The 144,179-nt window shown below is 37.8% G+C and overlaps 1 protein-coding gene across 1 annotated transcript; it reads right to left on the bottom strand.

Moving 5' to 3' along the window:
- Positions 1-55,155: 55,155 nt before the first annotated feature.
- On the bottom strand, positions 55,156-105,570 carry SMC2 (structural maintenance of chromosomes 2). The gene is made up of 25 exons (XM_027550427.1): positions 105,334-105,570; positions 104,048-104,266; positions 103,275-103,424; positions 101,214-101,336; positions 100,577-100,615; positions 97,247-97,357; positions 97,005-97,049; positions 95,516-95,749; positions 92,796-92,945; positions 89,477-89,710; positions 87,627-87,786; positions 87,120-87,237; positions 86,217-86,355; positions 85,533-85,652; positions 82,685-82,889; positions 80,442-80,577; positions 77,856-77,980; positions 73,541-73,734; positions 72,376-72,519; positions 69,088-69,282; positions 67,010-67,210; positions 64,389-64,505; positions 61,276-61,436; positions 57,978-58,125; positions 55,156-57,096 (listed from the first exon to the last, which is right to left on the bottom strand). The coding sequence occupies exons 2-25, from the start codon at positions 104,213-104,215 to the stop codon at positions 56,938-56,940; spliced, it is 3,576 nt and encodes a 1,191-aa protein (XP_027406228.1). The 5' UTR covers positions 104,216-104,266; positions 105,334-105,570; the 3' UTR covers positions 55,156-56,937.
- Between the last annotated feature and the right edge of the window lie 38,609 nt (positions 105,571-144,179).

The raw sequence follows: 144,179 nt of genomic DNA, 5'->3' as shown, positions 1-144,179 counted from the left end.
GAAAGAATTATCATAAAATATAGGTCAGAGGGAACCTCAAGAATTCCAACTCACTTCTAGCATTTGGAAATATGTGCTTTCTCACCTAGGGGAGGCATGAGTATAACCTAGCTTCAGGCTCTCAAGAAGGAGCATCAGATGGCCTTGTAGACTTTGCAGTTTTGAGCTTGAGGCCACTTCTTTTTCCAAGTTATGCCTTCATCTTCTTTGCCTCAGAGATAAGAGTCTCTTCCTGCAACACTTTAACACTGTGATCACCAACAGTTGTGCTTCTTTTCCCAGCCTGGCCACAGAGTGGAACACAGTCTCCAAGAATCTGCTTTCCTTGATAGTCTGAAAGGAATGTATGAAGCACTTGGGCATGAAGTAGCTGAGCAACAATGCCTCAGAGTCACAGGCGAGCAGGAGTGGTGGGGGAGCCCATCCTGTGTGTCTAGGAAGGATTGTGGCATAACACTAGGGTGTAAAATTTTAAATCTCCATCAGTGGCAGTAGGCAATTTCCAGCTCAGTCTGGATGGCTGCCAACTCACTGGTGTATAGTTCCGTAGATTTCGAGAAGGCATTTTCTCTTATTGAGACATTTTGAATATTTAATATTAAAAGTATTTTCCTTCAATTCCTGATTATAGGAAAACCAGCCTTCTTCCTCACTCCATGATCCCTGCATCTGACTATGAAATAGAAATGATTATCCTCTTGAAACCATTAGGAGAAAATATTCTGTCCTCTACCCCTCACTCATGCACCCCATAGAAGGAAGGACTTAAGTGAATGGGAGAAGGTCCTCAGAGTCACTGGCTTCTGCAAGGAACCACTTGCCCTACAGGTTACATATATTCATTCCTTTCCCCTCTCCTGGCTTCTCCCTGTGGCAAGCCTGGTAGTTATTATTTACCAAAAGAAAATTTTGATATTTTTCCCTTTTCAAATTCTATTTCTCAACATGTTCAGAAAGATGAAGGAGAAAGGTCTCCATGGAAATGTTCATTACCTTCATGGCTTAAGTCTCAGACTGATGGATGTCTGTCTCTGATCCACAAAGTACCAAGTAATGTAGATGCTTAAGACAGAATGAGGTAACAATATATTTAAGTAACATTTATGGAATTTAGCAAGCAAAGGCCAACAAACAAAGCTAATGGATAAATGAAGATAAAAAGAGCTAATGTTTAGTGAACACAAACTAGGTGCCAGAGGCACACACAATTGGTAACATACCTCATCAATCAGGGTCCTTTCCAGAAATAAAGTTCAGAGGATTTCAACTCCAGGATCTTTAATGAAGGGACTATTTACAGAAGACTAGACAAAGTTAAGAGAACCAACAATGGGTGCTGAAGCATCCAGGAGTAGAAATGGGCAAAAGCCATTAATTATGATGCGTCAGCCTGAAGGACCAGAGGAAAAATAGTGTTGCCAGGGCTCAGTAGGAGCACAGCCCCCGGAGAAGGGGCTGTGGGACAGAAGGCGGAGGGTCAAATCTACTGCCATAATGTGTCAGAACCAGGATATTTAAGCAGAGAGAAAGCACTGAAGAAAAACCAGATACTTCTCCTTTTTTCCTGTCTCATATCAGTGCCAGAAGCAATCAGAAATAAGCCAGTCAGAGAGTCTGGGTGATGCAGTGTGTAGGGATCAGCCTTAGAGCACAGAAGAGGGTAGAGAAGGACAGAGAATGAATTGATCAGAGCAAGGAAAGATGAGAGAAAATGAAAAGCAGTGAACACAAATGAGTGATATAAATTACTTAATTTTAAAAACTATCTTGTGAGATAAATACTGTTACTCTCATTCTAAGTTTTTTAAAAAGTGAGATTTAGAGATGGTAAATAAACTGTTCCATTAGAGTCTACAGGCTGAACAACTAAACTATTCTAGATGCAAAGTATATGCCCCCAAAAATGTTTGCTTCAATAATTAATTGATTAAATAGGATCTATATTTGATGTAATTAGGCATGCATTTTCTTTATAAATATAAGCTAATTAATCATAGTAATTTTCAGTCCATAAAAAAGAGATGGCTTTTATCCCCTGAGATACCAAATGCCACTTAATTAGGATTAGGAAACAAATGAAGGAACATACAGATTAGAGCTGAAAGGCAGAGGAAGCAGAGATTCACAGGAAATAAACACAAAAGGCAAGTTCTTAGGAAGCCAACAGAGCCAAGTCCTCGCTTAGTTCCAAACATCTTTCCTCCTCATGTCTCTGTTGTGATTCAGACCGATGGTGTCAATCTAGTGTCTGAGCACGTGATTCATGCCTGACTCTGAGCACTTCCATGTGCTGTTGCCTGGGCCTGAGATACCTTTCTTCCCTTTCTTTTCCAGATCTAATTATCCAATCTGTTTTTCAAAGCCACATTCAAAGCCATTTCCTGTCTGAGATCCTCCTTAAGGCTAGGGATGTGTCTTATACTTCTGTGTACTCCTCATGCCATACAAATAGCCTGAAACATATAAGACACTCTGTGAATGTGCTTAAATTAATTACACTAAGGAGAAATGATAATTGAGTTCTGAAGCTTTCAGACTTTGGGGAAAGCAACATAGACAAAGGACTGAAATGGGGTAGGTATTATACAGGTAGACCAAATTGATACTTCACTTTTCTCATTTTACATGTTATCTTCTCTCTTATAGTTGATAGCTAAAGTTGACCTGAATCATTTTGATCACAAATATACACTATTCCTTCCCTAATAGAATGGCTTCATTTTAATATAGCCTTTTTTATGAGTTATTATTCATCTCAATTTTGACTAGTCTTAGAATCCATTATTAAAAGCTTCTTTTACTCCCCATTCCACCCACCCTCCCTGCACCCAGATTTATATGGAGTTGATTGATGTGTTAGTTAAACATCACACAAGGCATGGAAGAGGCTATGATGATGGAAAAAAATGTGGTTTCTGACACTAGAAATTTTGGGCTATAGCAGGAAGAGTAAGAAAAGATATGCAGTAATTTATCTAAAGAATATAATTTTTGAGGTGCAAAAATAATTTCTAGAGTGTAAAGGGATGAGAGAACTCACTTCTTTTATTTCTCTTTGGGTATAGATGTTCAATTTTGTGTTGGTTTCTACTATACAACAAAGTGAATCAGCTGTGAAAGTGAAAGTTGCTCAGTCATGTCCAACTCTTTGGGACTCCGTGGACTGTAGGCCAGAATACTGGAGTGGGTAGCCGTTCCTTTCTCCAGGGGATCTTTCCAACTCAGGAATCGAACCCAGGTCTCCCACATTGCAGGTAGATTCTTTACCAGCTGAGCCACCAGGGAAGCCCAGAAATACTGGAGCGGGTAGCCTATCCCTTCTCCAGAAGATCTTCCTGACTCAGGAATCGAACTGGAGTCTCCTGGACTGCAGGCAGTTTCTTAACCAGCTAAGCTACCAGGGAATCAGCTATATGTGTACATATATCCCCTCCCTCTTAAACCTCCCTCCCACTCTCTTCCATCTCACCCCTCTAGGTCACCACAGAACCCCAAGCTGAGCTCCCTGCCCTATACTGCAGAACTCACTTCTAAAAAGGAGAATAGGAAGGGCTACATGAAGAATACAACATCTTTTTATTTTTATCCAGTTTTCAAAATGCCATAGACTTTATGTTTATGAACCAAGGAGCAGCTAGAAGAATTATAAAGGTTTTTCCTACCTCTTTTAAAGGGATTAGAAAGGGAATGTCATTCAAATTTAGAGTGACACTGGAAGAAACGGGGACAAAAATGCATGCCACAGAGGATGATTTATAAAGTTATTCAATTCAAGGAAGCAGATGCTCAGAAACTAACATGACTCAAGGTAGTCATAGATCTCTTCCCTTCCCACCCTGAGCCACCATATTGCACATCAAGAGACACCATACATGTCATAGTCTATGTACATGAAAAACCATCAGGAGCCTTTAGAAGTCATTTTAGATATTTTTCCCCTTATTGCTTTCTGATGAAATTTTAATACCACAGATGTACTGTGTGTCTTTTATGTATTGTACATATATCTGTGTTTCATAATTAAAAGAGTAAGATTTTTTGTTCTTCCCCTTTATCCACCCCTCATTAATAAGAACAAATCTTCACCTCCTTGGGAGTGATATGAGAATGCATGATGGGAAAACTGTATCCATTCCCATTACAGTAGACATCTTTACAGACCATAACGTGAGGGGTTCTTCTGAAGGACAGATACCCAGCTCCCCTATACCACTTTGAAGCTCCAGACATTGGACAATAATCAAGTGATCCTATGACAGGCAGTTTTAATTTTGAGACATTTTAATTTCAGTCTCAAGTGTTAGGTTATCTTAGTTGACAGGTAAGTCGTATCACAAATGACAACAAAACTATTGCAGACACTGAGAAGGATTCCCACATTTTTACAAGGTTGAAGGAACTTTCCTGAAAGGCTCTAAATCACCTATCACACTGGCTTTTGGTACAGCAGACTTCAGTGAAGGATGAAGACTTTCCCACTTTATTATGTGGGGCAGTTGGCCCTTCCTGACTCTGCCTCTCAAGCCCTCATAAAGGGTCAGTAGTGTCACTACTCTGAGCTGCTGAAGACTGAAATATCACTTTCATTCTCACTTATCCTGTTAAACTTTTTCATAGAAGAAGTGCATGTGGAGATTTATTTTCTTGCCAATGTAAACTGTCTCCTAAATACACAGAGATTAAAAGGTCAGAGTGGTTATTATTATTTTATAGTTTTAAATAACATTTTTTCCATTATGGTATGTCATGTATCATTACAGATATTTTAAGAAATTGAAAATGTTCCGTTTGGGATTGCTGGCCGGATTCTCTTTTTGTTTTTTCTTCCCATTTTTCAAGCATTGCTCTTTGAAATGGCAAACAACAGCAAAATGCTTTTCCTTTTATTTAATGAAATGATCTGTCTTGAGAATAAATTAGTTTCTCAAGGCTCTTACTCAAACATAAGACTCAATGGCCATGATCAAGTTTGTTAAATATAAAGAAAATTCTCATATGGAAAACAAATCTAGACTGAAACCTCTAAGGTCCTTTCTAGCTCTTAATATTCCAAAACAGCATTTCTTTTTTAATATAGCTAGAATCTTAGAAGATGCCAGTATACCAGGTTCAGGTTATAATCTAGGACCATGGAAGATATTTTCACCAGCCATTTTCCTCTTCAGTATTAGCCAGACACCTGCCTCGAGTTTTTATGATAATTGATTACCTTAGGGTTGGGAGATTTTATTGCATAAAGTTTAAAGGATGTGTACATTTGATAAGGAACACAAAAGTAACTAAAAAGTCTCTACTATAAAACATCCAGTATTTCGTACAATCTAATTCCTTCCTTATCCCCTAAAGACAGTTCTGATTCTATCATATCAGGCCTTCAGTAGCTTCAATTGCCATAAGCAAAAAGTAAATTTCCTTAGTGTGACATACAACATCAGACTCTCAGACTCATGCCATCTTCATTTATGATTTTATTCCAAGCAGGCCTGTCTTTTACTTTTCCTATGTTACTGGACTTTTCTAAACAAGGCTTTTTCCCCCTCTATTTCTGTGTCTCCCTGTTTGTGTCATTCCTTCTGTTTAGAAATTACCTGCTTCTCATGATGACCATCAACAATTAACGGCTGACACCTCCCTTAACAAGTGGTCACATAACTAGTCACCCTTCGCTAATGCTGTTGCACTTTGCATGTACCTCGACTGTAGCTCTTCTCTGATAGAATCATGGTTATTTGCAGGCTCTCTCCTACTAATAGACACTCTTTTTGAGGGTATACTGCTGCTGCTAAGTCGCTTCAGTCGTGTCCAACTCTGTGCGACCCCATAGATGCCAGCCCACCAGGCTTCCCCATCCCTGGGATTCTCCAGGCAAGAACACTGGAGTGGTTTGCCATTTCCTTCTCCAATGCATGAAAATGAAAGTGAAAGTGAAGTTGCTGTCATGTCCGACTCTTGGCGACCCCATAGACTGCAGCCCACCAGGCTCCTCCGTCCATGGGATTTTCCAGGCAAGAGTACTGGAGTAGGGTGCCATTGCCTTCTCCAACAGTGTTAACTCAGTAAAGTGCTTATGACTCTACACATTTACTTATTTTTTAGACTGAACTATATAAAACTGCTGATATTTAACCATTTTTTGACATACAAAAATGACAATACTTATATTATTTTTGCCCCACCTCATTCTAAAAATACCTCTCAAAATCCTGTTGAAAATACACTGAGACAGTATGCTCACCAGGTATTGCATTCAAAGCTCTATACTTCCTGACTCCCTTGCTACTGGTGAGGACCTTACAGTGAGGCCTGGTCAATTAAGAAACAAAAATGTGAACAGAAGTGTGTCCCCTGGTGGCTGGAACAGTGAAAATAGCACGCGCATTTTTCCAGGTGCTCGTCTCTTGCTATAATGACCAAGGAAACTGCATGTTCCAGATAGATGGTGCAGCTACAGATGGTAAAACTTTGTAGCTTGGGCTGCTGGTGCGATAAACACTTGACTTGAACTTCCTTGGGTTCCCACCAAAAGGAAAACACCATCTCTTGCAAAGTTTAGTCTCCAAAAAAAAAAAATGAAGACCAACTTATAACAGTGCTGTAAATTCTGGATATATATTGAATAGATCAACTTCTTACTATCATTATTTATGTGTGTACTATATATCAGGAAAATAGAGAATAGCAGCATTAGCTCTGGAATGATTAACGGAGTCTTTATGAGAGTCGGTCAGAGAAACCTCTCGACTGTGCCAAGCCTAGTCTAACATGAGATCAATTACCTTTCTATCTCCAGAGGTGTTAACCTTGAATTTCCAATTAGCAAATGATTCTAAACAAAAGAAGGCAGATGTTGCAGTAAACCACTCACTTTATGCATGCATCTTTAATAAGTTCCTTTTAAAAACCTTCTTTTTAGACAGTGCTCAACTGCATGTTAACAAATCCACAACAAAGAATTTTACATTAAAAAATTCTTAGTTCAGAATGAGAATAACACCTCCAATAATTCTGTGAGAATCACAGGGCACAGAGACTGTCAATAAGATATTAATAACTTTATTCTCTAGAGTTTTGGTGAAATCAAGACAGTAATTATCTGAGTTGTTATCTCTCCAGTTACATATTTCCAAATTAGAATATAAAGGCATAATTGTTATGTACTAACAATATATGTGTATATAAGCATTTTAATCAAAAGGCTTGTAATATTAGGGGTCATTTTTATTATCTTCTTTATACTTTGTTTTTTCAAAATATTAATAGTTATCTACATTATTTTTATAATCAGAGAAATATATTTTTAAATACATAAAATTCAAACATTTTAGCCTTTTGATTCAGTTGGTTCTTGGTGCTATCTATCCACCCTCTCCTCCTCATCTACAGTCATAAACTTTAAAGACAGACATGGTATCATACTTACCACTTATTATGCCCTTTACCACCTCTGTCTTTCTTTCTTTTTTAAAAACTTATTTATTTTAATTGGAGGCTAATTACTTTACAACATTGTAGTGATTTTTGCCATACATTGACATGAATCAGCCATGGGTGTACATGTGTCCCCATCCTGAACTCACCTCCCTCACTATCCCCTCTCTCAGGGTAGTCCCAATGCACCAGCTTTGCGTGCCCTGTTTCATGCATTGAACTTGGACTGGTGATCTATTTCACATATGGTAATATACATATTCCAATGCTGTTCTCACAAATCATCCCACCCTTGCCTTCTCCCAAAGAGTCCAAAAGTCTGTTCTTTATATCTGTGTCTCTTTTGCTGTCTCGCATACAGGGTATTGATACCATCTTTCTAAATTCCATATATATGTGTTAATATGCTCTATTGGTGTTTTTCTTTCTGACTTACTTCACTCTGTATAATAGGCTCCAGTTTCGTCCACCTCATTAGAACTGATTCAAATGCGTTTGTTTTAATAGCTGAGTAATATTCCATTGTGTATATGTACCACAGCTTTCTTATCTATTTGTCTGCTGATGGACATCTAGGTTGCTTCCATGTCTGGGCTATTATAAACAGTGCTGCAATGAACACTGGGGTACACATGTCTGTTTCAATTCTGGTTTCCTCGGTGTGTATGCCCGGCAGTGGGATTGCTGTGTCGTATGGCAGTTCTATTTCCAGTTTTTTAAGGAATCTCCACACTGTTCTCCATAGTGGCTGTACTAGATTGCATTCCCACCAACAGTGTAAGAGGGTTTCTTTTTCTCCACACCCTCTTCAGCATTTATTGTACCTCTGTCTTTCAAAGCTTCTTTGAGGACATAAACTCTTCTTATAAATAAGCTATATAACACAAAACTCTCTGCATCCCCACTGGCAAAGTTCATAGAGAAGACCACTCCTACTTTACTTCTAGATACTCCTGCTTCAGCTGATGTGCCCCAATTTCTTGTCCTAAGTAATGGAACATCCCTGCCCATCTAATACAATCTGTAGTCTCTTGGCTCAAAGCCAAAATCATTCGAACTCTTTCTATGCCTTTTTATCCAAGCTATACTGTTCATTTCCAGAAATTCACACCCAATCCTCTTACCCTATTCAAAGCAATGGCATCTATGTATGGCATTCAACTCCTCATACAACAGTTTAATAACAAAGTGGAGAGAAGAATATGAGTTTCTTTTTCATACCAGTGGATCTAACATCTGGAACAGCAATCTTTTCACATGGTGTTCAATAAGTAATTATAAAATCATTCTATCAGGAGATTATAACATATTGCAATAATCTCTTGCTCTAAACTTAGGAAAGGAAAAGGAGCATCTCTGTTCAAGTCAGTAGACCCTCCATGTTTTGAGTAGACAACATTTATGTGCATACATGCACACACACAGTCCTCCAGGTAAGGTTGAGTGGCTCACCAAACGATCCTCATTTTGTCCTCCCAAATCTCCAGTCTCAGTTTCTCCTGAAGTACAGTATCACAGATAATTGTCACTGATCCCAATAAAGTCCTTATACTCCCCAGTTCAGGCCCTTTTGTTTCCATTACTCCTAAGAGTCAATTTACTTCTTCCACAAAGGGGCTACCAGGCTTTTCCCAGAAGAAATGGAAAAGCTTACATCATTAATACATTGATGGAAAGAGCTGATAGTATATTTGGTTGACACAGCATTCTGGAGAGCAGTATTGTGATAAATATGAAGTGTTAAACTTCTGCATAAACTATGTCCTCCAAATTTTACTTCTGGTTATTTGTCCTAAGGAAATAATAGTGGATATGGATATGTACAAAGTTTGCTTTAAAATGTTTATATAAAATTATGACATTTTTAGAAGAAAATATTAACAGCTTTTATTTCAACATAATGTTACATCTTTTATTTTCTTCTTAATAGGTTTTTAAAAATATATTTGAATGTTTCTATAACTAATCAGACATAAGAATTCTCGTTTCTAACCTGAGGGTAGGCCTTGTAAACAGGCAATCAACAGGACTGAGTGACTGATTCAAATAACTTCACTTTTTATGTAAAAGTTTTCCCTCCAGAATCAGAAGAAGGGTGTTGTCAAGCCAACATTTATTTAAGAAGTATTCTTCTAAAGTAGAAGAAGGGCCATTAATCCAAACTGCTGTAACAAGCAGATCTTTGAAAAAGTCACTTTCCACTTGAACTACCCGCTAAAATCCTTCTTTAGCCATTCAGGTTAATAATCCATATTTGCTGTATTGTACAGTTATAAATCATCAGCCCCCTGATTTAGTTTGAATTCCCGAAAATCCCTCAGATCAGATCAGATCAGATCAGATCAGTCGCTCAGTTGTGTCCGACTCTTTGCAACCCCATGAATCGCAGCACGCCAGGCCTCCCTGTCCAACACCAACTCCCGGAGTTCACTCAGACTCACGTCCATTGAGTCAGTGATGCCATCCAGCCATCTCATCCTCTGTCGTCCCCTTCTCCTCCTGCCCCCAGTCTCTCCCAGCATCAGAGTCTTTTCCAATGAGTCAACTCTTCGCATGAGGTGGCCAAAGTACTGGAGTTTCAGCTTTAGCATCATTCCTTCCAAAGAAATCCCAGGGCTGATCTCCTTCAGAATGGACTGGTTGGATCTCCTTGCAGTCCAAGGGACTCTCAAGAGCCTTCTCAAAGAGTGCAAATGCAGAAATGTTGTTTCCATGTGTTAATGTTCCTGGGAATATTCCCTGGCCAAAGGGAATAGCTGACACCCAGTGACTGGTTGATGACAGGGTGCAAATGTCTGAAATCCTTACCTCAATTTATAAAAATCTCTGAATTGATATTTCAAATGATGTTCCCTACAATACTTCCTGGGGTAACAGTATAATGGAGCCAGGTCATAGCTTACCCACAAAACCTAAGTTTTGAATCTTCAGGGCAAGTACACTGGACTTGTTATCAAAAGACATCGGGGCTTAGCAATTACCTTAACTTATTGAGCAAAGCTGTCTGGCCTCTTGGGGCCACAGTGTCATTACTACATCATTTTAAATACATTAAGTACATTACAGTCTATTCAAAATGGAATAATCCCTACTTCTCAGGTATATTGTGAGGATTAAATAAGAAAGGTCTGGCTCACGGTAAATATTTATTAAAGTAAGAATATGCTAGCAAAAATAGTAACTAACAAAAGGATATTGTTTTCAGCTTGTCCAGTGAGCTGTTTGTCATTTTCCTTTACAATGTCTTTTTTCTATTTCTTCTGGCATTTTCTTGACCGGTAAGGTCATGTAGTGATAAAGAGTACAGCCTTGGGAATGAAAAGACAGGTTTCAATCCAAGCTGTGAACCTGTGATATGGAATAAAGCTTTCTGGGTTACAATGACCTTAACTACACAAAGCAGGATAGCTATTTATGTGAAGATATCCTGAAGTTACAGAATTGCATGATCTTATCTTTTCACCTTTTTTTCATTCAAATTATGAATCAAGCTTGAACCTCCATAGTTCCTCTTTGCCCATGAAACAGCATTCCTCCCCAAGTATCTGTAAGTATTCCAGTCACAGCTTAGCTGTAAGAATGTAATAGAGGTTTAGAGAGAGACTCTGAGAATGCCCTGATGCACTTCAGCTTGAACTGCTTCCAATGAAGCCATTGGCAAGCAGATCTTTCTGTTCCTCCATGTCATAGTCATGAATTGGGAACTAATTGGGTTTGACTCACTACATGCCTCAACTAACCTTCCAGTTCACTGGCTAATCTGTTAGGTAAAACTTGGGTCCCTCTATTCTTGCCCTGGGCATCATATATGCATCATTTACCTTGATCGCCTCAGTCAGTGCTTTTTCCCTTTAACTCACTCAAGCTTCTGGAATGTTTTCTTCTTATCATCCACAACAAAATATCTTTCAAAACTGAGATCTCAGAGCCTCAGATAAGAAACTGGTTAAGGTATTTTAGATCAATTATCTGCATCTTGAAGAGGTATTATTCCTATGATCTACTGTTTTCTTTCAACAAAATTTCCTCTCTGAGATCCCTGTGTATCTCTTAGTACCTCTGATTATTTCTGATTTTGAATAGCAGTATTTTAGATTTAATATAATAGATACATACTGAGAGTTCATGCCAATATTTCTTTGGGGGCCAAATTTAACTGGTACCTAAAATTTATAAAATGTTACCTTTCATTTTTAAGCCAATATTTTACTTTCAATATTTACTTCATACCAAAATTTCTATAATTCACTTAAAAGGCACCTTGGTAAGGAGGAAATGACCTATTAGACTTTTGAGTTATAGGTTGGATCTGATTCTGTGAGTTCTAGAGAGTTTCCATTAAAGAAACCCCTGTATGAAACATGTAACAGCTTGAAATGTCTTATTTCTGGAAAATCTTGCCTAGAATTTATTTTAAGAGAAAAATACCCAAGACAGTTGTAGAACTACCACTTGAGGAACAGGCACCAATATCATAAGACATTGCTTCTGAAAGTGCTGTCTAGTCAAAAGCCCTTGCTAGCTAACAAAACATTTTAAGAATGCCAGAATGTTCAACAAGAGTGGTGGTTCCCTGGAAGTAGCTGAGGTTGTAGCAATAATTAAGACAACTTGGAACCCTGGGCTATAGGAACAAAGGTATTAAGTGCAGGCTTTTGTGTAACACATTTATGTGGTTGGTAAGTGAGGTACCGCAGACAATGAATAAAGTTCAAGGAGGCTGTAAATGATGGAGGTGGTCTTGACAACTGTTGGAAGTTAGATAGGGGCTTGCCCAGTCCCTCCCTGTGGTTTCTTAAATGTTATATACATGGTTATATCTTTAGGAGCCAATGCAAAATGTTATGTGTTGATGCAAACCAAAGGAAAGCAAACTGAAACAGAATAATTGTGGCTTTAATCTTGGTCCTTGTTGGATAGTTCAGTTCAGTTGCTCAGTCATATCCAAACATTTGCAACCCCATGGACTGCAGCATGCCAAGCCTCCCTGTCCATCACTAACTCCTGGAGCTGGCTCAAACTCATGTCCATTGAACTGGTGATGCCATCCAACTGTCTCACTCTCTGTTGTCCCCTTCTCCTCCTGCCTTCAATCTTTCCCAGCATCAGGGTCTTTTCCAATGAGTCGGTTCTTCGCATCAGGTGGCCAAAGTGTTGGAGCTTCAGCTTCAGCATCAGTCCTTCCAATGAATATTCAGGACTGATTTCCTTTAGGATTGACTGATTTGATCTGCTTGCAGTCCAAGGGACTCTCAAGAGTCTTCTCCAACACCACAGTTCAAAAGCATAAATTCTTCTGTGCTCTGCTTTCTTTATGGTCCAACTCTCACATCCATGCATGACTACTGGAAAAACCATAGCTTTAAGTGGGTTCCAATTCTAGCACTGACATTCACCAGCAATATGATTTGGGGCAAGTTCCTTCAACTTTCTGCTGCTGCTGCTGCTAAGTTGCTTCAGTCGTGCCCCACTCTGTGTGACCCCATAGACGGCAGCCCACCAGGCTCCCCTGTCCCTGGGATTCTCCAGGCAAGACCACTGGAGTGGGTTGCTGTTTCGTTCTCCAATGCATGAAAGTGAAAAGTGAAAGTGAAGTCGCTCAGTTGTGTCTAGGCCTTGCTTTTCTTATCAATAAATTAGACAAAGTAATGCATACCTTATAAGGTCTTTGTGGGGATTTAATTAAAAAGTATATATAAAATACTTCCTATGTAATAGGTCCTTAATAAATGGCAGCTGTAATTACAATTAGGTTAATGATGAGAAGTATGATAGTGCTAACGGTGATTTTTAAACAAATATCACAGGGTTTGGCACACAGTAAGAAATTAGCACATCTTTTTCTTTCCTTCTCATTTGAGATTACTTCATGTCTATGATTTACAGTGTAATCTACCAACAGCTTTTCTCCCTGATGTCCCATAGAAAAATATACTGCATTTTTCACTAAAGAGTTTAAAAAATCTTCTTTAAGAAAGATACTCTGTTGTGTTTTAGGTTAGAAGTGGGAAAAATGGCCTTTGGAGTCAGAATACTTCATTTTTTCCCCTTTCACTATTCTCTAAGTTGTAATGAACATCTGTGTTAGAGTCATTTTTCTCTTATATGAAGAGAATATTAATTGCACCAAAGCTCCTGAACCTTGCTGCATCTGAAATATAAAGACAGTAGCTACCATTTGAGAACACTTGGAGTGCATAGTGTACCACCTTATTTAATGATCACAACATTATTACATGATTATTGCTGCCATTTTCATTTTTCAGATGAAGAAAATTTGGCTGATAAAGGTAAAAATACAACTGGACCTAGGTCACATAGCTAATAGGCAACAGAGCTGGGATTTAAACTTCTGTCTGACTCTAAAGACTATGCTGATATTCACTATGCCCTACATCTCCTCGGCAAAGACGGAAACACTAAGAAAGCTTATTCTCTTAGGGAACTATAAAATAATAAAAACTGAGTGAACCAAATGTCAACTTTCTCATTAAGATAGGAAGTACACACAATATAAAAATGATAAATCAGTTACCTTTTTTTTTTTACAACCTCAGTGTTTCATGAGAAAACTTAACTCATCAATCTTTCTCCTAACTAATCTTTTCAACATTAATAATTTCCTAAAGTAAATTATGAACCGGGAATTAATTTAATGAGCTTTTCTTCCTAATGACATAAGCCTCATATCATCATAGTTTCCAAAGCAAATTGCCATTTAAGTTATCGAATAACGTGGACTGCAGCCCTCTATGGAACTCAGAGTTAAAAACAGAATTCAATAATTATAATTTCTCATTGAAGTGGACCCTTTCATTCTAAAAAACAAAAAAACAAAAAAACAATGGGTGTGTTAAAATAGCCAGCAGCCTAAATTCCTTAGCAATTTAAGGATGTTTGTTTCTTGTTGTGTGTTACCTGCTCCACAAAACACATGATGCCAATGTAAAATATGGCTTGTATACAATTTTTAATGCACAGTTACAATTTTCAATGAGCCATGTACAAGGGATATACTGGATCATGTCATTTGCATAAAATGTCACTCAGATTGGCAGTTAGTTCACCCTTTTGCTGTCCTTGACACAACACACAGAATGCTGAATCCCACACTGTCATTAGTGATGACAATCAGAATAAAAATCAGTCACCCAATTTAACTAAAAGAATGAAAAATTGAATCACCTCTGATTTGTCAAATCATTTCACAGAGTAGTGATACCATAAATAAACTATATTAGGCCTACAAAGGGATTAAAATTCTCACCATAACATTTATGAGCAAGCCATTATATTTGAGGAAGAAGAGATTAAATCAAAAGGTTTGGATACTTTTAAAATATATTAGTACTTGAAAAGGATTAAATAACTTGATGTATCATCTCTCCAGTCAATCTTCATTGTTCATTTGCATTTTAATACCCACTGTGGACAAGATGCTTTTCATAAGGGGAATGACTGAACAGTTTTTAAAAATTGAGTTCTGTATGCTAAGGGATGGGTAATTTACCAAGTTTATAAGAGAGGTGGAATATGATGGTGAAGGATCTTGAAACATATGGGGAATGGTTGAGGAAAATGCTTTTATTTAGCCTCAAGAAAATTCAGCAGAGGACATCCTAGATGCTTTCATTTATTAAAACTGTCATATGGAAGTAGATTAATATACAAAACAAAGGCAAATAGAAGACACAAGGAAGCCAGTTTCTACTCATCATAGGAGACTTTGTAAATATTAGAGCTATGCATGACTGTCCACTCTGCATACCATTGGAAATACCCAAACATAAGTTGGGGTTGAGAACACTATAGGGAAAAATTATTGTATAAAAGAAAAAAATCTAGGTAGATGGATGGCCAGTAATGTTTCCTTCAGTGCTAAATTTCTCTGTTCTAGAGCTTAAAAAGGCACAGACATGAAATTACCCAAGAATAATTTTAAAAGAATATGACAGAAATTAACAAATGCAAAAGAGAAAAATCCACACTGAGTGTGAAGTCTTGTCACGGGTTGGGTTTCTCCAGAACGTGACTATAAGACTGAATTTAGTTTGCTGAATGCTTATCCAGGGTGAAGACAATCTCTGTAGACAGGAGAAATAGGAAATAGGATTGAGGGAAGAGAAAAGTTAAGCAAAGAGTTAGGACTGGTGACAGCCTCAGCCTACTCTGAAAGTTGCTCTGAAATTCGAATATCCTTTCAGAGTTGTCCTGAGTTGGGCCGAGATGGTTAGTTCTTCATACAGATTTATCAGTCATTCATTGGTTGTGGATCCAAGGCAGAGAGGTAACCTTGCACAAGGTCACTTGTGCAGCTGAGGTCAAGGCTGCTGAAAGAGCTAATGGCTGAAGGCTTTCAGCCAGCAGCACTCCCAACAATTGGGGCCATAAGTCCTGCACTGAAGAGAGGTCTAGGGGACACATTATAGCGTCCACCAGGTCCACTCTGTGCAAGTTCAATCTATTTATTGATAAACAATTTGTGAACAACTTCCATGGATTCTAGCAGACTTGTCTTCTTAAATGAATTTTACAGAGGAGGAAAGTTAGTGGAACAAACTTCAGATACTGCAGCCGGTCTCAGAGGCACAGCTGACCCTCATTGTCTCCCCACCAGAGGACCAGCGCTCTTCATTCTAGATGCCAGGTCAGTAACAATATCAATTCAATCAACAATGTTGAGTAAAAATCCGTATTCTTCGGCACAAGCACAGACCCCTTTGCACTATGCGTCTCTTCCATCAGATCCTGTGAACCAGACTCTTTAAGGAGTCAGGGAAAAGGGGCTGTTGGGCCCAAGAGCACGCAGGTGTTTCTCATTCAGGACTCCTATGCCTACCCCCAGCCCCCATTATATCTCCTGAGATCCTGCAAGACACGGCTTCCTCTGGGAAGAGTGAGCTGGCGGAGGCAGCAGTTAAGGCTTGATTCTGCAGTTGTCAGAGCTTCCCAGGCACCTAGCACAGCCCAGCCCGTCCTTTCCCTGCCCATCCAACGGGGCCCCTGCTCATTCCTTGCACCCACCCTGAGCCACAGAGCGCATGTGAAGGCTCCAGTTTGTCTTCCTGGGAAGCCCCACACCCCACGCCCCAACCGGGCCCTGGGTCTGGTCCTCAGGTGCCACTTTGGCTACTCAAAAGAGGGGAACATTTCCTGACAGAGGGGCATGGGCGAAGAAGCCAGCACCCCATCACAGGGTGTGGGCATCAGGGCTGAGTCAAAAGAAAGATCGGGGCTCTGAGGCTGTTCTGGAGAAGGCTCCGGCAGCAGGCAGCCTCCTGGGAGAATTCCTGACACGTTGCATCTGCTGGGAGGAAAAATTGCCCTGAGGATACTGTAACCCTGTGCTGAGCTGTTGGACTGCTCCTGCGTTTGACCTGCTAGAGCTAAGCCTGTAATGCAATTGACTGGTATGCTGGGGCTTGCCTAGAAGGTGATGGACTCCCCAGCCAGTGCTGGTGTTTGCCGTGACCAGGTCGCGGATGTGCCTGCCTTTGACCTACACTGGGAGGAAGCCTTGTGCTTCTCTCTCTGCGGGGGCTCCCAGGACAGCTGCTGTCTCAGCGAGACTCTGGCCTTTGGGTCAGGGGAGGGTGTTGTGGGGAAACCACTTTGCATGGTTTCCTGAGATGCAGCAGGCAAGCGCCAGAGGGAGAGGCCCCAGGTAATGGTGGTGGCCGACAACTCTCTGCTACCTGTGTAACAACCGACTTGAATCTTGAGAGAGCATTTTTATCTTAAAAAGGATGGTTGCAGGCCCCATCTGACTTTACAACTTAGGGAATCTGAGAGAACTGAGCAGATAATGCACCATTGAGGCTGTGTGGGCACTTGGTACCCCGTGGTTAGATGGTTCATTTCTGCAAAGGCACATGGGGGAATGGTTTTTCAGAAGCTATTAAAGCCTCTGCAGATGGTATGACCTTGCTCCGTGATTCTGTGTTGTGAATGTCCCATTGGTGGTTGTCATACACTCCAAATGCCATATTTTCCCACAGCTGGTAAGGCCACAGGGTATGCCTGGTTTGTTTCAAGTAGCAAGGCTATTTCCATCGTAGCCTGGTCTCCCTACAGAACTTTTCCTATTTGGGTCTCACTCAGAGCCTCCATGTCACTTGATGTACACATCAATACAGTGTTCCCAGTTGTTGATTCCTTTAGAATCTGAAGAAGCCTACATGTCATTCTATCTCTTTCTTTGTACTGGGATGTGCGAGAGGCAATAATTTATCTTTTACTTGGCATGGAATGCCCTAGAATGCCCATGACCACTACAGTTTTACCAATGTGACCTATGCCTGAGTCCTTAGGGTTTATCTCTCATCCTCTGGAGCACAGGGGTCTTAACAAGGCCTCTGACATCTTAGCCACTTCTCACTCTCACTAGCATGTACTCATTGATACAGATAGTGATTCAACGTGGTGTTTTCCAAGAAGTTAGACTAAACTCTAAATATATACTGTTGCCTTACAGTTGTCTGAATTCAAACTATTTCTGACCCCCTAATCTGATAGTTATGGGAAAGAATACATTTGTTGAATCAATGGCTGTATTCTGTGTACCTGGGGCTGTTTTAATACACTCAAGGTAAGATGTTACACATGGCATGGTGGCTGTAATTAGGGCTATTCCTTGGTTGAGTTTGCCATAGTCTAATGCCATTTTCTAGCATCCATCTGGTTATCACAAGGGGCCAGGCTACTGAAGAAGGTGTAGAACTGACTGGAATCATTGACCCTGCATTCTGTGATTGTTGAGTGGCATGAATTTCCAACAGTCCCAGGCATGTGGTAGTACTTTTGATTTGCTGTGTTGGAAGGGAGTTTTACAGTATTAGAAACTTCCTACTTAGAATTCACACCAAAACACCTTTTTACCCTACATGCCAAGCATCCTTTGTAGGTGTTGTAACATTACCAAGGATGTCTATTCTGACTACATTTGGGACAAAGAAAATGACCACTAGGTGGATCCATGTACCCAGTGAATCCTTTGAGTCAGTTCTCCTTTTTTTTCATTTATTACCTGGGTTCCATATGCCCCCATGTTAATAGATCATGTTGACACTTTAGACTTCTAGGTAGCAATTTAATTCACACTCTTTACCCATTATTCCATAAAATTTTTGACTATTTGCCTTCCCCTAGGATACAATGACCCTAACATATAGTTCGGTCTTCTTTGTTAATCTGAAAATCTTCGTCTTTTGATGTGCTTATACCAATTTTATTAAATGTAATTATTGATACATTTCAATTTTAGCTCATAATTTTATTGTTCTCTTCATCTTCCTGTTTTTCATTTTTTTGTTTCTTGCCTGATTTATTGTGGATTATTTGAATATGTTTGAGTATTTTAATTTATCTATGTGAATTTTTATTGTATGCCTTTATTTAAATTTTGTTAGTGACTACTGCAGGGATTACAATATATACACCAAATTTTTCAGCTCTACTTAAAGTTAATATTTTAACCTCTTCAAGTGAAATGTAGAATCATTATGGCTACGTAGGTCTCTTTACCCTACTCCTTTATTTTGTAGTTGTCATATGCATTATACATGACAGGAAGTGTAGGGGGAGGGAATAGGACATGAAGAAGAAAGTAATAAAGAAGAAAGACTAGGTAAGAAGGAACAATGAAAAAGTATCTAGCTTCTTAATATTGATTAGTTCTACTAACAGAAATACTGATAAGTTCTACAATTCTTGGGGGAAGAGATTCAAAACATACTGAGGTTTTAAATGCAATTAAAGCTCATTTTCATTCCACCTACCAAGTGTACAGTACCACACAAAACATGCTCCTATTTCATTTATCAATATGCAGATTTTGTACTTTGGCCAGGGTTAAGAAAGGCTTGTAGGTTGACAAGTTGGGGTGGAGTGGGGTGCTCTAGAGAAGATACGTACATTTAATCAGGAAAATCAATTGAAAACCCCATCAGACAATTTTATAGGCTTTGCTTTCCATAGTCATATATATTTTAAAGAACTAAAGAAGATATGTTTATTTTGTATATCTTATCTATTTACTGTTCTGTGTCTCTTTCTGAAGTTCCAAATTTCCTTCTGATACCATTCTTCTGCCTACACAACTTTTTTGTTTTAGAAAAGGTGTTCTGGAAGCAAATTCTCTTTATTTCATCTTGTGTTCTAAGTCAGTTCAGTTGTGTAGCTCACCAGGCTCCTCTGTCCATGGGCTCCTCCAGGCAAAGATACTGGAGTGGATTACCATGCCCTCCTCCAGGGGACCTTCCAGACCAGGGGATGAAACCTGTGTTTCCTGTGGCTCCTGCACTGCAGGTAGATTCTTTACCACTGAGCCACTGGGGAAGCCCAAAGTGAAAGTGAAAGTTGTTCAGTCCTGTCTGACTCATTGTGACAACTGTGGAGGTCCATGGAATTCTCCAGGCTGGCATACTGGAATGGTTGCCCTTCCCTTCTCCAGGGGATCTTCCCAACCCAGGGATTGAACCCAGGTCTCCCACATTGCAGGCAGATTCTTTACCAGCTGAGCCACCAGGGGACATGACCTCATTTCTCCTTTATTTCTAAAGGCTATTTTACTGGATAAAAATTCTGGGCAGATAACTTTCTCTTTGAAATTCCAAGATATTTCCCCACAGTTTTACACCCCTCATGGTTTCTGGTGAGAAATCTAAGGTCATTTGAGTTGGCTTTCCCCTTACGTAATATGTTGCTTTCCTCTGGCTGATTTTAAGATTTTTTTCCTCATTTTTTAGTAGTTTGATTATGATGTATTGAGATGTAATTTTCTTTGCATGTATTCTAGTTAGATGTCACTACATTTTTTTATCTGTTTAATTATATCTCTAACCAAATTTTGGAAAATGTAAGCCATTGTTTCTCTGTCTAAATTTTTTTAATTGAAGGAAAATTGCTTTACATAATTTTGTAGTTTTCTGTCATACATCAATGAGATTCAGCCATAGGTACACACATGTTCCCTCCCTCCTGGCCCTCCCTCCCATCTGCCTCCACTTCCCACCCTTCAGCCTGTCACAGCATCCATGTTTGGGTTTCCTGAGTCATACAGCAAATTCCCATTGGCTGTCTGTTTTACATATGGTATTGTAAATTTCTATGTTTCTCTCTCCAAACATCTCCCCTTCTCCCTCCTATCCTCTCTCTATGTCCATAGGTCTATTCTCTATGTCTGTTTCTCCATTGTTGCCCTAAAAATAAATTTAAGCCATTGTTTTTTAAAATATATTTTCTACATTGATTTTTCCCTTCTATTTTTCTGGCACTTCAATGACATATATGTTAATTATCCAATCTGGAAAAAAGTTTCAGATTGGAAATTTTCAATTGTTCTGTCTTCAGGTTAATTGACTTTTTTCCTCTGTCATATCCATTTTGCAAGTGAGCTACATGTGCTTTTTGTTTATTCCATTATTGTATTTTTCAGTTCTAAAATTGTCATTTATTTCCTTCTTTATAATTCCTACTTCTTTCTTGAGAACATCTATCTTCCCATTCAAGAACATTTTCCATTACTTCATGAGGCATGGTTACAATCTCTGCTTTATATTATTTGATAATTCCAGTGTCTGAGTCATCTCAGGGTTAGCATCTGTGAATTTTCTAGCATCTGTGATTTTTATTAAGATTTTACAGGTACTTGTATATCAAGTACTTTTCAATTGTATACAGAACTTTTTGAATATTATGAGATTGTTAAATTCTTCAGAGAATGTTGCTGGCATTTTCTTTTAGCAGCAGCTGACCTCATTCGTTTCCAATGCAAGTCTTAACCTGTTTTTTGAGGGCTATAGTTTACAGGCCAATTTAGTTTTCAGAGTTTATACAGTGCTCTTTGTGCCAGTTTGGGAACTCATCAGTGCTTTAAGCCAGCAGTCCCCAACGTTTCTGGCACAGGGACTGGTTTCATTAAAGATGATTTTTCCATGGACAGGGAGTGTGGACAATGGTTTGGGGATGATTCAAGTGCATTATATTTATCGTGCATTTTATTTCTATTATTATTACATCAGCTTCACCTCAGATCATCAGGCATTAGATCCTGGAGGTTGGGGACCCTGATTTAAACTATAGTGTATCCTCTTTGATTTCTTTCACCAGTGTTTTATAGTTTTCTATATATAGGTCTTTAGTTTCTTTAGGTAGATATATTCCTAAGTATTTTATTCTTTCCATTGCAATGGTGAATGGAATTGTTTCCTTAATTTCTCTTTCTGTTTTTGCATTATTAGTGTATAGGAATGCAAGGGATTTCTGTGTGTTGATTTTATATCCTGCAACTTTACTATAATCATTGATTAGTTCTAGTAATTTTCTGGTGGAGTCTTTAGGGTTTTCTATGTAGAGGATCATGTCATCTGCAAACAGTGAGAGTTTTACTTCTTCTTTTCCAATTTGGATTCCTTTTATTTCTTTTTCTGCTCTGATTGCTGTGGCCAAAACTTCCAAAACTATGTTGAATAGTAATGGTGAAAGTGGGCACCCTTGTCTTGTTCCTGCAAAAGAGACACTGATGTATAGAACAGTCTTATGGACTCTGTGGGAGAGGGAGAGGGTGGAGAGATTTGGGAGAATGGCATTGAAACATGTATACTATCATGTATGAAACGAGTCACCAGTCTAGGTTCAATGCACGATACTGGATGCTTGGGGCTGGTGCACTGGGACGACCCAGAGGGATGGTATGGGGAGGGAGGAGGGAGGAGGGTTCAGGATGGGTAACACATGTATACTTGTGGCGGATTCATTTTGATATTTGGAAAAACCAATACAATATTGTAAAGTTTAAAAATAAAATAAAATTTAAAAAATTAAAAAAAAATAAACTATAGTGTGACAGCAAAAAAAGGAGGAAGTCAAGAGCTACCTGGAGTAACAGGCAAATTTGGCCTTGCAATACAAACAAAGCAGGGCAATGGCTAATAGAGTTTTGCAAGAGAACACACTGGTCATAGAAAACACCCTCTTCCAACAACACAAGAGAAGGCTCTACACATGAACATCCTAGATTGTCAATAACAAAATCAGATTGGTTATATTCTTTGCAGCCAAAGATGGAGAAGCTCTACACAATCAGCAAAAATAAGACTAGGAGCTGACTGTGGCTCAGATCATGAACTCTTTATTGCCAGATTAAAATGAGTCGCAAGTCCAGGTTTGATGCACGATACTGGATGCTTGGGGCTGGTGCACTGGGACAACCCAGAGGGATGGTATGGGGAGGGAGAAGGGAGGAGGGTTCAGGATGGGGAACACATGTATACCTGTGGCAGATTCATTTTGATATATGGCAAAATCAATACAATATTGTAAAGTTAAATAAAATAAAATTTAAAAAATAAATAAATAAAAATTCTTAGTTCCCAAGGGGGGGGGGGGGGAAGTGAAGAAAGTAGGGAAAACCACTAGACCATTCAGATATGATCTAAAACAAATCCCTTATGATTATACAGTGGAAGTGACAAGTAGATTCAAGGGATTAGATCTGATAGAGTGTCTGAAGAACTATGGATGGAGGTTTGTGACATTGTACTGCTGCTGCTGCTAAGTCACTTCACTCGTGTCCGACTGTGTGACCCCATAGACGTCAGCCCACGAGGCTCTCCCGTCCCTGGGATTCTCCAGGCAAGAACACTGGAGTGGGTTGCCATTTCCTTCTCCAATGCAGGAAAGTGAAACGTGAGAGTGAAGTCGCTCAGTGGTGTCCGACTCTTAGCGACCCCATGGACTGCAGCCCACCAGGCTCCTCTGTCCATGGGGTTTTCCAGGCAAGAGTACTGGAGTGGGTTGCCATTGCCTTCTCCAATGACATTGTACAGGAAGCAGTATTCAAGACCATCTCCCCAAAATGAGAAATGCAAAAAGGCAAAATGGTTGTCTGAGGAGGCCTTACAAATAGCTGAGAAAAGAAGAGAAGCTAAAGGCAAAGGAGAAAAGGAAAGATATATCCATTTGAATGCAGAGTTCCAAAAAACAGCAAGGAGAGATAAGAAAGCCTTCCTCAGTGATCAATGCAAAGATAGAGGAAAACAATAGAATGGGAAAGACTAGAGATTTCTTCAAGAAAACCAGAGATACCAAGGGAACATTTCATGCAAAGATGAGCACAATAAAGGACAGAAATGATATGGACCTAACAGAAGCAGAAGATATTAAGAGGTGGCAAGAAAACACAGAGGAACTATACAAGAAAGACCTTCATGACCCAGGTAACTATGATGGTGTGATCACTCACCTAGAGCCAGACATCCTGGAATGTGAAGTCAAGTGGGCCTGAGGAAGCCTTCTATGAAGCTAGTGGAGGTGATGGAATTCCAGTTGAACTATTTCAAATCCTAAAAGATGATGCTGTTAAAGTGCTCCACTCATTATGCCAGCTTATTTGGAAAACTCAGCAGTGGCCACAAGACTGGAAAAGGTCAGTTTTCATTCCAATCCCAAAGAAAAGAAATGCCAAAGAATGTTCAAATTACCACACTATTGCACTCACCTCACATGCTAGCAAAGTAATGCTCAAAGTTCTCCAAGCTAGGCTTCAACAGTATGTGAACCATGAACTTCCAGATGTTGAAGCTGCATTTAGAAAAGGCAGAAGAAGCAGAGATCAAATTGCCAACATCTGTTGGCTCATCAAAAAAGCAAAAGAATTCCCAAAAAACATCTACTTTTGCTTTATTGACTACACCAAAGCCTTTGACTGTGTGGATCACAGCAAACTGTGGAAGATTCTTCAAGAGTTGGGAATACCAGACCACCTGACCTGCCTCCTGAGAAATCTGTATGCAGGTCAAGAAGCAACAGTTAGAACTGTACATGGAACAGACTGGTTTCAAATTGGGAAAGGAGTACATCAAGGCTGTATATTGTCACCCTGCTTATTTAACTTATCTGCAGAGTACATCATGTAAAATGCCAGACTGGATAAAGCACAAGCTGGAATCAAGATTGCTGAGTTATCAATAACCTCAGATATGCAGATGACATCACCCTTATGGCAGAAAGGGAAAAAGAACTAAAGAGCCTCTTGATGAAAGTGAAAGAGAAGAGTGAAAAAGTTGGCTCAACATTCAGAAGACTAACATCATGGCATCTGGTCCCATCAGATCAGATCAGTCACTCATTCGTGTCCCATCACTTCCTGACAAATAGATGGGGAAACAAACAAAATCACTGCAGATGGTGACTGCAGCCATGAAATTAAAATATGCTTGCTCCTTGGAAGAAAAGCTATGAGCAACCTAGACAGCATATTAAAAAGCAGGGACATTACTCTACCCTCAAAGGTCCGTCTAGTCAAAGCTATGGTTTTTCCAGTAGTTGTGTATGGATGTAAGAATTCGACTCTAAAGAAAGATGAGCACCGAAGATTTGACACTTTTAAACTATGGTGTTGGAGAAGACTCTTGAGAGTCCTTTGGCCTGCAAGGAGATTCAAAAAGTCAATCTTAAAGGATAAGATGGCTGGATGGCATCACCGACTCAACGGACGTGGGTTTGGGCAGACTCCGGGAGTTGATGGACAGGGAGGCCTGGCGTGCTGCAGTTCAGAGGGTCGCAAAGAGTCGGACATGACTGAGCGACTGAACTGATCTTTATTATTTCCTTCTTTCTGCTGAATTTGGTTCTTGATTGTTTTTCTAATTTCTTTACTTGATGGTTAGGTTGTTTATCTGAGTTTTTTTCTTGTTGCTTGAGGTAGGCCTGTTTTGTATAAACTTCCCTTTTACATCTGCTTTTGCTGTGTCCCATAAATTTTGGAAAGTTATGTTTTTATTTTCATTTGTCTCAAGTATTTTTTGATTTCCACTTTGATGTCCTGGTTTTTAAGCAGCATGTGACTTAGCCCCCATGTATTTGTTTTTCCCATTTTTCTTCCTGTATTTGATTTCTAACTTTATACTGGTCATGGGAAACAAGTCAGAGTTTTGTGCAATTTCAATCTCCTTCTGTTACTGAGTTCAAGCTTGTAATACTTAGCACACAACAAGCCAATAAATCAACATATAAGCTGTTAAAAAAAAAAAAAAGGTAATCAATCCTGAATATTCATTGGAAGGACTGATGCTGAAGTTGAAACTCCAGCACTTAGGCTACCTGATACAAAGAAGTGACTCATTTGAAAAGACCCTGATGCTGGGAAACATTGAAGACAGGAGGAGAAGGGGATGACAGAGGATGAGATGGTTGGATGGCATCACCAACGCAATGGACATGAATTTGAGTAGGCTCCGGGAGTTGGTGATAGACAGGGAAGCCTGGGGTGCTGCAGTCCATGGGGTTGCAAAGAGTCAGGCACAACTGAGCAACTGAACTGAACTGAAATGTGACAGCAAATCTCAGGTTAATACCAAGCTTATGCAGTCCAGAGGATAAGCCTGTGGCTTTATACACAGGTTTAGGGATCTCTTGCAACAGATCCTTCCTCTCTGTGACTTTCTGACTTCAAGAGGTCCTATTTGCTGACCCTCTGGCTATTGGGCTGAAGTTTTAGTGTTTTCTCATAAACTCCCAGAGAAGGAAATGGCACCCCACTCCAATATCCTTGCCTGGAAAATCTCATGGACACAGGAGCCTGGTGGGCTGCAGTCCATTGGGGTCACAAACAGGCACGACTGAGCGACTAACACTTACACTTTGTTATAAGCTTCTTATTATTGAATATACCTCAGCATTAAAGCGAGAGAAAAAAAGAGAGCAATAGCCTGAATTTCCCCCGAAATTTTTGGACTACAGGGACTTCTTTTCTGAGTTCTTTTTGTCAGAAAGCAGGATTTTATCTCATGGTTTTAGTGCCCGAGTGCCCACTACTCCTATCCTTGCTATGCAGATGCAGCTTCCTGACTGGGGCTTGCATAAGGCTTGGGCTGGTTTTTTTGTTTTTTTTTTTTTTTTTTTTAAAGAAAAAAAAAAAAAACAACCTGGGCTTTCCTATACAAATCAAAACCACAATGAGGTGTCACCTCACACTCCTGGGAATGCTGTTACTAAAAAGTCAAGAAGTAACAACCGTTGGTAAGAACGTGGAAAAATAGGAACCCTCATATATAGTTGTTAGAATGTACATTGATGTAACCACTGTGGAAAACAGTATGGAGTTTCCTCAAAAAAAAAAAAAAAAAAAGTAATAGAACTACCAAACAATCTAGCAATTCCATTCATGGGTATTTATTTGAATAAAATGAAAACACTATTTCAAAAAGAGGTATGCACCCCTATGTTCATCACAGTGTTGTTTACAATAGCCAAGATAAAGAAATAACCTAAGTGTCCATCAATGGATGAATGGATAAGGAAGTTATGTACACACACACACACACACACACACACACAATGGAATACTACTCAGGCATAAAAAGATGAAGTCTTGCCATTTGTAATAATATGTATGGGTCTTGAGGGTATTATACTAAGTGATATAAGTCATATAGAGAAAGACAGATACTGTATGATTTCACTGATATGTGGAATATAAAAAATAAACAAAACCCCAAATTGGTAAACAAAACACAACCAACCCATGGCTGACTCATGTCGATGTATGGGAAAAACTACCACAATATTGTAAAGTAATTAGCCTCCAATTAAAATAATTAAAAAAAAACCAAATACATAGATACAGAGAACAGAGTACTAGTTAAGTAGGGGAAGGGGCTGAGGACAAAATGGGGAAAGGGAAAAACTATACGTTGACAAATAGCAACTTAATTTTGGATGGTGAACATGCTAGTTTATATAGAAGTCAAAACATAATGTACACATGAAACTTACATAATGTTATAAAGCAATATTATCTCAGTAAACACAAACCCAACCCCCACAAAAGAAACAAAACTGGAGCTTCCTCTACAACTATTCAATAGGGTTCTCTTTCCTCATTCTCTGGACAGAAAAGAAGAGAGAATTTCTTGGTAATTTTTCTGTTCATACCCACAAATCTGTGATGTCTTAAAACCTGAGATCATGGGAGTCATGGGAGAAAAAAACAGAACAGGTGACTCATGGCTGTATTAGTTATTCTTCATGTTTTTATTTCCTTCCTAAATCTACTTGCTATTATTATATACATTTGAAAGTTCTCAGTTAGTGCCTTGTTTACTTATAGTAAGTTTGGGGGAAATAGGGCAGAGTGAGTTTGTGTGTGTGTGTGTGTGTGTATGCACATGTGTGCTCAGTCGTGTCTGACTGTGAATGCATGGACTGTAGCCCGCCAGCCTCCTCTGTCCATGGAATTTTCCAGGCAAGAATACTGGAGTGGGTTGCCATTTCCTTTTCCAGGGGATCTTTTCAACCGAGGGATCGAACCTGCATCTCTTAGATCTCCTGTGTTGTAGGCAGATTCTTTACCACTGGGCTACCTGGGGGTTTAGGCTATACTTACTCCATCTTAATTAAAATTCAAACCTCAAAAAATTGAAGCTTGAGATTTAGAAATAAATTAATGGGAACCTCACAAAAGAATGACTAAGGCATTACTATTCTGATAAATTAGGGTCATGACATTTAAGAAAACTAAAACCTCACTGTAAGGAAGATTCAATAGTTTTTTCTTATTAAATGCTTTTTACTTAGTTGGTTGGATTTTGAATTATCCTGTAGTTTCAGTTCTTCTCATGCATTAAATTATTTCACTACTCCTTGACATAATAAGGACTGGGTGTTTTGTTTGACAAATGATTCATTTGACCTATTTATGAATAAATGGAATTGTTTGACATTTCTACTACAAAGAGTGAAGATATTTTAATTTTTTCTATATTATTTTTCTTCCTCAGTGAAATGACTTCTTAAATGTTAAGAATTTTAGTCACTTTTGAGAATAAATTGCTTTATAGCAAAAATGGTTTTAACATCTATATATTGTAATAAATTACATAATAGCATCTACTTGCTCTATGCACAACTTTAAAAATTTTAGATGCATTATAACAAGAAAGAGCACTGACTGTAATACTATCCCTTTATGATGCACTTAATTCTAAATGGAATACTTTTCATAATAAAAAGGAACAGTTTAAATTTTAACAATTGCCACACCTCCTATAATTCCTACATTTTCAAGTTCTCATAAATATTTTAATCTTTATAATGAAATTTATTTAAAAAAAAGTTTTCTGTATTCTACCTCTTACTAACAATCATTCAAAGCAAGTTACTTCATCTGTTGGTGCTGCAGCTTCTCTGCTATACAATTGTAATAGCACCCATCATTTTACATGATGGCTAGTAGGATTCCATGAGGGTACAACATCTGTGAAAAGGACAGGCGTAGTAATTTCTAGTTACTAATGGTTATAATGTATTATTGCTTCTCCATACTACCACCATGGCTTCTCATTATCAAACTCACCCACTGTCAATAAATGACATTTGTGCTATTCTTGATGTCCCCAGCTACGCCAAACATAAAGCCTCAGACCACATCATGTAGGTGCTCTTAAAAGAATCCTCATGCATTGTCCATTTAGAAGAATGTATTGGGTACACAACATTACTGTCAGTTTCTAGTTACCTGTTGTTTTCAGGAAATCTATGAGGACAAGATTTATATTGATGACATTACAAAGCTAAAATGAGTCAAAGGGACAAGTGAGCTACTTTCAGGAGTACAAAGGAAATCATGGATTCAACATATATTTCCTGAGCTCCAGCTCTGTACCAAGGACTGGGCTAAGATCTGGAAATTAAAATGCAGACAAAATGTGTCTACACACAGATCTGTGGAGAAATCAGAACTCTCTAAACTATAAATTCCTTCAGATAAGGATCGTCTTTCATTCATCTTAGTGCTCTCAGCATTTAGCAGAATTTCTGACATATGATAAAGTAGTAAATTAAATTTTTGAGTTATATTTCATGGCTAATTTTTATTGCTAAGTAGCATCCTTTTTAAGACCTGGACTGGACATGACTGAGCAACTAAGCACAGGGGTAAAGAGCCCACGTGCCAATGCAGGAGACAATAAGAGATGTGAGTTTGATCCCTGGGTCAGGAAGATCCCCTGGAGGAGGGAATTGCAACCTGTTCCAGTATTCTTGCCTGGAGAATCCCATAGACAGAGGAGCCTGGCAGGCTACAGTCCATGGGGTTGCAGAGTTGGACATGACTGAAGCAACTTAGCATGCATGCAGGATCATACCCTTTCTATAAAGTATAATGCCAGGAGTAAAATCTGAAACAGTTTTGATAGACTCAGAACAGGATATCAAAGGTTGGCTTCTCTCAACCTTGTGGCAGTATACTTAAGGGACCTAACTTGAAGACCATCCTTCTAAAGAAGCACTGCCATTTATTACATCAGATGTGAAGAATGTCCTGTTGAATGGTATCTGCGTAATCCACTTTTTCTTCAGTACCTCCCATTTTCTCTTACATACAAATCTTGTCAGAACAATATACAATCATTACACTGAGCAAAAATCACAAATTCTATTCTTTGTTACATTTTCATTAAAATAGTGAGAGTCAGAGGCCTGCCATACAACAGAGGAATTCATGATCCTGTGTGTCCTGAAAGCAAACCTATTCCGAGCAGCTCCACCAAGTCTCATGGACTCCAGGGCGGGGCACAGATCTGTGGAGGATTTGCTTAAGCCTCCCTCTTGATTATGGTTTCCCTCCGTATGTTTCAGTGAGATAGGGAAATCCCAGTCACATCTATTCTCTCTCCACATCTTCGTTTTAATCCATATAGCTCGGATTTCTCATCTCAAAGGGTTCTACAGACACAAATACAGAGAGAGGGAGCAGATTAAGCCCATTCTCTGAGAGAGTAGTGAGAAATAATTGACTTTGAAATGAGAATGTGGATTAAAATATATTACATATTCAAAGAATTTTAAATTGCTGAGTAGTGCTTCTACTCTGCCTAAGAAGGAAGCCTGGTCAGAGAGTCCAGGCAGTGAAGAGTCCATCTTGCAGTCCTGCTCCCACCCCCACCATGGAACATGAACCCTGGCTCTACCTGACCCAGGAGCCTGAACAGGCAGCCTTAGAGCCCAGTCTGTGGCGCTACTTCAAGTCATTATTTTTTTCCAAGCACAAACCAATTAACTCAGTTCTCTGTAGACACTTACCCAATGTCCCACAAATTTAACTTAATTCTGACACTGTCTCCCTGCAGATAGCATGAGATTCCACAGGTTAAGGAATCTTAGTCGCAAGACTGACCACACTTCAGAGGCCAATTACAGGGTCAAGTCATTCATTACCAGTGCTTCTGATTGATTTGTTAGAAATCAGAGGTTCCCAAGAGTCCCCTCCATAGATTTGATTAATTTGCCAGAGCAGCTCACAGAACTCAGGAAACCAGTTTACTTACTAGATTACTGATTTATTACAAAAGATATTAAAAGATACAAATGAATAGCCAGATGAAGAGCTACATAAGGCCAAGTGTGGGTGAAAGGGGCACAGAGCTTACATTCATACTCATTCTGTTCAACAGCCTGGACGCTCTTCCACATCCATCCTTCTGGGTTTCTATGGAGGCTTAGTTACATAGACATGACTGTTTGGTGATTGAACTCGGTCTTCAGCCTTTCTCCCTTCCCCAGAGAGGCTGTTCCAACACTCTCATCACAAGTTTGGTTCCCTTGGAACCAGTTCCCCATCCTTTGGTTGGTGTTCTTTCAGTCAGTTAAGTCTTGTCCAACTCTTTGCAGCCCCATGGGGTACAGCTCCTCTGTCCATGGGACTTTTCAGGCAAGGATACTGGAGTCATTGTGATTTCATTCTCCAGGGGATCTTCCTGATACAGGGATGCAGATTCTTTACCCCTGAGCCACCTGGAAGCCCTTATCCTTAGGTTACCTGCTGCTGCTGCTGCTAAGTTGCTTCAGTTGTGTCCAACTCTGTGCGACCCCATAGACAGCAGCCCACCAGGCTCCCATCCCTGGGATCCTCCAGGCAAGAACACTGGAGTGGGTTGCCATTTCCCTCTCCAATGTATGAAAGTGAAAAGTAAAAGTGAAGTTGTTCAGTCGTGTCCGACTCCTAGCGACCCCATGGACTGCAGCCTACCAGGCTCCTCTGTCCATGGGATTCGCCAGGCAAGAGTACTGGAGTGGGTTGCCATTGCCTTCTCCTAGGTTACCTAGGGGCTTTCTAAAAGTCACCTCATTAATATAACAAAAGATACCTTTAGTTTCTCATCACTTAGCTGAAAGGGGTTTAGGAGCTCTGTGCCAGGAATGGGGACAAAGACCAAATACATATTTCCTATTATCAGTTCAATTCAGTTGCTCAGTTGTGTCCAACTCTTTGTGACCCCATGGAATGCAGCACGCCAGACTTCCCTGTCCATCACCAACTCCCAGAGCTTACTCAAACCCATGTCCATTGAGTTGGTGATGCCATCCAACTATCTCATCCTCTGTCATCCCCTTCTCCTCCTGTCTTCAATCTTTCCCAGCATCAGGGTCTTTTCCAATGAGTCACTTCTTTGCATCAGGTGGCCACAGTAATGGTGCTTCACATCAGTTCTTCCATTGAGTATTCAGGACTGATTTCCTGTAGGAGTGACTGGTTTGATCTCCTTGCTGTCCAAGGGACTCTGAAGAGTCTTTTCCAATGCCACAGTTCCAATGCATCAATTCTTTGGTGCTCAGCTTTCTTTATGGTTTAACTCTCACATCCATACATGACAACTGGAAAAGCCATAGCTTTGACTAGACAGACTTTGTCAGCAAAGTGATGTCTCTGATTTTTAATATGCTGTCTAGGTTTGTCATAGCTTTTCTTCCAAGGAACAAGATCTTTTAATTTTATGGCTGCAGTCACCATCTGCAGTGATTTTGGAGCCCAAGAAAATAAAGTCTCCCACTGTTTCCACATCTATTTGCTGTGGAGTAATGGGACCAGATGCCCATGATCTTTATTTTTTGAATGTTTAGTTTTAAGCCAGCTTTTCTTCTCTACTCTTTCATTTTAATCAAGAGGCTCTTTAGTTGCAGGCAGATTCTTTACCAGCTGAGCTACCAGGGAAGCCCAACATGATGACTAGAGTTAACAATATCATGTATTTGAAAGCTGCTAAGAGAGCAGATATTAAGTGGTCTCACTATACACACACACACATACACACAACACAAATGATAATTATGTGAGATGATGGATGTGTTAACTAACCTTATTGTAATAACCATTTTGCAATATATATGTATATCAAATCACCAGAGGAAGCCCAGTAGCTCAGCTGTAAAGAATCTGCCTGCAATGTAGGAGACACGGGTTCAATCCCTGATTCAGGAAAATCCCCTGAATGAGGAAATGGCAACCCACTCCAGTATTCTTGCATTGCCTTTCTGCGAGATTGGAATGAAAACTGACCTTTTCCAGTCCTGTGGCCACTGCTGAGTTTTCCAAATTTGCTGGCATATTGAGTGCAGCACTTTCACAGCATCATCTTTCAGGATTTGAAATAGCTCAACTGGAATTCCATCACCTCCACTAGCTTTGTTCCTAGTGATGCTTCCTAAGGCCCACTTGACTCCACATTCCAGGATGTCCAGCTCTAGGTGAGTGATCACACCATAGTGATTATCTGGGTCATTAAGATCTTTTTTGTATAGTTCCTCTGTGTATTCTTGCCACCTCTTCCTAATATCTTCTGCTTCTGCAACGCCCCTACCATTTCTGTCCTTTATCAAGCCCATCTTTGCATGAAATATTCCCTTGGTATCTCTAATTTTCTTGAAGAGATCTCTAGTCTTTCCCTTTCTATTGTTTTCCTCTATTTCTTTGCACTGATCACTGAGGAAGGCTTTCTTATCTCTCCTTGCTATTCTTTAGAACTCTGCATTCAGATGCTTATATCTTTCCTTTTCTCCTTTGCTTTTTGCTTCCTTTCTTTTCACAGCTATTTGTAAGGCCTCCTCAAACAGCCATTTTGCCTTTTTGCATTTCTTTTTTTGAGGATGGTCTTGATCCCTGTCTCCTGTACATTGTCATGAACCTCCATCCATAGTTCATCAGGCACTCTGTCTATCAGATCTAGTCCCTTAAATCTATTTCTCACTTCCACTGTATAATCATAAGGGATTTGATTTAGGTCATACCTGAATGGTCTAGTGGTTTTCCCCACTTTGTTCAATTTAAGTCTGAATTTGGTAATAAGGAACTCATGATCTGAGCCACAGTCAGCTCCCAGTCTTGTTTTTGCTGACTGTATAGAGCTTCTCCATCTTTGGCTGCAAAGAATATAATCAATCTAATTTTGGTATCCACCATCTGGTGATGTCCATGTATAGAGTCTTCTCTTGTGTTGTTGGAAGAGGGTGTTTGCTATGACCAGTGCATTCTCTTGGCAAAACTCTGTTAGCCTTTGCCCTGCTTCATTCTGTACTCCAAGGCCAAATTTGCCTGTTATTCCAGGTGTTTCTCTTCCCTGGTGGTGCAGAGGGTAAACTGTCTGCCTACAGTGTGGGAGATCTGGGTTCGATCCCTGGGTCAGGAAGATCCCCTGGAGAAGGAAATGGCAACCCACTCCAGTACTCTTGCCTGGAAAATCCCGTGGACGGAGGAGTGTAGTAGGCTACAGTCCATGGGGTCGCAAAGAGTCGGACATGACTGAGTGACTTCACTTCACTTCACTTCCAGGTGTTTCTTGACTTCCTACTTTTGCATTCCAGTCTCCTATAATGAAAAGGACATCTTTTTTGGGTGTTAGTTCTAGAAGGTCTTGTATGTCTTCATAGAACTGTTCAACTTCAGCTTCTTCAGCATTACTTGTTGGGGCATAGACTTGGATTACTATGATACTGAATGGTTTGCCTTGGAAACGAACAGAAATCATTCTGTAGTTTTTGAGACTGCATCCAAATACTGCATTTCGGACTCTCTTGTTGACCATGATGGCTACTCCATTTCTTTAAGGGATTCCTGCCCACTGTAGTAGACATAATGGTCATCTGAGTTAAAGTCACCCATTCCAGTCCATCTTGGTTCACTGATTCCTAGAATGTCGATGTTCACTCTTGTCATCTCCTGTTTGACCACTTGCAATTTGCCTTGATTCATGGACCTAACATTCCAGGTTCCAATGCAATATTGCTCTTTACAGCATCGAACTTTTCTGCTATGACCAGTCACATCCACAACTGGGTGTTGTTTTTGCTTTGGCCCATCCCTTCATTCTTTCTGGAGTTATTTATCCACTGATTTCCAATAGCATATTGGGCACCTACTGACCTGGGGAGTTCATCTTTCAGTGTCATAGTTTTTTTTGCCTTTTCATACTGCTCATGGGGTTCTCAAGGCAAGAATACTGAAGTGGTTTGCCATTCCCTTCTCCAGTGGACCACGTTCTGTCAGACCTCTCCACCGTGACCTGTCCATCTTGAGTGGCCCCACATGGCATGGCTTAGTTTCACTGAGTTAGACAAGGCTATGGCCCGTGTGATCAGATTGGCCTATTGTCTGTGATTGTGGTTTCAGTCTGTCTGCCCTCTGATGCCCTCTCTCAGTGCCTACCGTCTTCCTTGGGTTTCTCTTACCTTGGATGCGGGGTGTCTCTTTACGGCTGCTCCAGCAATGCACAGCCTCTGCTCCTCACCTTGGGCATGGGGTAGCTCCTCTAGGGTGTGCCTGAATACCCAGTAGTTCAGTGATAAAGTCTGTCATGCCTTAGACTCTGAGTCATGACCTTCCTTATTCAATCTTCCCTCAGCTCAGTTCCTGGGACTCAGTTTTCCTTTTTTTTTCTATTCATCCGTGTTCTGCTTTCCTGAGAATGGAGTTCTATAAATGCACCTGCAAGTCGTGTGCCCAGAACTACCTCCCTTTCCAGATGTTCCCCCTCCTGAACAGGTTTCCAGGAGCTGACACAGTCCCCAGTGCTGGGTTGATGTGTTTACTCTGATTAAGCTATACTCTCACAACTTGTGTACCCTTATTTACTATGTTATACTTAATAAGGTGTTTATTAATTTTTTTATTAAAAATTTAAATGAAAAAGGGTTCTGTGCAAAACACCAAGAATTTGGAGAAAGTATTTCTATATCTTACAGGAAATAACATTTGGGACAAGAATATCTACATGGTTGATGGGGACTGATAAGAGATGCTCAAGAAGTTGGATAAATTGTTCTGTTTGGCATTGGAAGGGTGTGTGTGTGTGTGTGTGTGTAGAAAGAAGACAAAAAGCTGGAAAAGCCCTCAGAGATGTCTTGCCTTTTAGTTAAACCCTGCAATGAATTTTATAAAATGCTACCCAGTACTTTTCTGATGATAAGTTTCCATATCACTCTTGTGACTCCAGAGGTTCGGTCATGTCTGGATTTCCCTTTGTGCCCATACCCAACTAATTGGCATCTGCAGGTGACAGAATAAGGACTGTGCATGCCATCTCCTTCTCAAAAATTAGCCTTTCAGGGTCAGTTTGTCTGCCCCACTTCCTGTGCCCTCCTGAACACCTATCTTGTACTGACCCCAATATGCCGAAACCAGTAGCCTTTTATAGCCATGTCAAGTGTTTTCACACACAATATAAATGTTTCTGCTCTCTGATGTTGAGGCAGGCCATAAAACATATTTAGTATTGTTATTTAAAGTTCAATTTGACCTGAGTCCCTGGTAGCCTGGGGTGAGAAAATTCTGAGGATAAAAAGGTTACTAGTAGTTTTTATGGATCAGGAAAGCTCATTTAAGTGATAAATCTGGAGGACAAGAGTAAAAGTTGTCTACAGATAAGTTATATCATGGCAAGATGGTGCCCTGAATAACCCTAATCTGCATAAACTATACCACTGTGGAAAGAATGTAATTGTTTTTCCTTTAAAGACACTTTGAGGTTATTATGAGCCATATTTCCTAAATATTGTGGGATTTCACTTGTTTGTTTATGGGCTTATGCCCTAGTCACACAAAGAAGAACACAGAATTTGAGCCAAGAAAAAGTGAAATCATATTACAGAAGCTACATTTTGAATTCATTTTATTTGAAACTAGAGACAGGTGAACTACCTAAAATATTCATGGTGTCTTGTTTATCTTTGCCAAAAATGGACTTTGTCAGCACCAAATTCTTGTGACTTCCAGTTCTAATCTTTAAAATGCAATACTGTTTGAACGCTCTGATAAAAAAATGTGTTCTAAAACTGGTTAGAAGTTTGTTAAGCATTGTAGTTACTCTCTTTATTCTAAACCCATACCAAAGAAAATGGATTATTCACAAATTGTGTTAAGGTTCTAGGGAAGCATAGATAAAAATATTCTTGAATTCAAGTAGTTAGTGATCTAATTTTGGAATTTAGAAATATAAATACAGTTCAGACTCATAAGGGTTATACTAGAAGAATGTTCACAATCCTGCTGCTGCTGTTGCCAAGTCGCTTCAGTCGTGTCCGACTCTGTGCGACCCCGTAGACGGCAGCCTACCAGGCTCCTCCGTCCTTGGGATTCTCCAGGCAAGAACAGTGGAGTGAGTTGCCATTTCCTTCTCCAATGCATGAAAGTGAAAAGTGAAAGTGAAGTAGCTCAGTCGTGTCTGACTCTTCCCAACCCCATGGACTGCAGCCTACCAGGCTCCTCCGTCCATGGGACTTTCCAGGCAAGAGTACTGGAGTGGGTTGCCATTGCCTTCTCCATCACAATCCTAGAAGCATGAAAAAAACCATGACAATGCAAGTAATGCCTATGTGGGGCTTTGAAGAATGAGAGCTGATCAGGAAGAAGAGTTGCGTTAGTGACAGGTCATGAATGAATGTGTGTATCATGTTATGGCTGCAGAAATGCACCTGGGAGTGAGGCAGTTGTGTGGTGGAGATCAAACCTGAAGCAGAGAACACAGTTACAGTATCACATTGCAAGGCTATAGCAAAAATCTGTGTGTGCTCAGTCACTTAGTCGTGTCCGACTCTTTGCAACCCCCTGGACTGTAGCCCGCCAGGCTCCTCTGTCCATGGGATTCTCTAAGCAAGAATACTGAAGTGGGTTGCCATTTCCTTCTCCAGGGGATCTTCCCAATCCAGGGATCAACCATAAATCTAAGTAGTTAAATTTACTATCACATTTAACATATTTTCAGTATTGGAAAGTTCTTTTTTTTAAAATATAAATGTATTTAATTGGAGGCTAATTACTTTACAATATTGTATTGGTTTTGCCATACATCAACATGAATCTGCCATGGGTGTACATATGTTCCCCATCCTGAACCCCCCTCCCACCTCCCTCCCCATACCATCCCTCTGGGTCATCACAGTGCACCAGCCCCAAGCCTCCTGAATCCTGCATTGAACCTGGACTGGCGATTCGTTTCATATATTATATTATACATGTTTCAATGCCATTCTCCCAAATCATCCCACCCTCTCCCTCTCCCACAGAGTCCAAAAGACTGTTCTATACATCTGTGTCTCTTTTGCTGTCTCGCATACAGGGTTATCGTTATCATCTTTCTAAATTCCATATATATGCGTTAGTATACTGTATTCGGAGAAGGTGATGGCACCCCACTCCAGTACTCTTGCCTGGAAAATCCCATGGACAGAGGAGCCTGGTAGGCCGCAGTCCATGGGGTCGCGAAGAGTCAGACACGACTGAGCGACTTCACTTTCACTTTTCACTTCATGCATTGGAGAAGGAAATGGCAACCCACTTCAATGTTCTTGCCTGGAGAATCCCAGGGACAGTGGAGCCTGGTGGGCTGCCGTCTCTGGGGTCGCACAGAGTCGGACACGACTGAAGCGACTTAGCAGCAGCATACTGTATTGGTGTTTTTCTTTCTGGCTTACTTCATTCTGTATAATAGGCTCCAGTTTCATCCACCTCATTAGAACTGATTCAAATGTATTCTTTTTAATGGTGAGTAATACTCCATTGTATATATGTACTACAGCTTTCTTATCCATTCATTTGCTGATGGATATCTAGGTTGCTTCCATGTCCTGGCTATTATAAACAGTGCTGTGATGAACACTGGGGTACACGTGTCTCTTTGAATTCTGGTTTCCTCGATGTGTATGCACAGTAGTGGGATTGCTGGGTCATAAGGCAGTTCTATTTCCAGTTTTTTAAGGAATCTCCACAAACAAAGAATTAGAATGTTTGCAATTTGATTTATAAATGCTTTGAAAATTATTCATTTAATAAACACTTATTAGATATGTGTCATGTAACAGGTTCTGGAGAAGGGAATGACAACCCTCTCCAGTATTCTTGTCTGGAGAATCCCATGGGCAGCAGCCTAGTGGGCTATAGTCCATGGGGTCACAAAGAGTTGGACACGACTGAAGCAATTTAGCACGTGTAACAGGTATTGAAAAACCAGAAATATATAAGGATGTGTGCAAATATTTAGCTATAATGATATTCATCACAAGGGTACTTACAACAAAACCTGGAAACAATCAAAGACCCACAATTATTAGACTGGTTAAAAATAGCAGTTTTTCTGTTTTATACACACCCAAATATTTACACACCCCCTGTATGAAGAGCCAACTCATTGGAAAAGAACCTGATGCTGAGAAAGATTGAGGGCAGGAGAAGTGGACAACAGAGGTTGAGATGGTTGGATGGCATAATCGACTCAACAGACATGAGTTTGAGCAAACTCCAGGAGATAGTGATGGACACGGAAGCCTGGCATGCTGCAGTCCATGGGGTTGCAAAGAGTTGGACACGATTGGGTGACTGAACGATAACAACAATAAGTATGTATATATACAATTTCTCTTTTAAAAGGCACATGAGTTTTGTACATTCTCTTCCATTTTACACAAAATTATGAACAACTTCCATAACTATTTGCCATCTGAATATAAATGCATTCCATCGTAGTTATAGCATGTATACATACATACATGTAATATATATGTAAGTATTGCGAGGTCATATAAAAACATAGGTACTGTAATTATGATGAATATATTAATATGTGCTGTGCTGTGCTTAGTCCCTCAGTTGTGTCCAACTCTTTGCAACCCCATGGACTGCAGCCCGCCAGGCTGCAGAATCCTCTGTCCATGAGGATTCTCCAGGCAAGAATACTGGAGTGGGTTGCCATGTGCTTCTCCAGGGGGATCTTCCCAATCCAGGGAAGAACCTAGGTCTCCCACATTGAAGGTAGATTCTTTACAGTCTGAGCCACCAGAGAAGCCCATTAAGTAATACACATAATTTATTTTATAGTAAAAGCACAAGAAAATTTCTGCAAATTGTTCATATGTTTTTAAAGAAGACAGTGTAAAAATATATACCTTTTTAAAAAAGAAAGGATATATTCCTTACTTACAGAAAGAAATATCAAACATGTATACATGACAATGTGGATTGGTTATAACTGGGTAATACCACTGTGATTTTTATTGTCTTATATGTGTTTTCAATAGTGAACTACATATTTTTGTAAAGAGAAAATTTTTGTTACACCAGATATAGTCAAAACTTTTCCATCTCTATGTGAATTTGCAAAGGCCAATAGAACTCACACAAACTATTCTATGACCTGTGAATGCAAGGTGAAATCTGAATATATTTGCTTGTGTTTGAATGGGTGACTGTACATGATGGTTATTTACAAACATTTTGAACCCGAGAAACTGCTGACTATCGATATCTGAATTATACTTCTGTCCACATTATTTCTGCATTTCTGAATATTACCTTAGCAATAGACCAGAGTGGTTTATGTCAGGCTAGATCAATTCATCTCCAAATTCTTGGCATAGAAATTTGATCCAAAATTCAGATTGCACCAGTCTAAATAGTATGCACTTAATGTTTAAACGCACACATAGAGTTAATCTGGCCTGTGGAGCTGACTTTTTCTTTAACAGTATGTCAGTAAATTGGGAGCTAAATGGTTTCTAATTTCATTTTAATAGTTCTAATAAAATTTAGAGCCCCAATAAATTTAGAGTACTATAATTATAATAAACTATGATTATAAAGAAATTTTATTTTGCATGAAATACAGATTTGTGACCACTTAATAATGAGAATGTACACTTCTAGTGGAAATGTAGTAAACATTATTGTGCTGTATACCTTCTTTATTTTATGGAACACAGCTGTGCTTTGTAAGCCTAACCTAATTTGAATTCTTTTCAGGTAATTTGTCAAACAATTTAAAAAAATCAGAAAGAAGGAAAACCATTTAATTAGGCACCACTGGAATACAATATATTGCATTTAATATATACAATACTATATGCAATTTTAATTGCTTTCTCAAATGATTATCAATTTGACTGAACATAGAGTTCATCTATTACAACTTTTCCCCATGTAGATTCTATTCAAATGTATCTTTTCATATATAATATTGTGAAGAGATATCAAGGCTAGTCAGAGATTTTTTCCTTCACCAGTGCAATTCTTTATAAATGAAGTACATATGTTTATATATTACCTACATTTAAATTATATATTTGTGTATTACTTATATACATAGTGTTTTACCTAGATGTTTTTCTCTTCATTAAGCATTAAACACTCAGACCTTTTAAGCTCAAGCCTTTTTGTACTTCAGGAAAACTACAAAATCCTTTACATCTATATTTTCTTGAAAACTTGTTTGTGATTTCTTTAGGAAGAGTATTAGGTCCCTTTGGCTAAACTGTTATTTTAAGTTACTTTTCTCTTTATGCCCTTTCCCCCGCACCCCCAGTAACTAAAAGAGTACACTTGTTTTCCATAATATTGATTTTGCTTTTCAGAATGACCTTAACAACTTTTAATGTAAATTTTAATTTTGTTTTTTAGTATCATTAGATTTTTTTAATCTCATAGTTTCTTTTTATTTGTCTGCTTCTCAGTACAATTTTATTCTAGTATATTTTAAAGTATATTTTCTCTACATTGTAAGTACTTTATTTATATTTTATGTTGCAGAGTCATGCTATACACAATATACTGTTAAGTGATTTTGGTGGTGGGGGAGTTAATTTAACTACTAGAAGTGTCTGACAGCTTAGTGCATGGACATATTTTTTGCCTAGTCACTCAGTGTGTCTGACTCTTTGTGACCCCATGGACTGTAGCCTATGAGGCTCCTCAGTCCATGGGATTCTCCAGGCAAGAATACTGGAGTGGGACTTAGACATATATATATGTATTTATTGGACATCCTCAATATACACTTTCACTGCTCTTAGAGTCTTACTCTCATTTGCAGATGGATGGTTAATAAATTTATACAAATGTGTATGATCATCTCAGATCATTTGGCTGATTGTGAAATTGAGTCACAGATAGTTCAAGCAGGGAAATGACATATTATTCACTAGTCTTCTTCTCAGCTGAATCAATTTTATTTACATAATTTCCTTTGTGTTCCAGCATCCAGGTCAGATACAAACTATGGTTGTTTCTAGTCTTCTTAACAATGTTATCCTTATTCTTTCTAAAACATGAAATATACTACATAATATATATACTTATCAATAATATGGATGAGTTAATTGAATATAAAAACACTCCTAAATACCACTATCCTCTGTGATTCATGTTTTGCACAATAGCTTCCAAACCTTTTATGTATCTTTCAGAATTTTACATAGTAAGAAAAAAGTACACATATGTAGTATTCTCCTAGAAGCAATCACAAATAAGGAAAAATGCAAGTTTGTGTTTTGATCAAGAAAGCTTTTCCAAGATGCTGGGACCTAGAGAGTGTGTTCCTCCCTCATGATATAATTTTCTTTCTTTCTACCCAGAGGGGAGGGAGGTAGGTTAGTGGACCACGGAAAAATTAATTCCGTATTGTCTAAACAGAGTGCAAAGTATACAGAAGCTATGCCATTTAGTATGCAAAGCAGCAGAAAACTTGACACAAAACACTGCCTTGAATTCTTTTGTAAAAATAGAGACACACTAATGTTCTATGTTTACAGTAAGATTGATATTATTATAAACAATATAAGGTGATATAATAAGTATATCACCAGTGAGAGAAGAATAAGTGTGAACCAATTAACATTATATCATTCAGTTCTGAGTCTTGTCTTAGAACAAAGTTGATTTGCCTTGTCTACTTGTGAGAAGTCCACTATACAACACGGATAGGGAGATTACAATATTTTAATGAGGATGCAAATACAAAGTAGAATGTATGACGGAATTTCTTCTCAAACCAATTAAATGGAAAGGTCACTTCCATATCGTCTAAATAAAAAAGAAACCTGCTCAAATAAAACCTTGAAACTTTATGATACTGACACAAAGGAAAGATAATTGCTAATATTATTTAGGAAAGAAAGACTGAAACAGAAATGGTCTAAAGGCATTATTCTAGAAACAGGAATGCGGGTGGAGAGGCGGAGGGCTAATTTTCTGTTTAATGTTTACATATAAATATAAATGGAGTTCCTTCTCCCCTGCACATCCATTTTTATTATAATATAGAATAAATAAAAATAGTTAAAATAAGTTTAATGATGTAATTTAAAGTTTGAGGATGAGGGAATATCCAAGTATGGTTCTAGAAGTCCAGCACTACTGTTCAGTTCAGTTCAGTTCAGCCGCTCAGTCGTGTCCGACTCTTTGCGACCCCATGAATCACAGCACGCCAGGCCTCCCTGTCCATCACCAACTCCTGGAGTTCACTCAGACTCATGTCCATCAAGTCAGTGATGCCATCCAGCCATCTCATCCTCTGTCGTCCCCTTCTCCTCCTGCCCCCAATCCCTCCCAGCATCAGAGTCTTTTCCAATGAGTCAGCTCTTCGCATGAGGTGGCCAAAGTACTGGAGTTTCAGCTTTAGCATCATTCCTTCCAAAGAAATCCCAGGGCTGATCTCCTTCAGAATGGACTGGTTGGATCTCCTTGCAGTCCAAGGGACCCTCAAGAATCTTCTCCAACACCACAGTTCAAAAGCATCAATTTTTCGGCACTCAGCCCTCTTCACAGTCCAACTCTCAATCCATACATGACCACTGGAAAAACCATAGCCTTGACTAGACAGATCTTTGTTGGCAAAGTAATGTCTCTAGTTTTGCATATACTATCTAGGTTGCTCATAACTTTCCTTCCAAGGAGTAAGTGTCTTTTAATTTCATGGCTGCAGTCACCATCTGTGGTGATTTTAGAGCCTCCCCAAAAAATAAAGTCTGACACTGTTTCCACTGTTTCCCCATCTATTTGCCATGAAGTGATGGGACCGGATGCCATGATCTTTGTTTTCTGAATGTTGAGCTTTAAGCCAACTTTTTCACTCTCCACTTTCACTTTCATCAAGAGGCTTTTGAGTTCCTCTTCACTTTCTGCCATAAGGGTGGTGTCATCTGCATTAGGTGTCATCTGAGGTTATTGATATTTCTCCCAGCAGTCTTGATTCCAGCTTGTGTTTCTTCCAGTCCAGCGTTTCTCATGATGTACTCTGGATACAAGTTAAATAAGCAGGATGACAATATACAGCCTTGACGTCCTCCTTTTACTGTTTGGAACCAGTCTGTTGTTCCATGTCCAGTTCTAACTGTTGCTTTCTGACCTGCATACAAGTTTCTCAAGAGGCAGGTCAGGTGGTCTAGTATTCCTATCTCTTTCAGAATTTTCCACAGTTTATTGTGATCCACACAGTCAAAGGCTTTGGCATAAGTCAATAAAGCAGAAACAGATGTTTTTCTGGAACTCTCTTGCTTTTTCCATGATCCGGCAGATGTTGGCAATTTGATCTCTGGTTCTTCTGCCTTTTCTAAAACCAGCGTGAACATCAGGAAGTTCACGGTTCATGTACTGCTGAAGCCTGGCTTGGAGAATTTTGAGCATTACTTTACTAGCATGTGAGATGAGTGCAATTGTGTGGTAGTTTGAACATTCTTTGGCATTGCCTTTCTTCAAGATTGGAATGAAAACTGACCTTTTCCAGTCCTGTGGCCACTGCTGAGTTTTCCAAATTTGCTGGCATATTGAGTGCAGCACTTTCACAGCGTCATCTTTTAAGATTTGACATAGCTCAACTGGAATTCCATCACCTCCACTAGCTTTGTTCGTAGTGATGCTTTCTAAGGCCCACTTGACTTCACATTCCAGGATGTCTGGCTCTAGGTCAGTGATCACACCATCGTGATTATCTGGGTCATGAAGATATTTTTTGTACAGTTCTTTTGTGTATTCTTGCCACCTCTTATTAATATCTTCTGCTTCTGTTAGGTCCATACCATTTCTGTCCTTTTTTGAGCCCATGTTTGCATGAAATGTTCCCTTGGTATCTCTAATTTTCTTGAAGAGATCTCTAGTCTTTCCCATTCTATTGTTTTCCTCTATTTCTTTGCATTGATCACTGAGGAAGGCTTTCTTATCTCTCCTTGCTATTCTTTGGAACTCTAGATTCAGATGCTTATATCTTTCCTTTGCTCCTTTGCTTTTCACTTCTCTTCTTTTCACGGCTGTAAGGCCTCCCCAGACAGCCATTTTGCTTTTTTGCATTTCTTTTCCATGGGGATGGTCTTGATCCCTGTCTCCTGTACAGTGTCATGAACCTCAGTCCATAGTTCATTAGGCACTCTGTCTATCAGATCTAGTCCCTTAAATCTATTTCTCACTTCCACTGTATAATCATAAGGGATTTGATTTAGGTCATACCTGAATGGTCTAGTGGTTTTCCCTACTTTCTTCAGTTTCAGTGTGAATTTGGTAATAAGGAGTTCATGATCTGAACACTACTGTTAGTGCTTTCTAATTCTGTTTCATATGCATGTACAATAGAAAAGATACAGGTGGTTTGGGGCATTTTTGCTTTCTTAGAAAATGGCAGATAGCAGAAGTTGTTGTTTTTCAGTCACTAAGTCATGACCGATTCTTTGTGACCCCATGGAATGAAGCATGGCAGGCTTCCCTGTCCTTCATTATCTCCTGGAGTTTGCTCAAACTCATGTCCATCGAGTCAATGATGCCATCCAACCATCTCATCCTCTCAGCCTCATCTCATCCTCAATATTTTCCAGCACTAGGGTCTTTTCCAGTGAGTCAGTTTTTCACATCAGGTGGCCAATATATTGGAGCTTCAGCATCAGTCCTTCCAGTGAATATTCAGGGTTTGTTTCTGTTAGGATTGGCTGGTTTGATCTCTTTGCTGTCCAAGGGATTCTCAAGAGTCTTCTTTAGCACCACAGTTCGAAAGCATCAATTCTTCGGGGCTCAACCTTCTTTATGGTCTAACTCTCACATCTGTACATGACTATTGGAGAAACCATAGCTTTAACTAGATGGACCTTTGTCAGCAAAGTGATGTCTCTGCTTTTTAATATGCTGTCTAGGTGTGTCATTGCTTTTCTTCCAAGGAGAAAATGTCTTTTAATTTCATGGCTGTTGTCACTGTCTGCAGTGATTTTAAAGCCAAGAAATATAAAGCCTGTCATTGTTTCCACTTTTTACCCACCTATTTACCATGAAGTGATGGGACTGGAAGCTATGATCTTAGTTTTTTGAATGCTGAATTTTAAGCCAGTTTTTTCACTGTCCTCTTTCACCTTCATCAAGAGACTCTTCAGTTCCTCTTTACTTCCTGCCTTAAGGGTGATGCCATCTGCATATTTGAGGTTTTTGATATTTCTTCTGCCTGTTTTGATTCTAGCTTGTTTCATCTAGTTCAGCATTTTGCATGATGTACTCTACATGTAGAGCCCACCAGGGCTCCCCTGGTGGCTCAGATGGTAAAGAATCTGCCTGCAATGTGAGAGACCTAGGTTCAGCCCTAGGTTGGGAAGATCCCTGGAGGAGGACATGGTAACCCACTCCATTATTCCTGCCTGGAGAATCCCCATGGACAGAGGAGCCTAGTGGGCTACAGTCCATAGAGTCGCAATGAGTCAGACATGACTGAGTGACTAAGCACAGCACTCCACATATAATTTAAATAACCAGGGTGACAATATATAGCCTTGTTGTACTCCTTTCCCAATTTGGAAACACTGCGTTGTTCCATGTCTGGTTCTGTTTACTTCTTGACCAGCATACAGGTTTCTCAGGAGACAGGGAAGTTGGTCTGGTATTTCCATCTCTTGAGGAATTTTCCAGTTTGTTGTGATCCACACACAGTCTTAGGCTTTAGAGTAGACAATAAAGCAGAAGTAGATTTTTTTTTAAATTCCCTTGTTTTTTCTATGATCCAGTGGATAAACATTATATTCAATAGATAACTTCTCCTGCCATATTTTCTAACAAAAGTGATCTATGAACTGATGCCACATTCTCTCCAAATAATTGCTGCTGATTCATTGTTTTCTGAGTCATATCGACCAAAAAGAAGGTGTGGGTTTTAATAAGCTCATTTTGAAACCTTGTAACATTAAATAATACATACTTGCTATAAGAAAATACCAGATGTAATTGAGTATTTTCAGGTGCAAACAGCAATTTGTATTAAGAATGATAATTTGGGTGAGAAGCTAAAAACTAGAACTGAAAATCTCTGAGCGTGTGTTCTCAGGAAAGAAAATGTTAAAAACATGACTGTTAATGGCAATTTTAGTGGAATCTGTCACAACCTGCACCAATCCGTTAATTTGTTATCACCCTGGAAGAATCAGTGCTGAGAAATTCTTCCATTGTGGCAGTTGCTACATTTATAAACTTAATGTGCAACAAGCCTTTTTATCTGGATTATTTGATAATTTTCCCTGTGACATGTTGGAGAGCATCAATGATGTAAGGGATTCTGCAATTACTAGATTAGTTGGCATTATTCTCAAAAACTTTTGATGTTCTTTTAGAGAAAGAAAGCGTGTATGAGTCAATTGCTTGTTTATTTGTACTTAAAAATATTCTAAAGGTCCAGATTTCCTTCCCAGAAGGATGCAGATGATGCAAAGGAAGCAGATGCAGATGATGCAAAGCTTGATGAAAGGCATAGTGTGGGCTGTAGTTCTAGACACTGAGACTGAACCTGGGAGGGAAGTGGGAACACGGCTTTGGGGGAAAAAACAGTATTGGGGGAAAAACTGTCCTGTAGAAATTCTGGCAAAGACCTGCAAAAGCATGCCATTAAACACTAAAAGAAGGCCAGGCAAAAATGGAAGAATTCGGTTTGTCAGGAAGACTTGAGCAGGTAGGGACAGGAGGGAAAAAGTGGAGAGTGCCTGAGGCAGGGAGAAAAGAAAAAGTGACTTGTTGATTTTGATGCTCTGTTACCCTGACTCTAAGGCCTAAGCACCTAATGTAAGCCAAACCTTATTTCTGTCCCAGGTTACTGAGTTAAGCTTGTCATCATGTCTGTGGTTTAGACAGCAGAAGGGACCAAAAGTTACAGTGCGTTTTCATTAATGTGCCTGGAGTTAAAAAGGTAGTGAATTGACAGTTTTCACACCATGAATTTGAGTTTGTATTTATCAAACTATAAACTAGCTATAGATGGTGACTTTGTAATAAAAAGCAAATCAGAAAGCCTAGACGGCATTAGGTGTGGTTCCTTTTCCAACAATTTTGCCTAAAATGCAGGAACGTTTTAATTATATCTCTGGTCATTGCTCTTGTTAGATTTGTGCTAAATTTTCTAATTTCTAAATGGGGTCGCAACACATTTGAATATTTTTTGTCTATTTTCCTTATATATTTTAGGAGGAAGTTTCAGTTTTATTCTCTTGATATCTTATTAGATTTTCTAGCATCATTTTCCCCTTCAATCCATTCAAATCAATTTGTTGAGGACAGCTGAAAGTCAGACTTTCCTCATTCCAATCCTAGACCACCTTTCCAGCTTCAGTTTTTTAAAAATGAGGCAAAACAGTTTCATCTTATACAACATAAAACATCAGTTTCAGTTGTACAACATATTTGTACATATTGTAAAATGACCACCACAGTAAGCCTAGTATAACATCATCATACAGTTACACAATTTTCTTATGTAACTTTTAAGATCTCTTATCAAATTTCAAATATATTGATATGGGATTCACTGTAATCACCATGCTGTATATTACATCCTCGTGATTGATTTTGTAACTGAAGTTTGCACTTGTCAACCCTCTTCACCCATTTACCTCTGGAAAGCACCAATTTGTTCTCTTTGAGCGGAGATTTTCTGTTTTGTTTTAGATTCTACGTATAAGTGAGATCATATGGTATTTGTCTCTCTCTCTTTGACTTATTTCACTTAGTGTAAGGTCCTCAAAGTCCATCCATATTATTGCAAATGGCAAGATTTCCTTCTTTTTATGGCTGAATAATATTTCAGTGTATGTGTGTATGATGGTTTCTTTATCCATTCATCCATCAAGACACCTACGTTGTTTCCGTATGTTGTCTCCACATGCTAATGGGAATACAGTTTAACACGTTTTTTTTTTTTCTTCTGTACCTTGTATATTTTAAAAAAGGTTAAGCATGTACCATGTTCTAATTTTTCTATCCTAACAGTTTGGTATTATTAATTTCACATTATGAAAAAGGCATAATAAATAGGTTATATTTGACATTTTTATAGGATTTTGAGAAATTAAAAATTAGACCCCAAATAGCAAAGTTATTCTGGCTCAATTTCCTTCATCTCAAAATAATGGGCAGGAAGGGTGTTCTGAAACTGTTACCATTCAGAGTGGAGAAGCTTTATCCTACATATAGTGGAACACTGGTGTGGATAGTAAAAAATGCTACTGTGAGAAGATCCTTGCCTTTGTCAGAGAATAATGATCATCTGTACAAATTATGCAGGTATGTCTTCAATATACTAGATTGCAGTCTTTTTCAAACTGCAACTGGAAGATCTCTAGGGATACATTCTCAGGTCTGTAATGCTTTCTTGGTTAAATGTTTGTGCTTTTATTTTGGTAAGTTTAAAAATAAGGACATATTTGGGGCTCATCTCAGCAATTTCCATCTTAATTAAGCATTGCATGGTGATCTCATTTATATTGGGTTGCCCAGAAAGTTCATTTGAATTTTTCCTTAATGGATTTTCCTGTAACACGTTAGGGAAAAACCTGAACGAACTTTTTGTCCAACCCAATACTTCTGTAATTCTCTTTAGCATGAACTGGAGGTATTTTAATAGGATATGAAATTAAGGAAGTATTCTTAATATGGACACCTAGTAGGTGATGAGAAAATGACACTATAGCATTCTCTGCTAGGTTTTATAGTGGTGAAGAGTGAGGAAAGTGTGAGAATATGATTCATTACAAGATTTATGTTAACATGCTGCTCTTCAGATAACATCAGTCTCACCCTAAGCAGTAACTATTTCACCTTTACCTGCATAATTAGATGTTATTGAGCTAAACTTGGTTTTGTGGTTGTTTGTGCTTATTTTGTATTTTTTGTTATTTTACTGTTTTATGAAAATGGAAGGCAAAAGGGGTTCATCTCAAAGTTATGTTCATATTTAAGTCTTGTGTGGAAAGGTTTTTCTTTTAAATAATTTTATATTTTAAAATAATATTTTAGAAACAGTTGTGTAGTTGAAAGATCATGAACCTTGGAAGTAAAGGCATTCTCAAATTCTGATTTTGTGGCACCGTAATTGAGGTAAATTAACTTCTCTCTTTGTGCCTGTTTTTATCACCTGAGACTGATCACAGGAACTTTGTTGTTAAAATACGTAAGAGATGAAACCATGTGCAGTCAATATATGCTTGTTTTCCTCCTCCCTTTTCTCTCTTTATTCTGAATCTACATTTCACCTTCTAACCTTTTCAATAGCAACCCACCAGGAAAGAGCATGGCCCATCGATTGGCAGCAGAGTGCATTTTTGGTCCATTTAGCCCTAGTGGAAATTACTTGAGAGAGGGAGTGGAAGATATGGCTAATGCACTGGAATTATTTATAAATTACTCATGCTGTTTCTAGTCCCCAAAAGCACAGGTAATCAGGATGTACTTAACAGCTGCCTCCTTAGGCTGAGCTGGAAGCAATCTAAGGATAAAAGTCTCTTTTAGACTTTTTTCTTCAAATTAACATCTGCCTTGAATTTTTAACACTAAGTAATTAGCAATAAAGCAAACTTTTATACCTGTTACTAACAGATTTGAAATTCTTTTTGATTAAAGTTGGTATGAAATAAAAACCTTTCAACTTTGGAATACAATGGTTTAAACAATTTATATACTTTTCACACCTACAGAAACAGAATAGCAAGTAATAGATAATAAAAGGACTGACATTATCAATTCTTTCCTTTGGAGGAAAAATCTCTAGCATGAAATTTTCACTTATAAAATTTTGCTGTGAGGCTTCATTGTTACATGACAAAATCCTGCATGGTTACATGACAAAATCTAACAGTAACTTTTCAGAGTGAATATGAGTTAATCTATCTCATTCTAGTTAGTTTGATAATCCATACAGTGTGGTAATGATTAATACCATGGTCTGGTCCATCTTTAACTTTTATGATTCCTTATACTCATTTATTTGGAAGCAAAGTTATGACCAACCTAGATAGCATATTCAAAAGCAGAGACATTATTTTGCCAACAAAGGTCCGTCTCATCAAGGCTATGGTTTTGCCAGTAGTCATGTATGGATGTGAGTTGGACTGTGAAGAAAGCTGAGCGCTGGAGAATTGATGCTTTTGAACTGTGGTGTTGGAAAAGACCCTTGAGAGTCCCTTGGACTGAAAGGAGATCCAACCAGTCCATTCTAAAGGAGATCAGTCCTGGGTGTTCTTTGGAAGGAATGATGCTAAAGCTGGAACTCCAATACTTTGGCCACCTCATGCGAAGTGTTGACTCATTGGAAAAGACTCTGATGCTGGGAGGTATTGGGGGCAGGAGAAGGGGATGACAGAGGATGAGATGGCTGGATGGCATCACCGACTCAATGGACGTGAGTTTGAGTGAACTCCAGGAGTTGGTAATGGACAGGGAGGCCTGGCGTGCTGCAATTCATAGGGTCGCAAAGAGTGAGAAACAACTGAGTGACTGAAGTGACTGATATTCATTTATTTAGCAAATAATCTTTTCAATCAATACATTAATAGGTTATGAGCGCCAAAGAGATGCACTCAGCTGTTCATAATCTACTAGAACTAAGACTTGTGTTCAATTACTACACTTTTGGATTTTTTTTTTTTTTTGGATGCCATTTGAGGGGAATGGGAATAGAAAAGAAAGGTGGTGACTTTTGAGCAGAATCTTGAGGAATGGGTACACTGTTGGTAGGATGGTGTAGTGACTATTCCACATAGACGAGCATGAGCAAAACATGAAGAGGGCGGTGTTCAGGAGTGGCAACTGTTGCAGACTGGGTGGAGTAGAGATCCTTCATAAAGGCAGTTAGCTTAAGATAGGCTGTAACTCCTCTAAGTGGGAGATTAGAGAGCTTGCTGCTGCTAAGTCACTTCAGTCGTGTCCAACTCTGCGCGACCCCATAGACGGCAGCCCACCAGGCTCCCCCGTTCCTGGGATTCTCCAGGCAAGAACACTGGAGTGGGTTGCCATTTCCTTCTCCAATGCATGAAAGTGAAAAGTGAAAGTGAAGTCGCTCAGTCGTGTCTGACTCTTAGTGACCCCGTGGACTGCAGCCCACCAGGCTCCTCCATCCATGGGATTTTCCAGGCAAGAGTACTGGAGTGGGGTGCCATTGCCTTCTCCGTTAGAGAGCTTAGAATGCCAAAATGTTTACATAGGGTAGCAATGTGCACTAGGACCAATATGCAGAATGGAACAAGAGTGAATCTTGAAGTTTAATAGAACTTTAGATGCTTAATTAATGACCATCAACAAACAGAGCTCATCCTATATAACCTGCATAATAAAAGTTGTAAAGAATTGTGTGTTTTCTCAGGCCACTGAAGAAAACTCTGATCCTTAACTGATTAACAAGAAAAGGGACAGCTTCTGCCTACCATTCTATCATAGCTTTAGGGATTAGTAACCGTAATATTTCACTAGATCCTTAGACCTAATCGGCAATCTGTTCTCTAAGATGGATTTAAATATATCACTCCTTGCTCTGACCCATGCATGACAAGTATAAGAATCCTGCCAATGCAAAATATGTTTTCTCAGCTCCAGGTACAAAGCAGTAAGTATACCCAACTCACAGTTTGTTATAGCATAATGGCTAGGAATATGGCTCTTCGGCCACACAGTGTGAGTCTAAATTCTGCCTCCACGCCTTTCTAGTTGTATGACTTTGAACAAATTATTCAAGTTTCCTGTCTAGAGTTGAGAATAAACATGGAGTTGGGAACGGGAGGAATATTAGATAATGTGGATATTCTTTCTTGATACAAACAACAAAAAGTGACAGCTTCTTAAGGCAGTTGCAATGTGGAATCTGAAACCAAAAGTTCTACCTTGTAATATTAAGATCACCAGTCTTTCCTATAATTAGAATGGCTATTTTACCCATCCATGATTTTTTAACGTGGACATATTGGTCACTGAAAAATACCATTCATTGAGTTACACAAATCTTCAAAATGCTAATACATTTCATAGTGCAATATTCTTAAAAACCCCATGTTAACTTTGCCACCAGTGTTATCAGAAAAGTCTTAGTAATTGAACTGATATCAGGCTCACAATGAGGAATACACGGTAGCCAATATTCTAATTTTCATTTCAAAGCTACAATTATTTGCAACATGTATGTTAGGTTCTTCTGACAGGCTCACTTTGTTCATTTTGAGAAATGTCTAACAAATGCCATAGACTTAATAAACAGTTTGTCTTATCTTTTCAAGTAAAAATGGAATTCCATGAAAAAAGTTTCTTCACAAAAATGAAATAATTTCTGCAAAATAACCATCATGTTTTGGTATGCAACATAAGTGCTTTATACATAATTCACATTTAATCATTGAGATTATTAGACATGTACTCAGGAAGTTGATATATAAAATAACTCTTACAGCTTCATTAAATACACTCAAAATGCCATGTAAAAAAATTCAAATGCATGGTAGTGAATGCAGTTGGTACTACTTATACCACGTGGCCTTGATTTAAACTAAAGTGACAGCAGTTTCACCTACCATTTTGCACCATTCATGCAAATACTGGACATGTGAATAACAAGTTCTTTCTTCATTTTGCATGTGATTCTGTTAACTGTACATTACAAGGGCTTCCCGGGTAGCTCAGCTGGTAAAGAATCTGCCTGCCATGCAGGAAACACAAGTTTGATCCCTGGGTTGAAAAGATCCCTTGGAGGAGGGCACAGCAACTCATTCCAGTATTCTTGCCTGGAGAATCCCCACGGACAGAGGAGCCTGGCGGGCTACAGTCCGCGGGGTTGCAGAGTCGAACACACTGAGCGACTGAGCACAGTACACTGCAAATGATTTCTCTAATCTGTGGTTTTTGTTTTCCTGTCTTTTGAAGAGATTTTCAATTTAATGTTTTTTTAATGGCTTGTTTTTTGTCTTAGGAAATCTTTGCTTAATCCGTGACCATTAAAATTGTTTTCTAGAAGTGTTGTGAATATTACTTTTAGGTCCATGACTCATTTTTAGTTATTTTTCATGTATGTTGTAAAGGGTGAGTGCTTGTTTTCCATATATGTCAGCTCCATCTGTTGAAAAAGTCTGAAAATGACTTATTTTTTATAGATGTTAGATTGTTTGCTAATATTTTCAGGATTTTTGTTCATGAGGACCATTGTCCTGTAATTTTCTTGTTTTGTAATGTCTTGGTCTAGTTCTAATATCAGAACAAGGCTGACCTCATGAAATAAGTTGGAAATATTTCTTCCCTCTCCATTTTCTGAAAAATTTGTGTAATGATGACTGGTGGTATTTCTTCCTTGAATGGAAACATTTGTAAGAGAAACTATATGGGACTAGAGTTTTCTTTGTGGGAAGACAATAACTTCAACTGTACTCATAGTATTTGAGGCTCTTCAGATTTTGTCTCTTCTTGTGGCAGTTCCAGTGATTTTTATTTTCCTAATTTTCCCATTTTGTCCTAAGTTGTCAAATTTACTGACATAAAAATGTTCATAATTTGTACCCTTATTTAAGATCCATAGTGGCAACTCTTCTTTCATTCCTGGTATTAGTGATTGGTAGTTTCTCTGGTTTATTTGGTTGCTCTAATTAGAGATCTACTGATTCTGTTGCTCTTTTGAGAAACAAATGTTGTTTTCATCAATTTTTCTCTTATTTTTCTCTTATAAATTATTGATTTTTTTACCCTCTATTTCCTAATTCTGAGAAAAAGGCAAATATGCCAGCTCACATCACTCTTACACGCAACATGGAGCTGAAAGTTCAAGCCAGTGAAATAAGGCAGGAGAATAAAACAGGTAACAGATTAAAAAAGAGGCAACTTCCTTAATTTGCAAATGACATGACTGTGGGAGGGCTGGCCGGTTAAATTACTCCACCATATATTGTAGAAGAGGGATTCTATCATCGTTGCTTTGAAATTTGCTGTTAGCATACCTGAAATTCCAATAACAAAAATGCAAGGAATCCTTTCTTCAAACGTTTGAGGTTTTCCCCTAAGTTTCACATGGTATATATTAGTCATCCAGACATCTCGTAAATCTACTATGTATAACAAATGCAGATATTCAAGCTATCAGAGAGGTAGTGTATAAATAGAGACTAACAGTAAGATCTGTATTTTGGCTCTGCTAGTCACTAACTGTATTAACACAGTGGGCAAGTTTCTTAACCTCACGGCTCAATTGAGTTTCCTCTATATACTGCTAATGATAACAGTATTTCCCTCACTGGACTATTATGAGAATTAAGTGTGAAAACATGAATGAATAGTGTCTGATGTATAGAAAAAGCTCAAATACTAGTTACTTATATTACTGTGAAACAAATGTTCCCATTCCCCTTAATGTGTTCCCTCTAATGAAAGAATAATGACAACATTACTCACAAAAGTTTAATATATTAGAGGATTTCCATCACAAAGCAAGATTATACACATAGATAAAAACTGGAAAAGCAAACAAATAGAAAATTTGTTGGCAGAGGAAAGAAAATTAGCACATATGGTAGAATAGTCAATCCTACTAATTACTTACAAAATTATAATTAATATAGAAATTAAACACCATTTTGTAACTAGTAAATTAGAATCATTATAATTAATAGCCACTGCCGACCAGGTTGAAGTCAACAGGTATACTATATTAACAGTGTGAATTAATTCTTTCTGGCAAACAATTTGCAATACATTTGGAAAGAAATCTCATGAAATTGACGGGCTACAGTTTGTGGGGTCACAAGAGTTGGACACAACTTAGTGACTAAACCATCACCACCACCATACTTACGTCTACTGTATACAATACTGGACCTTCCTGTAACTCAGCATTTATAGCTTTGTCTCCTCCTCCAACAGAGGACAGAACTAATTCCATATTCAATCTTTCCAATGTGCCCCACAGTATCAGTTACCTGGGTGTTACCTGACATCCTCAGCTATGTATGAGGATGAAGGATGAGAAATATTAAACCCAAGGCCAGGAAGTATGAGCATATACTAGGAAAAGGATACCAAAAAGGAAGAAAAACTCAAGTAGTAAGAAGAAATGTGGGGCCAAAATAACATACCTGAGGTCAGGTTAAATCACGTCAGAACTTTCAAGATTTGGAGTTTGGAATACATAGTTCTAGAGATAAACTAAGAGATATGAAGAATCTTATCAATAGTATTCTTATGCTGATTGTTAGCGCCATCTTTTGAAATCTTAAAAGGAAATTCATGGTTTTGAATTGGAAAACAGGACACTAAGAAATAGTCATGAAATTTTAAGTCCTTTTGGTAAAACAGATGAATCTATTTACATATGTATATGACTAAAAGAAAAAGATTAATTTGGTTTAGTCTGCTGGCTCCTATATTCTCACTCACCAACAGACTGTTATTGATTGAATTATGAAAAGGCTAACAAAATCTCTGACCATATTAGGAGACTTCAGATAAACCTGCAGCAGAGAGCAGCACGCAGAGGATACCTTTGTCCTAAGCTCTTATTAAAATACTCATAAAGATCAAAAAAAAAAAAGAAGACTGCACAGACCAATTACTAAGCATAATATGGTATTCAAACATCATTAAAATAACAGGAATCTTCTTAAGATCTGCTTTCTATTTGAGTCTAAATCAGAGACCTGGCACTGTCCTCAAGGAACTAAACACAAATAGCTCAGGGCATGCCTAACAGCTTTCTTTGTGTTCCCTCTGTTGGTCCAGCTACTTGCTACTTGATTCTTCCTTACCTGAACGACATTATTAGCAACAGAAAACACTAATATTACCTTAGGAATTAGCTATTAAAAGCTGATTATCAGCTATATTTATTCTGTAATTTAATTTCATCTGCTTCTTGGTAATTTTGCTCTTACATACAAAATTTACCACCAACTATGTATCTCAGGCTCCCTAATATAGAAAAGACTTGTGTAAGAAAAAACACTTGGTGACATACATGAAATCACAATTACAGTAATTGGACCATAGTTAACACTGATTCAGAAAAGAGGAATTTATGCTCAGTTATAAGTGATTATATAAGGAAGAGAAAATGGGTTAGGTAACAATATTACATTTTTATACAAACAACATGAATCCCAAGTTCTTATAAAGTGTATATTTAAAAAACAGGTCAAGGTGAAGGAGTGAATCTTTACTTTTAACTTCATGTGTGATCATTTGGGTCTTTTTGACTTGGATTCGTTTTCCTTTGGAACTTTTCCGTTTTGACACTGAGTAAATCTGGCTACTGTAGAAACACCATCCACAAACTTGGTTTTGAAAAGGACGTTTGCGTTGTTGAACATACCTTCTTTTAGGGATACCACAATGAACTTAAGGGAAAAAGGAAAACAGAAAAATTTGTAGCATCCTTGAAGTTCGTTCGCTGTTTTTGTACTGCGGTTAAGAATCATTTGGAAAAAATTTGATTTTGCTATCTCTTTAAATGCTGGGCTCCAAGCAAATGCACATAATAAATAGTTATTATTAGGCACCTAAATGAATTCTTTCCATATGCAGTTTTAGGAGTCGCTTAATTTTACTGTGAGTGCTTCATTACCCAAGTTACTATTTCCTGCTGGTTGACTGCTTGTTGCTATCTTCTCCAGTTAGTATCAACTGTCTTATCGGCTATCAACTGGCTAGCTCTAAATGCCACTGTTATCTGCTAAAAACCTGCCATAATAAATACACAATCTATGATGACTGTAACAGAAGCCCCCCAGAGCTGTTCAATGCTTTATCTATATGGTAGCCCTAGTTACTACAGCAACAGTTCAATAAAAAACTGTTTTTAGCTTCAAGGGTTTTTCTCTGCATTTTAGGAGGAATGAAGAGTATCCATCAAGCAACACATGACACATTTCTGATATATTTTCCAGGTACATCTTTGAAACAGTCTTGTTTTGATTGTGCATCTTCTCTCAGCTAGCTAGAGAAAATAATTAACCTAAATAATTTCAAGTGACAAAAAAAAAAAAATAGATTCCTCTTCATGCTATAACCTGCTATTGTAATTCCAGGCTCTTTCTTTAATAAGAGATGAAAGCCTCTTTCCTTCTGGAACCATATGAATAGAATTATATATTTAAAGAGATATACAACACCTTGGTATTCTTCAATCCTAAATTCCTTATATATACTGACCATTACTAAAGAATAGTTTTAGAAAAACAAATCCTAGAACTATTCTGAGGCTCTTTTTGGTTCTTACCTGAGAATGTGTGAAATGAGTACGTAGCATATGTCCAATATTCTGAGTATGAGAAAGATCCAGGGCTGCATCGACCTCATCCAGGATGTAGATTGGGGCAGGTTTGAAAAGGAGCATGGACAGGATTAATGACAGAGCCACTAAAGACCTGAAAAAAGAAGGCCAAAAGAAATACCATCAAAACTTGATTTTACCACTTTTTGCCAAAGCGCTGAAGCAAATCTGCTACCCTATTATTATGAAGAGTGCTGATTTAGCTGGAAGATAGTTATAGAAAAAAGAATCTTAAGTTTCAAACTTGAAAACTTTTGCTGTATTAAAATAGTTTAGCTTTCCATTCTTCCCTCACTTCAATGAGTGTTATTTTGAATAGAAGTTATATGTTCTTCTTTCTTGTCAGATAACTAGAATGTTAAATTTAGCATCTAATCTTAAGAGACATCATATTAGTGTTAATAGTTTTTCCTTTCCTTCCCCAAAACTCTTTTTCAGTTCTTTTATATCCCTTTTAATTGTAACGGATTTTGTTCTAATCTGGTATGAAGAAATATAATACTTCTCATAATATTTTTTCTTAAACATTTCATTAAAAAAATCTTTATTTACTGTAAGACATTTATAATTATTTAAAAATAGAATTAAAATTACAGTAACAGCTATAACACACTTAACTCTATAACTTCAAATATCTTCTAGCATGCAGCACTAGAGTAAACAGTCTAATGCTTACTGTATTCCAATAGGGTATTTATTAAGAAACATGTAAGTGGGGGAAAAATTTGTGTAGAAGAAGAGGGGTCTAGGAAGGTGAAACAAAATTTTCTAGCAAAGGAAAGGAATGAAACAGTACAATAAAAAGCAAGCTGAACAGGGTAGCTACGGTCATTAAAGCGACCTAAAACTACTTTTCAATGGCTTTCTCTGTGCCGAATATTTAAGGCACTGAGCTTTCAACTTATTCATTTAGGAAGAAAAAAAAAGGGCTCACCAAGAGTTAAACTACTATGCTAGACTGTGGTATATCTGAAAATAAGTTTATATTGTCTTAATTATGGAAATAATTTTTAGGTTCCAGTAAGAAAATAAGCAAATATTCTCTATTTTCCTCAAAAAGTTTTTCGAGGACTTTAGCAAAAACAATTAAAGATGTTGGGATCTATACTGTGGAATTCAATTATGATTGACCAGGAAGCAGAAGCTGTCTTTTTTGACTCTTAGAACATTTAGGAATTTTATCAATAGTGAAAAATAGAGTGGACTGCTATTCTATTCACAAAAATGACAAAAGATCTCATAATAAAAATGAACAGATCTTAGTATTTTCTACATCCAAAGGAGGAGAGTTCCATGACAGCAAAGAGCACATGAAAACAATCAAGTAGTATGGACTGTAAATCCTGCAGGGGGAAAATACAAAATTAATACACATCTTCAATTATATGAATATTCATAATTTTCTCTCAGGGGCTTTTAATCATTTGGCTCTCTGCAGGTAAGGAGTGAGGCCAAATGATCTTTTAAAGTTTCTCTCAGTATGCTGTCTGAATCACTGTGTAAGGCTGGAGAAACTTTCCTGAAGTCCAGAACATATTATTTCCAGTACTCTTAATTGTCATGTAGACCCAAGTTTCCATTTGGTACTATTTTTCTTTCACCAGAGAACTTCCTTTAATTTATAGAGCTCTACTGGAATTAAATGCTTCCACCTTTTGTTTTTCTGAAAACATATACTGCCTTCAATATGAAAATGTTTCTATATACAGAATTCTAGGTTATCACGTTTTTCTTTTAGCACTTTATAGATGTTGTTCCAGACTTCTGGCTTGCATAGTTTTTGACAAGAAGTCTAAAGTCATTCTTATCTTTGTTTCTTGGCATTTAATGTGCCTTTTTACCTCTGGCTGCTTTTAGGATTTTTTTTTCTCCTAATGCTGGTTTTCAGCAACTATGTATAACATGCTTTGCTGTGTTATTGTATGTGTAGGAAGCGAGTACATACATTTATCCTACGTGTGAAAGCAAAGTGTTAAGTGTTAGTTGCTCAGTGGTATCTGATTCTTTGCCACCCCCATGGACTGCAACCCGCCAGGCTCCTCTGTCCATGGAATTCTCCAAGCAAGAATACTGCAGTGGGTAGCCATTCCTTTTCCAAGGGATTTTCCTGACCCAGTGATCGACCCAGTGATCAACCCAGCTCTCCTGCATTACAGGCAGATTCTTTAACATCTGGCCATCCCTTATACTACCTGGGGTTCACAGAAATCAAGTATGTGGATTTACAGAACTCATCAAATCTGGAAAATCTGGGCTGTTATTTCTTCAAGTATCTTGTTTTACCTCTTCCTCTCTTTGAAATTCCAATAATATGTATGTCCGAGTACTCAATATCGCCCCACAGGTCACTGAAGCTCTTTCTAAGTTTAACTTTAATAGTTTATTGCTATGTTTTCAAATTCACTCATGTTCCTTTTAAGGCTGAATTTGTTATCAATCTCAGGCAGAGAACTTTTCCTTTCAGGTTTGTTTTTTAAAAAATCTCTAGAAGTTTCACTGGCATCTTCTTTAATAGTTTCCATTTCTCTCACCTTGTAATCTTTAGAAATACTTAATGTAACTCTCTTTAACTTCCTGTCTGCTAGTTTTATCATCTGTCACTTCTGGGGCTGTTTCTCCTCTAAGTTATAAATCACATTTTCTTGATTTCTGCCTAGTAGTGTTTATTAGATGCTGAACACTGTGATTATGTTGTTTACAGTCTCAACTTTGTGGTCTGTCTTTAAATAGTGTTGGGCCTGCAATTAACCTTTGCTAAGGTGTGTCTAGAATAGCCTTCACTTTAGGGACGGTGCAAACGTAATGCCGTGATGTATTTCCCTGGGACCTCCCCAAATTCTAATGTTTCCTTCATTTAGTAAGACTAATGGTCTTTGTGTGTGTTTCCCTCCCTGCATCTGCAGTCAAGAATTACTCCTAGGGAGAAAGCTAGGGTAAACACTGGACTCAGCATTTTGTTTCTTTCCTCTCAGGATCATACTCCTGGATCATTCATTTTCCAGTATCTGAAAATAATTGTTTCTCATGTATTTGGTCTAGTTTCCTAGATGCTAATCCTTATTTCTACTTTGTTGCCTATCATTTTAGTCAAGTGTTCTAATCAGAATTCATAGTCTCACAGATTAGGCTCCTTAAATTTCACATGCAAATATAGAAAAGCAAATCTGAAATAAAATTGGGAGGCAGAGAGTTGATGGATTATAATAAAATAAGAGGAATTATTTCAAAGGGAACACTCACTCACCTCTGACCACCACTAAGTTCAGTTAGGTTTTCTTTCCAAGTATTTCCTAAGGCAACCTTAAACTCCAGACCATCCAACACAGTCTGCCCTTCTGGTGGTGCAAGCATAGCATTAGCACCAGGCAAAAGAGTAGAAAAAATAGATCCAAAGTCCTTGTTCACCTGGATGAAAAAAATGATTTATATCATAGAAGGTTTTCCAAGAAAAATCAAATGACATGTGTATTTGTAAACAAGCAGGTGAAATTTTGTTATCTGTTACTCTTGTTTTGAGGTTGGCAAATTATGGTCCATATGACAAATCTGGTCATGCCCATTCATTCATGTATTGTCTATAGCTGCTAGCAATACAACATCGCAACATTAGAGCCCAGTGGTTGCGACAAGAGTATAAGGCTGTGATAAATTTATGTGTCTCTTCACAGAAATCATTTACTGAGCTTGCTCAAACTTTGAGGGGAAACTACAGGCTGTACCTCTAACACTAAGATGACGTTTGATACAACAGGCGGCCATGGTTGCAGGAATCCTCAGAGACACACAATTGGATAATATAGGAGATTGAATTTTCAGCTGGTGGAGAAAAACAAAAACTTTTTTTGGTATAATTTGTTTTCTGTTGACTGATATGGTAAGACAAGCCTGTCATTATTAGCTAACTTTAAAAGCTTAAGATCAGAGTGAAGTCTAGGAGAAAAAGAGGCATGAAATCAAAACAGATCTGTTAAAGGTGTTCAATGGTTCTTTTCTATACTTTTCACAGATCTTCAAGGGACAGGAACAGGACTGAGCCCCAAAAGAAAAAAGCTGAAGAAGCTATTTGGCCTATCCCCATAAAGTTGCAGCAGGAGATTACACAGAGATTTAGGACCAATATTCTAGGCTGTAACTGAGTAATTTCATACACATTTGAGAATTCAGCCATCTGTCTTCAGACATGACTAATAATCTTAGAGGTTCACCAGACAAAATTGAGTGTATACATGCATGCACAGCCCCCCCAACAAAGATATATGACAGCCAAGTTCTCTATTCAAGTATAAAATTCAAATGCAAGTATATATTTTATGAATATCTGTAGTAATAAGGAAATCTCCTAGACTTAAACAGTCTCCTAAATAAAAATTTGCTAAGGAACACATATTTTAAGAACAACTGCATACATGCTAATAGCCTACACAGAGAAAGTAGATTCTAGTTTTATCTAGGATAGACTTCCAGAGCTACACAAGGTTCATTACAATGGGGAGAGGTCCACTTTTTATGGGGGAAAGATGGAAGATAACATAGTGTCTATAAACACCTGAAATTTTTTGACCAGACAGGAGAAAGACAGCTCAAATTAAGACAGTGGAATGCTAATAAATCCAAAAGATGACCATGGGATCCCATGTGGATTATTCAAAAGGGAAAAAAGAATCTTATCGGGTAACAGGTAGAGAAGAATACAGCCCTATCATAGACAGGAAATAAGTTGAATATTGAAAATCCAATCAGGTTAAGAAGGAAACAAAAATAAAACCAGTTTCTAAAATACTCTGGTGTTGTGAAGGAAGTACACTTAAAGCCATAAGGAAGTATGGAATGCTGATAATAATACCTATCTCATTAGGTTACTGTTGAGAATTAAATAGGAAAATTAATATAAGAATAGTGTCTGACATATATAGTAAGCACTCAGTAAATTTACTTGGTTCGGGAGAACTTTGGAGACTGAAGAAAAATCAGTTTAAAATATAAATTTGTACTCGAATTAAATCCAGGAATCATGGCGAAACCAAGAGACAGAATCTCAGATCTAGAGTTAAATCCAAATGTTGTACAAGCATTTTTTAAATGACAGAAATACTACAGGGAGATGGAACACTGAAAATAAGTTGTAGAGCAGGAAAAATAATCCAAATGAAAAAGATTCTGCCATTATCAAAAATAAAGTTCCTGCAAAATTAAAAAGAGAAAAAGTGGTAAAGTGCCCAGTTTATCCTAGAGGCCCAGGCTTACTAAAGTGCCAAACAACACAGTATCTATGAAAGCTTTTAACTAGCAGTCTTTTGTTATGGTAGGAAAACTTTACAGAAGAAGCTAAGGATTATGCTAACGGAGACAAATCTATGCAGCCAAAGAAGTAGAAATAACAGTAAGGAACCTTGAAATCTGCTGAAGTTGTCATAGAACAGAACCAAAATGGTTATTTGGGATTTTGTTGAATATGAATCCTGGAAATACTGACTTCCCAATTAACCAGTTCTAATTCCTAAAGAGCAACAAAAGGTAATTTTAACTTAAATTCTAATTTAGGAAAAGAGAATTCCAGTTTTCCTACCTTTTGACTATTATGATCTTAGGCTAATTTCAACTTTCTAAGCTTTAGTTTCTTCATTTATAAAATAGAGATAATAATCATCAAAATTATGGAATTATTTTAAGATAATTCATGTAAAACAAGAGCAAATGGTCTGTTAATAAATTATTATACTTACATAAAAATAATTTTATAATTATAAATCTAACATTATAAAAATGATGTGCTAAAAAACCTAAGAATGTATAATACTTATGAATTCTGAAACACAATAACTTGTGAGTGGAATACAATCTTGCTATAGAAATATTCTTAGCACTAATATTTGACAGAGGTTACAACTGAAGGGGTCCTTTGGAGAAGCATTCCAACAATTCGCACTTTTGCAATGTGAAACAATGCTTCCAGTTTTAAGCAGAGGATGAGTAAGGGTATGGCAGATATTTGGAAGAAACTTTAGAATACTGTCCAATATTAGAACCTATGATCTCATGAGAAAGAGGGCAAATACTGTCCCCTTTAAAGGTAAACCAGAATTAGCAAGTGATGGAGAGAAATCTACAAAGTTAACTTCATGTAGTATAAGAACCAAACAAGCAGACGATGAGACCATAATGGCAGTAGCAGCAGTTAAGTCCAAAAGGACAAAATGCTTTAAAAAGTCTACAAGGTTTTAAGGTATGAGCATGTGCCTCATTCAAACACAAAGCTGTTGCTTCAAATTTATCTTAGAGTACAACGCTATTAACATGATGTCATCTTCCATCTTTGCCTCATACAGAATAAACGATAATATTTTGGGGTTCAAATACCTTTTGCCAAGCAATATTTATGGCTTGGTTTTTCTTCTGGTCAAGGTCTTCTATAGTTGCCAGGATTTTGGATTTGTCGTTTTCCACAATTCTCTTCTTCTTCATCAAGTCATTATACTAGTAAGATAAAAAGCAGACTTCATTGAGAAAACCAAAAAATTTGTATTTTAGGATTCAGTCAAGAATAAAGAGATTTTACTATTTTTATATGCAATACATACAACTCCTTCTTACCAAAAAGATACACTACACTGAGTTACAACGTAAGCCACTGAGGAAAGTAAACACATCTATATGTAAAATTCAATTACTACAGCTGAGAATTTATAGCACAAACTCTTGAAACATTTTAACTCCACTTATAGTCCCTTATCTACCCAGTAGCCAAGGCAAAAAAAGGAGTATTTGTCATGTAAACTCAAAAGTAGCCTTGCATGCAAGGTTAGTAAGTTAGCACATAAAGGTTTTAATCTTTTTAACTCTTCACCACGATGTATAAAGTCCTACATAATTTGGCTCCTGTTTATCTCTGAACTTTTGGTGACACACTCCTCCCCAGGCTCCAGCCATATGGTCTTATTTGCAGTTTCCTGAACATAAGCTCACCATAGCCCTGTGGCCCCTGCACTGTTCTTCCTCTACTTCAGACATTAACTGGCGCTTCAAGTTTCCACTCCAACATCTCATTCTCAGAGTGGCCTTCTCTGGTTAATGAAGAAATTTATTGAAAAAAAAATTTGAGGGAGACTACAGAGGGATAATCAAATCATGAGGAGCAGCAGAACTTTCTAAAAACCCTTTTAACTTATTTCTCCTCACAGCCTCGCATTTCAAGGTGGCTTCATATTCTCCCTGAAAAACTCCAGCCAGTCTTGCTAGTTTCCTTGCTGCCCCTCTCCTTTGCGGAGAAAAGGTTTTAGGAGCTTGGTCACACTTTTATCCTGTTCCTTGCATAATTCCATATATTTTCTTACATGGGGTGACCCAAAATACAATAACAAAAAAACAAAAGGTGAACCACTGATCAACAATACAGGCCCTTCCTCTCTGATATGGAGATGGGAGTTGGTAAAATTAGAAAAAAAAAACAACAAAAAACTAGCTCAAGTTATTATTATATAATAAAAGCAAACAAGTATAAGGAAACAAATTTCACGATGTTAAGCAGCTCAAATTCAGACAAAATATTTCCCTTCCACGAAGGTGCCATATATTGCAAAGATTTAATGGAGAAACGAAAACCAGCAGGAATATTTAACAGAAAGGTTACAGTATGTGCATTATTAATCTGTTTAGTATCTAACATAATATAGATTCTTTGTAGATACTAATGTCAGTAAGAGCTTTAAGAAACCCATTACCAAAAAATTTGTTAAAAGTGATGGAGCTCATAGGTAGGTACTCACTTTTACAGCACTCTCATTAACTGTTATGCAAATTCAGTTTTACAGAATTAAAGAAGATACAGGGCAAAATATAAAATTACTCAGATTGCTATTTCCTGTGGGGCCATAAAGAATAGAACTGCTTTCCCCTTTGGGTTTTTCTAGTGACATGCAGACTGTAAAAGGTTAGGGAGATGGATAACACCATCAAGTAACTGAGAGCATTAAAACAGAGAAGATGCTGCCGGATTTACAGATTAGTAAAACAGTGTTAATGTATATAACAATTTTAGTCGTTTACTTATGTAATGGTTCTTGCAATACACTGTAATCAAAGGAAGACACTGGTTAGAACAGACAGGTATTCCCTCACTTTTCCAAAGTTCATTTTATATCACTACTTTTGCAAGAAAAGGTAAAAAGCACAAATAATGTTCAGCATGTGTTCTGCAGTGAGCCGTTTCTTACAGAAGCAGCACACACCCTAAGCAGTGAGAGTGGCACCATCAGGCTCCTCCTGGGAACAACACTGAGCATCTCAGCAGCAAGCCTCCTCCGAGAGCTCTGAACTGTGTCTGTGAGCATCTGTGCTTTATCTCAGTTTGCTCTGTGCATCTGTTAGCAAGATGGGCCCTATGGTAATTGCTTCTTTGCTTTATACCATTTCGGCATAGGAAGGGTTTCAAAGGAATGCCCTACTTTTTGGATAGTGGGGAAATCCTGTAGTCTTCTTCAAAGCCTTTCAAAAAGACAAGTGAAAGAAATGATAAAAATGTGAGGAGTTAACAAGATCGAAAGTGTTTTTATTTAAACCAAAAATAAGAAAGGGGCTGAAGACGTTCACAGCAAAAGGAAAGGCCAGTGGAAAAGTCATTTAAGCACAACAGAACATGTAACTGATGAAACAAAAAGAATGAAATAAGAAAAGAAATAACTAAAAAAGAAGAAAAGGAAAACACAAAACAAAGTTTCGAAAGCATAAAACAAAGATTTTAAATCTAAAATTTAAGTCTAAATTATTAGGCTGACTCTAATAATTGTCTCAGGGGTCATATCTGCTGGAGACAGGAATGGCAACCCACTCCAGTATTCTTGCCTGGAGAATCCCAAGGACAGAGGAGCCTAGCGGGCTACAGTCCATGGGCCGCAGACTGAGCACACACACACCAGGGGTCATAAAAACCATCAAGGCTACTCATGTTTTAAAGTGGCCATAGTCATAGCAAAGTGACTTACACGCTCTTCAGCTTCAGTCAGTACATTCATGGCTCTCATGTTGACATTTCTTCCTAGTTTCTCCTTCATTTCTTGCAACTTCTGAAGTCTCTCACCAGCTTCTTTTGGATTGTTAGCTTTGAAATCATAGGTGCTATTGGGTTGCCCAAAGAGGTGTTTTTCTACAGTAATCCAGTCATAGTCTTTCAACATTTTGGATACCTAGCCACAAGATGATAATAGAATGATATCATTGCTCACAAACCTATATTTAAAAATTAGTTTCTTAAATATTTACTAATTTTTACAAACATTTTTGAGAAAAATCTCACAATGACTCATTTGAAAAAAAATGAGACTCATTGTTGATTGTGAACCTATAAGTATGAATATTTTTATCTAGAGGATAGGCTAAAAAAAATAGAAACAGAAAAAGATATTACTTAAGCATCAAAATAAATGTGAACTCAAGAGAAATAGTTAAGAAGTGTGTGTGTGTGTGTGTGTGTGTGTGTAAACATTGCCATTATAATGAGATGAGGCTCCAGATTTTACCAAATTCAATGTATTACTTCAAAAAAACAACTTGTGAAAGTTTAGTCTTATATGAATATTTAAGTCATAGACACTGTAAAATCATGAAAGCCTAATTGTGACTGGTACCTAATAATTCTTGAAATTATAACCTAAGTAAAACATTATCTTAAATATTGACTCCATCCCCTCGCTACCCTCTTTGACGAGGCACAGTCAAATACTCATATAATATAACCACTAAGGATTTTTAATTATAGTGCTTAAGGAAGACTTTCTTCTACTCTAACTGTTTAAGATTGGTATTGACTGCTGAAAGCTAATCCTTGTCAATCATCCTTATTAATTCCATGAGTACAATCACACCACCAGACTCCAAAGTAATATGGTCATTTCTAGTCTATCTTTTTTTCCTGCCCATTTGTGAGCTCCATGAACACATTCTGTGGCATGTTGCTCATTCTTGCATCTTTAGTGCCTGGTATAAGTATACAATAAATATTTGATAAACTATGTATTTTAAAGAATACTTGACTTTTTAGCAGTTCTGCTTGCAAGTCACTCTTTCTACCCTCTTCACTTAACTGTAAATAGAATCCCCTAGCAACCACCAATACTAGTATTTTCAATTGTGTTTAAAAAAAACCTATTAACAGTAATATTAGCATTGGTAATAGTTCAGTGAATTCACTAATACTAGGCTACCAGGCAAATGGGAAATCAATACTAATAAAATATTAGGATATTATCATGTGGTCATTAAAAAAAGGCTTTTTAAACAAAGTAATGAACCTGAACAGGCACTCATGGCTCTTGCAGAAAAGGGTGGAAGACTGTTTTGTATGTTCTCATCTTTTTGAAATTAAATCTCTTGTACTTTTATGATGCTAAAGAAGATTTAAAAGGCTCCAAACTGTTACAGACCAGTAAGAAAACAAGATGAGTGAATTATTAAAACCACATAAATGAAGCCTCCTTAACTAAGCAACGAATTCCTGCAGAACTATGTATTTTCTTTAAAGTACTTAGGTTACTGAGATACATGAAAGAAATTTTAATTAAGAATGACCAAAAAACTGTGGGATAACTTCCAAGACACTACTAGGCAAAACGTCAGATTTCAAATGAGACTTCAAACACTGACTATACTCATCCTCATAAGGATATCCTAAACCAACTAAGTCCTTACTTCAGAAGTTCCTTGTGTATATTTCTCTGTGAGTTCCCTAAATTCAATTTACAATTAGGTAAAGAATATATATTACTACTATTAATACATTAGTAATTAGTTCTATGAACAACTGGGGATTAAAAAAAGTCATTTCCATGGGAGACCACTCAAACATATTGGAGATGAGAATAAAGCCCCTGAAATTAAATATAAAAATAAAACATTTTTGCCATTTGGTGACTGCTGAGAAGCAGTCATAGTTGTATGCCTCAAAATTGTTACACAGTAGTTCTGCCATTTACAGTAAGTTCTTCACTGAGCATTTTACCAGAACATTTCAAAAACCCAGAGGCAAAAATGTGATTAAGAATAAAAATGAACAATACAAACATGCCTTTGCAGCAGCATCTTCAGCTTCCCGCTTATGTTTGCTGATGTTATGGTCCAGTTCCTTAATTTTAAGCTGAGATTCATTGTTTTGCTCCTTGTGTTGTGCTATTTCTGCATATTTAGCTTTAATTATGTTGTCTTGGGCTGTTATCACTTCTTTTTGCTTGCTTACCTCTTCTTGAGCTTTATTTACTAACTCCTGAAATGAAGAATTACAAGACAACATACAGCAAGGTAAGACGGAGACATTTTTTCGTTTACTGAAAGATCATCCAACAGACTTCTAGACAAGATGGCAATGTGTCATCTAACCTTCTACACTTTATATCTCCATGAACATGACTAACACATTTACAAATAAAACTTGTATTACCACTAGGAAAAAAGGGATGAGATGCATTGTTCATGCTGGAAGCAACAAAGTCCCTGTGACACAGTATAATTGGGATCACCTAGGTGCAGAGTCGGACATGACTGAAGCGAATTAGCAGCAGCAGCAGCAGGTGGAGGAGGGGTTACTGGGGTTTGCCCTGTAAGGTCTCTCTCAAAAGAGTGGGATTCTGGTGGTGGTTACAAAATAATATGACAGACACCCCAAATGCCATTTATTATGAAGGCAAAGAAAGGGGGTGGAAGTAAGGTAAGCTGGCATTGGTTCCTTTCCCTTCTATAGAAGTAAGCCATAAGGCCTCTGACAGTGCAACAAAAGGTCAGAGTGTTTGGTTCTAGCACAGGGGTTAAAACAGAGATATGGAAGAGGAAGAGAAACCTTTTTGAAGAAACAGATCTGTGGCACAAAGAAAAACTTCTCACTCTTTTACTACCATCGGTTTCCCTCTCAAGTGAAAATTACAGCTGGGATTTAGTCTACCAACTCTCACCTCTTCCCCCTCAAAGTTCTTTGCTAGATCTTGAAGGTCTTTCTGGTAAAGATATGGTCACAAACTCACATAAACATCTGAAAAAAAGAACCTAGCTCAACTCAGATTTAGGTAGGGGAAAACAAAGAGTAGAACAACTTGCTAAAAGACTCTGAGGAAGAACAGGTATCTTGAAGTGATGACCAGCATCAGTAAAAATTTAGGAATTCTTTAAGGCATACTCATTAGAAAACAAGATAACTTTGACAATAAACAATACCTGACATTATGGTTAAGTTACTGAACATGACATAAGTAATTTCTTTATGTTTGTGTCACAAAAGGTCCTTTGCAGGAGGAAGTTAAACCACAGCATTCATCTAAAAAATCCAAAACAAAAACGCATGACAAAAACATGTTTATGAAGAAGATTCTCTCACACCTAAAGATTGAAGATGCTGTGTCACAGGTATAATTATTTCAATCTACAATGGTTAAGAGAAAAACAAGGATATCTATCACTTCAGATTGAGCCAAAGTTTTTAGTTTTGTTTGAACATAATTAATTTGAAGGCAATTTATCTTCTTGGCTCCCTAAGAGGGCAAATAGAAACAATTTAAAATATAGAGACTAAAAGAACAACGTTTACAAACTTAATTAGAGATACATTTTATAGTTTTCCATAGAGAAATATTCTCTTTATCGAAATATGTATATGCTTTGATTTTATCATTATTTAAATCAAGGAAGAAGGGGCTTATTTTACTTCCACATTTCTCTTTAAAAATATGACATCTATTTTTTAAAAAAAAATTCCACAAGATGATGTCCATGAAAGATGGTAAAAGATATGGAGGAATGATAAGGCAAGTAAGAAGGCAAAAAAGAAACTGTAGAAAAGGTAATCAGCAATACAAAACACAAAGCTGAAAAGCATTTTGAACCCTGATCTTCAAAAATATAGTTAAAAAATTGTTCTGCTATTGATTTGATAATGTGTTAAAAATTAAAAAAAACCCTTGAGTTTAACCACAAATAGAATGAAGAGAAAAAAGAACTACTTTCTAAAACAATGCACACTACAACAGTTAAAACAATCATGTCAAGGAAAAAATGTAACAGGAAATGTAAAAGTAGAGGACAAAAGGCAAAAACACACTTTACTATATTGTAGCTAAATGGATGGAACTCCCGTTAGAAGCTGTTACATTTCAGTTAACATGACCTACAAAAAGTATATACAGAACAGAAAACTTACAAAAAAAAAAAGTTGTATCAAAAACCAAAGGTGGTTAGACTTTGTAGGGCATAGTGACAGTAGGTACTACGACTATATATTTCAAAGTTGCTAAGACAGCACATCTTAAAAAGTTCTCATCGCAAGAAAAAAATCTGTAATCATATATGGTTACCAGACTTATTGGGGTGATCATTTCACAATATATTAAAATGTGAACCATTACATTGTACACCTGAAACTAATATAAATGTTATGCCAATTATATCTGAGTTTTAAAAACTAGGAGTAGAAATAATGAAACAGAATTCAAGGTCAAAATCAAAAAATGGGTCAAGAAGGTATCCAGTATTCATGAGGGAGCATTTCTAATATTTGTAGGAAATAGAAATATCTTCACAACATGAAACCCTCACACCCCAAATCCACCCTATACTGCCTGCTTCTGAGATGGGAACAACTCTCCCTTGCCGAGTTTAACAGTATGAAGCCTCATCAGTAAAGGATGCTGTAGGGACACTGGAGAAGGAAGGGGCTTTACTTCTTGCTTCTGATGTGCTTTTCTCAAAGGCAAGGTTGTCACTTACATGGCATAACCAGCAGCAGTCTTTTCAGCCTGTCCCCAGGCTGGGCACCTCCCTGTGGCCAGTCCCCCTGGCGTCCCCAAAAGCTGTTTTCCCAGATGTCCTGTGCAGCACTTTCCTCCGCATGGTTTCCCTACTACATCAAACCCCACCACCAGAGGGCCACAATCATGTGTTCTCCAACTACATGTAGTTCTCAGCCTTGCAGGTAGAATGGGGCTCTTTTCCAGATTTATTCCTTCTGGGGGTGCACTGCTTCAGCTTATAGGTAGTGACTGCTCCTTGTAGCTGCTGTTCATATATTCTTTAGAGTTTTCTCTAGCCCTTAGCAATCAATTGTACATCATCCCAAATTCCTGTTATAGTTAATAATTTTTATTTAAACTCTGCCAGGTCAAATTACTGGGTGTTTTCATTTTCTAGTAGACCTAGTGGACTAAAACAATTAGTGATATTATTTCAGGACTCTTTCTGATCGGTGATCATCATTTTCCCTCTCATCATGACAAGGGTGAAGAGACTGAGACCTTTGAAGTCAAACATCTTTAAGCTACCATTTCAGAAGGAGATTTACATTTGTATTTCTCTAATGTGGTTAAATCACTCTTACCTCATTTTTAGCCACCTCAGAGGCCATCACTGCAATCTGACCCTCGTAGGATATGATAGCTTCCTTTACAGCTTCAAGCTGTTGTTCATAGGATGCATGCTCTCTCCTGAGCTCCTCCAGCTCCAGGGTGATAGCTTCAACTTCCTATAAAAAAACAGAGCATCTGGGCATTCAACATACCAACTACTGTGGCTCAGACAGTAAAGCATCTGCCTACAATACAGGAGACCTGGGTTCAATTTCTGGGTCGGGAAGTTCCCCTGGAGAAGGAAATGGCAATCCACTCCAGTATTCTTGCCTGGAAAATCCCATGGATGGAGGAGCCTGGTAGGCTACAGTCCATGGAGTCGCAAAGAGTCGGACACGACTGAGCGACTTCACTTCAGCAAGTAAGGACCATGGCTTACTCAACTACTGAAAACATGTAAGCTGCTTCCAAAGAAGAAAGGGGAAAAGAAATTTATTTTTCTATATTAAAAAATGTACATACAATTTTTATGGGTTCAAAGAACTTTGCGTAAACTATTTCATCCTTTTATTCCTATAGGGAAAAATAATACAGAATTCTATATAGCAGATAAATTAGGAGGTAAAATCCTTTTTTAAAACAATTATTTAATGACAAAAAAAATTAGTTTCTCTTCTTTCCCATTATAGCCTTTAGTTCTTTACAAAATGCTTTGTGTAAAGCTAAATATTTAATAGTAGAATCATAAGGTGGGTTTAAAAAGAACTGTGAAAGAAAGTTAGATTTAAGTGAAATTGTATGGAATAGCGACTGGGCATGTAGCCTTCTTTGTAAACAGTAAAACACAGGTTCAAATTCCAGCCTTGAAACTATCCATAATAGTCTACAATTGAATAACACTGCAAATTTAACATGCTTTGTCATCATTATTCTTTCACAGTGTCTGTTCAAACAGATGATCACCAAACAGAAATGTCAACAGTGAGTCTCTGATATGACACAGCTTGGCTTACATGATACAAGCTTTGGTCTACTCCTGAATGAAACATTATCAAAATCAAGCCTTATCAAGCAATCTTATCTCTCACTTTTTGATTTACGACAAATATCGATGAAGGACAAATCAACCAATGGTGCTCTACCACCCTTCAGTTCTATGCTGATGTTAAAAGATTAATTCTATTAAAAAAAAATTACCTGTTGTTTTTCTTTCATTTTTTTGCTAGAAGCATCTGCTTTAGTTTTGGCACAATCTAGTTTTTTCTGTGCATCCTTCAGTTCTCTCTCTCTTTCAGCTTCAGCATTTTTCATTTTATTCTCCAACACCTCATATTTTTCTTCGGCTTTTTTCTGAATTTCTTTGGTGTTTTTTAAGGTCTCCTCACTTTCCTCTGCATCATAAAGCAGGCAAATACAACTAAATGAGATCTTCCAACTAGTAACAGTTATAGGTAAGGGCTTACAAATTCAACTTTTAAGAGAAGAAAAGGTATAGAAAGTTGGAGGCAAGAGTTAAAAAAAAAAATTAACTGTTCTAACCTTATTCTAGAAATAGTATGTTGAAAACACAGGTCATATCTTAGAGCCATACTTGAATTATCTAAATTCTGTAAAGAAATTATTTCCAATCACATGAAATTGAATAACATAAACTTTACCTACAATTTAACTTATAAAAAGATCACAGACCATTTTATATACCATAAGCTTCTAAAACCAGAACTGAGCACAGAACTATGGTACTTTTATTTAGTTATAAGAACACTTTTAATTAACCCCATAAAAAAGCTTAACTTAGTGTTCCTTGCTCACTTATTTTTATTCAAGGAAACTCTTACTAAAGTAGAGAAATATTGTGAGAATATACATAGGACAAAGCATAGGAAACATATGACCTCTGAATTTATAAATTAAAAAATAAAGTAAGATAGAATGAGCATGTTATGGTCACAATCAACATACACTGTTAAGTGTTAGGACTAGGTACAAACATAACCTTGAAAGCCATGATTATGCAATTTCCTATACTAGTTTTCATTGTAGAATATCATTCTAGAAATCAAAAGAGAAATAAAAAAAAAATACCCAACACAAAGATAAACAGAAATACAACAAACCAAATGTACATTAGATGTAGCAAAATCAGTTCTAGGAGTGAAGTTCATAGCAACAAATGCCTACCTAAAGAAACAAGAAAAATCTCAAACAACTTTACACCAAAAATCTGTTGTGTTTCTATATACTAAACAGTCCCATTTAGAACTGCATCAAAAAGAAGAAAAAACAAAACCCAAAGTTAGTAGAAGGAAGAAAATAATAAAGATCAGTGTGGAAATAAATGAAATTGAGGCCAAAAAGAAATAGAAAAAAAAAAAAAATCCATGAAATTAAAATCTGGTTCTTTAAAACCAACAACCTTCCAGCTAGACCTAAGGGGAAAAAAAGACTCAAAATCAGAAATAAAAGATACTACAACTGATACCACAGAAATATAAGGAATCATAAAAGGTTAACTATGAAACATTTCACACCAACAAATCAGACAACCCATAAGAAATAAATCCCTAGAAAAAGACAACCTATCAAGATTAAATCATGATTAGTAATTAGTAATATGGAAACTTAATAAGGAATCAAAAACCTCCCAACAAACAAAAGTCCAGTTGAATTAAACCAAACATTTAAAGAATTAATACCAATCTTTCCTTTTCAAATTCTTCCAAAAAGCAAACAAAAAGAAAATTCTTCCAAATGCATTTTGTGAAGCCATCATCATCCTGATATTAAAATCAGACAAGGACACCACAAGCAAAAAAAATCACAGGCTATCATCCCTGATGAACATAAATGCAAAAATCCTCAACAAAACATCAGCAAACCGAATTCAATAATACACCATGACTAGGTGGGATTTACTCCAGGGATACAATGATGGTTTAACATCTGCCAATTAGTGAATATGACACACTATATTAACAAATTCAGGATAAAAGTCATGGTCATCTAAACAGCAGAAAAAGCACTTGAGAAAATCCAACATTTATGATAAAAACACAATAAAGTGAGTATAGAGAGAATAAAGCTATACACATAACAAGCTCACAGCTAACATCATGCTGCAGCTGCTGCTGCTGCTAAGTTTCTTCAGTCCTGTCTAACTCTGTGCGACCCCACAGATGGCAGCCCACCAGACTCCCCTGTCCCTGGGATTCTCCAGGCAAGAACACTGGAGTGGGTTGCCATTTCCTTCTCCAATGCATGAAGGTGAAAAGTGAAAGTGAAGTTGCTCAGTCGTGTCCAACTCTTAGCAACCCCATGGACTGCAGCCCACCAGGCTCCTCCGTCCATGGGATTTTCCAGGCAAGAGTACTGGAGTGGGTTGCCATTGCCTTCTCCAGCTAACATCATACTCAATGGTAAAAAGCTGAAAGCATTTCCTCTAAGACCAAAAAAAGATAAGGATGCCCACACCACTTTTATTCAACACACTGTTGGAAGTGCTACAGCAACAGGGCAAGGAAAAGAAGGGCATCCAAACAGGAAAGAAAGAAGTAAAACTCTCACTATTTGTAGATGGCATAAACAGAAAACCCTATCATAAATAGAAAACTGTAAAGACTCCATCAAAAGATGTTAGAAATAATAAGCAAAGTCAACAAAGCTGCAGAATACAAAATCAATTACAAAAATCTGTTGTTTCTATACAGAAAACAATCCCATTCACAATTGTATCAAAAAGAAAATACCTAAGAATAAATTTAACCAAGGAGGTGAAAGATATGTACACTGAAAACTATGAAACACTGATGAAAGAAACTGAAGACAGAAACAAATGGAAAAATATTCTCTGTTCACAGATTGGAAGGATAGTTAAAATGTCCATATTACCCAATGCAAGCTACAGATTCAAGTCAGATCCTATCAAAATTTCAATGTCATATTTCATAGGAATAGAAAGAACAATCGGAAAATTTGTATGGAACCACAAAAGACCCTGAACAGTCAAAGCAATCTTGAAAAAGAACAACAAAACTGGAGGCACCATACTCCCTGATTTCAAACTATATTACAAAGCTAGAGTAATTAAAGCAGTAGAGTTAGTGGCACTCTACTGAAAATAGACACAAGGATCAATGGAACTACTGAATAAAAGAACCCCAAAACAAAGCCCATGCATACATGATCAATTAATTTATGACAAAGGAGTCAAGAATATATTATGCGGAAAAGACAGTCTCTTCAGTAAATGTTGCAAGGAAGCTGGACAGTCAGAAAAGAATGAAACCAGACCACTTTCTAACACCACATAAAAAAATTAAGTCAAAATGGATTAAAGACTTGAAGGTAAAACCTGAAATCATGAAACTCCTAGAAGAAAACAGGTAGCAAGCTCCATAACATAGGTTTTGATGATTTTTTGAATTTGACACCAAAAGCAAAGGTAACAAAAGCAAAAGTGAACAAGGGGGACCACATGAAACCAAAAAGCTTCTGCACACCAAAACAAATCAACAAACCAAAAGGCAACCTAGTGAACAGGAGAAAGCATTTGTAAATCATCTATCTGATAAGGGGTTAATATCTAAACCTTATTAAGAACTCATATGATTCAACAGCAAAGAAAACCAATCAAATCAAAAAATAGAGGACCTGAATACACATTTTCCACAGAAGATGTACAAACGGCCGAGAGGTAAATGAAAAGATACTCAACATTAATCATAAGGGAAATTCAAATCAAAACCACAAACAGCGATCACCTCAACTGTTATACTGGCTATCAAAAGACAGGTGGTGTTCACTGCTTCATTATTTACAACACCCAAGACATGGAAACAACCTGAGTCCACTAAGGGATGAATAGGTAAAGAAACTGTGGCATAAACACACCACGGCATACTATTCAACCATAAAAAAAGAAGGAAATCCTACCATTTGCAATAACATGGATGGACCTTGAGGGCATTACATGAAGTGAAATAAGTCAAAGAAAGATAAATACCATATGATCTCACTTATATGTTGAATCTTAAATATCTTAGGTCACAGATACAAAGAAAAGATTGGTGGTTGCTAGAGGCAGTGGGTGGGAAAGGTGAATGAAATGAATACATTTTAAATTTTATAAAAGAAGAGAAAAAAAAGAATAAAAATATTAGTGGGGTAAAATAGGTCTGTGAATAGTCCTAAGGAATAAGAGAAATTTAAAACTACCACATACAATTAAATTCTGATTAAAGGTGTTAAGATAGGTTCCTAAAATTAGGGACAGAGATAGTTATACACATATAACAAAAATACTATAAACATAAACAAAACCAAAAGACAAGCATATAACAAGGTATTTATAATGTGGTACATGAGAACAATAAAAACAAGCTATGAGCAACCCAATAAAAAAGCACAAATTAACAGAAAATTATTACATATAATTAAAATATACAATAAACATGAGAGCTTCAAATACCTAAAGTATGGTTATCAGTTGAAACAGATTAGAACAAAATCTTACCAATGATTTTTTTAAGAGCATCTAATTCTTCCTGTTGCTTGTGATACGAGCTTTGCTGAAGCTTGGTTTGTAATAAATCTACCTCCTCAGCTTTCATCTCCCACTGCTGTTTTAGGTGGCGATACCTTAAGGAAGAGAAGTTTATAATAAATGATAATTTTTCTGATGTTTGAGACATGCATTTAAACAAGCTCTTACCTAAAACAAACTCATACAACATAATGTAAGATGCCACTGGTTACAAGACTCATTTTGATGACTTTCACACTTCTGAAGCATCAATGTAAACTCAAGTTTGACTTGGTTACTGAAGGTAAATACTCTAAATGACCAAGACCAATAGTTAACTATCCACAGAAATATTCTTAATTTTAGAAAATATTAATAATCTCTGAATAAATAAGTTATCTTAAAAATAATCCTTCTCACTGATCCTTATCTAAAAGAAAAACTCCATAATAGCCCCCATCACAAAAATAGAATATATAACAATTATATAAAATTTCAAAAATTTGGTTAGCTCAATCCCCAGTTTCAAATGTTTTAAAAAATAACATCATTCCCTCCATTTTGTAAGGAGACTGGTGGTTTAAAATGACACAGTACTAAACTTAAACATTCACCAAGCACTTTTTTTTGCAGATCCTGTAATTGTCCCCCAGTTCTGGCAGCTTCAAATTAAGGCTTTGGAAGGTATTTTGCTAATTCAGCTGCAGTGAAATTTTAAATTATAGTAAATTCAAAAGTTGCTTGTAACTAGAAAATCACAAGGTTTGAGGGCAAAAAACAAGCAACTTATAAATACTCCCTTGAGTATTCTTGTCTGAGACTGCTTGACAGCAATTAAAAAGACAGGATTTTAACTCAGTCATTTTTCAACTCATTTAAAAATGTAAAGAAATTTTTTTAAAAAGGCAACATATTTTCCTGATATGGTCTATGAAAGAATGGCTTTAGGTGACCCTTCCACTTTCATTTTTCAAAATCTACTTTTCTTCCTGGACCTCAGGGCCACAATTAGTTTACAAAACAACTCTGCAGAATAAACGACCTAGTACTGCTCAACAAACTTAACAGTTCCAAGCCAAATGTGACTACAACTGAGTCTGTAATTCATTCCCTTGACAGAGCTTCCACATTTCAGAAACATCTTTTTGTCTCTTTCTCAGAGAAAGTTCTTTCATTTTATGATTAATGTCATATGTCAATGAAGGTAAAAGGCAGGCTTTACATGTATATAATGTTTGAAAGTGGGCATTTTGATACAATTTACATCGTGGAATGGCCACTGTGACTTAGTGTAAATAATCTTTTCCACATATATACTGTGTCCCAAAAAAGTCTTGGTACTATTCTAAGCTTTGATAATTTCAGAAGATAAATGCCAAAAGTTTACCCCTCAAAAAAAATTTAAGTTTTTATCTTTTATTTTCTCTTACCTTTATTCAGTATTGTGAATTCTAAATAAATTGTTTAATTTTATCTCATCTGCCACTTGCCATCTTCAGAGGAATTAAAAAAAAATTACAATTAAACTCTCAAATACTGTACTTTGTTAAGTTTGTGGCATTTATACTCCTGAAGTTTTTAAAGCACGTAAGGACTCTTCTAGATAACCACATAGTGAGTCCACTCAACATCGTTCAGGTGTTTATTCAAGTCATCTTCTCAGTAAGGCTTTCCCTGCCCACCCCATATAAACTTTCAACACTTCTTTCCTATTTTACATTTTTATTCTTAGAACTTAGCATTATCTAACATACCTTTTACCAATTTAACTTTTTATATTGTCTATTGCCCCAACTCCACATATGGAGGTAAGATAAAGGAAGAGATTTATCTATTTGATTCACTGCTATATTCCCAGTTCTTTGAAGAGTACTTGGCACATGAGGCATGCAATAGTAAATAATGTTAGGAGACAAAAAGGGTTACATTGAATAGCATGAACCCAATTATGAAAAAAAAAATGTGGCATACATATATTTCATCATACATAAATATGTATCATACACAAACAGAAGTAATGTTGAACAGTTTACACACACACCTATATCCACACCCACAAAGAAAAAACACTGGAAGTAAACACTTTAATTTTAGCAGTGACTTTTGACATAAACTTGTTTAAGACACAGGCAACCTAACTAGCTTCAACATGTATAGGACAGCCATAAGGCTGCAAAACTTAGTGTAGACACCCAATCAGTGCTACCGCATATGACATCATTTCAAATCAAGGACTCAAGTGTCCTCTGGCATCAACCTTCAGAGTATCTGTGTGTTTCCCCACTAATCCCCAAAGAATGTTAACAGAGTATATATCTCAGTAGAAAAATAGGAATATTTGGCTGATTTTTCTTTCTTCCTTTTAATTAACTTTCCATAATTTCGTAAAACAAAGACATCACTTATATTTAAAAAAAAAAAACTGTTATCAATTCACAACTTATTCAATACTAAGGTTATTATTTAAGTTGTTAAGTATTTCTTTAAATATTAGTTTTTTTAATCTTCTACCATGCAAATGCAGATTTTTGACCAAAAAAAAATTTTAATAACAGCTTAATCCAACCAAAGTCTTACTTTTCAGCAGTGTTTTTAAGATTGGCTAATTCCTCTTCTAGAGCCCGTAGCTCATTCTCCTTGGTTCTGAGCTCATCTTGAACATCTTTGAGTTCTTGAAACTTCATTAAAATGGAAGCTGCCTGGGATCGAGCACCTGACATAGGCAAATTAAAACAGGCCTTCAACACTGAGTTGCCACATATTTAGGAAACAATACAGTTTTCTAAGAGATTTACACTTGAAATAATTCAACAGCCAATCTTTAGTGGTTTATGAAGGTACAAAATCCATTTTATCATTTGAATCTTAGGGCATACATATGTGATAACAAATACTCTGTATGTGATGGATTATTTATTCAAAATAATCATTGCCTTTGCTCACTGGTAAGCTTCCCTGGTGGCTCAGACGGTAAAGCGTCTGCCTGCAATGTAGGAGACCCGGATTCGATTTCTGGGTCAGGAAGATCCCCTGGAGAAGGAAATGGCAATCCACTCCAGCACTCTTGCCTGGAAAATCCCATGGATGGAGGAGCCTGATAGGCTACAGTCCATGGGGTCGCAAAGAGTCGGACACGACTGAGCGACTTCACTTTCTTTACTCACTGGGTGGATTCCTCTCAGGACCATTTTCTGATCTACTAAAATCAGGCTTAGCCATGTGCTTTGCTCTAGCAGATGAAGTGGGAAATCTGCCTCTTCTGAAAGTAAGCTTTAAGAGGCAGCACATAATTTACCACTTGTTTTCCCTTTCCCATGTGTAAAGTATGTTCAAAAAAAAAGATTTATTTTTCAGTCAGCCTAAGTCCCATAATGAGAATAACATGGAGCAGAGACAAGTAACATGATGTAGCATAATTATAGAATAAATCTGTAAGCCACTAAAATTTGGGAGCTATTTATTACCATATTGTAATGTGGTCTAAACTCGACATAGCATAGTAAACTGGTTTTACCTTACATGCTTTATAACTGTCTGGCAGTAACAGGCTGAAGTGTTAAGCTGTTAAGAAAACTCCAGGTTTGATGGAAGAAAGTGAAGTCAATCAATAATGCTATTATGAACACTTTGCTTATATGACATGGGGTTACATATCTGCCATCACTTAAGGAGGAATTTCAGGAACATATAATTCAGTGAAATCTAAAATGTTCCTTCTAATCTAGATATTTTAAAATATTTGGTTTCTATCTTCCAACTGTAGATACTAGTCATTATGTACACTGGGGAACTTGATCATGAAGCTCATTACATTGGCTACTGTTTTCTTGGACTAGAAAGAAATTAAGATACTTCCTAACTCAAGAGGCATCCAAGTCTCTTGATTTGGTTAAAAGCACAAACTGTGAAATCAGGCTATCTGTTTAAACTCTGACCCCTGGCTCTGCCACTTATCAGCAAATTCTTAACTGTTTTATACTTTAGTTTCTACAAACATATAGAAAAGATAGTAATGTCTACCTCAAGGTTGCTATAAAGATTAAATGAACTAATTAAAGTCCTTGGGAGAGGGCTTTATAGAATGATAGAAATGTTCCATATGTGCACTATCCAATTACCCACTAAATACTGTGGTTACTGAGCCCTTGAAATATGCCTAGTGCAATTAAATAAATTATTCTATTTAATTTTAATTACCTTATTTAAATGGTAAGTCACATGTGGCTAGTAGCTACTGTATTGGACAGTACAGGCTTACAACACTGCCTAGTACACAGTAAGTACTGTTCAGTATTTGTTATTTATTACATGGTCACTCGACATGGATATGGAAACAGTATCACAAATATTAGGACAGGAAATACATGGTCACTACTTAAGAATTCCTTTCTTAAGGCACCATCTCAAGGGCAGATTTAAAGTTTTGCTTTACTTTTGACAGGAGCAGTAGCATATACACATATCAGAAGTTAACATGTTTCCTAAAGGAAAACTGGTGGTCAAGCTACAATTGCACTGAATAAAACTACTTCGTTTCCCAGTGACTAGAATATCTTAACAAGGCAAAAAAGAGAGAACAAGAATAGACTTAAGATGAGCAAGAAAAGCTATAGTACTGGTTACTAGACTAGAGCTCCATCTGGATGATGACAGTGTATAATTTCTCAATTAATAATAAGTAACTGTCACAAATGAAAAGTCAATCCTTTGATTAGGAATAAAACACTGAATTATTCCAACCCCAATATTTCCTATTAAAAAAAAAGTCCCCATCCTATTTAGAACAAGGGAGTAGGAGGACAAAATGATATAAATCCTACCTCCACTCAACGTCCCATGAGGATCAAACACATCGCCACCTAGAGTTACAGTTCTAGTCATTATCCTTTTATCAAAAGCTACTTTTTTTGCATTATCCATATTGTCACAAACAAATGTCATTCCAAAGACAAATTCCATTGCTTTCTGAAGTTCTGGTTTGTATTCAACCAGGGAAAGAGCCACATGAACATTATTAGGGCCAACCTGTGGGAAAACATATGTCATAATACATATTACTCCTTTCCTTTCAAATACTATTTTATAAAATACTAATAATGCCCACAACTGTTAGTATAAATACTAACAGTAACTTAATATATATACCCAGCACTACAACGCCTTTTGAATTTTCTAAAATGCTATAGAAAACTCACTTTTAGGAAAAAAAATTCAAGTTTAAACACTGAAAAATCTAAGTAAAACATTTAGCTAAAAATACCAGTCATGAGTTTCAATCAAGTAGAAGCCACTATCAAGTTTCTAAATTCAAAGTGGATTATTTGTGAACACACTTTCTTAAAGTACAATTTCTAGATCAACACAGTTACACAATTACATGTTTTCCTTCAACTATCAACTTGGTTGTCCCAAAGTGAATACTTTTCCATTCAAATAAAACATGCTAGAGCAACTACCTTCCAGTTACAGAAACGAAAACAGTAATTGAGAGTAAACAAGTAATTTAAAAAATCTCTCAATCTTTTATTTTGATCCAACTGTCTTTTCTCACCCTTTGTTTATAACATCTACCTCAGCCTACATTTTTAAAACAACCTAATATGGCTTCACTGACTCAATGGACATGAGTTTGAGTGAACTCCGGGAGTTGGTGATGGACAGGGAGGCCTGGCGTGCTGCAATTCATGGGGTTGCAAAGAGTAGGACACGAATGAGCGACTGAACTGAATATACTTCATGGAGTGTAGTAGTAGCAGAAATCATAATGAAAGCAGCTCTCTGCAACATATGTTCAGCAATGTCCTCTGACACAGCAGTTACCATTCAGTGCATGTGGCTAAGGGATCTGAGTAAAAGTACTTTTGTTGTTACTTAAAACCCCAACTTACTTCTAACACTGGAACTTGACCTAAGACGAGAATAACTTCCTTCTAGACTCTAAGTAAAAGAAGTACTAACCAAAATTACCACCTATTTACTTTATACTCATCTTTCTTCTCCTGACAGTAAATAATTTTCATTGAAGGCTTCTCAATTTCAGAAATTTACTGAATATCCATTTATTATCTTAATTATACATGCAGTTTCAGGTTTCATAGAATTGTTTTTTCAACTCATGAACTTAGAATCCCTGCTCAAATACTGATATCACTACTGAAAGTTAAAACTGGTTTCATGTTCTTACCAAATATTATACAACCACAGTAGCCTTTTAAATATATTTCCTTGCACTCATCTATTCACTAGAAACCATACTACTTTAGATCTAGCCCAGCAGCTGACTACATATCCTGGCTACCTGCTTTGTATGTTCACAGGTTGATGGGTAATCTAGAAGAACTCTAGTAGAGAAGCATCTCTGCAAGACTGACAGATTACGTTCCATAACGGTTATCACTATAGCTGGTTTAGTGTGCGTGGCATGAAAAAAACCTGCAGAATTCCTATATTCCTCTATAAGTTCTATAATTCTCATTAATCAGAAATCAAAAGTTTAATATTTAATGTGAAAGTGAGTCGCTCAGTCATGTCCAACTCTTTGCAACTCCATGGACTATACAGTCCATGGAATTCTCCAGGCCAGAAAACTGGAATGGGTAGCTATTCCCTTCTCCAGGGGATCTTCCCAACCCAGGGATGGAACCCAGGTCTCCCACGTTGCAGGTGATTCTTTACCAGTTGAGCCACAAGCCCTGGTGATGAAAGAGAAAAACCTACAACCAAGAGATTACTCTACACAGAAGGATCTCATTCAGATTCAACAGAGAAAGCAAAAGCTTTACAGACAAGCAAATGCTAAGAGAATTCAGTTGATACAAATGAACTTATTTATAAAACAGACTCACAGATTTCAAAAATCATATTTATGGCTACCAAAGGGGAAATGTAGGGGAAGTAATAAATTAGGAGATTGGGGTAAACATTTATACACTACTATAAATAAAACAGATAACCAACAAGGACCTCCTACTGCATAGCACAGGAAACTCTACTGCCCAGGTGGCCCATGGCAAAGAATCAACCTGCCAATGCAGAAGGCATAAGAGACAAGCTTCCATCCCTGGGTCAGGAAGATCCTGGAGGAGGCCATGGCAACCCACTCCAGTATTCTTACCTGGAGAATCCCAGGGCCAGAGAAGCCTAGAAGGCTACAGTCCATAGGGTCACAAAGAGTCAGGCATGATTAAAGTGACTTAACACACATAACACACAAAAATAAAACAAATAACTAAGAAGGACCTACTGTATAGCACAAGGAACTCTACTCAATATTCTGTAATAATCTATATGGGAAAAAAATCTGAATAATAATGGATATACACATGTATATATAATTGAATCATTTAGCAGTATACCTAAAACACATTTAATCCAACTATAGTCCAATAAAAATCTTTTAAAGAAGACATTCTAATACAACTTTAAAATATCAAAGGGAATTTTAGTCTTCCAACATTTCTATTCTCTTTCCATCTAATTTCACAAAAGCTGATTTTATTCTCTTTGGTATCTTAACTTTTTAAAGCATGGTAACACAATAAAATTTTGTGGTTTGATATATGATTGAAATCCCAATTTACTTCAGAGGACAGTTAATGTCCTATAATTAAAAAAAAAAACAACAAAAAAACCAGTAAGATGCAGACAAAGCATACAAAAAAGACTTACAAGATTCTGAGCAATCCTCAGAGTTTCTGGAGCAATACATCTGGATGAAATTTTATTGAGTGGAATTATAGTGTATCGACGCTTCAATTCCCCCTTTTCTAGTAGCTTTTTTCCAGTAACCTAAAACATCGTGTATTATAAATGAAAAATATATTAATGACAACAAAAAACATTTAAAGGTTAACAGTACAAGTTTAGGAATTTATAAATACGCTCAGTGCCTACTATCCCGAACAATCAAAATTCTAAGATAGATATGTGCATTCTGGACTCTGGAGTGGAATAATGTTAATAAAATATAATATAAAAGATCATTAACTCTATCATTTTACCCTGTAAAGATAAACATTTAGCCTTAAGTGAAGTCGCTCAGTCATGTCCAACTCTTTGCGACCCCATGGACTATATACAGTCCATGGAATTCTCCAGGCCAGGATACTGGAGTGAGTAGCCGTTCCCTTCTCCAGAGAATCTTCCCAACCCAGGGATCAAACCCAGGTCTCCCACATTGTAGGCAGATTCTTTACCAGCTGAGCCATCAGGGAAGCCCAACATTTAGTCTTAGAAGAAGTTTAAAACGTCAATAAAGTACCCAATTCTTCTAAGAGCACATGATTTTTCAAGCTAGCAGCTATTATAGTTTTAACAGCAATTATTTGTTTTCTTTAATTAAAATCAGTTTACCTCTGTGTCTACTACAACATTGTAGAGTCGGTCTCCGGCCACTAATTCTAAAGCAGTGGTTGCAGAACTATCTTTTACACTGATCAGTGAAGCTACAAGTCCTTTCACACAATTTCTATTCCAGTTCTTCTCTGGATCCCTAAAATAGAAAAGTGGACAAAAATTAATCTTAGACAAGAAAATAGAAAAAGTTGTATTTTACTAGTCAAGAGGTCTTTCTGACAATACATTAAATTGAAAGCACAATAATCAGTAGTTTTAACAAAATTAAAAGATTTCAAATGTCTCATGACTGTCCAGCTACAGACACATCTTTTATTGTGTTTCACAAATATTGATGTTTTCCGTTGTCATTTTGTTTTTTACAAATTGAAGTTCTGTGGCAAACTTGCATTGTCAGCTAATAGTCTTTAGTAATAAAGCTTTTATACAGTAACGTACCCTGGTTTTTTAAAGTATGTATACAGTATTCTATTGTACCCTTAAAAGACTATTGTTTTAAAATCAAAAGATCTTTCAGTATACATAATGTTTTCAAGGTAACAAAAATAACTTTAATGTTCTAATCTTTGTAATACATATATTAAGTATTCCAAGAAAAAAACCATATAGCATTAATAAAACAAATTATAAAATGTTAACACAGCTATTTAACATTAATGATAAAATAACCTTAAAGAAACTTTTTGGGGTAAGATTAAATTCCACTCATTTTGGTTTTGACATTAGTGGCATTAGTAACCTTAAATTTCACAAGAATTTCCCTTGTCTACAACTCTGAAACATTCAATAAAGATTTAAGGAAAAAAGAAAAAACAATTAAGGAAAAGCAGCTTACGGTAACTTTCACACAAAAATATATCCTAGTTACTACCATGTTCAATTTCAAGATTTAACTCTTACCTATAGGCAAATCGAAGATTGGGAAATCTGGCCAAGAGAGCTTCTTCTGTTTCTTTCAGTCTACTGATATCACGAGATAGCTGCCTTCGCCTTTCCAGAAGGCTTTCCTCCTTGTTTTCTGAACAGTAAGCCGTAAGTAAAACCAAGTTTTAAAAACTCAAATATTCTACTGTTTTAAGGAAAATATTAGTAATCTCTATTTCCAAAGCATTTCTAAAAGTAAAATGCAAACTCCTGATAATATTAAAGAAAAGCATACTTTACATTTGAATTTATATTAAGTGTCAAGTAGACATATTTTCAACACATAAAACCATTTTCATCCTTTCAATTCAAAGGACTGTTTTATACTCTGGTATTTTTCTGATTATATTTATAAATAATTTTTATACTAATTCACATTAACATTAATGAGGTGAAAAAAATTTCCTACTTGCTATTTCCTTTAAGTTTCTATTAATAATCACTACTTCCTAATGATTTAACATCATGTCTTTAAAGGCAAACCTTCATAATTTAGCCTTTTCATTTCAGTTTCAAGTTTTTCTTTAAGTTTTTTCACAGCTTCTAATGCTTCTTGATCCTTCCTATAGCCACTATCCATCTTCTTAATTTCTGTTTGTTTAGTCTTTAATTCTTGTTGGGCATGTTTCAACTTCATCTGAGCCTGTAACAGAAAAACATATAACAGGCTATACGAGGCAGATAGCGCTAGTGATAAAACAGCCACATATTTAGATTGTTTTAAGAGACATCAGCCTTGAAAATTTAACTGACTACTTGGATCAGTATATCAACAGGGAATCATTTCCCAATGTATTCTCCTCAAAATACTACTCAGAATATAAATGTATATATGCTCAAATATTAAATATCTTATAATTTAAGTCTATATTTTTAATATTTATAAAACTAACATCAATGAGCTCAAAGATTAATATCAAAGAACTGTCATTAGCTGATGACACCACCCTTACGGCAGAAAGTGAAGAGGAACTAAAAAGCCTATTGATGAAAGTGAAAGTGGAGAGTGAAAAAGTTGGCTTAAAGCTCAACATTCAGAAAACTAAAATCATGGCATCTGGTTCCATCACTTTATGGGAAATAGATGGGGAAACTGTGGAAGCAGTGTCAGACTTTATTTTTGGGGGCTCCAAAATTACTGCAGATGGTGACTGCAGCCATGAAATTAAAAGACGCTTACTCCTTGGAAGGAAAGTTATGACCAACCTAGATAGCATATTCAAAAGCAGAGACATTACTTTGCCAACAAAGGTCCGTCTAGTCAAGGCTATGGTTTTTCCAGTGGTCATGTATGGATGTGAGAGTTGCACTATAAAGAAAGCTGAGTGCCGAAGAATTGATGCTTTTGAACTGTGGTGTTGGAGAAGACTGAGAGTCCGTTGGACTGCAAGGAGATCCAACCAGTCCATTCTAAAGGAGATCAGTCCTGGGTGTTCTTTGGAGGGAGTGTAGCTGAAGCTGAAACTCCAATACTTTGGCCACCTCATGCGAAGAGGTGATTCACTGGAAAAGACTCTGATGCTGGGAGGGATTGGGGGCAGGAGGAGAAGGGGATAACAGAGGATGAGATGGCTGGATGGCATCACCAACTTGATAGACGTGAGTTTGAGTGAACTCCGGGAGTTGGTGATGGACAGGGCGGCCTGGAGTGCTGCAGTTCATGGGGTCGTAAAGAGTCGGACACGAATGAGCTACTGAACTGAACTGATCAAATTAAAAGCAAAATAAAAAGCTAGAAATCACTTCCTTCTTTTTCACTTAGGTATGCATATTTGCACTTATATAATATTTATGCTGTCCAACTGTGCACTTAACTGTATTGATGAGGAATAAAAGTATACAGAAAAAGGATGCTAAACTGACAGAAAAATGTATATGCTATAAGTATGACACTAAAATGCTATAGTTTTAACTGTGGCAGGCATATAAATGAAGATGTTTTTGTTTTCCTATTAAAACTTAAAACTTCAACTTTATAATGTCAATAAAATACCAAAAAGATGAAAACAAATACATTAACCTCAAGCATTCCATACAATGCTGAAAACAGAACAGAGCATTTATTGCACTTAAAATTTCAATTAATCTATAAAGGTATTTTATGTTTTATGGCATCTTATACTGATATTGTCAATAGGTAGAGATCAGTATATTGAATTTCATTGTTTTAGGTGCTAAGCAGCAGCAGAATGTAATAGTTGATAGTTATCTGAATATTTTCAACATTTTGTTTAACAACTGCCAAAGCGTAGTGTGAAGGAGCTTCACAAAAAATCAAATAATAATAAAGAAATAAAAACTGCAATCACATAGTTCTTACTGTCTGTACTTACCTGTTTGGCTTCTGTCTGAGTTTTACTTATTTCATTTTTACAGGCCATCATCTGACCAGCAAGAGTTGCTTCTGCTCCATCTTCATTACTGGACAGACCAGCGGAAACAGCATTAAAGTGCTGCTGTGCAACGGCCAAAGCTTCAGCATCTTTATTACTTGCTTCTTGAAGGGCACTTAGTCCATCTGTTATTTTTTTAACCTCTTTTTCCTTTGCTGCTAAAGTTTTAGAATCCTTTAGGAAGAGTTTGAAATTGGAAAGTTATTATATTTTAGAAAACCAGTGAAATATACATACCTTTAATGTCATCAAATTTCATACCAATTTGAAGTGAACATGGTAATTTAACCATAATTTTAAATATTTTATTCCCATTTTGAAATTTCTCAGTTTTTAGGATAAATGTACCTCTTATCCTAATAGAAATACCTTCATTCCATGTTATAGTCAAATCTGAGAGAGAATGAGTTAAAATATTATTGCAAATTTAAACAAACCACTTGAAACAACTAAAAATCACTTTCTAAAACTATAATATTGAAATAATATCCACTCTACCCCAAGAATAAAAGAAATTTTAGGATTAACAGCATGTATATGAAACTGCTTTTATAAACTATTAAAGGCCATAAAATTTAAGTATTAAATTATTATGGGAACAGCTTCCCTGGTGGTTCATATAGTAAGTAAAGAATCTGCCTGCAATGCAGGAGACCCCGGTTTGATCCCTGGGTCAGGAAGATCCTCTGGAGAAGAAAATGGTAACCCACTCCAGTCTTCTTGCCTGGAGAATTCCATGGACAGAGCCTTAGCAGGCTACAGTCCCTTGGATCACAAAGAGATGGAACAACTGAAAGACTAACACTCTCACTTAAATTCTAATAACCAAATATCTAATGCTATATAAGATACCAGCACTAAAAGAAAAAAAAAATCTAGTCATATTTACATGAAAGTGATCAGAAATTTGGCTCACTTAATTCATGATGCACTGGGTATTTCTTAGATATTTACCATGGACCAGGCATTATTCTAGATATTAAAGACACAGGGTCCTCAGGAGCCTACATTTTTAAGGTGGAAAACATAGTAAACACATAAAGCAAAAAATGATGGAACTACTACTTTAAGAATAATGAGAAAAGGCCTTTTTGTGATGACATTTTGAGCAGAAACCTAAATGAAACAAAAGGTGTGACCGTGCAAATACTAGGGGGATGGTACACTTGCCAAGCTCTGAGGAATATGCTTGGGTATTAGAGGAACTGTGGCTGGAACACAGTAAGTAAAAAAAGGCAGCTAATGAGGATACTACTGAGTACCTTCCTGGGAGGTGATGGCATGAACCACGTGAGGAGTGAAAGGTGGCTGTATTCTGGATATACACATATATCTGGATATTCTGGATATACTTTTAAAATCAACAAAATCTGTCGAAGAATTAGATACCACAGGGTTGGGAGAAAGAAGAAAATTCAGGACTACAGGTTCTGGAGTGAACAGCATCATTACTTACATGAGGAAAATTCAGTAGCTCAGTTAGGTTTGGGTAGGTGAGGAAAATTTAGGAGTTCTATTTTGGATATGTTAAGTTTTAGATTTTTTAAAGTCATCCATATAAACATGTCAATTAAATAGCTGGACAAATGAGTCTTTCAAAGAAGGAGTCAAGGTTGATTATAGGTTTGAAAGGCATCAACATGTAGATGGTACTGAGGGGTACACGGCTAGATGGGATCACTAAAGAAATGAGTATATATAAAGAAGTCTGACCATTAGCCCTGGTGCATGCTAAAATATGTATTTTGATTTGCATTTCTAACCTGGATTCAAAGTTCGTATTTTCAACTATCAAATCAATATCTCTACTTAGATGTCTAACTAGCTCCTCAAGCCTATTATTCACCATTCAACAAATGGTAACCATATTTCAAACTGTCAACAACAGAACTCTGGAGTTATCCTTCAGTCCTCTTTCATATTCAAACACCAATCTGCTGGGCACTATTTATAGTAGCAAAGACATGGAAGCAACCTAAATGTCCATCGACAGATGAACCGATAAAGATGTTATACCCACACACTGGAATATTACTCAGACATTAAAAAGAATGAAAAACTGCCATTGGACCAATGGATACCAAGGAATGGACCTAGAGGTTATCATACTGAGTGAAGTCAGTCAGAAAGAGAAAGACAAACATCATGATATCACTTATATGTGGAATCAAAAATATGATACAAATGAACTTATCTACAAAATAGAAAGACTCACAGACACAGAGAACAGACTTGTTTTCAAGGGGAAGGGTGGGAAGGGGAGGGAAGGACTTGGAGTTTGGGATTAGCAGGTACAAATTATTATGTATAGGATGGATAAACAATAAGGTCTTACTGTATGACAAAGGGAACTACATTCAATATCCTGTGATAAACCATAATGGAAAAGAAAATTAAAAAAAGAAAATACATGTATAACTGAGTCACTTTGCTGTACAGCAGAAAACAACATTTTAAACCAATGAACTATAATTTAAAAAAAATCTGCTGGGTATATCTGTTGGCCTACCCTTAAAGTACACATAAAATCCCACAACTTCTCTAATATTCTACCTTCTATTGCATCTACCCAAGGACTATCACTGGCACTACCAATTACTACCTGGTTTCTCTACTTCTTCCCTTTAATTTATCCTCAAAACAGCAAGAATAGTACTACTAAAATATTAAAATGTCACCCTTGGGCTCAACCAACTCCAGCAGCTTCCCATGCCACTCAGAATAAACAGCAAAGTCCTTCACATATTTTGCAAAACCACACGTGATCCTACACCCCATCTCTACTACTCAGTAGCAACCAGCTTTACTTCTCTCTGCTTTTCCAATACCTTAGGCACTTGGAGCTGCTGCTGCTCTTTTGTCTGGAACATCTCCCCCCACAGCCTCCCAATCTATCTACACCCTTCTCTGACCACCTTCAGGTCTCTAATGAAATAGAAGCCTCCCAATGAGACCTTTAATGTTTACCCAATTGAAAATTCCAAATTGTACCTCCCTGCCCAATACTAACCCTATCCACTGCTTTTTTTCTCCTCATCAGTTACCACTATATAACATACTTCATATTTCACTTATTTTATCATCATTTTCCTCACTGGAATGAAGACACACAAGGCATTTTGTTCATTATTGTCATTTTGTCAGTTGCTACATCCTAGCCTAAACAATTACCCTGGGTCCACAGCAGGCACGTAATAAATATTAACAGAATGGAGGAATGTATATTACTAGAATTAAATTACACTTCTCATTTGCTTACCTCTACCATATTTTTCTCCAGTTCTTTGCGTTTGTTCTCTTCACTCGCCAGATTTTTCTTCTTGAAATCAAAGGCACTTTGAGATTTAGTATTAACTCGCTGAGCTTCTGTAAGAGCATCTTCTAAAGATCGAAGTATACCTCCAACTTCCTATAATCAAATGCACCCAATTCAATCATGTACTTAAAAATTTGTTAGTGTATAATTTATATGTATTTATTTTTAATAAACTATGGACTCTACACATGGACATCACCAGACAGTTAATACCGAAGCAGATTGATCATATTCTTTGCAGCCAAAGATGGAGAAGCTCTATACAGACAGCAAAAACAAGACCAGGAGCTGACTGTGGCTCAGATCATGAACTCCTGATTGTCAAACTCAGACCTAAATTGAAGAAAGTAAGGAAAACCACTAGACCATTCAGGTATGACCTAAATCAAATCCCTTATGATTATATAGTGGAAGTGAGAAAGAGAGTCAAAGGATTAAATCTGATGGACAGAGTGCCTGAAGAACTATGGATAGAGGTTTGTGACATTGCACAGGAGGCAGGGATCAAGACCATCCTCATGGAAAAGAAAAGCAAAAAGGCACAAAAGTTGTCTCCAGAGGCCTTACAAATAGCTGTGAAAAGACGAGAAGCGAAAAGCAAAGGCGAAATGAAAGATATACTCATTTGAATACAGAGTTCCAAATAGCAAGAAGAGATAAGAAAGCCTTCCTCAGTGATCAATGCAAAGAAATAGAGGAAAACAAAAGAATGGGAAAGACTAGAGATCTCTTCAAGAAAACTAGATATACCAAGGGAACTTTTCATGCAAAAATAGGCACAATAAAGGACAGAAATGGTATGGACCTAACAGAAGCAGAAGATATTAAGAAGAGATGGCAAGAATACACAGAAGAACTATACGAAAAAGATATTCAAGATCCAGATAATCACGATGGTGTGATCACTCACCTAGAGTCAGACATCTGGAATGTGAAGTCAACTGGGCCTTAGGAAGCATCACTACTAACAAAGCTAGCGGAAGTGATGGAATTCCAGTTGAGCTATTTCAAATCCTAAAAGATGATGCTGTGACAGTGCTTCACTCAATATGCCAACAAATTTGGAAAACTCAGCAATGGCCACAGGACTGGAAAGGTCAATTTTCATTCCAATCCCAAAGAACGGCAATGCCAAAAAATGCTCAAACTACCACACAATTGCACTCATCTCACATGCTAGTTGGAGAAGGCAATGGCACCCCACTCCAGTACTCTTGCCTGGAAAATCCCATGGACGGAGGAGCCTGGTAGGCTGCAGTCCATGGGGTCGCGAAGAGTCGGACACAACTGAAGCGACTTAGCAGCAGCAGCAGCAGCAGCACACACTAGCAAATACTCAAAATTCTCCAAGACAGCCTTCAACAGTACGTGAACTGTGAACTTCCCAATGTTCAAGTTGGATTTAGAAAAGGCAAAGGAACCAAATATCGAATTGCCAACATCCACTGGATCATCAAAAAAGCAAGAGAGTTCCAGAAAAACATCTATTTCTGCTTTTATGACTATGCCATAGTCCTTGACTATGTGGATCACAACAAACTGTGGAAAATTCTGAGAGTTTGGAATACCAGACAACCTGATCTGCCTCTTGAGAAATCTGTATGTAGGTCAAGAAGCAACAGTTGGAACAGGTCATGGAACAATAGACTGGTTCCAAATAGGAAATGGAATACATCAAGCATGTTTATTGTCACCCTGCTTATTTAACGTCTATGCAGAGTACATCATGAGAAATTCCGGGGTGGATGAAGCACAAGCTGGAATCAAGACTGCCAGGAGAAATATCAATAACCTCAGATATGCAGGTGACACAATCCTTTATGGCAGAAAGTGAAGAAGAACTAAAGAGCCTCTTGATGAAAGTGAAAGAGGAGAGTGAAAAATAAAACCCAACATTCAGAAAACTAAGATCATGGCATCTGGTCCCATCACTTCATGGCAAACAGATGGGGAAACAATGCAAACAGTGACAGACTTTATTCTTTTGGGCTCCAAAATCACTGCAGATGGTGATTGCAGCCATGAAACTAAAAGATGCTTGCTCCTTGGAAGAAAAGTTATGACCAACCTAGATAGCATATTCAAAAGCAGAGACATTACTTTGCCAACAAAGGTCCATCTAGTCAAAGCAATGGTTTTTCCAGGAGTCATTTATGGATGTGTGTTGGACTATAAAGAAAGCTGAGCACCAAAGAATTGATGCTTTTGAATAAACTCTTGAGAGTCCCTTGGACTGCAAGGAGATCCAAGTAGTCCACCCTAAAGTAATTCAGTCCTGAATATTCACTGGAAGGACTGATGCTGAAACTCCAATACTTTGGCCAACTGATTTGAAGAACGGACTCATTTGAAAAGACCCTGATGCTGGGAAAGACTGAAGGCGGGAGGAGAAGGGGACGACAGAGTATGAGATGATTAGATGGCATCACCAACTCGATGGACATGAATCTGAGTCAACTCCAGGTGTTGGTGATGGATAGGGAGGCCTGGTGTGCTGCAGTCCATGGGGTCTCAAAGAATCGGACACAACTGAACTGAATTGAAACTATATCATTATCATACAGTAAAATAAATTTTTTTCAATTCAGAACACAATGCCCAGTATACCCAAAAGTTACATTATTTAATATTTTTCAGTTTATTATTATTCTTACACGTCTGACCTTATCTTTTCTTTTTTCCAACTCTTCTATTTCATGACTAAGTGCTTTTATTTTTTTATCATTCTCATACACTTCTTCTTGAAGCTTCTTAATTTTATCCTGCATTTCTTTTAATGCCTCAGCTGAGCGTTCTTTAGTATCTTCAGCCAGCAAAAACTGATAAGCTATATATAAACGACTCAGATGTTCTATTTCTCTCAAGAGCTTTTGGTACTCCAAGTAGGAAGATCTTTCCTAAAAGAGAAATCACCAATAAAGTATAACTCTACATTAATATTTTTAAATAAATTTGGAAAGAATTTAAATACAGCAATACATAAAAAATTTCCCATTACACAATAAACATAATGGATTTTGTTTTAAATTTGAGTAATTATGGACTGTTAATTTTAGGAAACTTCAAACAACATTAGAACTGTGGCTTTTTAGATAGTAATGTCATCTTAATGAATTCTCTGTGGCTATTTCTTCTCAAATATAACCACACAGTTGGGATTAACAAAGAAATATGGACATAAGATTCATAGACTTGTGGGAATAAGTCTATAAAATTATAAAACCATGAATGATACACTATTAAATGTAGTTTGTGGTACTATTACCAAGATGCCCACTCTACATTCATTCATATAACTATTTATAAATATTTGCTCACATATTACTAAACTTGATTCCCACTGGGACCTACTAGGACAAAGTTAACAATGAAAATTCCTAATCTGCAGATGAAGAAACAAATTCAGGGTGATTAAATGAGCTCTTCATAGTATCAAATACAGAATTTGGCAAAATCAAATATGACACTTAGGTTTAAACTCGTGATCTAGTGTTTTTCTATTAAATCATAGATACAAAAGCAGAACCTTCAAGTTCACAATTTTTCAGTTTTTCCAATTACATCTATGCTACTCTATAGATTCAGAAGAGAGCTTGAGAAGTATCAAATTTTAATGAACATTTAAGAAATTTCTAAATACATGATTTAAAATACTTTCACTGAAACAGTGATATGATGTCAGAAGTACAAAGATTATAGAGAAAACAGTCATCTGTTTCAATACCTATTGTCTACTAACTGCCTTGACAGCAGTAATTTTAGTGAGAGCCCCTCTTACCCTAGAAGTTACTTATTCTACCAAGAGTTTCTAAGAATGCCATACCTTTAAGAAATATTTATTCCACTCAATTCTAACTATCCAGGAAAATTTAGATTTATACTTGTCTTCAACAAAGAATGAAAATCTGGCATGTTGTTTTCTGAGATTATGACAGTCAATCTCTAAAACCATTATGACTTAACAGGTATGAAGTGCATTGTCCTCTATAAGCAGAAGGTTGAGCATGGACTATCAACTCTAACTCCTTATCTCATCTCCAAGAAACATTTCTGAGGAGTGGTACAGCTGTCGCCCCCATGTGTATCATCATGGATGCATCGCCAATTTTGAGAGACATCCTAGCTGGCTGTCCTCACATATACAATACACACCTCTTTTAATTTTTGAATGGTTGGAGTAATTTCTTCTTCAAGTATCTGGAAAATAAAGGAAAAACTATTTTTGAGTATGTGAAGTACCATTAAAGAAATTTAAAAGGGAGAAGACTAAAGAAAACTGAACAAAGGCTGGGGAGAAGATAGGTGTGGTAAAATTTCCCTCTTTTACAACAGAGAAACTCTAATAAAAGAAAAGTACTCTCTTTCCTAAAAATATTTTATATAAATTTAATTACCGTCTTAATTTCTCTCAGCTTAGCCTCCTTTTTTTCTATAGTCCTCTGAGCATTTTGTTTTTTGTATTCATACATCCTGGTTCCAGCTGCTTCTTCTATCATGGACAAAATCTGGAAAGATGATTGCATTAATGTTTTAAGAATCAAAGCCAGTGAGTCTCATTGGAATTTACATTAGGATATTACTTAAGGCCTTAACGTCATGAAGCAACTCAACAAAATAGTTAAGGACCATAACATTTAAGTACATAAAAAAAATGTACGTATTACCTATAACCCTAAGACTTAACAAATATTTCTGGCCTTCACTCCAATTCTAAAATCAAACTTTATGCTACACTGAGTTTCTAGAGTACATATCTTTGAAAACTGAAGCCAGTAATTCCTGAGAGGGTAATAGGCAGAAAGGCCAGGGGTCTCCCAAGGGAGGAAATAGCCTGCAAGTGTCATCTCTCTTAATTGGCAAGAGGAAACAAACTATCGATATTGTTTTCCTTCTCTATACAAATTTAAAAGGTTTCTCTTAAAATACTGTGTTGTCATAATGACACCTGGTTTCACCTGAAGTTAACTAGTTTCAAACCTTGAGATAACCAATGCATTTTTCTTATGGAAATGTTTGTCTTAAGCTATGCTAATGTACTATACACTTACCCCAAACTCTGTCTTTAAGTCGGTTCCGCCTCTTGGCTCAGAACCTACTTGACAAACCAGTATGTTATACTCAGATATTATTTCCCTAACCTATGTAAATGTAACTATTTGTATGGCAATCTGTCCTTCTGCAAGATTCAAGTTAATCATTTTATGGCCCAGGATGAACCATTTGGTGCCAAGATTATCCCAAAATGCATCTTATGGGTGAGGGGCTTGGTGCCATTCTGAGTTTTAAGACATTCCTTTCTTTCATTAACAGACTGCTAGTGTCTATATAACATCCAGCTGAAGACTAGAAGTGGGGTACTCTTTCTGCCCCCTTCTGATGCCTATGTCAGAAGCTTTCTCTATCTCCTTTACACCTTAATAAAACTTTATCACACAAAGCTCTGAGCGATCAAGCCTCGTCTCTCGCCCCGGATTGAATTCTCCTCTGGAGGCCAAGAATCCCAGCCGCCTTTTTTCATTCAGCAACAACCTTTCATTCCTTCTTTCTCTTTTCCTCCATATAAGAAAGTAAAAGCTAACTAATATTTCAATTTATAAATTTCTACTTAAACCTGTTCCAAGTGAGACTTTAGCTGTTTTGTTCCTACAAGGATGAAACATGGCCTAACATTTCCATTCCAACTGTGGCAGATACTTTGAGAACTTGGGCAAGTAATTTAGTTTTCCCTGTTCCTCTCTTTGTTCATCTGCTGAGGACTGAAAGTATCTCAGTGTCATTGAGAAGTAATTCACGTGAGTACACTGAAAAAGGCAAACACTAATTACTATTTTATAAGGATAATTTTTTAGCATTCCTTTATCAGAAGCTTCTAATCACTATCAATCCCTACCTCAAGAGGATTATTTCTCTGAAAACCAGTTTGATTTCCATATACTGGGCAGATTTTGAATGAGAAGTTTCCCTTAAGACGTTATCTGAAGAAAGTAAGTGTGACCTGTGGTTAAACCAGACTAATATCATCAATTATCAGTTGTCTTTTTAGTTCTTCTCCATAGATAAAAATACCAAAAGAGCCTTTGTTCTGATACAAAACATTTATTCCTTCATAGCAACTCTTCTCAAGGGGGCTCCAAAACAAAGTCTTAATGTCTTAAGCAATCCATTATATCTAATGAATTAATTTCACTCAAATCTCTTCCTATAGGGTTTAACTCTGACATGGAACACCAGCTGAGAAAAGCTACTTTAGAACCAAAATTTCTTTTAATACTGTATGGGCACGTAAAACTCCTAGAAAAAAAGTAAGTGGTAAGCTCCCGACATCTGTGTTAGTGATGATTTTTTTTTCTTGGATTTGATACCAAAAGCAAAATAAACCAAAATAAACAAGCAGGACTACATCAAACTAAAAAGCTTCTGCATAGGAAAGGAAACCATCCACAAATACAAATCAGGCAAATACAAATCAAAGCCACAATGAGGCATCACCTGTTGGAGTGGCTTTTATCAAAAAGATAAAAAATAACAAAGACTGGTGAATATGTGGAGAAAAGGGAAAACTTGTATGCTGTCTGTGGGACTGTAAACTGATGTATCCATTATGGGAAACAGCATGGAGGTTCCTCAAAAAATTCAAAATAGAACTACCATATGATCCAATAATTCCACTTCAGGACATTTATCTGACGGAACCAAAGACACTAATTTGAAAAGCTTTCTGCACTTCCGTGTTAACTGCAACATCATTTGTTACAGTAAAAACATGGAATCAACCTAAGTGTTTGCTGATGGATGAATGGATAAAGAATATAATATATATATATATATATATATATAAATAAATTAAATCGAATGTTATTTACACATACAAAAAGGAAATCCTGCCATTTGCAACAGCATGGATAGAACACACGGGCATTATGCTAAGTGAAATAAGTCTGACAGAAAGATAATACAGTATAATTTCACTTACAAGTAGGATCTTTAAAAAAAAAAAAAAAAAAAAAAACCCAAAACTGAACTCATAGATACAGAAAACAGATTAGTTTTCTAATCTGACAGAGGTGGGGGATAGGTGGTGAGCAAATGTTAAAAGTGCCAGTTATAAAATAAAAGGTCCTGGGGATGTGATGTATGGCATGGTGACTACAGTTGATAATACTTAACTGCATATTTGAAAATTGTAGAGAGTATAATTTAAAAGTTCTCATCTTCAAAAAAAATTCTGAAAGATGATCACATCAATGTATCACATTGATACAGTGATCAATGTTGACTAACTGTGGTGATCATTTTGTGATATACACATATACTGAATATTGTATATATATCAAATCTTTTTGGTGTACACCTGAAACTACTTTATCAATTATATCTCAATTAAAAAAAAAAAAACAACTGCTTAACAAGGTCCTAGGACTTTCCTTTTGCTTCTTTTAAAGATTCTGATTTAATTCTCAGAGCAGATTTTGAGGTAAAGGTTATGGACTTCAGATTATGGATGAGGAAACTAAGGCTCTGAAAGTTTACATCATATCACTTAAAAAAACTAGGGCATGGTGTCAAATATTAAAAAACAAAATTATTTTCTCCACTAATCATTCTTAAATAAATGTTCCCCAAAATTTTAATAATGGAAAAATTATGTTTAAAAATTGATTACCTAAAACATTAAGGCAATATCTACAATTACTATTTTTACGGTGCTTAAAGAGTGCTCTTACCTCTGGAGGTTTCATATTCATCACTTTGGTAATTCGGCCCTGAAAATAAAATGACAAACTTACTGTAATAACAATAAATTCAGAAAGAATAACCTAAAGGCATACATGTTTATCTGTACTAAAGCTGTTATATCCTAATACACCAATCTTTGGGCAGTTATTTCTCCCACCTACATGAAAAGATGTTTCTTTTTTAAGATTTGAGAACAAGGGTAGCTTATAATTCTAGAGTTTTGCTACTTTCTTACTAGTGATATAAGTTACATAAATAATACAAAGACAACTCAAGACTGTTATTTCTGAGACAGGGAATGACGTGTAAGTCTCCAACTCTAAAATGGGTAAGCATGTACATAAATGTTGGCATAATTACTGAACATCTCTTGACTTTTTAGAACAATGGCCCTCCAAGATAAGTCAAAGAAAATTAATTCCAGATATTCTTCAAAATTCAAATGTATGCAATATACCAGAACACGTAAGTACAAATAACTAACCCACATTTATTAACAGGTGCCCAAACATCAGCCTAACAGCAAATTAAAAAATGAAAAATCCAAAGAGATGTATTTCTCTTGTAAGTTAAAAAAAGATGCCAAAACTATTATGAAAGATATAAAGTCCACAAACAAAATACCTGCATGATGAGAAAGTGAGGGTTGTTAACATTAAGGCCAACAGAACAGAAGAGATCGTATACTCTGGTATTGTTTGCATTTACTCCATTGATTAAATATTTATTTCTGCCACCAATAACTACCTGCAAAGGAAATAATTTTAAAAGACATAAATGAACACACATATCTTGAGCCAAGATGATAAATTCCCAAATACATTATCTTTTGTTTTTTCCAACTAATGATAAATCAAATGAATCTAGGATAAATAGTGAAGAAAGTATAACATGGTCAAAAACAATGTGAGACTGGCTTCTAATCTAGGGCCTCCTAACCTCCCATGCAGTGGACTAGGTCTTTAAGGTGCCTTCCACCTTTATGTTTCCAAGGATGTATAGAATGTAGCTTCTATCCCTGATCACCCTCTCCTACAACTTTCCATACTCAGAGGCTGACCCATCTTCCTCCACTTTTTGATTTCCAAAGGAGTCAAATACCAAAAACAAAAGACACACAGTTTTAGTAACAATTCTTGTTAAGACTCTAAAATGATTAATAAAAGATAAGCATTATGAATATTTGAAAGAAAAAGAATAATCATGGAACTGCAGCATGGGTTTAATAAGAACAACTTATACTAGATATCAGCTTGTTCTGTCTACTACAGCATGTACATCGTCATTTTGGAGGTATGACTGCCTCATCCATTTGCTGAGGTCCTTAAAGACAAGATTTGTTTCTCATTCTTTCTATCTGTATTTCCCAATGCATTTGAGAATGCCCAGCACACATCAAGCACTTAATAAATATTAAATAAATATGAATTCACTTCTTTTCCTGACAGTATTAGGATAGTAGATCAGTTCTTAATATTTGAACAACAATCCTAATATATCCTAAAGAAATTCGAGGAAGTTTTTATAACAAAATTCTGGTGAAGAAACAGTCATATGGACCACAAGAAGACAGGAATTTTGAGTAAACTAGTAGCAGATTTTCTTAAAATCCTGAAAGGTAATTATTCGATAGATGTTTAAAGACAGAGAACAGGATTTTGTCCCAATCTAGTCAATCTTTTTTTTTTCAACCAGAGTTTTCATTAACATAGAGATGGAAATCTATAAGCTACATAATGCTAAGATGAAGAGTAAATGAGAATTAACAGAATTTTTAAAGATAAAACTGACAAACTGAAAACACGGTCTGATTATAATAAGATAAAAAGATTTTAAGGGACAAATGTTAAGGTCCTCCACTGATTTCAAGAACCTGCTTAGATGCAGAAATGGCAGTATATGGCTAAGTAATAACATGAACAACTTAAGAGTGATTTTAAGTAAATCGGATATGAGTTCATAATATATCATGAACTCTTCAACATCATATTGAGAAAAATAGAAGTAGAGTACTTAAAATGAAAGAAGTGACAATTCTGCTTAATCCTGTCCCAGCCAGACCAGTTCTGGTACATGCAATTTGAAGTGCCAACCATTAAAATATGTGTGTGTGTATGTGTGCATGTATAAATAAAACTGGAGCAAATTTGCATTCCATGTGATGAGACAAGTGGAAGACCTAGAAACAACTAAATATCAATTGAAAGACCTAGAGAATTTAGCTTAGAAAACAGATTTACAGAAGAACACAGATATACTGAAATAAAGAATAAATTACATGTTCTCTTGGTGCTCTCAAGATAACTAGGATTTATGTGTAAAACTTGAAAAAAACACTATGGTATGGCTCAATTTATAAGACTAACTTTCTAATTTCCAAACATAAAATGGGTTACCTCAGAAAACAGTGAAATCCCAAGAACTACAGGTGTTCCAGCACAGAGAGAGACTCAAGTGCATGGTTTATGGTTTAAATAAGTGTGGCTGAGTGTTTGTACGGATGGATTTCACATCCCTTTCAATCCACTTGGTAAATGGTGGAATTTGCTTAAGCAAAACAAGATATTCTTAAGGAATCTAGTCAGTATTTGATCCATCAGTTTTGCTTATCAATTTTCCAGTAATCGTATTGCCAAAATGCACGAGACAAGTTTTTAGGTAACCAAATATTTAGTAGTCACTCACCTGCCTTGTTACTGTAATTTCATCATGAACCTCAAATCCTAAAGGACTCTGCTTTTTGTCAGAATTATCAAAGGTGATTGACACCAAGGCTTTTGTAATACCAGCTTGCCCGTTTTTGTAAACTAAATCTTGTAAGTTAGAAGCCCGAACCTAAAATAAAGGAAAAGTTTATCAGTTACAAAACTCAGTACTGCACAAAATAGCACTAAAAATAGCTTTCTTGCTGTTGGAAAACCACCCATGTAGTATCCATTAATAAGTCAAGAACAGGTAGTGGTATTCATAGACAAGGAAAGCAAAGAAAATGGACATCGACCTGAAATGGGCCTCTCTCTCCATAGGACTTTTTTAATCCTGAGCTAAACTGTTTTCTACTCATTTCTTAACAAGAGCTCATTTGAAAAATTTATGGAAAGACAGTGTCTAAAAATTTCACTATCCATTCAATTCCAATAGTAGATCCTAAAAAGACATTATAATGAGGGTGGGTGCAGGTGGAAAGTATACAAACTCTGGAATGAGAATGTGTGTGTTTCAGTGTTGCTTCAAACATCTTTAGAGGATTAACCTTAAGCAACTCTAAGTTTCTACGTTCTCACCTAAAATATGGAGTAACAATACCTACCTTTAAAGGACTGCAGTGAGGTAGAAGATAATTCACATAAAAATGCAAATGAAGAGAATATTGGTAATACTGGTACTCTCCAAGTGCAAAAATTCCCTTGAGGTTCCTCAAACTTAAATTCACATAAATCAGAAAGTTTACACTTTACCTGAGACAGGTTGGAGATGCCCAGCAAAAAGCAGATGGAGTCCAATATGTTGGATTTTCCACTACCATTTAAACCAGTGATAGCATTGAACAGAGGGTCAAAGCCATTGACTTCAGTCCTCTGAGCATAGGACTTGAATCCCTCAAGAATGACTGACTTAATGTGCATTTTCACTACTGACTTGGACAGGTCTGCTAGAAATCAAGCCACAAAGCAGTTCTGTACAAAACAGAAAAACAACGCATAAGTGGAATGTAAAACTGGAATCATAATATATAGACTAGACCATAAGAATGACAGCGCAATAGAAATAAAACAGCCACTTGCTAAGCTATTTCCTCTGATGTAAAGGTATCTTTCTTTAACTTAAAAATATACAAGAATTAGCCTCTATTTAGAAGTTAACTGGGCTTCCTGGTGGCTCAGCGATAAAGGAAATCTCTTGCAATGCAGGAGCCACGGGAGATGTGGGTTCCATCCCTAGGTCGGGAAGATCCCCTGGAGGAGGGCAGGGCAACCCACTCCAGGGTTCTTTCCTGGAGAATCCCATGGACAGAGGACCCTAGTGAGCTACAGTCCATGGGGTCGCCAAGAGTCAGACACGACTAAAGTGACTCAGCACGCACATACGCAGAAGTTAATTGAACCTGGAAGCCAACCACGTACTTCACCAGGCTTATAATCTTCCACCGTTATCATACTCCAGCTAACAGATTACTGATCATTTACCATCGCATCCCCTTTGCCGAGAATGCACTTATCCCGGACACTGATATGGCTCACTCTCCTTTATATCACTCACGTCTTTACTCAAAAGTCACATACTCTCGTATATAAAAAAATACCCTCTACCCATTCCCTCCCTCTGCTTTTTCCTTCACGGACTTACAGCTGACACTAATCAGTACTTATTTATTGCTCTACCCAACTTATCATAATGTAATCTTCCGTAGCTCTTCTACGTTCACCGTTGTATGCCGGAATGCTGCCTGACTCGAAGGCGCGGGATAGGCGGGTGGTCTGTAAGTGTTTAAGCATCAGTAGATATACCCCAGATAAACAGCTGAAGGTTTTTGCTTTTAGTCAGGCTCTTCCCTCGCCCCACCAGGCCTTTCTGTCAACCCTTGCTCGCCCTACTCCAAGGCTGGACAGGAACTAGTCATTCTGCTACGAATCCCTTTAGGACTAAATTTACTCTGAAGTTCCTTGCTACTCTGCTCCCTAGCCCCCGACGCCATTTCCCGCCAAGAATGCCCGGCTAGGCCCAACCGGCCGCGCGCACGCACCTGCCTCGCCGCTGCGTCAGGTCGCCTGGGCTTGAGGCGCAGCCGAAGCTCTTCCTAGTCACTAGGGCAGAGAGTGCGCCAGTCTTGCCCAGCTTCGGGCGCTAAGAGGCGAAAGCCACCAAAGCTACTCCTACATTTGCACCGCGCGCGGCACCGAAGCGGAACTATTTTTGCCTTTGAATTTCGGCGCGAGCACAGGACCCCACCTCCACTACCTATTCCATTGGCTGGTGCCTCAGAGATGCCTGACTTAAAAGTTCCATTTTTCTCTTCCATCAAGCAGTTAAAGGGACAAAGAGATAGAAAAGAAGGTCGAAAAGAGGACGGCTCAGGAAAAGCGACGGGTCGGACCTGAGGACTAAAGAAGCTGGCGGCAATTGTTGAGCTCGGTATCCGGCACACCTCGGGCAGCCCCGCACCTCAGCCTGGGGGCCTCGCGCTCGCCGGCCCCGCCCTGCCGCAGGCCGGGTCTGGCCGTCATCGCGCCCGGGAAGCCCCGCCTCCTCTCAGGCCCGGCGGGATTCAGTGGGGCAGGCCTCTGTGGTCTCCAAGTACCGGAAGCAGGATGGCTTCGTGTCGGTCTCCTCGTTCTGCCTCAGAATCCCTCTGGGCTGGGCCAGGGTCCTCTAAATGGAAGCTGCACCTTGTTGCGGCTGGGGCGGCGCCGAACGAACTTCTGAGGACTGTGGATCGCGTTCTGGCTCCGCCCCTCGCCGGCGAAGGACCCTGGCGGGCTCGGGTTTCCTGTCCCAAAGGGCCGATAAGGCTGTCACCAGAGTTGTGCAGCGCCCGCGGGAGAAGTTGAGTGGGGCTGATAGTAGAGGCTGGACGAATAGGAGTTCCCCTCGTTTTTCTGAAAAGCTGTAGAATGATAAGCAATAGCAGAACTAACAATTTCAGAGAATTTTAGGGGAAACACCTTATAACAGCTGATATTTATTGATTTCGGGTGCCAGGTTGCGTTTCAGGCGCTTGTTAAAATCTTAGCAACCCTATGAAATCCGTGTTATTGTTCTCATTTTACAAATGAGCAAACTGAGTCACAGGTTAAGCAACTTATTCCAAGTAGTGAGCCGGGAAGCTGAGGTTTGTTTCCGCGCGGTCTTGCTCCTGAGCTAGTATGTTTACTTCTCTTCGTGTACAGACTCCAGTGCTAGTAATAACAGAAGCTGTTATCAGTGTGTATTTTTCTTAAAAAAAAAAAAAAAAAAACAGGCAGTTTACTCACAGTTAAGCATGTTGATACTAATGAGTTAGGAAGGACATAGCTTCATAATGCTCTATAGTGCTTTCCCTAGGTGATGTGTAAAAGAGATGATGCGGCCAGCATGCTATTTTAGGTTATATATTTAAAGTTGCTTTCTTGGCCTCTATTGACTTTGCAGTATTGGACACCAGTCAGGCTACCAAGAATGAACCATTGATTTGAAAATCTTTTCTACTTGGGAGAATTAAAAGTTTTGTGGGGATTTTCTGTTTGTATAAGAAAAATTATTTACTCTTATCTCACCCACTTAGGTAAGTCAGTCGTTACAGGCCTAACAACATTTAGTCACCCAGTTATTTTTGCCTTGTTGCTATTTCATGGTGGTTGAGATAGTAAAGAATGTCCCTGCAAGGCAGGAGACCAGGGTTTGATCCCTGGATTGGAAAGATTTCCTAGAGAAGGGAATGGCTACCCACTTCAGTATTCTTGCCTGGGAAATCACATGGACAGAGGAGCGTGGCAGGCTACAGTCCATGGGGTTGCAAAGAGTGGGACACTACTGAATGACTAACACTTAGCTTTGTCTATGGTGATTCCTTCATCCCCTGTACGTCACAGCTCTTCATTGAATTGATTCTCTTCAGTCTTAAATACATTTCTTTTCAACTGTGTCCTCATTTCATCTCTTTGAGAATGAAGAATTTTAATTTGCCAACAGACCCAAATGTGAATTTTATAAAGTTGTGAAATAAATAGTTCTTTGGGGTGAAAATGTAAGTGTTAGGACAGACATTGTTACCCTTTGCACTATTTTAATAAATTAATAACCAGCTGATATTTTTTAAGTCAAGTGGATGAAAAAATACACACAAATGCACTTATGCTGTGTAAGGACTTCCGGATAGTTATACACATAGATATATCTAACTACTTCCACTAAAAGTAATTATTATAGTGAAAATTGCCTATAGAAGGAGAGGTCTACAGTAGTTTTAGTCTTAGAGCATATCCAAAGCGCTAACGAATTGCAGTTAGTACAGATGAACTTGCTGTTAAAACTGGCCCCTGAGATCACCATAGAGAAGTGAACACCAAGGCATGAAGCCACTAAAACCCCTCTAATGTGGAGAGATTAGGAATGGAAGTAAAGATAGACTATAGGGTTGTTGTTCAGTTGCTGCTGCTGCTAAGTCGCTTCAGCCATGTCCGACTCTGTGCGACCCCATAGATGGCAGCCCACCAGGCCCCGCTGTCCCTGGGATTCTCCAGGCAAGAACACTGGAGTGGGTTGCCATTTCCTCCTCCAATGCATGAAAGTGAAAAGTGAAAGTGAAGGGGCGCAGTCTTGTCCGACTCTCAGCAACCCCATGGATTGCAGCCTACCAGGCTCCTCCGTCCATGGGATTTTCCCAGCAAGAGTACTGGAGTGGGGTGCCGTTGCCTTCTCCCTGTTCAGTTGCTAAATAGTGTCAAACTCTTTGCAGTCCTGTGGACTGCAGCACGCCAGGCTTCCGTGTCTTTCCAAACCCAGAATTTGTTCAAACTCAAGCCCATGGAGTATAGGGTAGATACAGTATAAATAGGGCACTGTTCTTGTTTCATCACCGTGAATCAAAAGCATTTGAATACTTCCCTATGGTCCAGTGGTTAAGAATCTGCCTGTCAATGCAGGGGATACAGGTTTGGTCCCTGGTCCTGGAAGATTCCTCATGCCATAGGGCGACTAATCCATGCATCACAACTACTGAGCCCATGTGCCGCAACTACTGAAGCCTGTGCACAGTAGACCTGTGCCCTGCAACAGGAGCAGCCACCACAATGAGAAGCCTATGCACCACAACTAGAGAGTAGCCCGCACTCACCGCAACTAGAGAAGGCTGGCATGCAGCAATGAAGACCCAGCACAACCAAAACTAAATTAGCTTGAACACTGGTGGGCAGGTGGAGTCTTTGTCCTTATGTAGAAGGCAGTAGTACCAGCGATAAATAAAACAGGACCTAGGAAAAAGACTTGATCTTCTCTTCCAGGGCATTGAGAGGGACCCACTTCCCAAAGCCTCACTTTTCTAATTTTGGAGTCCTACAAAATTCTATGTAACAGTCAATCCTCTTTTGCTGGAATTTAGGACAGAAATGGGGCGGGGATAATTTTAACCTTCATTGCAGAAATAATGAAAGTTTGGTTCATTTTGTTGAGAGATTAAATTTTGGGTTCAGTGGGAAGAACTGAAGTTCATATTGCAAAGTTGTATTGAGTAGCAGCACATTTTGAATACACCAAATAAAACCAATGTGCAAGCTTGGAAAGAATGCCAGCTGAGCATAATTTAAAATGAAGACTAAAAAAGGAGGTGATTATATTCTTTCACGTAGACACATTTATTTTCATTTCAATGACAATGTTGTTTTCATTGGGCTTCCCAAGTGGTGCCAGTGGTAAAGAATCCACATGCCAATGCAGGAGACAAGAGAAATGCGGGTTCAGTCCCTGAGTTGGGAAGATCCTCTGGAGTAGAGGGTGGTGACCCACTCTAGTATTCTCACCTGGAAAATACCATGGACAGAGCAGCCTGGCGTGCTATGGTCCATGGGCCGCAGAGGCAGATTCAGCTGAGCACACTGTCTTCAGTACTACGAGTTCTGTTTGGTTCCTTGTGAAATCTGCTTGTATTTTCCTTCTGATTTCTATTATTTTGCCTTCTTAGTCAAGTTAAATATCTTTATCTTCTTTTTTAGTTACTTCTACTATTTCAAGCTTTTGAGTTCCTAACTCTGCAACAGTTGCTGACTCTTACTCATAGTGATTTGTTTCCTCCTGTGGTGCTGTTCTTGGATGGGGTTGTTTGGTTTATGGGAGTCTCTTATCTCCCAAGTTGTGAAAGGGTCCCTTCAGAGCACTTACACATTTGTTTCTGCCAGGGTTCTTTGGCTCTTAAAGATCTGGGAACATTTGTAAATGATTGTTTCTCAGTTTGTGGTTCCTGAATTATACAGATATCATAAATTCATGTCTGTTGCAGGTCTGTGGTTTTAATTTATCACAAGTAGCTTTTGTTTTATCCCCCTATGCAAAGCTCCAAACAAAAAACAAACCTTCTTACCTCTTCCAGAGTCTAGTATGTGGAGCTTTTCCAATCGCAATGACTGGCAGATCTTAAGGCTGCAGGTTTCATATAAGGGCCTAGTTCCAGCTCCTCTGGCTCACTGAAGCTCAAGGGCTACTGCTTGTACCTCAGAACCCAGCCACTGGCTCCTGAGCCCTATTGCTGTTGTTTAATCATTCAGTTGTGTCTGACTTTTGAGACCCCATAGATTGTACCCACCAGGCTCCTCTGATCATAGGATTTCCCAGGCAAGAATACTGGAGTGGGTTGCCATTCTTTTCTCCAGGGGATCTTCCCAACCCAGGGATTGAACCCACACCTCTTGTGTCTCCTGAATAGGAAGATGATTTTTTACCACTGAGCCACAGGGAAAGCCACATGGGAAGCCCCCTGAGCACTATAGCCAAGTATAAAATAAATGTTGGAAGGCTGCCTGTCAGTGCCTGCTCTTGACATTTTCAGTTTGTTTCTGGCATTTTGAATTTTCTGGGTTTTGTTACTGTGCATAGTATATGGTTTGTATGACAATAGTTATATTTTAAGTAGTTCTATGACTTTATGAAGAGAATTTCAGTCAACTAGGTTAGAGGAGGCCCTTCCACTTACCTTTCATGAAGCACATCAGTGATCTTTGTTTTGCTCCTGCTGAACCTTGCTTTCAGATTTTCAATTCCACATTCAAATGAGCTTTTCCTAGAAAACAGAGAAAGATGTCTGGTATCGGGTCTTAAGAAAATATTTTCATGCACTACTCATAAAATCCAGTCTCTTGGTACTTATTTTGTATTTCTTATTTCAGTGTTTCCTGTTCTCCTTGGCTTTTATGACTTCCACACTGGTTACCAGCCAAAACTACTCATCTCATTGCTCTTCTGCTTTGCCACAGCCCTTCCTTTACGGGGTGGATTATTCACTCCCCTTTCTCAAATACCGTTCTCATTTCATTGTTCTCCCCTTCACAGTGGTCCCTTACTACTTTTTACTTCAAGTCCACGCACATCTGCTTGACCGTCTTTCAGTTGGTTTCCTTTTATTACCAGCTCAGTTCGTACTAGATATCACTCTTAGATATTTTCCACAAGATCTGCCCCTTCAGTAACCAGCGTTTTCTCTCTCTGTTACATTATTCAAATTCCTACTTAAATTTCTACCTCAGCAATACTTACTAGCCACCAGTCTCTGCTCTTTCTAAATGTCCTACAAAATATATGTTTCTATATCAGAAATATGACATCTCTTTACTCTGTATAAACTCTTGGTGAAAATTGCCTATAGAATTAATTCTAACCTCTCTAAGATGGCATGCCTGGCCTTTTGTAATTTATTCTCCATCTACTTTCCTAGGACTCAGGTCCTGTAACTTCTTCCTTAGATTACCTTGTCATTTGTTGTTCACTACTATAAACCAAGCACCAACCAATGACAAAAAAAAGTGTCAACTTTTAAAATGAATAGATGAATTCAATAGGCTGTTACAGAATGCCTACCTTATTCTAAGAATCTACTATGTTCTGGAATACAAACATGGATAAGATGTGGGCCTGTCCCTAAGGAATCCATAGATGAATAGAGATGACATGCATAAAGAAATTAACCAGAGGAAGAGTGAAAGGCATTATAAATGATAGATTGCACAAGCAAGGGCATGGACGATAAACACAATTGTAAGAGGCAAGAAGTAGCAAGATTTAGTGTAGGATGGAGTACGTCAAGGCTGTATACTGTCACCCTGCTTATTTAACTTATATGCCGGTACATCATGAGAAACACTGGGCTGGAAGAAGCACAGGCTGGAAGAAGCAAGCTGGAATCAAGAGTGCTGGGAGAAATATCAATAACCTCAGATATGCAGATGACACCACCCTTATGGCAGAAAGTGAAGAGGAACTAAAAAGCCTCTTGATTAAAGTGAAAGAGGAGAGTGAAAAAGTTGGCTTAAAGCTCATCATTCAGAAAACAAAGATCATGGCATCTGGTCCCATCACATCATGGGAAATAGATGGGACAACAGTGGAATCAGTGTCAGACTTTATTTTTTTGGGCTCCAAAATCATTGCAGATGGTGACTGCAGCCATGAAATTAAAAGATGCTTACTCCTTGGAAGGAAAGTTATGACCAACCTAGATAGCATATTCAAAAGCAGAGATATTACTTTGCCAACAAAGGTCCATCTAGTCAAAGCTATGGTTTTTCCAGTGATCATGTATGGATGTAAGAGTTGGACTGTGAAGAAAGCTGAGCACCGAAGAATTGATGCTTTTGAACTGTGGTGTTGGAGAAGACTCTTGAGAGTCCCTTGGACTGCAAGGAGATCCAACCAGTCCATCATAAAGGAGATCAGTCCTGGGTGTTCATTGGAAGGACTGATGCTAAAGCTGAAACTCCAATACTTTGGCCACCTCATGAGAAGAGTTGACTCACTGATGCTGGGAGGGATTGAGGGCAGGAGGAGAAGGGGACGACAGAGAATGAGATGGCTGGATGGCATCACCAACTCGATGGACATGAGTTTGAGTGAACTCTGGAGTTGGTGATTGACAGGGAGGCCTGGCATGCTGTGATTCATGGGGTAGCAAAGAGTTGGACATGACTGAGAGACTGAACTGAGCTGAAGCCAGATTATGGAACATTTTATGTGCCATTTTGAAAAATTTGTTGTCTATTTTGAAATAATGATGTTCTCTTCTACGTTTTTACGTCTTTGCACATGCTGAACTTATCCCCTCTCCATATCTACTTCCATGTGTATTTCTACATATATTTGAAACCCTGAATTTGATCCATTTCTGGGAGAATTATTTTCAGGTTCTTATGTAATCCCTTAACCCTTTATCTAGACTTTACTTCTAACCTGTATTCCTACTGTGACATACCTTCTGACATTCCTCAGTACCTAGCACAATATTGTTTGAATATGAATAAATTTGGGAGATTTATCTGCTGCTTTCTGATTAAGGTAAAGGAAAAGAATAGATTTAAAAAGTCAAAGGACTTGGAAAATATTGAAATATACAACATAATCATTAAACTATTCAACATTATAAGATTCAACAAGTTAATGGTGGTGATTATTTCATTGATCTGACATTGAAAAATTTTTTACACCAGCTAGCAGGTTCTATTTGTGTAATGCCACCAGCAACCACCTATTTCAAATGCTAAAAGAAGATGCTGCTTAAGTGCTGCAATCACTATGCCAGCAAATTTGGAAAACTCAGCAGTGGCCACAGGACTGGAAAAAGTCAGTTTTCATTCCAATCCCTAAGAAGGGTAACACCAAAGAATGTTCAGATTACCCTACAATTGCATTCATTTCACATGCTAGGAAGGTGATTCTCAAAATCCTTCAAGATAGGCCTCAATAGTACGTGAACTGAGAACTTCCAGATGTAGAAGCTGGATTTAGAAATAGCAGAGGAACCAGAAATCAAATTGCCAAAATACATTGGATCACAGAAAAAGCAAGAGAATTCCAGAAAAAAACATCTATTTCTGCTAAAGCCTTTGACTGTGTGGATCACAACAAACTGTAGAAAATTCTTAAAAAGATGAGAATACCAGACCACCTTACCTGCTTCCTGAGAAACCTGTATTCAGGTCAAGAAGCAACAGTTAGAACTGGACATGGAACAAAGGACTGGTTCAAAATTGGGAAAGGTATAGGTCAAAGCTGTATATTGTCACTTTTTTTACTTATCTTGTATACAGAGTACTTCATGCAAAATGCCAGGCTGGATGAATCACAAGCTGGAATCAAGATCGCTGGGAGAAATATCAATAATCTCAGAGATGCAGATGACACCTCCCTAATGGAAGAAAGTGAAGAACTAAAGAACCTCTTGATGAAAGTGAAAGAGGAAAGTGAAAACGCTGCCTTAAAACTCAACATTCAGAAAACTAAGATCATGGCATTTGGCCCCATCACTTCATGGCAAATAGATGAGGAAAAAATGGAAACAGTGGCAGATTTTATTTTCCTGGGCTCCCAAATCATTGCAGATGGTGACTGTAGCCATGAAATTAAAAGACACTTGCTCCTTGGAAGAAAAGGTATGACAGACCTAGACAGAGTATTATAAAGCAGAAATATCACTTTGCCTACAAAGGTCTGTACAGTCAAAGCTATAGTTCTTCCAGTAGTCATGTACAGATGTAAGAGTTAGACCATAATGAAGACTGAGCACCAAAAAATTGATGCTTTTAAACGGTGGTGCTGGAGAAGACTCTTGAGGGTCCCTTGAACAGCAAGGAGATCAAACCAGTCAATCTTAAAGGAAAACAACCCTGAATATTCATTGGAAGGACTGATGCTGAGCTCCAGTACTTTGGCCACCTGATTCTAAGAGCAGACTCATTGGGGAAGACCCTGATGCTGGGAAAGATTGAGGGCAGGAGCAGAAGGGGATGATAGAGGATGATATGATTGGATGGCATCACTGACTCAATGGACATGAGTTTGAGCAACCTCCAGGAGGTAGTGAACATAGGGAAGCCTGGTGTGCTGCAGTCCATGGGGTCACAGAGTTGGATACGACTGAGCAACTGAACAACAACTACAACCAGGGGCCACTGTGACATTCATAAAGAATCTGCCATGGAATGAGCATTGACGGCTGCTGGCTTCTCAGAGCTCTCAGCCATATACTTTTCCTTGTCCTTGCTCTTTTGACCTGTAAAATAAAAACAAGCTTCTAGTGATGCTGGAATAGCTGAAGTTTCAGGTCGAAAGAATACAATTCAGATATAACCACATTTCTAGCTTCTGTCCAGGTATAATCACACTCTTCCTTCCCACTCCTTTATTAAACACACAGACTTATGTTACATGGTATTCTATTTATTCATTTATATAGTTGTCTCTCCCCACTGTGAGCACCATGATGTCAGTGGTCTTACTTTATCAGGGTCTGTAAACCTCGCCTCCAGTGCGGTTCTTGACACAGAGTTGTTCTTCATAAATGATTATCAAATGCATGAACTATTACACAAACCTGTAAAGATTATTAAGGTGGTTGTTTTTTCTAAATCAGAGAACACTCATTCTCTGTTTTTCAGATTTTTCAAATGAGTGTTGGTGGTTGTTTGATTGTTATTTTTGCCCTTACTTAAATTCCTAGAGATTTGTGTGATACTCAAACACTAACATGCACAGAAACTTAGAAATTACCTTGATTAATATCTCTTTTCCTTCTCATTCCCACCTGGTTTCCAAATACTGACTTCCACCCCACTTCTGTTGCACATCCGGTACATGGCAGATAGAAAATCCCTGGTTTATTACCTTTCAGTCTCCACCCTTCCTCTACTCCATTTTCCTCAAATCCCACTCATTCTCATAAGGGTGGGATCTTGCCCTTGGGCTCCTAAGGGACAGACCAGGGCAGTGTAACATCAATATATTTGTAAGAGTTTGAGGGCATTTCCCTTCAAAACATCAGCATTTATAGGACATTCACAGTAGAGTTCAGGGGGTCTTCAGCAATCCAGATCAAGTTCTATTTATATCCTTTGTCACTGGACAAGGAAGACCATGTCACCAAGTCTTTTCTGCCATTTCAACATCTCCTCTCCCAATCTGTGGGTAGTTGCTTGAAAAAAAAATCCTAATATACTTTTGTTATGTTACTTTATGTTAGTCAAAAATTCCATATTATTATCATCTCTGTTTTATAGACAAAGAAGGTGGATCATAGAACTAAAGATTAGAGTAGCACTGGGACGAAAGTCCATCTAGTTATTCAGCAAATGCTTGAGCGCTCACAATATCAGTGAGCAGTACAGCAAGAATTTCTGCCTTACAGAGCTTATACCGTGGTGGATATCAGTTCTTATTTTATTGATTGTAAAGCGTAACTTTTTACAGCACTCTTATTCTGCCTTAGTAGTAGCTATCAGTCTCAATGCCTCAAATAATTGTTCTTTCCATGTGACTGCTGAAGCCCTCAAGTCATAGAAACCCCAGCTGGCCTATTTCACCAGATGCGTGGGCATTCTCAGTCATGCTTAGACTTATAGTGGGTACTCAGGCTTAGGTCAAGAATGAAAGCTGAAGCATTTTAAACACTGCTCACAGGGAATGAATTCTTAGGGAAGTAGCAATGTTCCACTAGAGTAAATGCTGTAACAGGCTAAAGGGTGGACTTGTAAATATTCATAAAAAATAGATTGGATTTAGTATAGGTAAACGTCTTGAGCAGGTATAACAGGAAGAACTGCTGTTGTTAGGGTTGGTTGGTGGAATCTTCTTTTTGTACAAAGAAATGTTGCCAGCAATTCTTCTTGGAAGACTAATTTAGAATAATTTTTATTTGCTATATTTTTTATTAGTTAATGAGATCTAGGAGTGTAATAACCTGGTGAGAATTTGTCTGCAAATGGCAATCAAATTAGTCTTATTCATGAAACTCACAAATAAGCTATAATTCAGCATTTTATGTCTAGGGGAATTAAAATGGGGGTCATGCTGTTTAAGAGGATAAGGGAATTTAACTATACACTGGGGAATTGAGGGCAGATTTATGATGAAGACATATCCTAACTGGAAGCTTGATTGTGATTTAAATTACAGGTCAAGCTGTGCAATGTGTTTTCTTTTTAGGGGAAAATCTTCGGGGAGATAAAGTGTGCTTGTTTAAAGAAGAAACAGAAAGTAAATGAAAAGGCAGATTGCATCTTCAGCTTTTCTCTTAAAATTTCAAGCTGCTTTAAGTCGAATCACTCCTGAGTTCCTGATGATGGCTGTTGTGAAATTTCTTTCTTTTAGTTTCTTTGTGTTATTCTTGCCCTTTATTCCAGAGCAGTTATTTTACTTGACAGTAACAAAAAGATGTAGCCAGCATATCTGCCAGCAAACTAATATGGAAACCAGAGATAAGGTATTCTCAACTCTTCTAGAATTGTGACATCCTATCATTTTAGGCTGACTCATAAAATCAGCAGCTTCTGCACATAGAAGAGCTTTTGAAGAATTATAACCACACATTTTTCAAATGGGGAAATTAAGGCTTCTAATGATTTTCTTAAATTTACTCTTTATCTCAAATAAGTCTATTGAGGAAATAAAATATATGTATGAATGACTTCAAAATATAAAGAAATTGCTTTCTGGTGAAATGAAAATTCAAACAGATTATCAGAGGTTGGCTATGTAGCAGAGATCTTTACTTGGAAAATAACAGACTCTTACAGCCCAGACCTTTATTCTCTGACATATCCCTCTCCCTCCAAGAAATACTTCAGTAAGTACAACCACTATTCAGGATTCAGTTGTGTATGGGGATGGAGTCTGGGGTGGGCAATGGCAACAGAAAGCCTGAGAGGGAATGAAAATGATCTGTTCTCCTTTTAAGTCTCTGAAATAAAGTCAAGTCAAGAATGGAATATTCAAATAATCCTTGACTAGAATGTTAAGAATAATACTAGAGAAAGGATACAACATGGTGAAAAGAGAGAAGAATATAGCTTACAAGACACAGCATGGGTCAAGAAGATTACACCAAGAGGACAGGTGTAATGTCCTCTGTGCCAGAAAAAACACACGGCACTAGAGTGGAGTGTCCCATCAGAATTCCCCCTCTTATTCCCCCTGCCCCACCATCTTCCACCTTAGTTTCTCTCTGCCCTGTTCGAGAAGCAACCTCAGTCATTCACTTAAAGGACCTTTTCCTCATATGAGGCAAGTATGTAACATAGGATTGGTGCAGGTGCCCAGGGAGTCCACAAAAAGAAAAAAGTAAAAGTTGGGAACTTAATCAAGAGGTACATACTTGGAGGATTTTCCTAGATAGTATTTGAGCTGGATCCTTAAGGAAAAATTTGCCTTTGACAGGTGGAGAAGGGAATCAGCAGTCCAAGTGTAGAAGATTACCTGGTACAGCCTTCCAATAAGTTTACTAGAAATTTATACTCCTCTTATAATGGGTGCTGAACCACACCACACAGAATCCCCCTTTGGGACCAAGGCATGGGATCCTCCAGTTCCCAGGAGAGCTGGTTGCAGATGGCTCACAGCTGAGCCTCTTCCCTAGCATGGCTCTCCACAGAAGGAAGCTGTCCGGCTGAAGTTAATCTCCCCTTTGATGTTGGGCCATATCCAGTGACTGGTTGGTTCAGGGACACAAAAGCCCCTTTGCTTCAACCAGGATAACTATAAAGGGCCATCTCAACAGCTTCTCAGGCCATCAGCTGAAGCCTTGTGACTGAACCATAGTGTGGCTTCTCCCTCTGGCCAATTCTGTTTTCTGCACTAGGGCACGGGTGTTCTGGACAGCGCTCCCAAATAAACTTTCTGCACACAAATCTCTGTTTCAGTCTACTCTTTGGGGAACCCACCTAAGATAATACCAGATAGGCTATTTTAGGGGAATTCCCTGGTGGCTCAGAAGGTAAAGAATCTGCCTGCAATGTAGGAGACCTGGATTCAATCCCCGGGTCAGGAAGATACTCTGGAGAAGGGAATGGCTATCCAGTCCAGTATTCTTGCCTGGAGAATCCCATGGACAGAGGAGCCTGGTGGGGTACAGTCCATGGGGTTGCAAATAATTGGACATGACTGAGCAATCAACACACACACATATACCAGGTATTTTAACAGAATCTAATGTAGAGCTCGGAAAGCCTAAAGTGTACATATGATTTAGTGATTAGAAGTGCTGATTCATGGTCTCTATGGTAACAAGTTGACATCTCAAGTTAAGTGCTGAATTACTAAACCAATTTATATTCTACTGACAACTGGAAAGGAGAGAAATCATACCTGAGCTATGAGCCTTCTGTTCTCAGATTTTGCCAAACCCATCAATAGGTTCTGGTCACCAAGTATTAGGGACTCTATCAGAAGGGCTATATCAGGAAGTTATGCTGTAGGAAAAAAGAAAAAGAATTACCAAGTGCCTTAAAAGCAACAATGGTTTATTTCTTGTTCATGCTATATATCCATTGCAGAGGCAGGAGACATTTCTGCTTTTCATAGTCAGTAAGGAAGCAGCCATGACCTAGAATCCTGTGGATCCCTGCTAGAGGGAACAAGAGCTCTGGAAGGGACAAGAACCAGAATTTAAAATACTTCATCAAAAGTGACACATACCACCTATACTCACAATTCACCACAGCTATTTATTATGATGCATGCATGCAAGCTATGTAAGCCAAGTCACTTCAGTTGTGTCTAACTCTTTGAGACCCTATGGACCATATAGCCCTCCAGTCTCCTCTGACCATGGGATTCTTCAGGTAAGAACACTGGAGTCGGTTTCCACAAGGGGCTCAGGAAATGCAATATCAAAATGTGCCTGGCAAGGCACAGGGTCAGAGGGGAGAACTGAACTCTTTGGCAGGGTTTCCCAGGTGGTGCTAGTGGTAAAGAATCCATCCGCCAATACAGAAGATTTGAGAGACCTGGGTTTGATCCCTGGGTTGGAAATATCCTTTGAAAAAGGAAATGACAACCTACTCCAGTATTCTTGCCTGGAGAATCCCATGGACAGAAGAGCCTGGTGGGTTACAGTCCACAGGGTTGCAACAAGTCGAACACAACTGAAGTGACTTCATTAATGACTAATGGAAGATCTTGGAGTCTAGAAACTCAAAAAGGAAAAGAAATAGGTTAAACTGGTAGTTGAATTTTCAATTAAAAAGAAATCTTCAGTTCAGTTCAGTTCAGTTCAGTCTCTCAGTCGTGTCCGACTCTTTGCGACCCCATGAATCGCAGCACGCCACACCTCCCTGTCCAACTCTCACATCCATACATGACCACAGGAAAAACCATAGCCTTGACTAGCTTTTGAATATGCTATCTAGGTTGGTCATAACTTTCCTTCCTTTCTTTAAAAGAATCTTAGTAGTAAGTAATCATTGATCCTTTATTTGTGCTATTGCTTTTATTTTATCTATTCTGAAAATATGTACTAAGTATCTTCTAGTATTTGCAAAGTGCTGTGATGGTTACTCTTAGGGAAAAAACTCTGGATTTGTTTCTTTAAAGACACATATTTAGTTGGAGATACAGGGCTTCCATGATGGCTCAGTTGGTAAAGAATCTGCCTGCAATACAGGAGACCCTGGTTTGATTCCTGAATCGGGAAGATCTGCTGGAGAAGGGACAAGCTACCCACTCCAGTATTCTTGGGCTTCCCTTGTGGCTCAGCTGGTAAAGAATCTTCCTTCGATGCCAGAGACCCAGGTTTGATCCCTGAGTTGGGAAGATCCCCTGGAGAAGGGAAAAGCTACCCACTCCAGTATTTTGGCCTGGAGAATTCCATGGACTGTGTAGCCCATAGGGTCACAAAGAGTCAGACACGACTGAGCGACTTTCAATGTATAGGAATTCAAAGTATACAGAAGAAGAGAATTAAGAGAAGATGGCAGGGATAGGGGGTTGAGGGGATGTGAAAGCGTGGACAGTGTTTAGTGGGTGTAAAAGAGGGAATTGTTAAATACTGAATTTCTGTGTTTAAAGCTAGAATGGACCTTCTGTACGTGTATTTGAAAATACCCTGCTGATCTGGGCTATACGAAAGGGACAGATAAGCAAAAGTATATATTATATTATCGCTTTTAAGTGTACTTCTTGATTTCTGTTTCCCCCCTACCAGTTCAGGCCCTTTAATTTACATTTAAAAATTTCCATATTTGTGTGGTTAGGATAAATGATTGTGAACTCAAAGGTGATATCATTGCTCCTTGAAATTAGGAGCCCTGCTTTTTTGGTACTCTGTACATTCCTTCTAAGTTAATGATGATTTATGTTGATAATTATAATATATTGCTCCTCTAATGCCTCTAAAGCAAATTTACATAACTATTAAAGTTATTTCCACAATATGCTCAAGAGTTAGGTTCTGGGAGTTTTAATAAAATTACTCCCATACCATAGATAGAGGGATTGAGGCTGAAAGAATTAAAATAATTTTATCATGAGAGCAATAATTTGTAGCTATGAACAAACTGCCCTAAAACAGTGGCTTAAAATAATAGCACTCATTTCTTTGCTCACCTGAGGGGTGATACTTGGGGTCTCTCAAGCAGTGGCAATCAGGTGATGGCTGGGGCTGGGGTCACCTCTGCGGTTTGACTCATGTCTGATGCCTGGGCTGGGAAGTCTCTAACATCCAGTATGAGAGCAGGTTGGGCTTCTTCAGGCATAGCTCTCTCCATGGGCTCCCTACATGGACTCTCCACACTGGGTGTGGGCCACCCTGGGAAGGGGTGTGAACTGGGGACGTGTGGTTCTCTGCAGCTGAAGCCATCTCTGAAGATGATGGCACCCATGGACTGCCTGCCAACAGGACTACCAGCAGCTGAGGCAACACAATCTTCACGGAAGGAAGATGACCTCACTTTTGTTCCAAATCCAGTACCCTGCCATTCGCATTGTCTCCACTGATTTAACAGCACTAGTCTGTAGACATTACTACATGTTAACTGTGAATTATACAGTGAAAACAAGTAATCACATTGGGACACTTCACTAAACAATTATATAGCATTCTGCATGTATTTCTATTATGGGAGCATGCTATTCCTCAGTAATTTGTAAGTTTCCATGAGCTCACATCCACACGAGCACCCAAATCTTACTTGCTTCAAGCTCCCACCCACTCCTCCAACAACTCGAGCTCCTTTATTCTTACAGTAACCATCCTCAGACATATGTGGGAACACCCAAGAGATAGGGACATGTGGATTATGAACCAGTCGAGGCAGCCCCTTGCTGTCAGCCTACATGTAATGTTCCAGGCTGCACTATCAATGCTCCTATACCTAATTCCATGCTTGTTGCAGTGGAAACTCACAGCTGGACACCAAGCTCCAGACTCCTATGTCCTACCTCTTAATCAACATTTCCATTAATATCAAGGCAGCATAAATTTTACTTGTTCAAAAAAAAACACTTGGTTTTTCTCATGAAAAAAATTTTTAAATGACTACATTTCAGTAAATGGCATAACCATTCTCTAAAACCTAGATGTCATTCTTGATTCCTTTCTTTGTTAGCCATCCTAGATACAAATACCTTAAATTACTTATTTACTCATCTACTTATTTATTTCCTATCTCCTCCTTCTAAAATTTCAGTTCTATGAAATCAGAAAATCCATATGTTTTGTCCTCTAGTGTGTGTCCAGCACTTACAAACACTTAGGACTCTGACTTAACATAGAGGTAAGGCACTAGGCAAATATATGATGGATGAATCTGTAAAAAGTTTAATTAGTCAATTAATATCTGTTAACCAATTCAGGATTCCACCACCACCAGCCTTAAAAATTCTACAGAAACGCTGCTCCAAGATGACACATCTCTGCTCTAAGCAGAGATACCTCTCACCGGCCTTAGAATCAGACCATCTTTTATCACCACTATTTATTGAAAACCAGCCACTCTCAAGATTTCCTGATGTCACAGCCAAGGTTGCTACTATAATAGGGATTTCCTAGCTGCTGCTCCCAAACTGTTTTGCACTTATTTTAACAGCACCGTGTCCAGTGATCTATGCTGGCATGAGCCAGTATTACTGCTGCCAATATGCAAGTACCTCTGCACTTGTGAAGTATGTTATGTTCAGTTGTAAAAAGAAGTGTTCCACAGCAGAGTTATTTGGGTCCCAAATCATTACTGAGTCTAGTGAAACAGACCTTTCAATTGACACAGAGCCCTTTTTATTCTCTCTGGATGTATACACAATCCTAGCTTGGGTTAGAATGGATACAAATAAAAACTTAACACTGAAAGGGAACCATCTCATTTCAGACCAATTCCTTTCACTCTTAAAAACAATTCTCTTGCTGAAATGCTATTGTCCCTTACCATAGTCTGGCTTCAATTTATCAGCGTCCATCCTTCTTTCCTTCCTTCTCTCTCTTTCTCCTTCCTTAACAAATAGTTACAGAACACCTAATCTGCTATGTACTGAGGAAAGAAAGATGAATTCATCTATAATTCCAAGGTACAGACATATGCTTGGAAAGATGCAAAAAAAAAAAGAAAAGGCTTCAGGTTTATGACAAGTATATTTTCAAGCTAAAATGGGTCACAAAGATAGGAGAGGTCAATTATTAGTGAGCAATTAATGAATTCTTAATTCAAGAGGAGAAACAAATCGTGTCTGGGAATAGGGTTAGGGTTTTTTCCCTTCAGGGTAATAATGAAGTGTTGGAAGTGAAAGGAGAAAAGCAGGTACAGGCAGTGGGAGCAAAACACAGTTGGGTGGCTTACCTTGTGACGAACTATAATGTGTTAAGTCAGCCTAAGTTGGACACCCAAAGATTTGGCTTTGTCTTCAATTAAAAATGTATGACATGTGGATGTCTGCCTGATCGTGTCCAACTCTTCACGAACCCATGGACTGTTGCCCATCAGGCTTCTCTGTCCATGGTTTCAGTTCAATTCAGTTTAGTTGCTCAGTCATGTCCGACTCTTTGTGACCCCATGAACTGCAGCATGCCAGGCCTCCCTATCCATCACCAACTCCCAGAGTTCACTCAGACTCATGTCCATCGAGTCAGTGATGCCATCCAGCCATCTCATCCTCTGTCTTCCCCTTCTCCTCCTGCCTCCAATCCCTCCCAGCATCAGAGTCTTTTCCAATGAGTCAACTCTTCCCATGAGGTGGCCAAAGTACTGGAGTTTCAGCTTTAGCATCAGTCCTTCCAAAGAACACCCAGGGCTGATCTCCTTTAGGATGGACTGGTTGGATCTCCTTGCAGTCCAAGGGACTCTCAAGAGTCTTCTCCAACACCACAGTTCAAAAGCATCAATTCTTCCGTGCTCAGCTTTCTTTACAATCCAACTCTCACATCCATACATGACTAGGTATAAGCAATTCATACATGGAGAAGGCACCCCTTTATTTCTCTGTCATAAATTTTTCTGATGGATACTTAGATTGGAGAAACAGATATTGATAGAATTTTATCATTGAATTTTATTTTGTCCTTTTCAGTTACAATTAGAAAAAGTATGATAGTGGTTTTGCCACTTGCTAGCAGTGTGACACTGGGAAACCAACCCCTTTATGTTTTTCACTTTTATCTTATCTGTAAGTCAGTAGTGTTGAACCAACTTTTGAGGATCTTCCCCTGCTATGAAATTCTGTGGCTGTGAGACTCAAAAGGGGATAGAATATAAGATGCAGAGGACCTATATAGCATTGAGTCTAAAGCTTATATTTACACAATATTATTTCTAGGAACTCATTACAAAATTCAGTTTTGTCTAGCAAATGCCAGTAAAGTCTCAGAGGAAAAACAACATAAATTAAAGGGAGTCATTTTGGAAGAATGATATAAGAGAAGCAACACTTTTCTAAACAGAAGCACTGTGTTACAGTCCATGGTTTGCTAGTTTCTGGCTGTGCTGGAAAAAATACTTTCCTTTCCTATTCCCAGTTGTTTCTCCTGGAATAAATGAGGCCACTGGGAATTGAAGAGGTTAACATATAATTAATCAATATAATGATATATCATTGAAATATATCATTATAATATCAGACAAACCTGATGCTACCTGAAAGATCAAAATTAGAATAGGAAGCAAAACTATCAGTAATCATGTGGATGTGAGCTCTCTACTATCAGTAGTTAAGCATTCTTTCCTCTCCACTCCCAAATTCTCCTAGAAAGCCTCCTTTCTAGGCAATGGAGGGAGGAGGGCAAAATTTGGAGGCTCCTGGTGTATAACACAACACATACCAAAGGTGTCTCATTCCAAAGACAAATAAGCTTCTCAATATATAGCCTTCCTAGGAGAATTTGGGAGTGGACAGGTAAGAATGCTTAACTACTGATTCCCAGACTGCAAAATACCAAGAACTGTGCCCTGTGAGATCTGTATGCTTATTTGCAGAGGATTCATCTGGATATAGTCTGCCTTTAACAAATCATACATACCTTTTATATGGGAACAGAGAGAGGTCCCATTCTTAACATTCTTGATTTCTTCCTCTCACAAAATAAACATCTTCCTTGCTTTGATCCATGGTAGAGGAACTGGTAGGTTTAATCAGGATTCATGATCTTGATGAAGAGTCTGGCAGTTACCATAGTTGAGTACTACACTGAGGTCTGAGTCAAGAGACACAATGCAGATGTCATTTTATGATAACAAGAAAGTACATAACTTATTACTAAAAGAAAAATTTGGAGAAAGGGAACTCTCAACAATGGCAAATGAATTGTGAACTGGTAATATCTAAGAAGTATATTCCCTACAATTCAGCACCATTTTTTTGTTTGTTTGTTTGTTTTTAGCAGAGAAACTCTTCCATGTGTGCAAAAGGAGATATGTCCTGGACTTTCTGGCAGAATTGTTTGAAAGGGGAAAAGTAAGAAACAATTGCAGTATCCATCTACAGGGGAATAAATAGTGTCATATAGTCATAAAACAGAATGTTACAAAAATAACGCAGTCAAAATAAACAAACCAGAGCAACACATACATCAATATGGATAAAGATCACAAAGCAATTTGAAAAATAATACCTATAACATGATAGATAGCTCAAAATTCTGCAAAATTGTAGTATATAGTTTATCAGTGCAGTTCAGTTCAGTCCCTCAGTCGTGTCCGACTCTTTGCGACCCTATGAATCGCAGCACGCCAGGCCTCCCTGTCCATCACCAACTCCCGGAGTTCACTCAAACTCACGTGCATCAAGTCGGTGATGCCATATAGTTTATAGATAAATACAAATAGAAATATTAGAAAACCTAACTATAAATAAACACACTGAGTTATTGAGAGTAGATTATCTGTGGGAAGAAATGAAGGTAATGGAAAAATGAAAGATTTTAGAGAAAACTCCAAAGCAAATATGAAATACTATGAGAACATGATAAAGCTAGGTGCTGGGCACATGATTTTTGTATTATTCTACATTGTTGTCTGTGTTTTTTGAACCACTTCATAACTTTGAAACAATACTTTTAAAAGCTTAAATATTGTATATGGCACATTCAAACTTAGACATTTTTCTTATATGTATGAAAATTGCTTTTGACACTATAAAATAAAAAAGCCAATCAAAAACATTAGAAATACTGAAGTGCCTGCTCAGAGTTCTATAGAAATATGTGAATCTGTATCAGAAGATTAATTAGAGAAATTTCATTATAGCAAATTACATTTTCTTATTGAATGAGAGAAATTTTATTGATTTTCAAATGATTCAAATCCCAATCCTGAATTTTACTACATATGTAAATGTAAATATTCAATTTTATCTTGGAAATGCTTTTTTTTTTTCAGATTATTGTTCCAAAGCTCTCTGACAAGATAAGGTTGCTTCTATTTATAAAACTGTAAGTATAATAATGTCAGCATATCTGTTTGGCTACTAAACATGTTGTGTGCTTTATTTCGGCAAGTAAAACTCTTGAGAATGCATCCTCACCATGTCTATCTAAGATACATTGAGACAGTGAAGTCTGAAGGCGTTATGTTCCTGCAGATTTCTCTTATGGTAAAAATCCTTGAGGCATGAGAAGTGTGTAGCCATACTGATTTTCTCCCAGCATGTGATGCAGAATTTATATACTCTATTTTGATCACATAAAATAAAATCTATTGTCAAAAATAATAGTCCTGAACAAATTATATATTGAAAATGATCAAACACCTCTTTTTAAAATTCCCACTTTTTATATGACATAAAAATATAAATTAGGAAATAGGAGTTTGAAGGAAAATGGTTAAAGTTGTCATGACTTTTAGCATCAATTTTTATTTTGCTATACATCGTATATAATTTGAGTTAAATATAATTTTGAGGCAATAATGTATCTATTTAATTGCATATTTTATTAAAATATTAAAAAATTATTTTCCAGAAAGTCTTCTAGATTATATGTTTCTATAATCCATTCATTTGGTATTTCTTGTGGACTTACTTTGTGCAGGATTTGTTAGGCTGAGATGTGTAAAGAAATGTAATTTAACATGTATTGAGTATAAATATATATTTAAAGCATTTGCTAAGGATTTATTCAAATATTTTATGAGCTCTGAAATGTAGGTATTCCCATTATGCTGTTTTTGGCAGTTCCTCCCTTCAAGAGGTGGACTCTATTTCCCACCACTTGAATATGAACTTCTATTGTGATTAGTTCTTGGCCAACAGACTATGATAGAAGTGACTGTCATTTCTGAGCTTAGGCTCAAAGATACTCACTTTCTCTCTCTTGGTACTGTCTCTGCCATGTGAGAAAGCCCAGTCTACCTTAATGGGGGGTGAGAAATTATGTGGAAAGAGTCTAGTTATCCTAACTGAGACTTCCCTACATCATCTATTGCCTGCCAACTAACAAATACAAATAAAAGGAAAAAAAAAATAAAGTTTCAAAAAGACTTGTCTTGAAAAAAAAAAAAAACCAAATACATGAAAGAACCCAGCCAACACCAGTAAAGCTGCCTTCTTGATACAAGTCTCATTAAAGATACATAAGTAAGTGGAGCCAAGACCAGAAGAACCACGTAGCTCACTCATGACTAAAGAGCAAGAAGAAATCCTTATTAAGACACCGAGTTTTGGGTTGATTTTTTTACACAGCAATAGGTGGTGCTAGCGGTAAAGAACCCTCCTGCCAGTGCAGGAGACATAAGACATGCAGGTTCTATCCCTGGGTGGGGAAGATCCCCTGGAGTAGGAAATGACAACCCACTCCAGTATTCTTGCCTGGAAAATTCCATGGACCCCATGGTGGGCTACAGCCCATGGGGTCACCAAGAGTCTGACACAACTGAAGCGCTTAGCTTGCAGTAGTTAATTAGCACTCTGATCTTTAGAAACGTGACCTAATTTAGACTAGGGAAGAGTACTGAATCACATCTGTGCAACTTCAAAGCCCATGTTCTTTCCATACTTTGTATGGAATAAAAAAACTAAAGTAGAAAAGAATAGAACAAAGTCATATAGCTATTCCAAAGAGGTAGAAGTTACTTTGACTCAAGTAATTAATAAATTTGTCATAAGGAAGATATCCTTTGGATTAGGCCCCTAATAGTTAAAGAAAGAAGTTTGCTGTTGAAGTCTGCTGGAAGTCTGCTGCTGTAGTAGGCTAAGGTACAAAAGCAAGAAGGTGAAAATCATGGTCAAAAATGGCATAGAGCCTGTAACATAACAGAGCTTTGGGAGATAAGGCCCTGTAAGTATTTTCTATTCATGTGTGTGTTAGTCTCTCAGTTGTGTGCAACTATTTGGAGCCCCATGTCCACCAGGCTCTCATGGAATTCTCCAAATAAGAACACTCTAGTGGGCAGCCATTTCCTTCTCCAGGGATCTTCCTGACCCAGGGATCAAACCCAGGTCTCCTGTATTGCAGGCAGATTCTTTACTGTGTGAGTCACTAGGGAAGCCCTTTATAAAATGCATACTGGAATTTTTAAATTCAGGTGAAAATTTATATGGAAAGAAATATTTCTTGGTTTTAAGTAGAAATAGTAATTCATTGAGTTTTGATTACATGGATTATAACTGATTCATGTCTTAAAATATACTGATGTTTAAGTATACTTTGTAATAGAAAATTAAGGTTTAAAGAAGAAAATATACTTATCCTTTCAAATGACTCAGTATAAGTGAAATATCATAGCTTTAGAGAGAGATAATATTGGCATGTGAAATTCACCTTAGCCATTTACAACACAGATCCAGACAGGATACTTAACTTCTCTGATTCCTAGTTTCCTAATCCGTAGAATAGAGATAATGGACATTTATTTAATAGGACTGTTGGCAAAATTAGATATAAGTGAAAGTTGATCAGTCATGTCTGACTCTTTGTGATCCCATGAACTCACAGTTCATGGAATTCTCCAGACCAAAATACTGGAGTGGGTAGCCTTTCCCTTCTCCAGGGATCTTCCCAACACAGGGGTCAAATCCAGGTCTCCCACATTGCAGGCAGATTCTTTATTGGCTGAGCCACCAGGGAAGCCCAAGAATACTGGAGAGGTTAGCCTATCCCTTCTCCAGGGATCTTCCTGACCCAGGAATCAAACCTGTGTCTCCTGCATTTGCAGGTGGATTCTTTACCAACTGACCTATCAGAAGCCCATATATAAACATCTGGCACATAATAAGCACTTGAAATAAAGTAGCTATTTTTTTTTATTTTTTTACAAAATTAGAATTTAATACATTTAAAAAGTTCGCTTAGAATCAAAGAGTAAATAGTGATCTTAAGGTGGCACAGTCATGAATAAACTCAGTGGTACTCTTAAATTCAGGGGTCCTTATATTTATTTATATTATTTCTTAGATTATATGTCAAATAGAAACACTTATGCTGTTCTGTAATTACAGAGTTTTCACCTCTCCTCCTTCTCATCTTAATTAGTATCCCTACTTACTCTATAAGAAGAAATGCAGAATGATACGTATTATGTTTCAACATCAGAAAATATTGAGTTAGTGATTTTGTGGTAAGAATAAAGTATAATATAAATCCCTGTCAGACGTAGTTGAAGAATAAGCCAGGAAATTGGGAAGAGGCTAAAAGAGGGATAGGATCATTTTCTCTTCAGAGGATTATCAGCTCCCCTTAAAACCTTGTCATGGTCTTAATAGTCCTTATATTAGGGAGCTGCAATCTAGAAGGGGATCACGAGTCTACACACCAATAATCACATAGGGAACAAAGTTGAATGTGAGTATTTGTTAAAGAAGTAAAATCATATGATGTATCTTTTTACAACTAGTAAATTAGCTTATCTGTGCAAGTTTGTGTTGAAACTACAGCACTAATGCACATTGCCCTGAGGATGAATTAATCATCATTTTTTGAGAAAACCAAATAGCAAAAAGTTTGAAAATTTTAAAGTTTTTGAACCTCTTATTACTATTGTTGAGACTCTATGTTATTTGAAAGAAAAATGAAAAATCATATGCAATAGTACTCATTGCTAACTTAATTATAACAGTGAAAAACTGAAAGCAGCTTTAATATCTGAAACTGAGAAATGGTTCAGTAAATAGCACAGTATCAATTTGTAGACTATAAACTACCCATTAAAATGTATTGTTGTGAAGAATAGCAACATATAAGAATGTTTATAACATACTGTCAAGTACAAAAAAAATTAAAGTGTACACTATGCTTTCAAATGCATAAAATTTGTTTTCTTATGATCAAGAAAATATAAAAAGTAAAAACAAAGCATTTGTTAGTGAGGTGGGAGAGATTTTATTTTTATTTATGTCTTTCATTATTGGTATAATTCTGCTTGTGCTACAAACAGAAGACAGAATTAGAAATTAATAAAATGGAACTAATTACTCCCAAGTCATACTTTGGAGGCACCTATAAGTTGATTCTCCACAGTTTATCAATATCAGTGTTATTTCCTATTTCCCCCGAAATGCTTCATCTCCTTTATTCAACAAATTCAATTAAATGTTCTTGAATCAGTAAACTGACATCAATTTGAAATAAATGCTATGAGGATAACAGACTTGAATTTATGTAGTGTGCATTGGGTAGAGTTTAGATTGAATGATAAAACTGTTATTTGCCAGTTCCTTAACACATCAATACATCTTAGATGGGGTAAAAGAAAAACATGGATTCTGGAAAATGGTGTTTTCAATGTCTTGTGGGTCATTTTTGAAAAAAGAGAATACTTTTTTCCCCAATGATAACACTTGCATGGATTTTAGCTAATTATATTATTCACATTTCCCATGAAGTTATACAATTCTTTATTAAAAATATAGAGTTCTTTTTTTCTATCACATCACAGAAAGAACCATAATAATACTGATCATTTTAAGGAATCATTTTTATGCACCAAATGCTGATTTTTAGGATGTTTTGATCCGAATGCTAGCACTAACTTCTGAAAGAGACAGTACCCGATTTGAGTTTATCTATACACTAATATGGCACCCCACTCCAGTACTCTTGCCTGGAAAATCCCATGGATGGAGGAGCCTGGTGGGCTGTGGCCCATGGGGTCGCTGAGGGTCAGACAGGACTGAGCAACTTCACTTTCACTTTTCACTTTCATGAATTGGAGAAGGAAATGGCAACCCACTCCAGTGTTCTTTACTGGAGAATCCCAGGGGCGGGGAGCTTGGTGGGCTGAAGTCTATGGGGTCGCACAGAGTCGGACACAACTGAAGTGACTTAGCAGCAGCATACACTAATACTAACTTCTCTCTTTTCTCTGCTTCTCAGAAAAAAGAAATGTATAAAAAACTATAAATTAATGAAAATAACTATGAATTCATTGGAAATGTGTAAAATAATAAAATTTCAATCGCTACCCTTCAGAGAAGTATTAATAAATATTGAAAAATTCTATTACAAAAAAGAGAGATATGTCTCCTGTTCCTACATATTAATTCCCTCTGCAATTCAATAAATATTTACTTGGAGTCAACAACCACTATGCTAGATGCATGGAATACAACCATAAAAATGGCAAAAATCTTGTTATGAAGTCTAATTTTAAAAAACAGATAAATGAACAGCCAATAACAGTACAGTTTAATAAAGTTTATGGTAGAGTACTAAGGCAATGCTATGGATTGAATGTTTGTCTCCCCACCTCAAATTCATATGGTGAATTCCTAATCCCCAATGTGATGGTATTTAAAGGTGGAGCCTTTAGGGAGTATGGACTTCCCTGGTGGCTCAGATGGTAAAGTGTCTATCTACAATGTGGGAGACCTGGGTTCCATCCCTGGGTCAGGAAGATCTGCTGGAGAAGGAAATGGCCATCCACTCCAGTACTATTGCCTGGAAAATGCTATGGACAGAGGAGCCTGGTAGGCTACAGTCCATGGAGTTGCAAAGAGTCAGACATGACTGAGCGACTTCACTTTCCACTTTCCTTTAGGGAGTGGTTAATTTTGAATGAGATCATGAGTGTGGAGCTCTCATAATGAGAGACAGAGCTAAGACAGAAATTTATATCAAGAAGTACAGTTCCACTCTAATAAATATCTAAAAATGTGCAAGTGGATTTTAGAACTAGATCAAGAGTTTTGAGGTGCATACCAGAAAAATTCAGCATTGCTGTAAAGGGACTTTTAAAGGCAATCTGGTAAGGGCTCAGAACAAGAAAAGAACTGTAGAGGAAGATCTAATCTTCCTTTCAGTTCAGTTCAGTTGCTGAGTTGTGTCCGACTCTTTGCGACCCCATGAATCGCAGCACGCCAGGCCTCCCTGTCCATCACCATCTCCCGGAGTTCACCTACACTCATGTGCATTGATTTGGTGATGCCATCCAGCCATCTCATCCTCTGTCGTCCCCTTCTCCTCCTGCCTCCAATCCCTCCCAGCATCAGGGTCTTTTCCAATTAAACTTGGCCAAAGTTTAATCTTCTTTTAAAAATGCATTAATAATAACCCGGTGTATGAGACAGCAAAAGAGACACTGATGTATAGAACAGTCTTATGGACTCTGTGGGAGAGGGAGAGGGTGGGAAGATTTGGGAGAATGGCAATGAAACATGTAAAATATCATGTAGGAAACGAGTTGCCAGTCCAGGTTCGATGCACGATGCTGGATGCTTGGGGCTGGTGCACTGGGACGGCCCAGAGGGATGGTATGGGGAGGGAGGAGGGAGGAAGGTTCGGAATGGGGAACACATGTATACCTGTGGCGGATTCATTTTGATATTTGGCAAAACTAATACAATTATGTAAAGTTTAAAAATAAAATAAAATTAGAAAAAAAATAAATAAATGTTATAACATTTAAATGGAATTAAAAGATTCACTGAAAAACAAAAAAAAACAAAACAAAAAAAATGCATTAATAATGATGTACAGAACGTTGGTAGAAATATGAATGGTAGAGGCCATTCTGGTGAGGTCTTTCAACTATGGCATTGGAGACAACTCTTGAGAGTCCCTTGGACTGCAAGGAGATCAAACCAGTCAATCCTAAAGGAAATCAGTCCTGAATATTCACTGAAAGGACTGATGCTGACTCTGAAGTTCCAATACTTTGGCCACCTAATACAAAGGGCTGACTCATTAGAAAAGACTCTGATGCTGGGGAAGATTGAAGGCGGGAGCAGAAGGGGACAACAGAGGATGACGTGGTTGGATGGCATCACTGACTTGATGGACATGAGTTTGAGAAAGCTCTGGGAGATGGTGAAGGACAGGGAAGCCTGGCATGCTGCAGTCCATGGGGTTGCAAAGAGTCAGACACGACTGAGTGACTGAACTGAACTGGATCAAGATGAGGAATATATTCCTGGCAGTGGAGAAAAGACAATCTCTGCTAAGGCAGTGAAGAACTTGGCTGAATTATATTTGTGTTTTAATGTTTTCTGGAGGATATCATTTACAAGCAATGAAGTTGGACTTTTAGCCTAGGAGATTCCTAAGCAAAATATTGAAGGAAAGGCTTGGTTCTTCCTCACTACTTACAGTAAAATATGACAGAAGAGTGATAAATGGAAAATGAAATCATTTAGCAAAAAAGAACAGAACTTGGAGACTTCGAAAATTCTTGGCCTGCTCATATTACAAGAAATAAGAACATCTAGGGTGTGTCTGAATGACTTTTTGATAAGGGGATTAAGTGTGGGTATGAACCATGAATGCACTTCCCAGTGGCTCAATGGTAAGGAATCCGCCTGCCAATGCAGGAGATGTAGGATTCATGGGTTCAATACTTGGATGGGGAAGATGCCCTGAAGAAGGAAATGGCAACCCACTCTAGTATTCTAGAAAATCCCGTAGACAGAGGAGCCTGGCCGGCTATAGTCCATGGGGTCGCAAAAGTATCAGACATAACTCAGCGACTAAACAACAACATGACCGTGGATACTATCAACCATCTCAACAGAGGGCAAGAATCAAGATGGAATGATACCAGCAGACACTGCCAGTTTGTACTAAAGAAGACAGAGAATGTAGAATGAAATGAAGGAAAATTGATGGCTTTTTAAACCCTGCTCCACTGGACCACAGAGTTATTTGTCTGTGAACTTGTGCTATCTTTCAAGAAAAGGGAAGGGCCTAAGATTGATTCAGATATTGTCAAGGCCAAACCATTTGATTTTAGTTCTATTTAAAAAAAATTAGGGAAGGATATTAAATTTAAAAAAAATTCTTGTGAGTCCAGTAATGCTTTAAAAAGCATATATTACATAAATACAATATCTAGTTGTGTGGCAAGAGAAGGTGATGGCACCCCACTCCAGTACTCTTGCCTGGAAAATCCCATGGATGGAGGAGCCTGGTAGGCTGCAGTCCATGGGGTCGCAAAGAGTCAGACATGACTGAGCGACTTCACTTCACTCACTTCAGATCCTATAGAGTATAGGATATACTATAGGATCATAAAGGGAATTGAGCTCATCATCTGAATCAGAAGTACACCCCCACATCAAACTTTAATAAGAAGAAAACCAACAATAAAGATGATACATAATCTGCCCACATTTTATAGCTAGAGATTTTCATAGGTAGGATGGGAGTCCAGACTTGTCTGCACCAAAGTCTATGCTGTTCCTATCAAATCATATTCCCACCCTCTGTAGGTACATATAGTCAGAAATATAAGGCATCATATTAATAAAATTCCTTTTTATTTGCTTTAACATTATCTTATTTGCAGGAAATCAATTGTTGATTTTATTAGGATATCAGAATTTGTTATTTTCAGAGTACCAACATGTATGGATGTGAGAGTTGGACTGTGAAGAAAGCTGAGCGCCGAAGAATTGATGCTTTTGAACTGTGGTGTTGGAGAAGACTCTTGAGAGTCCCTTGGACTGCAAGGAGATCCAACCAGTCCATTCTAAAGGAGATCAGCCCTGGGTGTTCTTTGGAAGGAATGATGCTAAAGCTGAAACTCCAGTATTTTGGCCACCTCATGCAAAGAGTTGACTCATTGGAAAAGACTCTGAGGCTGGGAGGGATTGGGGGCAGGAGGAAAAGGGGATGACAGAGGATAAGATGGCTGGATGGCATCACCGACTTGATGGACGTGAGTTTGAGTGAACTCCGGGAGATGGTGATGGACAGGGAGGCCTGGCATGCTGCCATTAATGGGGTCGCAAAGAGTCGGACAGGACTGAGCGACTGAACTGAACTGAACTGAACCATAGCTTTTCCTTGTACCTTTGATTACTCTTCCTTCTACACCAACTACATTGAGATTTGCAAAAGCAGGGGTTTCTGCTGCTTTGTCATGATTCCATGGCTCCCTGTATCCCATTTGTAGTCATTTCTGTGGTCTATCACATTTCAGTAATTAGAGAATCTAGATTCTCTAGTAGTTTCATCAAACCAGTCCCCAAAATCACAGCTAGTGCTTTCCTGTAATTGGAGTACATTAACATCAAATTCATTAATGTGAAGGTTTGGATGAAAGATTTTTATCCAAAGTTTTTTTTCTCCTCATACCCATTTTGTGATTCAAACATTTTGAGCGTGTTGCATTACTGTGTAATTTTTTTTTAACATAATAAAAATCCACACCTAATTTGACATGATTTCTTTGGCAGTTAATAAGAACACATTATACAGTTAAATGAATCTGCAAACTAAATAATGGTTGTAGTGGGTGTGAAAATAGGGATATTTAAATGCATAAGGAAATTTAGCACACATCCCAGTGGCCATGTAAATAGGCTTCTGATTCTTTTATAAATTGCAAACACTTTCTTGTGCAGAAACACAGTGAAAAATATAATCCTGCAACCATACATAGAGCTCATTATCATACCTCACTGCATGCCTATTATCCACTTAAGAGCTCCATTAAAACACCCACTCTTGTTTTAGCAGCAGCTACACAAGTCAAAAACTAAGCCTCATTTGTCACTATTTATCCCCAGAGACTAAAGACAGCTGTATTGATGAAGTGTATTTAAGATTACATCTCCAGTTATTTTGATAAAAATGTTTCAAATATGACCCTGTGTCATATAAAATTAGTGCTCAAAAACTCATTATCAGCATGAATTCTAGAATAGACTCCAAAGGAATGTCTATGAAGAAAAATGTGGGTAATGGACATTTGGTGGGTTGTACTGTAAACTTACTTACCACAAGTAACTTAAGCTTTTTGATGTCCTAGTTGTTTATTGCCATTTACAGTCTACGTGCAAGGATATCTATGTTCAATAATTTACCTGAAAGTAAAATAATTAAAAAGATAACACATCATTGAGAAACTGATATTGATATCTAGCTTAGGGCCAAGTAAAGAAACCATAATACAGACTGCTGACATTCAGATGTGCCATGGAGATGATGCATTTTGAAACCTGCATTTTAAAAGGCTGTGATATTCTCTTCCCTTTTCATTTGGCCCCAACTGTCTATTATTTTGGATACCATTGACTACTTAAAAAAAATAATTGTATTGCCATTAAATGGGCAGATGTAGCTGTATATGAAAACATAGTCAGAACGTGTTAGATTATGCCTCTAAAATGAACACAAAATGAGTGACCAATCAGATGCATGCTAGGTACCTTCAGCTGTGTCCAACTCTGTGTGACCCTATGGACTATAGCCCGCCAAGCTCCTCTGTCCATGGGATTCTTCAGGCAAGAATACTGGAATGGTTGCCATTTCCTTCTCATAGAGATCAAATTATTTATGTGCATTGTGACTGACTTTAAGCTGCATGATATTAGATGAATTGTGACTCTGATGCTGGGAGGGATTGGGGGCAGGAGGAGAAGGGGATGACAGAGGATGAGATGACTAAAAGGGATCACTGACTCGATGGACGTGAGTTTGGGTGAACTCCGGGAGTTGGTGATGGACAGGGAGGCCTGGTGTGTTTCAGTTCATGGGGTTGCAAAGAGTCGGACACGACTGGGCGACTGAACTGAACTGAACTTAACTGATGTCAATTTAGGTGAGCTAAGATCAAACCCCTACATGTATACATGTGCTTTCCCATATTTAAACATAAGAATGCATTACTATATCTCTGCCTCTATATTTTTTGCAAACATAATTATTGGGTTTTCAATACATATATTTTTTTAGCATCTAAACCCAGATACTTCAGAATGCTCACTGCATAGAGGCACTTTACTGCCTTGAGTACTCCGTGGGTATCTGATGCTAAAGCCATATTGGAACCATGATATTATCATGTCTCTTCTGGGCCAGTGCAATAGATGGACTGAAGGTTGTTATATGAGTCCGAACCGAGGAATTATCAGTGAGGGTAGAATGGGTAGAAGGGGTTCCAGAAATATTTACTTGATTAATATTGAAAGGAATTGATAATTGATTTGATACAATGAGTCAGAGAACAGGAGTTGTTGAAATGAAATGAGGTTTCTACCTTGGAAACTAAGGAGTGATCAATCTATTAACCAGGATAAATAAAGGATAAGGCTTAGTATGTCTTTAGATGTCAAGGTACTATTGCCTAGAAAACAGTTGAGCAGGGATTCAGCTCAGGTGAATTATAAGGATTAGAGCCCGTTATGTATTCAGAACCATTAGTTTATAAATATCATGTAAAATCATAGGTATAAATGAGGTTAAAAGATGTTGGAAGTTTTTCTAAATTATTCTTTATGTAATTTTTTCCTTTTTATCATTTATTTGGGTGTTGAAAAGCCCAATCTGTTTACCATGTATCCAACTGCTATTGAATATCTTTTTACTTGTTAGACTTGTGGGTACCTCAGAGACAGAATATCTAAAATCCACCTCCTATCTTTACCAAACCCCATCCTGTGTTTCCATTCTTTACTTTCAAACAAATAAAAATGAAGTTATCCTCCTTATCACAGAATTAGTGAGTCATTTAGAACCCTGCTTTTTATTAGTATTTCATATATAATCTGACATTCTAGTATATCTTCAGTTTATTATCTTTTCTCCATTCCTATGATGATTTTAGCTAGTGAATATAGCATTTCATTGACTGGATTACAGAGATAGTTTCCAACTTGACTTATGTGCTTCTGGTTTTGACCTCTCCAATTTACTCTCCATCCAAATTGTTGTTGCAGTGGAAAACTTACAGTGTAAAATTAATTGTGAAACTCTCATGCTTAAAATCTCTCAATGATCATATTATCCAGGATAAAACAAATTTCTTACCTTGTTATCCCAACTCTTCACTGTTTTCCACCTGACTACACACTCACCTTTCCTGTCTCTGATTTTTCCTATACGTGTACAGAAACACACACACATGGAGCCAGACATTCTGGAGTGTGAAGTCAAGTGGGCCTTAGGAAGCCCTGCTGTCATCAAAGCTAGTTGAGGTGATGGAATTCCAGCAGAGCTATTGAAAATCCTGAGATGATGCTATCAGAGTGCTGCACTCAATATGCCAGCAAATTTGGAAGACTCAGTAGTGGCAAAAGGACTAGAAAAGCTCAATTTTCATCCCAATTCCCAAGAAGGGCAATACTAAATGAAATTAAAAGATGCTTTCTCCTTGGAAGAAAAGCTGTGCAAACCTAGACAGCATATTAAAAAGCAGAGACATTACTTTGCTGACCAAGGTCTGTGTAGTCAAAGCTGTGGTTTTTCCAGTAGTCATGTATGGATGTGAGAGTTGGACCATAAATAAAGCTGAGCACTGAAGAACTGATGCTTTTGAACTGTGGTGTTGGAGAAGACTCTTGAGAGTCCCTTGGACTGCAAAAAGATCCAACTAGTCCATCCTAAAGGAGATCAGTCCTGAATATTCATTGGAAGGAGTGATGCTGAAGCTGAAGCTCCAATACATTGGCCACCTGATGTGAAGAACTGACTCACTTGAAAAGACCCTGATGCTGGGAAAGATTGAAGGCAGGAGGTGGAGGGGATGACAGAGGATGAGATGGTTGGATGGCATCACCACTTCGATGGACATGAGTTTGAGCAAGCTCTGGGAGTTGGTGGTGGACAGGGAAGCCTGGTGTGCTGTAGTCCATGGGGTTGCAAAGAGTCAGACATGAATGAGTGACTCAACTGAACTGATGAAGACCAGTTACTACTCTAGGGTGTCAACCTGACCGTGGTGTTTCAGGTACCTAACCTTCCTCTACATCCCCTGTCCAACTGTTTGTGACCCCATGGACGGTAGCCCAACAGGCTCCTCCATCCATGGGATTCTCTAAGCTAGAAAACTGTAGTGGGTTGCTATGCACTCCTGGGCATGGGGTAGGGTAGATCCTGGGTAGGGGATCTTCCCTACCCAGGGCTCAAACCCACATCTCTTATATCTCCTGCATTGGCAGGTGGGATCTTTACTATTAGTGCCTCTTGGGAAGCCCCCACATCCTGCAGGAAATAAGAAATTTTTTTCTAGAGAAACAGAACCAGAGAGTCTCTGAGCCAGTCAGTGTAGGGGGTCTCAATGGTGGGTGTAACATAGAAGAGAGTTTAAACCAAGCATCATCAAATGAATTGCCTTCCTCAGGTGTTTAGTAGATACTGGAGCTAATTTTGGCATAGACACGGCTGTTCAGCCTTGTGTAAGCCTGACCCATTTGCCCTCCTCTAATTTCACCCTAGGGTGCCAGTCAGTGATTGTCCACAGATGCCCTTCTATTTCCCATCTGTCTTTGGCTTGCAACTATTTTCCTTGTAGAATAAATAGAAAAATGTGAGCAAAGAAAGATTAGTATGAATAACCATTTTTAGTAGAAAAATTCATTCGGTGAATCTATACACCAATGAGTAATGTCATATATAATTACATTGTAGAGTTAAAACACAAAAACTAAAGGCATCACACTAATTACTAGGACAAAAACTAAAGACATGTTTTTTCAAGTTCTTTCTTCAAACAATCTCATACAAAGTAGATAAGTAAGGAAAATTTCTCACTGAAACAGAATCATATTTTGAGGGAGGAACACAGCCACACAATATTCAGAAGAGATGCCTTTCAGCACCAGTAATTATCAAGACAAAAATACATTAGTGTTTGCAGTATGAAATAAGAAATGGAAATACCAATAGTCAGACAACGAGACCCTTCAAGAAAGTCATTCTTCTGTTTGCTCCTTTATCGCTAAAGGCATAAGGTTCCTCCAAAGGATTGCTTTACATGGCTATGGGTCCCCTCACTGTGCTATGGCCAATGAGGAAGCTCTTAGCCTCTGGCTTAAATAATATTCTCTCAGTGCTTATTTGTTCTTTTCAAACAAGGCTATAAAACTTGAAATTTCTTCATGTTGAAGCTTACAGCATTGGGCTTTAGACATTTTAATTTGGGGATGTTGCTTCTTGGCTGGTGAATTCACTTTTGGCAAACCTCATTGATTGGGTGGAAGCAGATTTAGGGAAGAATCTAAAGTATTGTATATTTTTAAAAACTACTCGTTTTACTATCAGGGAAGCTAGATGATAGAATATGAGAGCACAGTTTAAGAGAACGCTTTGGGAAATAGGCTCAATGAATAAAGAAAAACAACTGTAATTAGCCTATTACATATAGGTATTACATATAAATGTAAATGATGCTTTTAAAGCATTCAAGTTTGCTTGAAAGTAATTTCATCTTTGAATTAGTTATAAAGTTTAAGCATTCTGTTCACAATGGTTTTTTCTCTATTAATTTGCTTAAGAAACCATTTCTTTATCATTAGAGTGAAGATAAACTTCAACACAATTAAGAATATTTCCAAATTATGGTAATTCATACAAGCAAATTTCACTGTCAGGGCAAAGTAGGTGTAAACTTAGATGTCAGAAACAGACATTGGCTATCACTTGAACCTTTATTATTTATATCTGATCACCCAAGAACTAGAAAACGTGTCAGTACTGGGTAGAATAATCTTGATTGTAAGACTGACTAACACACAGAGTCAGAGAACAGAGTTCACCTCTAAAAACTTGGCATCCCCAAGTTCCACCCAGGATGTAGGGTCAGAGGAGAATCCTGTGATATATTAGAGCAGAGGAGTGAGTCCAAGGGAAAGCGGATCCCTGAGTTTCGCAGTGATGGTAAGAGGAATACTGAGTAACTGGCTGCCAAGTAGAATCAGCTCCTGTGATAGATGCTCTTAGTTTAAAGAAGTAAAGGCAAAATCATAAGAGAAATAACTTTTTAGCACAAAATCCTAGAGGCCCTTGAGGATAGATGATGCCAGAAAAATGTGAGATTATTGTGCCTGCCAGAGTATATTAATGCTGTAAATATAGATAATTTCCTGAGGAAAAAGATCCTTGAAGATGTATCAAATGTATGATGTTGAATATCAAGCTAAATAGCAAAGACACAGAGTGCCAACTGAGCATCGATTCCTGCCCTTCCTCCTCCACAGGGTACTGAAATAAGGCTGGGATGTCTCCCAGGTACCTTCAATTCAATGGGGTTCCAATCTGAATTCATTAATTCTTTTCTCATATTTTTTTCTCTTTTCAGATTCTCCATCTTCAGTAAATTTAGGGATAGCCATCCCTTAACTCAAGAGCTGAACGATCAGGTTCATTCTTTCATTTAACAAATCAAAACTACTCTGAAGATCTGAGCATTGTTCGAAATATTTAGGATACATTTGTGAACAAGACAAACAAACATTCCTGCCTTCCTTGAACTTGTATTCTAATGAGATGAATAGTATGGACATGCATGCATGCATGCTAAGTAGCTTGTGTTCAACTCTTTGCAATCCTACTGACTGTAGCCTGCCAGGCTCCCCTGTCCATGGAATTTTCTAGGCAAGAATACTGAAGTGGATTTCCGTGCCCTCCTCCAGATAGTTTGGACAGTAAAGAGTAAATAAGAAATAATTGAATTATGTACTGTTTTAATAAATGCAATGGGAAGTCAAATAAAGGGGATCAGAATTGTGGGAAAGAATGGTGGGAAGGATGGGTTGCAATTTTAAACTGAGTGGGCAGGATAGACTGAACTGAACAAAACTCAACTCTACTTCCTGCTCTTCTTCCTTACCTCTTGCCAGACCTAGCTGAGTTAGATTCTAATTACTCTTCAATGCCCTGTTCAAATGACATCTCCTTTGTGAAGCCTGCCCTGATTTGCTTAGTATGTCTTCAACATTTCTCCTTTGTATCCCCCTATGTGGCTGACTGTTACTCACCTCACCTCCCCTGAGTTGTAGACACATCCTGTGCCTGTGCATATGCATCTGACAGGTTCCCATCTCAAGTACTTGCATCTCTGCTTCTCTGCCTTAGGACTTAGGCACGTTCTTAACCCAGTGTGAGTGCTTGGAGTGCAAGCAAGCCCCAAAGTCCTGGGGATTTACCACCTCCCAGGGATAATCAGTATGAAAAGGCAAAATGATAGGATACTGAAAGAGAAACTCCCCAGGTCAGTAGGTGCCCAATATGCTACTGGAGATCAGTGGAGAAATAACTTCAGAAAGAATGAAGGGATGGAGCCAAAGCAAAAACAATACCCAGTTGTGGATGTGACTGGTGATAGAAGCAAGGTCCAATGCTGTAAAGAGCAATATTGCATAGGAACCTGGAATGTCAGGTCCATGAATCAAGGCAAACTGGAAGTGGTCAAACAAGAGATGGCAAGAGTGAATGTCGACATTCTAGGAATCAGCGAACTCAAATGGACTGGAATGGGTGAATTTAACTCAGATGACCATTATATCTACTACTGAGGGCAGGAATCCCTCAGAAGAAATGGAGTAGCCATCATGGTCAACAAAAGAGTCCAAAATGCAGTACTTGAATGCAATCTCAAAAACGACAGAATGATCTCTGTTTGTTTCCAAGGCAATCCATTCTATATCCCAGTAATCCAAGTCTATGCCCCAACCAGTAATGCTGAAGAAGCTGAAGTTGAACGGTTCTATGAAGACCTACAAGACCTTTTAGAACTAACACCCAAAAAAGATGTTCTTTTCATTATAGGGGACTGAAATGCAAGAGAAGGGAGTCAAGAAACACCTGGAATAACAGGCAAATTTGACCTTGGAATACGGAATGAAGCAGGGCAAAGGCTAACAGAGTTTTGGCAAGAAAATGCACTGGTCATAACAAACACCCTCTTCCAACAACACAAGAGAAGACTCTATACATGGACATCACCAGATGGTCAACACCGAAATCAGATTGATTATATTCTTTGCAGCCAAAGATGGAGAAGCTCTATACAGTCAGCAAAAAACAAGACCAGGAGCTGACTGTGGCTCAGACCATGAACTCCTTATTGCCAAATTCAGACTTAAATTCAAGAAAGTAGGGAAAACCACTAGACCATTAAGGTATGACCTAAATCAAATCCCTTATGATTATACAGTGGAAGTGAGAAATAGATTTAAGGGCCTAGATCTGATAGAGTGCCTGATGAACTATGGAATGAGTTTCGTGACATTGTACAGGAGACAGGGATCAAGACCATCCCCATGGAAAAGAAATGCAAAAACGAAAAATGGCTGTCTGGGGAGGCCTTACAAATAGCTGTGAAAAGAAGAGAAGCAAAAAGCAAAGGAGAAAGGGAAAGATATAAACATCTGAATGCAGAGTTCCAAAGAATAGCAAGAAGAGATAAGAAAGCCTTCTTCAGCAATCAATGCAAAGAAATAGAGGAAAACAACAGAATGGGAAAGACTAGAGATCTCTTCAAGAAAATCAGAGATATCAAAGGAACATTTCATGCAAAGATGAGCTCAATAAAGGACAGAAATGGTATGGGCCTAACAGAAGAAGAAGATATTAAGAAGAGATGGCAAGAATACACAGAAGAACTGTACAAAAAAGATCTTCATGACCCAGATAATCACGATGGTGTGATCACTGACCTAGAGCCAGACATCCTGGAATGTGAAGTCAAGTGGGCCTTAGAAAGCATCACTACAAACGAAGCTAGTGGAGGTGATAGAATTCCAGTTAAGCTATTCCAAATCCTGAAAGATGATGCTGTGAAAGTGCTGTACTCAATATGCCAGCAAATTTGGAAAACTCAGCAGTGGCCACAGGACTGGAAAAGGTCAGTTTTCATTCTCATCTCAAAGAAAGGCAATGCCAAAGAATGCTCAAACTACGGTACAATTGCACTCATCTCACACTCTAGCAAAGTAATGCTCAAAATTCTCCAAGCCAGGTTTCAGCAATATGTGAACCATGAACTTCCAGATGTTCAAGCTGGTTTTAGAAAAGGCAGAGGAACCAGAGATCAAATTGCCAACATCCATTGGATCATTGAAAAAGCAATAGAGTTCCAGAAAAGCATCTATTTCTTCTTTATTGACTATGCCAAAGCCTTTGACTATGTGGATCACAATAAACTTATTGTGAAAAATTCCTAAAGAGATGGGAATACCAGACCACCTGATCTGCCTCTTGAGAAATTTGTATGCAGTTCAGGAAGCAACAGTTAGAACTGGACATGGAACAACAGACTGATTCCAAATAGGAAAAGGAGTACATCAAGGCTGTATATTGTCACCCTGCTTATTTAACTTACATGCAGAGTACATCATGAGAAACGCTGGACTGGAAGAAACACAAGCTGGAATCAAGATTGCCGGGAGAAATATCAATAACCTCAGATATGCAGATGACACCACCCTTATGGCAGAAAGTGAAGAGGAACTCAAAAGCCTCTTGATGAAAGTGAAAGTGGAGAGTAAAAAAGTTGGCTTAAAGCTCAACATTCAGAA

Source organism: Bos indicus x Bos taurus, chromosome 8 (genome assembly GCF_003369695.1).
Source record: "Bos indicus x Bos taurus breed Angus x Brahman F1 hybrid chromosome 8, Bos_hybrid_MaternalHap_v2.0, whole genome shotgun sequence".
NCBI lineage: Eukaryota > Metazoa > Chordata > Mammalia > Artiodactyla > Bovidae > Bos > Bos indicus x Bos taurus.
This window is presented reverse-complemented; position numbering and strand designations above follow the sequence as displayed.

What these genes read in the sequence shown, in the direction of transcription:
- SMC2 (XM_027550427.1), bottom strand. Translation starts at nt 104,215, where the DNA reads ATGCACATTAAGTCAGTCATTCTTGAGGGATTCAAGTCCTATGCTCAG. An exon ending in TGACTGAAGCTGAAGAGCGT is followed by an intron (nt 64,506 to 67,009) that starts GTAAGTCACTTT and finishes TTATCTTACTAG; the next exon opens with TATAATGACTTGATGAAGAA. An exon ending in GAACTTAGTGGTGGTCAGAG is followed by an intron (nt 58,126 to 61,275) that starts GTGAGTGAGTGT and finishes TTCTTTTTTCAG; the next exon opens with GTCTTTAGTGGCTCTGTCAT.